Genomic DNA, 144179 nt, shown 5'->3' with positions numbered 1-144179 from the left:
ATTGTTCGGCTAGACTGAACAAACTAGCATCTATTTTTGATAATAAACCGTCAGTGGTGACAACAGAACCGGATGAATTTAAAGATCTCATGTTCCAGATGGAAAACAAAATGACCAGAGAACTTAAAGTTTGGTGGGATCTCACAACCTTGGACACATATATAAAAAAGGAAATGATCCCTAGAGGTCTGCGTTTAAAAAAAAGTCGCCACCACTATATACAGTGACGGTTTTCAAGAAGATCAGAATGCGATTCTTAGTCAATGTTCACTGCATCTTATGCATCAAACATGAGGAACTGGAACTGACTTAAATTAAATTGGATATTAAAGATATACAATCGTCTTTGGGGAAATATGTGCAACTAAAAGAATTTAATATTTGTAATGACAAACTGAAATCTAATTTGGCCAAGTTGGAGAACACCATTATGGATATAAAAAGATCCAAGTTCAAAAGGGACAGTGAGGACTATGCGCAGAACAAGATTTATAGTTGGAATAAACAATTACCATCCATCTTAAAAAAACGCTCCCACAAACGTTTTCAGAGATCTGGAAGAGGGAGTTTTAAGGAGCATGATGATGTTACGGATAATTCTTTTGCTGCCACCTCTGATGATTACTCAGATTCATCTATGAGTTCAATGGGAGAAATGCAACAATTGTATTTTATCAAAAATAAATTATCTAGTGCTGGTGGAGCAATTACAAAAAACGGAGGAAGAGGGTGTGGCGCCCCTGAGGGTTCGGTCGCCACAGGGGGGTACTGTATCTTGTGAAAGAGGTGTGGTATCTCACACTCCTGTCCTATGGGGGGCTAGTATGCACTAGGGTGCTGCCCCAGCAGGATAATGGAGATGGGGGAAGCAAAGATAGGGGGAACCATGTAGTGGGTGAGGGTGGAGGACGCACTTTTAGGTTACACTTGTAGATACATATTTAATAGCCAGCCATCTTAAGTTCAAGGTTGTTTGATTGTGGTCTTCACAGCTGGCAGTGGCCTTGTGTAGGAGCCTGCAGCGTGCTGGAGATGCACGGTCCTCGTGCTCTGGCCTTGAGACGAGGAGCAGGACAGAGTTAACGGAGGTCTCTACCCGGTCAAGGTCCCTGCTTAAGAAGGCCTGGAGGGGAGCTGAGGAGGAGAGCTCCGCAGGCAAAAGGATCCCAGGGAATACGGACGGATCGGCATACGCCACCTGTACTCTCCATTCTGGCATAGTCAAAGGGACTCCTGCTGCAAGAGGGGTACCGGCCCCCGATATCTGACTTTGTTACTTCACGTCTCAGTCGGAAAAGCCTGAAGGCTAAGTCGTTCCCACCGGGTAACAGACGGAGCGGAGTCGCCACCTGTGCCCTTGTTCTGTGTATAGCCAGAGGGAGACCCAGCCTTGCAACACGCACAGGAGAGGCCCAAGGGGGAGATTTCTAGGAACACACTGGTGCTGGGGGTCCTGATAGACGCACCTGAACTACCGGGGTGTGCCGAACCCCCTTCTCTGGTGGCCGCAGCACGCCGTGAGGAGCAAGGAGAAGCCTTGCAGCTGACCTCTAACAACGTGAGTAAAGCTTGGAAGACTACATCCATTGCCTCCGGTCCATTATTGCAGCGCGACACCACACCGCACCACTGCACCTACTACGACTCCCCTCATCCTCCTTTTTCCTCTGCCCTGAGGCCCTGCTCCGCCTGTGGGGAGTAGTACTACCATCGGCTGCCACAACATCCCGCCTCAGAGGACTGCAGCAGCGCTGATAGCGCATCACCAGACACCACAGGTGGCGTAGTCGTTTATCCACTCATAATTGCCACTCATCAACTGGCCCCTATTTTTAATGTGTGCGCCCTGGGCACGGACCGGGCCGAGGCCGCGACTGCATCCCCATTCTACCAACTGGGCCCGCCGTCCGAGTACACCCCTTTCCCAGGGAGGGCTAGCCGCTACTAAAACAGCTAGTGGCGGGTCACACAAGGGCGGGACGTAAGCGTAAATGCAAACAAGTACCCAACACAGAGCAAAAAACGCCATTATTAGAGTCATTATTGGAATCTCTCTAGCTACATATTATCTGAGAGTCAAATTTCTCTCCCGGTTAAAGGCCTGAGCTTTTCACCTTCTAACGAATTCGACATTTTCAGAACAATTCTAGATGTTAACAAACTAGCACGTAACCTCACCATCCGATGTCATTTTATGGACATGAAAAATCCACAGAATACAGCTTCAGAAGAAGTTTCTCCTAGGACAAGCCAGGATTCCATGTTATTATTCACAGAACAACAGTCTTTATTACAAATGAAACAATTCGAGACGGAATCTTTAATTCCAAATGTAAATTTAAATGACGACTTTCGGGCTGGTAATCCTTTCTTTTACCCACTTCAGTCCAGACCATTGGTTCTGGATCAGTTCCAGGACTTAATTGAAAAAGAACTAGTGGAATTAAAGAATGAATTATCTTCTACTAATCATTTGGACTCTAATCTGACATATAGAGAAAAAGACGCTCTGAAAAAATTAAAGGATAATTCAGACATACTAGTCCGCTCAGCGGATAAAGGTGGCACTATAGTACTGAATGCAGGATTGTATAAAAAATTGAATTTGATGGATTTAGAAAATAGGGATGTTTATTTGGAGTTAGCTAGAGATCCTACTGTTGAGTTTAATGCTGCTATGTATAATCTATTAAACGAAGGTTTGCACTGAGGGGCCCTAAAAAAAAAATTAATGGAATATTTATACGTAGATCACCCAATTGTTCCAGTTTACCATTCGCCTCCAAAAATACATAAAAATATTTTCCCACCACCTTTAACCCCTTTACTACCCAAGGTGGTTTGCACATTAATGACCAGGCCAATTTTTACAATTCTGACCACTGTCAGTTTATGAGGTAATTACTCTGGAACGCTTCAACGGATCCCCCTGATTCTGAGACTGTTTTTTCGTGACATATTGTACTTCATGACTGTGGTAAAATTTCTCCGATAACACTTGCATTTATTTGTGACAAAAACTGAAATTTGGCGAAAATTTTTGAAAATTTAGCAATTTTCAAAATTTGAATTTTTATGCCCTTAAATCAGAGAGATATGTCACACAAAATAGTTAATAAAAAACATTTACCACATATCTTCTTTACATCAGCACAATTTTGGAACCAATTTTTTTTTATTAGAGAGCTATAAGGGTTAAAAGTTGACCAGAGATTTCTCATTTTTCCAACAAAATTTACAAAACCATTTTTTTAGGGACCACATCACATTTGAAGTCACTTTGAGGGGTCTTTATGACAGAAAATACCCAAAAGTAACACCACTCTAAAATCTGCACCCCCAAGGTGATCAAAACCACATTGAAAAAATGTATTAACCCTTCAAGTGCTTCACAGAAATTTTTGGAATGTGGAAGAAAAAAATTAACATTTAACTTTTTTCACAAAAATGTTACTTTAGACCCATTTTTTTTTATTTTCCCAGGGTTAACAGGAAAAAATGGACCTCAAAATTTGTTGTTCAATTTCCCCTGACCACACAGATACCCCATATGTGGGGAAAAACCACTGTTTAGGTGTACCGCAGGGTTCGGAAGGGAAGGAACGCCATTTGACTTTTTGAAAGTAAAATTTGCTTGAATAATTAGCGGACGCCATGTTGTGTTTGGGGAGCCCCTGATGTGCCTAAACAGTTGAAACCCCCCACAAGTGACACCATTTTGGAAACTAGACCCCTCAGAGAGCCTTCACAGAAGTTTAAACATGGAGCCATGACAATAAATAATCAAACTTTTTCCACAAAAATTATGTTTTAGCCCCAATTTTTTTATTTTCACAAGGGTAAGAGGAGAAAATGGACCCCAAAAACTTTTTGAAATTTCTCCTGAGTACGCCAATACCCTATATGTGGGGAAAATACAGTGTTTGGGTGCACGGCAGAGTTCAGAAGGGAAGGAACACTGTGTGACTTTTTGAACGCAAAATTGGCTGGAATTGAGGGCGGACGCCATGTCACGTTTGAAGAGCCCCTGATGTGCCTAAATAGTTGAAACCCCCCACAAGTGACCCCATTTTGGAAACTACACCCCTCAAGGATTTTATCAAGGGGCATAATGAACATTTTGAACACGGTACGACACATAATTTGATAACAGTAGGTCATCATATTGAATAAGTTGTCATTAGTCTTGAGCACAAGTGCTCGCTACTTGAGTTTGCATCGTGTACTCGGGTATGCACCATGTATCGCACGTGCTCGAGTGACATGCTCAAGTCCTGCCCACATGTTTCAATGTTATTAGACACCCAAAACAAACATGCAGGGATTGCTGGAGCATGGCAGGCAATCCCCGCACGTTTTTTTTGACTGTGAAGCATATGGGGCAGAGACTCGAGCTCCTGCCATACTCAATGCATACCCGAGCACCCGATGCAAACTCAAGTAGCGAGCACTTGTGCTCAACACTAGTCGCCATATCGTCATCTTTTTTTTTTTTTGCTTTTGAAAAAAATCCCAACCCTAGCACAACCCTAACCCTAGAGTTTATTTTTTACACCGTTCTTTGTGCAGTATAAGTGATTAGACGACTTCATTCTTTGGGTCGGTGCGATTACAGCGATACCAGAATCCTATCGGGTTTTTATGATTGACAGCTGTCCCACACTAAAAGACGCATTTTTTTGCAAAATCTAGTTTTTGCATTGCCATATTTTGAGAGCTATAATTTTTCCATATTTTGGCCGACAGAGTCATTTGACAACTTGTTTTTTGCGGGATGAGTTGACGTTTTTATTGGTACCATTTTCAGGCACGTGACATTTTTTGATCGCTTTCTATTCCGATTTTTGGGAGGCAGAATAAGCAAAAACCAACAATTCAGGAATTGTTTTTTTTTTTTTTTTTATTCTGTTCCGCGTGTGGTAAAATTGATGAGGTAGCTTTATTCTTTGGGTCTGTACGTTTACAGCGGTACCACATTTATATCTTTTTTTATGTTTTGGCGCTTCTACACAATAAAAGCTATTTTCTAGAAAAAAAAATTTTTTTGCATCACTTTATTCTGAGAGCTATAACTTTTTTATTTTTCAGCTGATGGAGCTGTATCGCGGCTTGTTTTTTGTGGAACAAGATGACATTTTCAGTGGTACCATTTTTATTTACATTCATCTTTTTGATCGCGTTTAATTCCATTTTTTGTTTGGCGGTATGATGATAAAGCATCATTTTTTGCTTCGTTTTTTATTTTAATTTTTTATCGTGTTCACTAAAGGAGTTAACTTGTGAGACAGTTTTATAGGTCAGGTCGTTCCGGACGTGGCGATACCAAATATGTGTACTTTTATTGTTTTGTTTGTTTTTTTTCATTATAATATTTATTGATGGGTACATTATATTTTTATTTTTGGTGGATTATTTTTTTATTTATTTTTTTTACCACTTTTTTTTACTTTTATACTTTGTCCCACTATGGGACTTTCACTTTTTATACTCTGATCGCCTGTATAACATAGGGATGGAGCACCATCCCTGTGCTATACATGCTGTCAGCGCTGTAGATGCAGAAGATACTTTGGTCATGCACTGTGCATGATCAAAGTATCTTTCTGCTGTCTGGTGACCCGGATGTTGTCATGACGACATCTGGGTTACCATGACAACCACGGAACCCAGCCTCAGACAGCGAGCGACGGCGGGGAAGAGGTGAGTATGCAGTACTTACCTCCGCAATGCTGTGATCGACTTCGATCGCAGCATTGCGGGGGTTAATGTGCTTTAGCATGTTTAACCTACCACCTTGACACATACAGTTCGTACACTATAGAAATAAAAGAATTTCTGGTCATAGCAGTACAGTTCCTCTTAGAGCGTAATTATTTTAGCTTTGATAAAAGTTTTTTTTTACAGAAAAGAGGAGTCAGCATGGGCAGTAAATTTTCTCCTTCGCTAGTGAACATAGTGATGTGTAGGTGGGGGAGCTTTTCATTTACCATAATGATAACACATATAGTGGACACATTGTGTGGTACGGTAGATTTATTGATGACCTCCTCCTGGTGTGGGGGGCACACAGGAGGAGGTGGTACAATTTGTACAGTACATCAACTGCAATAATTTTAATCTTAAATTCACTTAGTTCTACCATTCATCCAAAATTACTTTTTTGGATCTCGAACTTGAGGCTACCAAGGAGAAAGAATTGGTCAAAATTAATCCCCACAGAAAATCTACAGCCTCAAATTCTATTCTATCAGCTAAATGTTGTCATCCGCCACATATTAAGAGAAATATCCCTTACGGTGAGCTAATACGAACAATACGAAATTGTTCAGATAACATCACTTTTCAGAAGGATTCAGAAAAAATGTGTAACAGACTATCCAATAGGTGCTATCCCGAGTGGTCTTTAAGAAAAGCGAGTAGAATTGTCTCCAATATAAATCGGAAAGATATACTCCGAAATAAACAGAAAAATAACATTAACACATTGGATACTAGGGTAACGTTTTCTACCACCTATAGTCCTCAGTATAATAAAATTACATCTAGAATTAAAAAGTATAACCCTATTATATATCAGAACAAGAAACTAAAAAACCTACTTTCTAATGACATCGGCTTTGTAGCCAGGAAAGCGCCCGCTCTGGGAACCATCCTTTCTCCTAGCTTATACACCAGTGAGACTAATACTGTACAACCAAATTGGCTCAGCACAAAAGGTTTCTTCAGATGTGGAGCCAATCGGTGCAAAGCGTGTCTACATGCGGTTAAAACAGATCGTTTTATGTCCTTAAGTAATGATAGAGAATATAAAATTCATGATTTCCTCAATTGTAATTCATCAGGGGTTATATACCTTATAGAATGCACCTTGTGTAAGGTCCACTATGTGGGTTGTACCACAGGTGCGCTGAAAGTCCGTATCAGAAGACATCTTTCTGATGCGATTAATTTGGAAGCCATAAATACATCAGCAGTATCGAGGCATTTTGCGAGAGTTCATAAAGGTGACACCTCATTCTTTAAATATATGGAGATAGAGAAGGTATATAGATCCACACGAGGGGGGGGATCATAAGTGCAAACTTCTGAACCGGGAGTCCCTGTGGATTTTCACATTGGATACCACAGGGGTTAAATTCAACACAGGATCTGATACTGCAGTATTAAGAAATATAATTCTGCATTTATTTCCATGCATGTACACTGGGTACGGAAAGTATTCAGACCCCTTTACATTTTTCACTCTTTGTTTCATTGCAGCCATTTGGTAAATTCTAAAAAGTTCATTTTTTCTCATTAAAGTCCACTCTGCACCCCATCTTGTCTGAAAGAAAACAGAAATGTAGAAATTTTTGCAAATTTAATAAAAAAGAAAAACTGAAATATCACACGGGCATAAGTATTCAGACCCTTTGCTCAGTATTGAGTAGAAGCACCCTTTTGGGCTAGTACAGCCATGAGTCTTCTTGGAAATGATGCAACAAGTTTTTCACACCTGCATTTTGGGATCCTCTGCCATTCTTCCTTGCAGATCCTCTCCAGTTCCATCAGGATGAATGGTAAACGTTGGTGGACAGCCATTTTCAGGTCTCTCCAAAGATGCTCAATTGGGTTTAGGTCAGGGCTCTGGCTGGGCCAGTCAAGAATGGTCACATAGTTGTTCTGAAGCCACTCCTTTGTTATTTTAGCTGTGTGCTTAGGGTCATTGTCTTGTTGGAAGGTGAACCTTTGGCCACGTCTGAGGTGCAGAGCACTCTGGAAGAGGTTTTCATCCAGGATATCTCTGTACTTGGCCGCATTCATATTTCCTTCAATTGCAACCAGTCATCCTGTCCCTGCAGCTGAAAAACACACCCATAGCATGATACTGCTGTTATGATCTGCTACAAGAACTAAGGAAAGAGAGGAAATCTGTCCATACAATAGGACTAAGCTGATTCCCTACGATGCAGCGGGCAACCTGTTCCTTGTGAACAGACCCGCCTTCGTCCACAGCTAGTCTTAACGGAGACCTATAGATAAAAGGGAGGGGTCCCTAAAAGAACTAAGGACTGGGACAAAATTGGACACCTCCTGTCAGAAGTAGTAGCAGAAGAAGACAAACAGACAAAAGTACTTAGTGGTCCAAGGACCAAACAAACTAGAGAGATACAGTAGGTACAAACCACTTGGCTAGATTAAGAGTCAAAGTAACACTGAAGTCCAGCAAAGCCTGAAGGGCGGAGCTGGAATAAATAGGCAGAAGGTCACGTGACCACAAAATAGAAAAAACTAACAGGAGTGTTCTAACAACTGCCACCACCATGTTTCACTGTTGGGATTGTATTAGGCAGGTGATGAGCAGTGCCTGGTTTTCTCCACACATACCACTTAGAATTATCACCAAAAAGTTCTATCTTTGTCTCATCAGACCAGAGAATCTTATTTCTCATAGTCTGGGAGTCCTTCATGTGTTTTTGAACAAACTCTATGCGGGCTTTCATATGTCTTGCACTGAGGAGAGGCTTCCGTCTGGCCACTCTGCCATAAAGGCCCAACTGGTGGAGGGCTGCAGTGATAGTTGACTTCGTGGAACTTCTCCCATCTCCCTACTGCATCTCTGGAGCTCAGCCACAGTGATCTTGGGGTTCTTCTTTACCTCTCTCACCAAGGCTCTTCTCCCACGATTGCTCAGTGTGGCTGGACGGCCAGGTCTAGGAAGACTTCTGGTGGTCCCAAACTTCTTCCATTTAAGGATTATGGAGGCCACTGTGCTCTTATGAACCTTGAGTAATGCAGAAATTCTTTTATAACCTTGGCTAGATGTGTGCCTTGCCACAATTCTGTCTCTGAGCTCCTTGGGCAGTTCCTTTGAGCTCATGATTCTCATTTGGTCTGACATGCACTGTGAGCTGTGGCGTCTTATATAGACAGGTGTGTGCCTTTCCAAATCAAGTCCTATTTGGACTCCATTGAAGGAGTAGAACCATCTCAAGGAGGATCACAAGGAAATGGACAGCTTGTGACTTAAATATGAGTGTCTGAGCAAAGGATCTGAATACTTATGACCATGTGATATTTCAGTTTTTCTTTTTTAATAAATTTGCAAAAAAATTCTACATTGCTGTTTTTTTCAGTCAAGATGGGGTGCAGAGTGTACTTTAATGAGAAAAAAATGAACTTTTTAGAATTTATCAAATGGCTGCATTGAAACAAAGAGTGAAAAATTTAAAGGAGTCTGAATACTTTCCGTACTCACTGTATGTATCTATATACACTACTCCAAAAATAAAGGGAACACTTAAAACAACAGAATATAACTCCAAGTAAATCAAACTTCAGTGAAATCAAACTGTCCACTTAGGAAGCAACACTGATTGACAATCAATTTCACATGCTGATGTGCAAATGGAATAGACGATAGATGGAAATTATTGGCAATTATCAAGACACCCTCAATAAAGGAGTGGTTCTGCAGGTGGGGACCACAGACCACATCTCAGTACCAATGCTTTCTGGCTGATGTTTTGGTCACTTTTGAATGTTGGTTGTGCTTTCACACTCGTGGTAGCATGAGACAGACTCTACAACCCACAGAAGTTGCTCAGATAGTGCAGCTCATCCAGGATGGCACATCAATGCGAGCTGTGGCAAGAAGGTTGGCTGTGTCCAGAGGCTGGAGGCGCTACCAGGAGACAGGCCAGTACACCAGGAGATGTGGAGGGGGCCGTAGGAGGGCAACAACCCAGCAGCAGGACCGCTACCTCCGCCTTTGTGCAAGGAGGAACAGGCGGAGCACTGCTAGAGCCCTGCAAAATGACCTCCAGCAGGCCACAAATGTGCATGTGTCTGCACAAACGGTTAGATACCGACTCCATGAGGGTGGTATGAGGGCCCAACGTCCACAGACAGGGGTTGTGCTCACAGCCCAACACCATGCAGGATGCTTGGCATTTGCCACAGAACACCAGGATTGGCAAAGTCGCCACTCGCGCCCTGTGCTCTTCACAGATGAAAGCAGGTTCACACTGAGAACATGTGACAGACGTGACAGAATCTGGAGACGCCGTGGAGAGCGACATCCTTCAGCATGACCGGTTTGGCAGTGGGTGAGTAATGGTGTGGGGTGGCATTTCTTTGGAGGGCCGCACAGCCCTCCATGTGCTCGCCAGAGGTAGCCTGACTTCCATTAGGTACCGAGATGAGATCCTCAGACCCCTTGTGAGACCATATGCTGGTGCGGTTGGCCCTGGGTTCCTCCTAATGAGTGTGTCAGCAGTTCCTGCGAGATGAAGGCATTGAAGCTATGGACTGGCCAACCCGTTCCTCAGACCTGAATCCGATTGAGCACATCTGGGACATCATGTCTCGCTCCATCCGCCAACGTCACGTTGCACCACAGACTGTCCAGGAGTTGGCGGATGCTTTAGTCCAGGTCTGGGAGGAGATCCCACAGGAGACCATCCGCAACCTCATCAGGAGCATGCCCAGGCGTTGTAGGGAGGTCATACAGGCACGTGGAGATATATATATATATATATATATATATATATATATATGCCTTTTTGGCATATAGTATATAGTAGTAGGGCCATAATTAAGACATGATTTGTTGAAACGCATAGGTCTGTAAGCTATGATAGTTGCACATTTGCTGTATTCTTTGTGGAGCAGTGTTTTATATGGCTAATAAAAGCTAAGTTTTAATATTTTTTCTACTAAACAAACCTTTACGCTGGATCATTTGCACTTTTCCCTTGTCTGACTACACTTACGTTTCGCCCTGGTACCACTTATCTGCATCTCCAGAAGTTTCCCATTTCTCTATTATACTCTTCAAATTACATTTTGAGACTTTCTCCTCCTGTTGTTGCACATATTTTTTTTCCCTTCATCTGCACAGGTATCATTAATCTATCAACTATAATGGCCGTACCAGGTTCTGCAGGTCCTGTATCCCGTACACATGACGTGGGCAGTGCACGGCATGCCACTAGTTTTTATTCTGAGTGCTCTTATATACGGTGTTAGTTTTACACAATGTTGAGCCTGTGATCTGCAGAGTGAAATGTCTGACTGCTAGAACAGAAGTATACGGCAGATTCTACAGCATGGATACATAAAGGACGTCCTGGGGGAATATACCTCCCTCCAACACTCGTCCAGTCCCTGCCTCACACTAGAGACATTTATAATAACTCCAGGACTATGGAGCTGGTCATTTTCTCATAATCTGTGGCCATTATTAGTGATCTCGCATTGTACGGTAATATCACCCTGGAGGTTGTGATGTATTTAGTGTAATAGCGCCATCTAGAATATACAGTATATATCAGGCGATACTATGCTTTCTATAGTTAGTCATCTTATGTGCCCTCTATAGATATATATTATACTTTATATTTATTAATAATAAAATTACTCGACACTTTTTCAGCTTTATGATATTTATTAATCTGCTGTAATTATAAAAGAAAGTCCAACCTTACAGTGGACACAGGTGGAAGTGTCCTCCATGATGGTGTAGGCTGAGGTGGAGCAAGTATATAGTCAATGGGGGATCAAGATGACCAGTATTCCCCAGGGTTCCCTGTTATCAGGGAGGGACCCGGTGTATGCAATCAAAAGATCTTATCCTCTGACCGGCTGTGTGCCATCAACAGGTAATGATCCTCAGTCCGGCTGTGTGCCATCAACAGGTAATGACCATCCGGCAGTGCGCCATCAACTGGTCATCACTCTCCAGCTGTGTGCCATCAACAGGTAATGATCCTCTGTCCGGCTGTGAGCCATCAACAGGTAATGACCCTCTGGCTATGGCCATCAATAGGTCATCACCCTCCGGCTGTGTGCCATCAACAGGTAATGACCATCTGGCAGTGCGCCATGAACAGGTAATGACCATCCGGCTGTATGCCATCAACAGGTAATGATCCTCTGTCCGGCTGTGTGCCATCAACAGGTAATGACCCTCTGGCTATGGCCATCAATAGGTCATCACCCTCCGGCTGTGTGCCATCAAATGTTTTTATCTTCTGTCCAGTTTTGTGCCATCAAGAGGTAATGACCCTCCAGCTGTGGGCCATCAACAGGTCATCACCCTTCGGCATTTAGACTTCTTGTCTTCTGTAAGATGCGATTCTTGAGTCTCCTGATGTTAAAAAATATTTAAAAAATCACCGATTAAACTAATAATCTATCTAGTACATAAGCATCACAATTTATAATCTATCTAGTGCATAAGTATGACAATTTAGCTCACAGAACATACACTATGCTAAAACATTAGACCCTACAAGCAGAAATTTGCTAAACTAACATAAATATAACTGACAAATCAGTAGAAAAATCGCTACCAATGGCACAGCTCTCTTCACATCAACCTGTAACCATAGTAGATAAGAAATAGAGGACAATGCTCATAGTCAGTTATCAACAATTCGGCATGGGGCATCCCACCAGAGACATTATAATATCTAGTAGATTATAGATGGCAATAGAATTTACCAACAAGCACATAGTACGCCAAACTCAAGTACATAGTATGCCAAACCTCGACACGTTTTCCTAAAATAGTTTCATCAGAAGCACATAGTAGACAGTGATACTTAGCAAAGCGTTCATAGATATATGCGCCATATGATAAGGTGCTAAAGTGCAAGTGTGTGACAAAATATCCATTCGATTTCAGGTGCAATGCTGCATTGTATGTAGTAGGATGGTGCCCATCAGACAGCATGTATAGGACTAACCTGTGATGAAAACACGAGCAATGGGAAAGTTCAAGCAGTTGCCTTCTCAATCTTCCTCGCCTCTAAGACATCTAAGGAAACATCTTCTCCTCTTGATTTTGGGTGGAGGTGTTGTAGGCATTTCAGGCTCTGGCATTCTAGGTTCTGACATACTAGGTTCTGACATGGTAGGTTCTGGTGTTCTAGGTTCTGGTGCTCGTGGCTCTGGAATTCTGAGTTGTTGGCTTCTCTGAAAAATCAGTAACCTCTCTTCATGCTCCGTGGAACTTCGAGCTCTTCTTCCTATATTGTTGTGAGGGATCGTTCTGACCCAGACAATATCACTGAATGCCACTTTATAGTTGCAACTAGGAACCTTTTTCGCATCCTGCGGTGCAGGAGCCATGGATGGAGTAGAACATTTGCCATTGGGCAGGACAGGTGTTCTCCTGGAGTCTTACTCCTGAATCTGAGGGATGCAAATCGGCTCCTTACAAGCACTTTGTTCCTTCAGAATGGTTTTGTTCTCAGGAGTTTTCTGATTGTTTCACCAGGTTCAGACATTGCCCACTTGCTCAGGACAAGACTTAAGGCCAAATACTCTAGTATTGTCAGTAGTGTCATCACCGCAACAAAAACTGCGTCACGGAAGAGCCAAAGAGGAAGATTGATGGAAGCTTGATAGGTGCTTCTCCTGAGATCCACGGGTAGTGGGTCATCCTATAATAAAGAAAAAAAACACAATAAAGTCCTGTATATTTATACCCAATCCAGTCAAACAGAGAGCCCTTGTTATTATACAGTGATGGATACATTATCAAGCAACTTTCAGAAATATCCCATTGAGAAGATCAGGAAGAAGTTTGGGATTCACCTCCAGGGTCCATGGAATATTATTTACAGTTGGACTTTCATATGACGGACGGTCACGTGTCCAGTATGAGAAGTCCTGCAAGAGGCGATATTCTCATTAGCTGATCCTTGTGACCTCCATATTGATGAGAACATACTCGCCCTCAGTGTACTGTAATGTGGGGGGTAGAGCAACGTAAAGCACAGAAATGATAGGATGATACTCATCATCTCCAGAGGTCTCTCAGTACCAAGGTATGGTCAATGAGATACAAGCTGCAGATGGGCCGAGGCTTCTAATATACCCAGGGGTGACATCACAAAGCCCTCTGTGACATCATTGCACAGTTCTATCCATCATGTCACTGATACTTTGGACCTAACTAAATGTCTAAAAGAGAACCCTTCCACATGATTTCCAATCACGGAGCAGCTTCAGTTTTTCAAGAAAAGTTTAAAAAATATAATCTGTGCTGTGATTGGTCACAATGGCACATGAAGCAGAACGTCTTTAGATCTTTTAAAGGGAAAGTGTCAGCAATTTTTTTACAATTGTAAAATTGTAAAGTATTTATATTTATATATAAATACACATATATATTTAAAAAGGTTTCAATGGTATAAAATCTGAAAAAAATATTTTAACTCTTTTGATGTTTTCATCTTGTAAACACTAGGGGGAGCAGCTGCTGACATTTCCATGAAAATAGAATACAGCTAGCTCGCACTACGACTGCAGTAAAAGTGGGCGGGATCTGCTCACATGGGTGTGATGTCACTCCTCCCCTTCTGGGCGTTTGCAAAAAGGTAAATGAGACTGTAGTTTAGGATCACAGTGCGGAGCGATCACTGGTGACTGCAAAGTGATATATAAGGGACAACACCAAAGTCATTAATCACTACAAGGACAAGGCAGGAATGTGGGAGTCAGAGGGGTCACCCCACACTTATATCCCCTCTGATTGTCACTTCCTAAGCTCCTTTCCCTGCCATAACCTCTTATTCCCGCAGGTAAATTCTTACAGGACCCCCCTCCCCATCCCCTTCCCCTGCCGCAGCTGATTCTAAACGTCCTCCATATGTAATAATAGACAGGTACTCACCGGCAGCCTATGGTAATTCACAGGGTAGAACAGGGTACAGCACAGAAACAATATGGCGATCCTCATTGTCTCCAGGGGGTATCTCAGCACCAAGATATGGCCAATGAGATATGAGCTCCAGGTGGATGGAGCCCCCTTATATACCCCAAGGGTGACATCACAACGCCCTCTGTGACATCATCACCCACAACATTCCGTCACATGACATCACCCAGCACCAGCATCATGTGACCCAGCGTAAATAGAAACGGTCCCTGTTGCCTATAGCAACTATTCAAAACTAAGTTTAAACTTTTCCAACAGCTAAAGGCGGCTCTGTGATGGCAGTTTCTTCTTGTGGACGGTTGTGATAAATCTGCAGAACATCTACATAACGCGACATGTAGAAAATCCTGTCTTTTCCCCTCTGTTCTTCCTCTGGTGCTACAGAGACGGATAGAAGGAGCTTTTCCAGACCTTACAGTGCACAATATGGGACCTAATCACTGATATCCCAGATCTCCTCAGTACAAGCATACCGCCAACCTATGAGGACTAGAAAGAGGGCGAAACCATGCGGCACGCGTAGTCTGACCATGCCCCTATCCACACCCCAAGCTACGCCCATTTACCATGTCTTTCTCCCCCGGCAGGAAGAGTTATCAGAGGGGCGGTGGCAGTGAGGGACATTCAGCAGAAACTCGGGACAGCAGGGCATAGACCTAAATCCGGGACTGTCTGCTGTATCCAGGACGGCTGGGACTAGAGATGAGAGGATCGACTCATGGGACTCAGGTCCAGCATCCAGGTCAGTGGTAATTGGTGGCTGGACGGGAGGCCCTGTCGCGGCTTTAGATTAGCCCGGGCTGCTGCAATATCATCTGTGCGTCCTGCTCTTCTCTAGTTGGGACCTGTGGATTATTTTTTGTTCCCTCATTCACAGTCGGACCCTTCAGAACTTTCTCATCTCTGTGTAGTTTCACTATATGACATCTGGCTTTTTTGTGTCTGTAAGGCCGTGTTCACACGTAGCATAAATACTGTGCACCAATCTACACAATAACAATCTCCTCTGGTTATTGCATCTTTGGTGCACTATTTTAGGCTTTTTCCTCCTTATTTGATGCATTTTGCTGCAGATGTGAAACCGCGTTTTTAATTGTTTTTTACAGTACAGAAAAGCTTTGATTCTGCACTTAAAAAAGTATCTGCAGTTTCTTACAGACATTTTTTATGCTCCACATAGAAGTCTATAGAGGAAAAAAATCACCAAAACCGCACAGGGTGGGGGCAGGGTGAAGGACACTGAGGGCAGAATGGAGGCATGGGGGGGTCGAATGGGAAACATGGAGGCAGAATGGGAGACATTGGGGGCAGAATGGAGTCACATTGGGGGAGAATGGAGTCATATTGGAGGCAGAATGGAAACACATTGAGGGCAGAATGGAGACATGGGGTGCAGAATGGAGACGGGGCAGAATGGAGACAGAGGGGAAGAATGGAGACAGGGGGGCAGAATGGAGACGGGGCAGAATAGAGACCGGGGGGCAGAATGGAGATAGGGGGCAGAATGGAGACAGGGGAGAAGAATGGAGACAGGGGGGCAGAATGGAGATGGGGCAGAATAGAGAACGGGGGGCAGAATGGAGATAGGGGGCAGAATGGAGACAGGGGGCAGAATGGAGACAGGGGGCAGAATGGAGATAGGGGGCAGAATGGAGACAGGGGGCAGAATGGAGATAGGGGGCAGAATGGAGACGGGGCAGAATAGAGACCGGGTTGCAGAATGGAGATAGGGGGCAGAATGGAGACATGGGGACAGTATGGAGACATTGGGGGCAGAATAGAAACCAGAGCGCAGTATGGATGGAGACAAGGGTGGCGGAATAGAACATAGGGGAAGAATGGAGACAAGGGGGACAGAATGGAGACATGGAGGGAAGAATAAAAACATGGGGGGCAGAATGGAGACAGGGGCAGAAAGGAGACATTGGGGGCAGAATAGAAACCAGAGGGCAGTATGGATGGAGACAAGGGTGGCGGAATAGAAACATAGGGGAAGAATGGAGACAAGGGGGACAGAATGGAGACATGGAGGGAAGAATAGAAACATGGGGGGCAGAATGGAGACAGGGGCAGAAAGGAGACATTGGGGGCAGAATAGAAACCAGGGGGTAGTATGGAGACAAGGGGGGCAGAATGGGAGACAGGGGGGCAGAATGGAGTCACATTGGGGGAGAATGGAGTCATATTGGAGGCAGAATGGAAACACATTGAGGGCAGAATGGAGACATGGGGGCAGAATGGAGACGGGGCAGAATGGAGACAGGGGAGAAGAATGGAGACAGGGGGGCAGAAGGGAGATGGGGCAGAATAGAGACCGGGGGGCAGAATGGAGATAGGGGGCAGAATGGAGACAGGGGGCAGAATGGAGACACAGGGGCAGAATGGAGATGGGGCAGAATAGAGACCGGGGGGCAGAATGGAGATAGGGGGCAGAATGGAGACATGGGGACAGTATGGAGACATTGGGGGCAGAATAGAAAGCAAAGGGCAGTATGGATGGAGACAAGGGTGGCAGAATAGAAACATGGGGGAAGAATGGAGACAGGGGGGCAGAATGGGGACGGGGCAGAATAGAGACCGGGGGGCAGAATGGAGATAGGGGGCAGAATGGAGATAGGGGGCAGAATGGAGACGGGGCAGAATAGAGACCGGGGGGCAGAATGGAGACATGGGGACAGTATGGAGACATTGGGGGCAGAATAGAAACCAGAGGGCAGTATGAATAGAGACAAGGGTGGCAGAATAGAAACATGGGGGCAGAATGAAGACAAGGGGGACAGAATGGAGACATGGAGGGAAGAATAGAAACATGGGGGGCAGAATGGAGACGGGGGCAGAATGGAGACATTGGGGGCAGAATAGAAACCAGGGGTTCGTATGGAGAGAAGGGGGGCAGAATGGAGACAGGGGGGCAGAATGGAGACAGGGAGGGCAGAATGGAGACAAGGGGGGCAGAATGGAGACATTGGGGCAGAATAGAAACATTGGGGCAGAGTGGAGGCAAGGGGGGCAGAATGGAGAAAGGGGAGCAGAATGGAGACATTGGGTGCATAATAGAAACATGGAGGCAGAATAGAAACATGGTGGCAGAATGGAGACGGGGCAGAATGGAGACATCGGAGGCAGAATGGAGAGACATTGGGGGCAGAATGGAGACAGGGCAGAATTGAGACGGGGCAGAATGGAGACATTGGAGGCAGAATGGAGAGACATTGGGGGCAGAATGGAGACATGGGGCAAAATAGACACATGGAGGCAGAATGGAGACGTGGGCAGAATGGAGAGACATTGGCAGAATGGAAAGAAATGGGGGCAGAATGGAGAGACATTGGGGCAGAATGGAAAGACATTGGGGCAGAATGGAGAGACATTGGGGGCAGGATGGAGAGACATTGGGGGCAGAATGGAGAGACATTGGGGGCAGAATGGAGACATGGGGCAAAATAGACACATGGAGGCAGAATGGAGACGTGGGCAGAATGGAGAGACATTGGCAGAATGGAAAGAAATGGGGGCAGAATGGAGAGACATTGTGGCAGAATGGAAAGATATTGGGGCAGAATGGAGAGACATTGGGGGCAGGATGGAGAGACATTGAGGGCAGGATGGAGAGACATTGGGGGCAGGATGGAGACAAATGGAAACATGGGGGCAGGATGGAGACATTGGGGGCAGGATGGAGACAATGGGGGCAGGATATAGACAATGGTAGTAGGATGTGGGACATTATTACTGTAGGGGCTAATTAAAGGATATTATTACTGCTGTAATGTATTTTATTTTTGAGGATACTGTTTTCTGTGGGGGGTTCATGTTACTGTGCAGGGCGGCACTATATCACTTTTTTTCTTCATCTGGTGTAGTGTAGAAGTTGGGGAAATATTGGGGAATGTGCTCTGTAAGCTGCTCTAGATAACTGTGTTATTTTATGCAGAGACGAGTCCTGGCGAGAAGAAGTGATGGCGGTCTGCGATGGATGAAGAGGAAAAGTGGAGATGAAGGACTTCAACTAGAGACATCACCAGTGAGTCAGTGTGTTATCTGTACACTGACACTATACACTGTATACTATACACAGAGCTCCTGTGAATAATAGCACTATTAGTAATGGTAATATTAGTATTCTGTTTTTGTATTAATGCTCAGTATGGTAGTATTCGGTCACTATGTGGTGGTAATATGTGATCTGGTCATGGTGTGGCGGTATTTGTCCTTTGTCCACTACAGGATATTGGCCCCTCATGCCGTCCACATGGAGTTTGTTTCCGTCCTCTTGAGACTGTGCTGCGAGATATAGCAAACCTTCTTGTGACGGCACGTATGGATGCCGTCCTGGCAGAGCCAGACCACCTGTACAACCTGAATGGGCCGCCTCATGTTACCCACAATTACCAAGACACAACAGAAATGGAAAACTAGAGAAGTCAGGGAGGATGAAGAGAGAGGAATTGTCTGTAGCAATGTCATGCTCCAGGATTTGATCCCTTCAGTTTGTGTTCTGTGGTCGGCTTCTCTTTCTGCCGAGCCACAGGACACACACCTTTTCACTGGGTGTTTGGGTTCTGCTTTTCTGTCTGCAGCCTGCTTAGCTTTACACATTTGTATTTTTATTTGGATGCCTATCACATTTTGGGTGCAGCTTTATAGTCTGCGTTTCCTGCTGGTGATAGATTCATTTGGATATTCTGACATTCTGTTGATATTTTTGAGCTAGGGTTTTTCGCTTTGCTGTTTATTTGCTATACTTTGCACTTTTCTTCTTTTTATCATTTGAAAATAGGCAGTATATTTGTTAACAGTACTTGCTGTATTCTTTGTTTGGTATTTTGTTTCTTACTTTACTTGCTTTGGGATTATTCCTTTGTTCAGCACACTTCTCTTCTTTTAGATAATTCACACTCTGCTCTGCCCTCTGGTTCTTTAGGAGGAACGTGAAGCAACTTGTCTGCCTTTTAGGCAGTTTAGCCCATAGTTGCCATCTCCTAGTCTGTGGTTAGGTCTATCTCTTCACCCGCAGGTACCGCTGGGGACTGTGTAGTCAAGGTATCTAGTCTGTACAGAAGCAAGCAGGGTCAGTTGTAGTTTTTAGTGTTTAACCTATTTTCCCAAGTAAGTTGCTACACAAGCATAGATAAACTAGGAGTTGTTAGGAGCATTCAGGGTGAGCCACTATTGATAGGGGGCGTCATTGCGTTATCTTAGGGTGCCAACCTCCACCATCATGTAGGGACAGACCAGGGTCAGAGTAGTGCTTCTACCAGTCTGAATTTGGATCTGCCAGGTTCAGGTATTTGTTCTCCTTGTTTGTACGCTACCAATGTACATGGGCTTGTGCAGTCATAATAGGCCACTATCTGCACCATTCCCTCTTTCGGGGTGTCTCGCTGTTCCTCTCCCGGGCTCCTGTTGTCACTTTCATCTGCACCAGAAGAGGTAACATTGATTCACAATCACTTCTGCCCCTAACTAGACAGATCGATGTCCCTGACATTTAAGTAACTCGTGGTTATACAGTAAAAGTGTGTGAAGATGTCGGACACCGTCCCAGAAGACTTTTACAGTTTGTGTCATTATAACATGTATAATGGTTGAGCAATGTTTAATGCTGAATTTAATGTAATATCTCCCATCAGAGCTGTAGTAGATTGGACAACTGAGTAAGGAAGACTTAACAGTCAGCAGGCCCTACAGATGGGAGGAGTGTTTGGAAGTAAGAAGAGAGTTTCTTCCTGCTTAGAGAAGTCAGCACTGGAATGAGTAGTGAGGTGACGCCAAATACAGAGAGTGTGACAGATGAGGCCGCATAGTGAGGAGTGTGAGACTGGAAGGAAGCAGAACAGAGATAGCAAGATTCTGTAACTGGATCCAGTGGCAGAGTAATATGGCCAGAGCAGCCTGTACCCTGTGTGGTGAAGTGGACTATAGACAGAAAGAGGTCAGCTGCACTGGATACGACCAGGAGCTTAAGGAGGTAGAGCTGTGGGTTAGCGGGTAACCCTGAGACAGCACAGGCAAAGTAACATAGTAACATAGTTTTTAAGGTTGAAGGAAGACTAAGTCCATCTAGTTCAACCCATAGCCTAACATGTTGATCCAGAGGAAGGCAAAAAAAAAACATGTGGCAAACACTAAGCTCCACATTGGGGAAAAAAATTCCTTCCCGACTCCATACGACAATCAGACTAGTTTCCTGGATCAACGCCCTATCAAGGAATCTAGTATATATAACCTGTAATATTATACTTTTCAAGAAAGGCATCCAGGCCCTTCTTAAATTTTATTAGTGAATCACTCATTACAACATCATGCGGCAGAGAGCTCCATAGTCTCACTGCTCTTACAGTAAAGAATCCCCGTCTGTGATTATGATTAAACTTTCTTTCCTCCAGACGTAGAAGATGCCCCCTTGTCCCCGTCTCTGGCCTCAGAGTAAAAAGATCAGTAGACAGGTCTTTGTACTGTCCCCTCATATACTTGTACATAGTAATAAGATCACCCCTAAGCCTTCGTTTTTCCACAGTAAATAACCCCAAGTGTAATAACCTGTCTTGGTATTGCAGACCCCCCCAGTCCTCTAATAAGCTTTGTCGCTCTTCTCTGCACCCTTTCTAGTTCAGCTATGTCTTTCTTATACGCCGGAGACCAGAACTGAACACAGTATTCTAAGTGTGGTTGCACTAGTGACTTATATAGAGGTAAAATTATGTTCTCCTCATGAGCATCTATGCTTCTTTTAATGCATCCCATTATTTCATTTGCCTTTGCAGCAGCTGCCTGACACTGGCCACTAAACGTGAGCATGTCGTCCACCAATACACCCAGGTCTTTTTCAGTTACAGTTTTGCCCAGTGTTTTACAATTAAGCATATAATTCTACATTTTATTTCCTCTGCCCAAGTGCATTACCTTACATTTATCCCCATTGAAGTTCATTTGCCATTTATCAGCCCAAGCTTCTAGTTTACATAGATCCTCCTGTAATATAAAATTGTCCTCCTCTGTATTGATTACCCTGCAGAGTTTAGTTTAGTCATCTGCAAATATTGAAATATTACTCTGTATGCCCCCTACAAGGTCATTAATAAATATGTTAAAAAGAAGGGGGTCCAATACTGACCCCTGTGGTACCCCACTGTTAACTGAGACCCAGTCTGAGTGTTTTCCATTAATAACCATCCTTTGTTTCCTATCACTGAGCCAATTCTTAACCCACATACTTATATTTTCCCCTATCCTCATTGTTCTCATTTTATGTATCAACCTTTTTTGTGGAACCGTATCAAAAGCTTTTGAAAAGTCCATATACACAACATCCACTACATTTCCTCGGTCCAGTCCAGAACTTGCCTCCTCATAAAAACTGATCAGATTAGTTTGACAGAAACGGTCCCTCGTAAACCCATGTTGGTATTGGGTCATGAGGTTATTCTTCTTCAGATACTCTAGTATAGCATCTCTTAGGAAACCCTCCAGGATTTTACCCACAGTAGAGGTTAAGCTTACTGGCCTATAATTTCCAAGTTCAGTTTTTGTCCCCTTTTTGAATATTGGCACCACATTTGCTATACGCCAGTCCTATGGTACAGACCCTGTTATTATGGAATCTTTAAAGATTAAAAATAATGGTCTATCTATGACGTTACTTAATTCCTGCAGTACTCGCGGGTGTATCCCATTGGGGCCCGGGATTTGTCAACTTTAGTGATTTTTAGACGCCGCCGTACTTCCTGCTGGGTTAAGCAAGTGACATTTAATGGAGAATTTTTGTTATCACTGATCATGTTTTCTGTCATGCGATTTTCTTGTGTAAATACGGTTGAAAAAAAATCATTTAGCATATTGGCTTTTTCCTCATCCTCATCCACCATTTCCCCCAGACTATTTTTAAGGGGGCCAACACTATCATTTTTTAGTTTTTTACTATTTATGTAGCTAAAGAATATTTTGGGGTTATTTTTACTTTCTCTGGCAATGATTCTCTCTGCCTCAATCTTTGCTGCCTTGATTTGGTTTTTACAGAATTTATTTAATTTTCTATATTTATTTAATGCCTCATCACTACCTACTTGCTTTAGTTCTCTAAATGCTTTCTTTTTGTCATATATTGCGCCCCTTACAGCTCTATTTAGCCATAGTGGTTTCCTCCTATTTCTAGCATGTTTATTCCCATAGGGTATATATTGTGCACAGGTCCTATTCAAGATGCTAATAAATGTCTCCCATTTGCTTTGTGTAGTTTTATGTCTCAGGATATCGTCCCAGTTTATTGCACTAAGATCATCTCTAAACCGTTGGAAATTTGCCTTCCTGAAGTTTAGTGTCCTTGAAACCTCTCTACTACACATCTTATTAAAGGTTACATGAAAATATATTATTTTGTGATCACTATTACCCAAGTGACCCCCAACTCGTATATTTGATATGCGGTCTGGCCTGTTGGTTAATATTAGGTCTTGCAGTGCCCCCCTTCTTGTTGGGTCCTGAACCAGTTGTGAAAGGTAATTGTCTCTCATAGTTGTCAAAAACCTATTACCTTTGCTTGAACTACAGGTTTCTGTCCCCCAATGTATTTCAGGGTAGTTGAAGTCCCCCATAATAATGACTTCTCCTTGAGTCGCTGCTTCATCTATTAGCTTTACGAGGATATTCTCCGCTGCTTCCATTATTTTTGGAGACTTATAACAAACCCCTATCAGTAATTTATGATTTTTTCCCCCTCCCCTTATCTCCACCCACAGGGACTCTACATTTCCATTAGATTCACATATATCCTCCCGCAAGATGGGTTTTAAGGATGATTTTACATATAAACACCCCCCCCCTCGATTGTTTGTACAGTTATTTCTGAACACACTATAGCCCTGTAAATTAACTGCCCAGTCATGGTTCTCGTCCAGCCACGTCTCAGATATCCCCACCATGTCATAATTATTTTCCAACAAAATTAATTCTAATTCCTCCATTTTGTTGGTGATGCTTCTGGCATTAGTGTACATGCATTTTATGTATCTCTCTGTACCTCTATTCCTTCTTACTTTATTGACTGTTCTAACCCCACCCCCAATTTCTTTTTTTGTGCCCAGGTCACTATCTGCACTATCTTCCCCACCTATAAAATGAATACCTTCCCCCCAATCCCTAGTTTAAACACTCCTCCAACCTTCTAGCCATTTTCTCCCCCAGCACCCATTGAGGTGCAGCCGGTACCTAGCGTAGAGTCTGTAGCCAACTGAGAAGTCAGCCCAGTTCTCTAGGAACCCAAATCCCTTCTTCCTACACCAGTTCTTGAGCCACTTATTTATCTTCCTAATCTCCGGTTGCCTCTCTGGCGTGGCACGTGGTACTGGTAGTATTTCAGAGAATACCACCTTGGAGGTCCTTGCTTTCAGCTTGCAGCCTAATTCCATGAAATCATCTTCAAGGACCTTCCACCTACCTCTAACTTTGTCATTTGTTCCAATGTGCACCATGACCGCTGGGTCCTCACCAGCCCCTCCCAGTAATCTGTCAACCCGATCAGCGATGTGCCGGACTCGAGCGCCAGGTAGGCAGCACACTGTTCGACGATCCCTGTCTTTGTGTCAGATTGCCCTATCTGTTTCCCTAATAATTCAGTCCCCCACTACCAGCACCTGCCTGGCCTGCCCTGCTCTCCTATTTCCCTCCTTAATGGAGCTGACACTCCTCTGGCTTTCAGGGGACATGTCTTGCTGCAGCAGTGCTACCCCTGTACCGTCACCCCCCTCATATACCAACTTTGCAAACTTATTGGGGTGTGCCAGATCAGGACTAGCCTCTCTGGTACTCTTCCCTCTACCCCCCCCCCCTCACTGTCCTGCAGCTCCCTACTACCACCCTCCCCCACATCTACCCCAGTGAGCAGCTGCTCAGTGAGCAGCAGACTCCTTTCCATATTGTCAATGGACAGTACGACTGAAGAGAAGGTAATGTGTAGGCTACACCTGGGAGTCATAGTGAGTAAATACTGGACTTTCCAGGCTGGGGCAGGGGAATTACTGGAAGAGCAGTGGTCAGTGAAGGGCAGAAAAAAAGTAATGGAGTTTTCAGGCCCAGCAACTGTACTGCTTTAAAGTCATTTACAAGTGAAGCACCACCACCAGGATATAAAATGATTCTGCCTCTATGTAAAACAGATGAAGATGTGAGTAATAAGTGTTGTGGCTGCTATCTCTTGTACAGGCGTTACACCAGTTTCATCAGTGTGAGGAGCTGGCCACGGACTAAAGACTATTGGACCAATGGACGTAGAGCAGAGAGCACGTCTCTAAGGGATACAGACTTTTTCCAGCACTGAGCACTGGTTATGTCAGTCTTATTGTTGTGTTTTATTGGAGATTTGCTTGCTCATGAGATTGAGGTGCACGGGTCTCTCCTGGAGAGCGTTCAGCATCGGGAATCACTGTTTCCATTCAGTAATAGTAAGCAGAGAAAGACATGCAAGCTGGATCTTATGCATCCATAAGGCCAGACACAAAATTGGTAATCAGGTAAATCAATCATTCCATTACTCTTGTTAGTCTCTCAGAGGCCTCAATTGAGTCATTGTTTCATATGAGACTGTACGTTCACTCTTGTGGTATGTTCATTTGTAAATGCCTGCTGAGTATATATTGCATCAGCCCACTGCAGTTTACTAATTACACAATTTAGGACAAATATGCTGGTTAGTTGAACAGTGAAGTATCACCTCCCCCCAACTTCTCCAATCCTGTGGAGGAATGTCCTGAATGGAAACTGTGGGTATAAAGTCTCTGACTCCCACTCCAGAGGGTCTCTTCAGTAACAGTCCAAAACACCATGGCTCCATCTGGTGGAATACAGGTCTGCTCTAGTGTTGAGCCACCCCCGTAGTGTTCGGGTTCGGTTCGTCGAACACCGGGATGTTCGAGGAACTGTTCGTCGAACTGTTCGTCGAACACCTTAGAACACCGTCGAACACCGTTAAAACCAATGGCAGGCAAACAAAAACACATAGAAACACATAGAAAACACCTTCAAAGGTGTCCAAAAGCTGACAAACTGCTCAGAAGACGCTCTCTTTAAAAAAGCCGGCCAGCAATTCAGCAGCGGCATACACCGGTACCCGACAATTTAGACAAGAAGGAATAGAGCATCACACATAGATTAGATAGATAGAAACATGTCAGTCACATATATATGAAGTACAGTGACAGTGTTGGTTACTGTACTTGTCATTTAGTGTAAAGGATTTATTAAAAAAAATATTAGTGTTTTCATGCACCGTCTCTTTAAAAAAGCTGACCGGCAATTCAGCAGCGGTACCCGACAATTTACAACAGAAAGAATAGAGATTCACACATAGATTAGAAAGATATAAACATGTCAGTCACATATATATGAAGTACAGTGACAGTGTTGGTTACTGTACTTGTCATTTAGTGTTAAAATAAAGGATTTAGTCTCTAGCGGAGGTTAAGCAGATGGCTGTGGCAGATATTTGAAGCCTGGGAAGGGGGTAATACCCATGGAGCTTCCCAGGCTACTAATATCAGCCCCCAGCTGAATACCTAGCCTTTACTAGCTATTAAAATGGGGGACCCCCCCAAAAAATGACGTGGGGTCCCCCCTATTTTAATAGCTAGCAAAGGCTAGGCAGACAGCTGGGGGCTGATATTAATAGCCCAGGAAGGGTGCCATGAATATTGGCCCCCTCCCAGGCTAGAAACACCAGCCGTCAGCCACCCCAGAAATGGCGCATCCATAGGATGCGCCAATTCTGGCACTTAGCCTCGCTCTTCCCACTGCCCTGTAGCGGTGGCAGTGGGGTAATAGGGTTGGGGTTGATGTCAGCTTATAATGCCAGCTGACATCAAGCCCAGGTTAGTAATGGAGAGGCGTCTATAAGACACCCCCATTACTAACCCCATAGTCAAAGTTAAAAAAACCACAAACACCCAGAATAAAGTCCTTTAATTGAAATAAAGACACAATTCTTTATTGTTCTAAATTAAACCATACTTACCATCACGCCTATTCCAGGGCCCTGGTGCGGTGGCTCACTGGGTAATAAAGGGGTTAGGGCCTGCTTGGTATTATCAGCTGGCCCTAAGCCCGAAATTCATGGGGTCACGCCAATATTAGACATGACCGCCATGAATTTCTAGTAAAGTATTTAAAAAAAAACACAACACCCAAAATAAAGTCCTTTAATTGAAATAAACACACAATTCATTATTGTTCTAAATTAAACCATACTTACCATCACGCCCATTCCAGCTGAAGCCAACGATCTCCTGCAATAAAAGAAAAATAATAAAGCAACATCATTCTTACCTTTCGATGGTTCCCAGGACAGCTCCAGCTCTGCTACATCGAGATGACAGGCGGGATCGCAGCAGAAAGCTGCCATCCAGCCTGTCATCCCGCACACACTGAGAAGCGCAGGCATGCTTGCGCTCTTCATTGTCAGGCTGTGACGGCATCCAGATGAGCCGAGTCTCTCACGCTCACCGCATGCGCAGGAGAATTCTCCCACGCTGTCAGTGACGTGCATGAGGTGAGCTGAGTTCATTGTCGGCTCAACTGGTGCGTACTGTGCTGTCGAGACTACCCAGGAGAAGCAGTTGTTTGAAGAGGGTGGTGTAGATGATGAGGTCCTTGACCCATCATGGCGTGAGGGACAGGAAGGTGGTGGGAGCAGCTCTGAGGAAGAGATTCCCCGAACGGCCCAAAAAGGAGGGAGAGGGAGGGGGCAGACTTGGTTGCCTGTAGCCTCCACTTCGGCACCCATTAGGAGCATGGCTCTTCCAAAATCCAAAGCGGGCGCTCCCAAGACTTGCAGTGCCTGGTCCTTTTTTGACACAGTTGCAGATGACATTTGCTTTGTCAAATGCAAGCTGTGTAATCAGAAGGTGAAAAGAGGGAAAAGTGTCAGCAACCTCAATACCACAAATATGTGGAAACATGTGCGGACCAAGCACGTGGTGGAGTTACAAAAACACACTGAAGACCTAGGCCAACCTACAGCGCCACCTACCACCTCTTCAGCTCGTGTTGTAGCCTCTTCCTCCAGCTCACACACAGCTGGTTCGGCTTCCTCACAGGATCGCCATGGAAGAATCTCTGGCACTGTTGTACAGAGACACAGTGTAATTCCACCCACAGCACCACTTTCCCAGTCATCCTCACACTCCCAGGCCAGTCTACAGCCATCGTTAGCACAGGCATGGGAGAAAAGGTGCCCATACTCGGCAAACCACCCCCGAGCACAGGCTCTGAATGCTGGCATTGCTAAACTACTGGCCCTTGAAATGCTATCATTCAGGCTGGTGGAGACTGACACATTCCGTAACTTTATGGCATTGGCAGTCCCACAATACAACGTGCCCAGCCGCTTTTATTTCAGCAGGCAAGCCGTCCCTGCCCTGCAACATCATGTGGAGGGAAAAATTAAACATGCGCTACAAAACGCCGTCAGTAGCAAGGTCCACCTGACCACCGATGCGTGGACCAGTAAGCATGGACAGGGACGATACCTTTCCCTCACTGCCCATTGGGTAAATGTTGTGGAGCCGGGTACAAATCTTGAGAGTGGCGCTGTACGTGTTCTGCCAACTCCAAGGATTGCAGGAATCCAGTCTGTACACATTGACTCCTCCTCATGCTCCAGTTCCTCTGAATCAGCGCTGCAGGAGCCGTCACGGTCTACCTCCACATCGACCCGTGAACGGTTACCTGTTATGATGACCGATATGAGCACAGCCGTGGCCAAACGTCAACATGCCGTATTAAAATTAATTTCTTTGGGGAATCGAAGCCACATAGCGCAGGAGCTCTGGAATGCCATCAAGCAGCAGAGCGACGTGTGGTTTGTGCCAGCGAATCTCCAGCCAGGCATGGTAGTGTGTGACAATGGCCGAAATCTGGTGGCAGCTCTGGGCCTAGGCAACCTCACTCACATCCCATGTCTGGCACATGTGCTCAACTTGGTCGTGCAGAGTTTTTTGAGGGACTATCCGGATCTTGATGCACTGCTTCACAAGGTCCGCATAGAGTGCGCTCACTTGCGGCGTTCCAGCAATGCAAGATCACGCATTGCAGCTCTGCAGCGCCGATTACGTCTTCCGGAACATCGCATCATATGTGACCTACCCACCAGGTGGAATTCAACGTTACATATGTTGGAGAGGTTGTGTGAGCAGCAGGCAGCAGTAAAGGAGTACCAGCTGCAGCAGGCGCAAACAAGTCGCAGTGCGCGCCGTTCACACTTCACCACCACTGAGTGGGCCTCTATGAAGGACATTTGCCACGTTTTGCATGCCTTCGATTATTCCACGCGGATGGCGAGTGCAGATGATGCACTAGTCAGCATGACTATCCCCCTTATCTGCCTGCTTGAAAAAACACTGCAAGCACTAAGGGACGAGGTTTTGGAAGTGGTGGAGGATGAGGAGTCACAAATGCCATCTGCTTCTCTACAGTCTGCGCAACGTGGTTCCTCACAAAGGCCTAGGCAGGGGACACTTTGTGAGGAGGATGAGGAGGAGTCAATGGATGAGGAAGACATCTGTCCAGAGGAGGGAGGTACACAATGCTCTAGTAGTCAGTATCTAGAGCGAGGGTGGGGTGATGCAGAGCAGGCAGAGATCACGCCTCAAGCAGGGGACAGCGTTTCTTGGCCAGTTGGCAGTCTGCAGCACATGGTTGATTTCATGCTGCAGTGCCTGAGAAACGACCGCCGCATCGCCCACATTCTCAACACGGCTGATTATTGGGTGTCCACCCTCCTAGATCCTCGCTACCGGGACAACTTACAAAGCCTCATAACACCGTTGAACCGGGAGCGTAAAATGCGGGAGTACCAAGACGCACTGGTGCATTCCATCATGTTCTCCATTCCAACCGAGAGCAGTGCTGCTAGTGCTTTACAAAGCAGCTCAGTGCGTCGAGGCAGTGGAGGAAGCTCTGCACAAAGAGGGAGCAGAAGCAGCGCCTCAGCACAAGGCAAGACCAGTATGGCCGAAATGTGGCAAAGTTTTGTGTCCCCGCCGCCACAAATGTCTACACCATCACAGACGGCTCCAGTCAGCAGGAGGCAACGTTTCCGTCAGATGGTGACAGACTACATGTCTTGCCCTCTTAGTGTACTCCCAGACGGCTCTTCTCCCTTCAAGTTTTGGGTCTGTAAGCTGGATACATGGCCAGAGCTTAGTCAGTATGCATTGGAGGTGCTAGCTTGCCCTGCTGCTAGTGTATTATCGGAACGCGTCTTTAGTGCCGCAGGTGGTGTACTAACAAACTGTCGCATGCGACTATCCTCCGATAACGTTGACCGGCTTACTTTTCTCAAAATGAACAAGGCCTGGATCTCTCATGAATTTGCCAGTCCTCTTCCAGAATAAATAATTGGTTGGCAACAGTATCCAGGTCTCCTGTTCTGTTCATGTTTCTACCACCTGAACTGTAATCCCTGAGCTCCAACACCGCCAGTTGGCGCTCGGAAGTGCCGTCTGCACAGTCAACACTTGCTGCCGTGTTATTGGGGTTCAGTAACGTCAGCTGTTCCCCTGCTGTGCGGACGGCAATTTCTCCTGCTCTGTCCACATTCTCACTACTACAGATTTGAAAGTTTCTCCAATTACACCTCTGGCTCCTCTGTTTTCAGTATTATCCCTGAGCTCCAACACCGCCAGTTGGCGCTCGGAAGTGCCGTCTGCACAGTCAACACTTGCTGCCGTGTTATTGGGGTTCAGTAACGTCAGCTGTTCCCCTGCTGTGCGGACGGCAATTTCTCCTGCTCTGTCCACATTCTCACTACTACAGATTTGAAAGTTTCTCCAATTACACCTCTGGCTCCTCTGTTTTCAGTATTATCCCTGAGCTCCAACACCGCCAGTTGGAGCTCGGAAGTGCCGTCTGCACAGTCAACACTTGCTGCGGTGTTATTGGGGTTCAGTAACGTCAGCTGTTCCCCTGCTGTGTTCACGGCAATTTCTCCTGCTCTGTCCACATTCACTGTGCTACTTATTTAAAACTTGCTCCAATTAGGCCTCTGACTCCACTCTGTTTTTATTATTTACCCTGGGTTCCAGCACAGCCAGCTGGTTCTCGGCAGTGTCTTTGGCACGGGTACTCCCTCCTGCCCAGCCTGGTTCCAGCACGCCAGCTGTTTCCGGGTAGTGTCAACGTCACTTTGCCTCCAATGCGTTGTCCTGTCGTGTTGCGGTCGGGTTAGCCGACTCTATGGTGCCTGCAGTTTAGGTGACTCCTATGTGGGCTGCGGGATCTGGCAATGAAGGCTGGTTCCATAGTGCCAATAGGACAAGCACCCCCTGTAGGACTGTGGGTTTTGGAAACTGCGGCCGGCTCTCGGCCTTGAACTTTTTTTTACATGGGTACCTTCTGCTACCCATCCGGGTTCCAGTACCGTCAGCTGGTTCTCGGCAGTGACTTTGGATTAGGTGCCTCCTTCTCGGTATCCAAGTTCCACCAACGTCTGCTGGTCCTTGGTAGTGCTTTCCGGCACAGGTACCTCCTGCTTAGTAACCCATCCGGGTTCCAGTACCGTCAGCTGGTTCTCGGCAGTGACTTTGGATTAGGTGCCTCCTTCTCGATATCCAAGTTCCACCAACGTTTGCTGGTCCTTGGTAGTGCTTTCCGGCACAGGTACCTCCTGCTTAGTAACCGAGTTCCAGTAACATCAGCTGGTCCTCGGTAGTTCCATTGGCTCTTGTACCTTCTGCTACCCATCCGGGTTCCAGTACCGTCAGCTGGTCCTCGGTAGTTCCATTTGCTCTTGTATCTTCTGCTACCCATCCGGGTTCCAGTACCGTCAGCTGGTTCTCAGCAGTGTCTTTGGCACGGGTACTCCCTCCTGCCCAGCCTGGTTCCAGCACGCCAGCTGTTTCCGGGTAGTGTCAACGTCACTTTGCCTCCAATGCGTTGTCCTGTCGTGTTGCGGTCGGGTTAGCCGACTCTATGGTGCCTGCAGTTTAGGTGACTCCTATGTGGGCTGCGGGATCTGGCAATGAAGGCTGGTTCCATAGTGCCAATAGGACAAGCACCCCCTGTAGGACTGTGGGTTTTGGTAACTGCGGCCGGCTCGCGGACTTGAACTTTTTTTTACATGGGTACCTTCTGCTACCCATCCGGGTTCCAGTACCGTCAGCTGGTTCTCGGCAGTGCCTTTGGATTAGGTGCCTCCTTCTCGGTATCCAAGTTCCACCAACGTCTGCTGGTCCTTGGTAGTGCTTTCTGGCACAGGTACCTCCTGCTTAGTAACCGAGTTCCAGTAACATCAGCTGGTCCTCGGTAGTTCCATTGGCTCTTGTACCTTCTGCTACCCATCCGGGTTCCAGTACCGTCAGCTGGTCTTCGGTAGTTCCATTTGCTCTTGTACCTTCTACTACCCATCCGGGTTCCAGTACCGTCAGCTGGTTCTCGGCAGTGCCTTTGGATTAGGTGCCTCCTTCTCGGTATCCAAGTTCCACCAACGTCTGCTGGTCCTTGGTAGTGCTTTCTGGCACAGGTACCTCCTGCTTAGTAACCGAGTTCCAGTAACATCAGCTGGTCCTCGGTAGTTCCATTGGCTCTTGTACCTTCTGCTACCCATCCGGGTTCCAGTACCGTCAGCTGGTCCTCGGTAGTTCCATTTGCTCTTGTATCTTCTGCTACCCATCCGGGTTCCAGTACCGTCAGCTGGTTCTCGGCAGTGTCTTTGGCACGGGTACTCCCTCCTGCCCAGCCTGGTTCCAGCACGCCAGCTGTTTCCGGGTAGTGTCAACGTCACTTTGCCTCCAATGCGTTGTCCTGTCGTGATGCGGTCGGGTTAGCCGACTCTATGGTGCCTGCAGTTTAGGTGACTCCTATGTGGGCTGCGGGATCTGGCAATGAAGGCTGGTTCCATAGTGCCAATAGGACAAGCACCCCCTGTAGGACTGTGGGTTTTGGTAACTGCGGCCGGCTCGCGGACTTGAACTTTTTTTTACATGGGTACCTTCTGCTACCCATCCGGGTTCCAGTACCGTCAGCTGGTTCTCGGCAGTGCCTTTGGATTAGGTGCCTCCTTCTCGGTATCCAAGTTCCACCAACGTCTGCTGGTCCTTGGTAGTGCTTTCTGGCACAGGTACCTCCTGCTTAGTAACCGAGTTCCAGTAACATCAGCTGGTCCTCGGTAGTTCCATTGGCTCTTGTACCTTCTGCTACCCATCCGGGTTCCAGTACCGTCAGCTGGTCCTCGGTAGTTCCTCAGCCTTCTTGTACTTTCTGCTACATTTCCAAGTTCAAGCTTTTTGAAATGGTTCTTGGTAATCACTCTGGATCTCCCTGACGAGGACCCTGAAGACGAGGACCCTGAAGACCAACCCGAAGAAGACGAGGACCCCGAAGACGACGACCCTGAAGACGAGGACCCTGAAGACCACCCCGAAGAAGACGAGGACCCTGAAGACGAGGACCCTGAAGACCACCCCGAAGAAGACGAGGATCCTGAAGACCACCCCGAAGAAGACGAGGACCCTGAAGACCACCCCGAAGAAGACGAGGACCCCGAAGACGAGGACCCAGAAGACCAACCCGAAGAAGACGAGGACCCCGAAGACGAGGACCCGGAAGACGACCACCCTGAAGACCACCCTGAAGAAGACCAAGAAGATGACCCTGAAGAAGTTGACCAAGAGGACAAAGAAGAGAAGACAAGTACCAAGATACAGAAGAACAAGAGACAGAAAACCAAGAAGCAGAAATACAAGAAGCTGCAGAACAAAAAGCGGAAGAACATTAAGCATAAGATTAAAATTCAGAGCAAAAGATAATATCTAAATTATAAGCAGAATATGACTAAGCAGTGTATGGGGGTGAGTCCGTTCCTCCTCGTGGTGCCCCTGGAAAAGACCTGCTGCTGCAGGCCAAACTGAACGCGGACAAATCCTGTTGTGAATCTTTTGTGACGGGCAGAACAAAAGGTGTAATGTCCAACCTTTTATAGATAACAACTACAGGAATGCCTGTCACAAATAAGAATATTATGAAGAAGAAGAATATGAAGAAGATGAAGAAGTAGAATATGAAGAATGTAAAAAAAAGAATAATACGAAGAAGGTGAAGAAGAAGAAGGTGAAGAAGAAGTGGATGAAAAAGATGCTGAGGATGATGAAGGAGAAAGTGTGGGAGAAGTAAAAAAGAAGGTGAAGAACATGGAAGTAGTGAAACATAAATATCTGACAAAATATAAAAATACTTAACATAGTTAATATTTCCGTAACTCAGAACATCTTAAAAAAATAGTAATTCCTGCTATTCCATTTGATTGGGCTAAACCTCTATGCCTTTATTGTCTCCCCTACCTCCCCCAATACATTCTACATTATTCTTAGTTGTTTTCCTTCATGTAGAATTAACCTACAAGGAAAGAAAGGGTTTATTTTAATTCCGATATTTATGTCCCATTGACTTGCATTGGTTTCCGGTATCGGAATCGGCGATATCCAATACTTTTTCGGTATCGGTCCGATCCAATCCGATCCGATATTTCCCGATATCGGAAGGTATCGCTCAACACTACCTACAACGAAAGAAAGGGTTTATTTTCATTCCGATATTTGTGCCCATTGACTTGCATTGGTTTCCGGTATCGGAATCGGCGATATCCGATACTTTTTGAGTATCGGCCCGATCCAATCCGATCCGATATTTCCTGATATCGGAAGGTATCGCTCAACACTAATCACAATTAATGAGTGAAATGGGTCTATAATTTGTTACTAATTCTAGATCTCCTTTGGGCTTAGGAATTAGGGAAATAGTAGCCTGTAGCATTTCTGGAGGAAATTCTCCTGTTTATAGATGCTTTATTAAAGATCTTAGCTACAGTGCATTGTGAAAGTATTTGGCCCCCTTGAACTTTTCTACCTCTTGCGACATTTCTGGCTTCAAACATAAAAATATAAAATTCTAATTTTTGGGGAAGAATCAACAACTACTGGGACACAATCGTGAAGTGGAACGAAATTTATTGGATATTTTAAACTTTTTTAACAAATTCAAAACTGAAAAGTGGGGCGTGCAATACTATTCGGCCCCTTTACTTTCAGTGCAGCAAACTCACTCCAGAAGTTCAGTGAGTATCTCTGAATGATCCAATGTTGTCCTAAATGACTGGTAATGATAAATAGAATCCACCTGCGTGTAATCAGGTCTCGGTATAAATGCACCTGCTCTGTGATAGTCTCAGGGTTCTGTTCCAAGTGCAGAGAGCATCATGAAGACCAAGGAACACACCAGGCAGGTCCGAGATACTGTTGTGGCGAAGTTTAAAGCGGATTTGGATACAAAAAGATTTCCCAAGTTTTAAACATCTCAAGGAGCACTGTGCAAGCGATCATATTGAAATGGAAGGCGTATCAGACCACTGCAAATCTACCAAGACTTGTCCGTCCCTCTAAACTTTCAACTCAAACAAGGAGAAGACTGATCAGAGATGCAGCCAAAAGGCCCATGATGACTCTGGATGAACTGCAGAGATCTACAGCTGAGGTGGGAGAGTCTGTCCATAGGACAACAATCAGTCATACACTGCACAAATCTGGCCTTTATGGAAGAGTGGTAAGAAGAAAACCATTTCTCAAAGACATCCATACAAAGTCTCATTTGAAGTTTGCCACAAGCCACCTCGGAGACACACCAAACATGTGGAATAAGGTGCTCTGGTCAGATGAAACCAAAATCGAACTTTTTTGCCACAATGCAAAATGTTATGTTTGGCGTAAAAGCAACACAGCTCATCACCCTCAAAACACCATCTCCACTGTCAAACATGGTGGTGGCAGCATCATGGTTTGGGCCTGCTTTTCTTCAGCAGGAACAGGGAAGATGGTTAAAATTGATGGGAAGATGGACGGAGCCAAATACAGGACCATTCTGGAAGAAAACCTGTTGGAGTTTGCTAAAGACCTGAGACTGGGATGGAGATTTATCTTCCAACAAGACAATGATCCCAAACATAAAGCAAAATCTACAATGGAATGGTTCAAAAATAAACGTATCCAGGTGTTAGAATGGCCAAGTCAAAGTCCAGACCTGAATCCAATCGAGAATCTGTGGAAAGAGCTGAAAACTGCTGTTCACAAACGCATCCAACCTCAATGAGCTCAAGCTGTTTTGCAAGGAAGAATGGGCAAGAATTTCAGCCTCTCGATGTGCAAAACTGATAGAGACATACCCCAAGGGACTCGCAGCTGTAATCACAGCAAAAGGTGGCGCTACAAAGTATTAACTCAAGGGGGCCGAATAATATTGCACGCCCCACTTTTCAGTTTTTAATTTGTTAAAAAAAGTTTACAATATCCAATAAATTTCGCTACACTTCACAATTGTGCCCCACTTGTTGTTGATTCTTGTAAAAAAAATTAGAATTTTATATCTTTATGTTTGAAGCCAGAAATGTGGCAAAAGGTAGAAAAGTTCAAGGGGGTCAAATACTTTCATAATGCACTGTAAATATGGCGTTAATAAAGGAGCAAAGAGTTTGTAGTACTCATTAATATACCCATTTGGTCCAGGGGATTTTTTTGGTTTAAGTGAATTAATTACCTCATGTATCTCCTCTTCTGTGAAACTATTGTTAAGATTAGTCAATTGTGTCTGAGTTACTGAAGGGAGATTAATTTGTGATAAGAATGCACTTATTATTTCTTTGGAAGGTTGGAATGTCTGTGGGTCAAAGTTTAAATTGTATAGATTATCATAGTAATCGGCAAGAGAGTCAACAATGTCTTTTGGATGAATAGCTGTAGAGCCATTTAGTTTTTTCATTTTGTTGATTCTATGTTTGAATCTGGCAGTTTTAACACTTTGTGCCATAATTCTTGTAGGTTTGTTATAAGAAGTGTAAAAATTTGCTTTTATTCTTTTTGTAAAGCTGTCATATTGAGAAAATAATGCATTTCTTAGGTCTAGTCTAATCTTGAGGATTTCCTTATGAATCGTTGAGGATGGGGTAGTGAGATTTTGCTGAATTTTTTCTTTCTCAAAAAGCTTTGACTGAATTTTTTTTTCCCCTATTCTCTTTTTTATTTTTGGGTGAAATTTGTATTAGTATTCCCCTCAGAACTGCCTTATGTGCATTCCATAACATAAATGGGCATATGTTTTCTATGTTATTTTCTTTAAAGTAATTCTCAATGTTGTTTTCAATATATTTTTTATATTTAGGGGAATGTTGGAGAAAAGAATTACCGTATTTTTCGGACTGTAAGACGCACCGGACCATAAGACGCACCTAGGTTTTAGAGGAGGAAAATAAAAAAATAAAAATTTAAGCAAAAAATGTGGTCATGATGCACTTTTAAGGGGGAGGGGGTCTTCTGCTGACACTGGTATAGGGGTAATGTCCCCCAATTCTGACAATATCCCCCATCCTGGTATATATGCCGCCCCCTTCCTTTTATATGTGGTCCCCATCCCCATCCTGGTGTGCCTGGCATCCCTCCATCCTGGTATGCATGGCACCCCTTATCCTTATCCTGGTATGCATGGCACCTCTCATACCTATCCTGGTATGCATGGCACCCCTCATACCTATCCTGATATTCATGGCACCCATCATCCCTGTCCTGGTATGCATGGCACCCCTCATCCCTATCCTGGTATGCATGGCACCCCTAATCCCTGTCCTGGTATGCATGGCACCCCTAATCCCTATCCTGGTATGCATGGCACCCCTAATCCCTGTCCTGGTATGCATGGCATCCCTCATCTCTGTCCTGGTATGCAGGCACCCCTAATCCCTATCCTGGTATGCATGGCACCCATCGTCCCTATCCTGGTATGCATGACACCCTTCATCCCTGTCCTGGTATGCATGGCACCCCTCATCCCTGTCCTGGTATTCTTGGCACCCCTAATCTCTGTCCTGGTATGCATGGCACCCCTAATCCCTGTCCTGCTATGCATGGCACCCCTAATCCCTGTCCTGGTATGCATGGCACCCCTAATCCCTGTCCTGGTATGCATGGCACCCCTAATCCCTGTCCTAGTATGCATGGTCCCCCTAATCCCCATCAGGCTGCACATTAAAAAAAAAATAAACACTCCTACTCCCCTTTCTTCTCTCTCCTCCAGCGCTGCGTCCTGTCTGCCTGCACTGATCTCTCCATGTGAGTCGCACATGATGTCACTGCCATGCGCGGCTCACAAGGAGAGATCAGCTGCCGGAAGTCACTGCTCCCCACGCCGGGTCTGTGTGCGCGGGGAGCAGTGACTTCACTCTCCTTCATAGCCGGCACAATATGAAGAAGGGAATAAATACCATATAAATACCATAAATAGGTTGTGGGGCCTATTTATATGGTATTTATTCCCTTCTATGTGTCTATTTAGTCATATTAAGTATTTAGTTTAGCACTCTAATTTATATATATCCACTGAGATTTACTTATTTATAATTCTAGCTGCTGCTATACATATTTATTGCACTATGCACTTCAAAACATAGTCTGGATTTGACTTCAATCTGATTCCTATTGATTTATGCCCCACAGTTAATGAATTTGGGTATTTATTATATATTCTTGAGTCTGTTTTCTAATTTATGTGTATTTTTATTTATATTTGTATTTTTATTTTTTTTTTTAAATCTATTAAATAAATATTTTAAAATAATTTTATGGTTATTCATTGTTTATTGAGTGTGTTTTGTATTTATGATAAATTAATATTCCATTATATATATGGTATAGTATTCTTGGTTAGTTGTGTTAAACAAATTATGTTGACTTTACTATCTTTTATTTCCCTCCAGGTTAAAAATCGTCTCTTAGGACTGTTAAGACCTTTCACATTTAATGTAAGCAGTTTTATGTCCATATTGAAAGAGAATAATATTAAACCACTGATTAATATATTAAAAAGTATGTTAGGATGTTAAAGAGTTATTCTTGAAAGGTTAGATTGTAATAAATTTACTATTAAACTTACTTATACTATATATATTTACCTATCACTTATAGTACACAAATATAGAAGAAATGCAGTAAAATATACGATTGAAGTCTACCTAAATAAAATACATAAACACATAAAAGTTCTCCAGGAGGAAACTTAAGGCCCCGTCACACTTAGCGACGCTGCAACGAATCCGACAACGATATGACCTGTCAGGGATCGTTGCTGCGTCGCTATGTGGTCGTTGGTGAGCTGTCAAACAGGCAGGCTCACCAACGATCAGGGGAGCAGCGCCATCGTGGAAAGAATCTTTCCACGATGACCTGCTCCTGGTTACCAGCCTGCTGAAGCAGGAGCAGGCTGGTAACCATGATTAACAGCGGGTTACTAGGGGCACACGCGCACCTAGTAACCCGTTGTTTATCATGGTTACCACTCTGCCACGGTGAGGGGGAGGTTACTGCTCACTTTAGCAGGCTCGTAACCATGATAAACAACGGGTTACTAGGTGCGCGTGTGCCCCTAGTAACCCGATGTTTATCATGGTTACCAGCCTGATCGCTGCTCCCGCTGGTCACACACAGCGATGTGTGCTGACTAGCGGGACGGCAACGACCAAAAAATGGTCCAGGACACTTTGCAGCGTTCAGCGACCTCACAGCAGGGGCCTGATCGCTGCAAAGTGTCACACATAGTGACATCGCTGGTGAGGTCGCTGTTGCATCACCAAAACCGTGACACAGCAGCGATCTCGCTAGCGATCTCGCTATGTGAGACGGGGGCTTTACTCTTCAGGAAGTTCCTTCCTAATTGGGAAAAAAAGTTTGTGGGATTAAACTCCCAAGTCACATCTCCAAAAAAAAAAAAAGAAGATATATTTTTAAACCAAAAAGAAAAACAGTTAGAATTCCGTGAAAGGAGACAGTCTTGCAAAGAAAATAAAAAAAAATAAAAAATAAACCTTCAATAAGATGCGTAATGGTAACAACTGGAAACCTAAAGAAGAAAATGTAGATGATCTTTTCCCTCTTAAGTCAGCCTGGAGAATAACGACTGGAGGAAGGATGTTCTCTGTCTCCAATTTATAATAAAAAGTTTCTTCCTTCTTCATGCAAAAATATTGGGACTATTTTCCCTTTATAGGAGACCAAAAGTTTTGTAGGGAATCCTCATCTGTAAGTTATCCCCCTTTGGCGCAAATCACTGATGATATCTTTAAAGGACTTTCTGAGTTGAATTGTGTCCTTTGATAAATCCGCAAAAAGTTTAATATGATTATATGGCTCAGGAAACTCTTTTCTTTTAGATAGTTTTACACTTTTTCTTTAGCATTATAAAAGTGTAGGCGAAGAATTGTGTCTTTTGGCACTTCAGAAAAAATTGACGATGGGCGAGGCAAGCGATGGATCCTATCAATTGTTAAGTCAAGTTCTGTAAGGGATGGGATGGACTTGGAAAGAAGGTTTTTAACATAGTCAGGAAGATTGTTCTGAGTAACTTTTTCAGAGATCCCTCTCAGCTTAATGTTATTCCTTATATTCCTATCTTCGATATCTGCTAGTTTGGTATGAAGGTAGTGAATTTCCTTTTGTGTGTCCTGCTGCTGATTGTCTAAAGTCACATTCCTTTTCTCCACTGCTTAATTTTTTTTGTCACTGCTATCAAGTCTCTGACTTATATATTCCATATTGGTTTGAAGTAGTTGGACTTGTCTTTCAAATGCTAAAACAAAAGTATTATTTAATGCATTAACAATTTCTCTTATATATTACTCTGATGCATTTCTTTCAGAGGCTTGGATACTATCTATTTTTGTAAATACTTTTGGTCTAACAACTTGGGATAATTTATCTGGCATAAAATGGTCCATTTTGGGACGTATTTTGTCCGGACTGTTAGGCTATGTGCCCACGATGCAGAAATGCTCTGGATTTTTCCTGAGCGTTTCTGCATCTCCCTGGCAGAAAAAAATGCATGCGGATTGTACATGTGGATTGTACATGCGGATTTTACATGTGGATTGTACATGTGGATTTTACATGTGGATTGTACATGCGGATTTTACATGCGTTTTTCCTGCCAGGGACAAGCGGATGTGAAGCGTTCTTCACATGCATTTCCGCATGCGCATTGAAAAGCGCTTTCCAAGCGATTTTAGCATCACTTGGAAAGTGCTTGACAACTTGGTCACACTATATAAATCCATGCAAACGGCATGGATTTATATACTGTGACCGAAAGAATGGTAAAAAATAAAAAAATAAATCTATACTTACCTTCCGATGGCCCCAGCAGTCTTGCTTCGCTCCGTCCTGGCTGCCGGCAGATAATGGTACACTGAAGGACCTGCCGACGTCAGCGTCGCGTGACCTGTCACATGACTATGACGTCAGTGCAGGTCCTCCAGTCTTTCGCGATCTGCCGGCAAGGGAGGACGAGTGCAGCAGGGGCCGTCAGAAGGTAAATATAACATTTATTTTTTCTTTTATTCTTTTTTTTTTTTACAGTTTCTATGGTACCCGGGTCTGGATGTGCTTATCTAGTGAAGCTGAATACATGCGTTCTAATGCAAGTCAATGGCGGCGAAAACGCTGCGCTTCCGCAAAATAATTGGTAGTCCAGCGTTTATTTCCGCAATGATAATCCGCAGCGGAAATTTCCGCAGCAAGTGCACAGCACATGCGGATTATCATTGGGGAACATTGCGGGCCTTCTACCATGCGTTTTTTAAGTGGTTCTGCAGCGTTTTTGCCGCTGCAGAAACGCTTAAACGCATCGTGGGCACACAGCCTTAGAGAAAGAAGCATTATTAATGATAGATTAATTATCAGATTCGGACAAAGTAGCTATTCCCTTTATACTCTAAGATTCTGGTTCTTTGCGCTTGTTGTTTGGAGGATTAGTCGCATCCATTTGCATAAAACCAGTTGTATCAAAAGTTGGAAAAGTAAAAATTGGTTGCCTAATGTTGCTGCTAGTTGTATTCTCATTTGCGTCTTTAGCTATTTTTGGATTCTCCGAGATAGTCTTAGATTCTTTAAATTTCTCTCTGATTAGTTGGAATCATTGTTTTGGAAGAATCAGTTTTTTTCTCAGAATTACTTTTATTTTTTCCAGATTTAATTCCTGGAGGACTTATATTTCTGACTATATTATTGGAATTACCTATGACCGATTAGGACGCATATTTCTGAGAGTATTTCTCCCTTTGTGGACGACTCTTGCTCTCATATGTAGGGGGCTTGCTGGTAGATGCAAAATTAGTTTTATCATTAACTATCCATTTTAGGATTTTATAACCTCTGGTTCTTTACCCACTCCAGTCAGGCTGAGTGAGAGCCCGTCAGCTGTAACGGAAGTGGACATGCCTGCTGTTTTTGACAGATCTCAGAGAACAAGCGCATCACATCTTTCTCAATCCACTGTAACATCTCCGCCTGCACCTCACTCACGGTCCAGCAGTTTGTCCGGTTCACCGTACTCTGCTCTCTCTCAGCACTGCAGCCAGCCCTCTGTCCCACAGTTGTGGTCACGTAAAAGATGGTTTCCTCCTACACATGACAAAGCTAAGAGGTTGAACTCTACCATCTCCAAACTGTTGGCCACGGAAATACTGCTTTTCCGCCTGGTAGATACAGACAGTTTCCGAAAGCTGCTGGCCGTCGCACTCCCCCAGTACCAGTTGCCCAGTCGCCATTACTTCTCTAAGAAAGCTGTGCCTGCACTACACCAGCATGCCGCAGACAACATCACCCGTTACTTGACTAAATCTCTGTCTGCCAGGGTGCATTTCACCATAGACACCAGGACGAGTAAGCATAGCCAAGGGCGTTACATCTCGCTGACTGGGCGCTGGGTGACGCTGGTGGCTGTGAGGGCAGACGGGGAAGGGGCTGCTCCGCAAGTCTTGGAATCCCCAAGGCTTGCAGAACAAATCTCTGTATTTCCCACTTCCTCCGCTGCTTCTGCTTCCTCCACTTCCTCTAAGGCCTCCCCCTGCGCACTCAACCTCTGCCTTAATGAGACACACGTTCCAACAGTGCAGAGCATATCCACACCACCTCTGTACGGCGCAGCCAGGTCTCATTGCAGTCAGGCAGAGATAAAATTAATATGCCTTGGAGATCGCCATCATACAGTTAAGGAGCTGAGTTTGAGCAATGGCTGTCTCCGCTGAACCTTGAGCCAGGGAAGGCCGTGTGCGATAAAGGTGCGAACCTGGTGGCGGCCCTATGCCGAGGCAAGCTCACACACGTGCCTTGCATGCCTCACATCCTCAACCTGGTTTTACACAGATTTCTCCGCTACTATCCTGGCCAGAATGAGCTGCTGCAGAAAGCACGGAAGCTGTGTGCTCACTTACGCCGTTCGCACCCCTCAGGTCATCGACTTGCATCGATACAGAGGTCTTTGTCCATGCCAGTTAACAGGTTGATATACAATGTGCCGACATGGTGAAATTCCACTCTGCACATGTTGCAAAGACTGTGGCAGCAGCAATGAGTCCTGACGCAGTATTTCATGTTGTATAGCGAGAGCCAACAAAGTACGGACGTGGGGCATATCACATTCATGGAGTGGGCACAGATTAAGGACCTGTACACCCTTCTGCACAGTTTTGAAATTGCTACTAAGATGGTTAGCGCTGACGATGCCGTCATCAGCATCACTATTCTGGTCATCTACATGCTGGAGCAGACTTTGAATAGCTTGTGGCAGGAGGTGGTTTTCCCAGAAGAAGAGGAGGATGCAAAAGGTATAACAATGTCTCAAAGATCCAGACTGTCATCACACAGGGGGGTGCCAAGGGTGGATGGATTACTGCTATCGAGGGGGGCTGGTGATACAAGTCAAAATGTTAGTGAAGGTGCAAGAGGCGAGGAAGAAATGGAGGAGGAAGAGGTGATGGGCGAGTAACAGTCAGGAGATGAAGAGGATAATCATCTCCTCTCTGTTGTTCGTGGTTGGCGGGAGGCGACGGAGGAAACAAGCATCAGTGTTACCCAGCCACCAACACAGCATGGCCTTGGACCTCAATGAAGAGCCCAACATATGAGTGCCACTATCTGCAACAGGATCCCCATATAGTTATGATTCAAAATAGTGCTGACTACTGGGTTGTTCAATCCACGCTATAAGTGTAAATTTTGCCAGATGCTTCCCACCCTGGAAATGGACCCATGAATGCTGGATTATCGAAACACACTTTTACACAACCTTAAGAGAGGTTTTCCCCAAGACAGCAGTGAGGCGTACTGTGTGCATCGCACCTGTAGACTTTCAACCTCCGGCATGTCAATTCAGCAATGCCAAAACAATAGCAGCAGCAGTGTAAGTAGCAGTAGCAATTTCTGTGAATCATTTCACACATTTTTTTCACCAGCTCGGGTACCAGCACAACAGAGTCCAAGTCTGACACTTGGTGAACTACTGGAGAGGATGGTGCAGGAGTATCTAGTGCTCAATATCAATACCATTAGGGAGGGTTTGGACCCTTTTACATTTTGGTCTTCAAAAATGGATGAGTGGCCTGAGCTCGCCTGTCACGCCTTGGAGGTTTTATTATGCCCAACAGCCAGAGTTCTCTCAGAACGTGTCTTCAGAGCTGCTGGTGGTGTCCTGACGGATAAGCGCAGCCAGCTGTCCCATGAAAGTGTAGACCGCCTAACTTTCATCAAGATGAACAAGTCATGGATCTCCAAGGACTTTTGCACCCCAATCACAGACTGTATAGAGCAGGCGATGTTCTAGTTTTTAGTGTGCTGCATTGATCTCGTGTAATTGCAGTCTGTGATATCTTTAGCATGGCTTCTGTGCCTGCTGTTGCTGCTGCAGATGTTAACACTAATTTTTGGAAATGTGAACACTCCTGGTTGGGTCTCCATCTGCTGGGTTGGCTGTAGTGGAAGAGGTGTCGGTCCCCATTATACTATTTCCACTCTACTGAAATTGATGCCACTTTGGTGGTGTCAGCCCCTAATTTAGGGAAATGTAAACACTCCAGATTGGGTCTCCATCTGCTGGGTTGGCTGTAGTGAAAGAGTTGTCGGTCCTATTTATACTATTTCTACTCTGGTGAAATTGATGCAACTTTGGTGGTGTCAGCCCATAATTTTTGGAAATGTGGAGGCTCCTGGTTGGGTCTCCAATCTGCTGTGTTGGCTGTAGTGGAAGAGGTGTCAGTCCCCATTATACTATTTCTACTCTAGTGAAATTGATGCCACTTTGGTGGCGTCTGCCACTCATTTTTTTAAATTTGAAGACGCCTGATTGTGTCTCCATCTGCTGGTTGGCTGTAATGGAAGAGATGTCGGTCCCAATTTTACTATTTCAACTTTACTGAAATTGATGCCACTTTGGTGGTGTCAGCCCCTAATTTAGGGAAATGTGAACAGTCCTGATTGGGTCTCCATCTGCTGGGTTGGCTGTAGTGGAAGAGGTGTCGGTCCCCATTATACTATTTCTACTCTACTGAAATTGATGCCACTTCGGTGGTGTCAGGCCTGAATTTAGGGAAATGTGAACACTCCTGGTTGGGTCTCCATCTGCTGGGTTGGCTGTAGTGGGAGAGATGTCGCTCCCCATTATATTTGTAACCTGGTGAAATTGATGCCACTTTGGTGGTGTCAGCCTCTAATTTAGGGAAATGTGAACACTCCTGATTGGGTCTCCATCTGCTGTGCTGGCTGCAGTGAAAGAGGTGTCGATCCTAATTATACCATTTCTACTCTGGTGAAATTGATGCCACTTTGGTGGTGTCAGCCTCTAATTTAGGGAAATGTGAACACTCCTGATTGGGTCTCCATCTGCTGGGTTGGCTGTAGGTCCCCATTATACTAGTTCTACTCTACTGAAATTGATGCCACTTTGGTGGTGTCAGGCCTTTATTTTTGGAAATGTGGAGACTCCTGGTTGGGTCTCCATCTGCTGTGTTGGCTGTAGTGGAAGAGGTGTCGGTCCTCGTTATACTATTTCTACTCTTCTGCAATTGATGCCACTTTGGTGGTGTCAGCCCCTAATTTAGGGAAATGTGAACACTCCTTATTGGGTCTCCATCTGCTGGGTTGGCTGTAGGTCCCCATTATACTAGTTCTACTCTACTGAAATTGATGCCACTTTGGTGGTGTCAGGCCCTAATTTTTTTAATTTGAAGACTCCTGATTGGGTCTCCATCTGCTGGGTTGGCTGAAGTGTAAGAGGTGTCGGTCCTAATTATAACATTTTTACTCTGGTGAAATTGATGCCACTTTGGTGGTGTCAGCCTTTAATTTTTGGAAATGGGGAAACTTCTGCTTGGGTCTCCTTCATGTGTGTTGCCTTTCGCAGTAGGCCTTCCAGACCGGCAGGCTTCCACTTATTTTCAGTCAACTGCCTTCCTTAAATTTTTGTACCAATACTAATCTATGAAATTCATATTTCTGCCATCTGAGTGTGGCTGAGCATAAAAGCAGGTTGAGCTGTTGCATGTGTTATCAGGGCTCTCAGCACAGCAGGCCTACACCGATTCCTCACCCACCTTGTCTGAATTTGAAGTTCAATTCAAAGCTGTAAATGCTGGCCCAGACCCTGATACCTCATGCATGGCCCATGACTGATTGCTGCTGTGTCATTATAAAATTTGCACTGTGGGTCAATTGAGGCCACTTTCCTGGTGTCTGCGCCTAATTTGATCTGTTTTGGCAGCTTTTGGGCCCGTCTGAAAGTGTTGTGTATGCGTTTGGTTTTGCCTCCCCTTGAATCCAATGGTGTTCAGCTATGTTCGGCGAATATTAGATGAATAAATCGGTGAATATTGCAAAATCGGTGATCGTAACCGGAACCGAATATTGAAGTATTCGCTCATCTTTAATGGAGAGTAGTCATCATGGTGGAGACAGGGGAATGTTGATTGTAGGGAGCTTGGCACGTATGGCAGACTTTATGTACCTCGGCCTTTACCGTGACCCTCGTGTTACATTCATCCATTCATCTTGGCCAAAAGAGAGAACTGGGTGTTCACCCTGATAGACAAATGGTACAAGGAGAACCTTGCATTTCTCCTTCCTGAGGTGGAGAGGCCTACTAAAATGGTGCTTTATCAGAAGGCCATTGTGGAAAATATGTTGAAAAAATTCCCATCAGACAATGCTAGTAGCAGGGGGCAAGCTTCCTTGCCCAACCAAGGAGGAAAGGCAAGGGACACACACACACACACACACACACACACACACACACACACACACACACACACACACACCAGGTACAGATGATGCAGGGGTACACTGTCAAAGGCCTGGGCCAATTTCATGACACCCTACCAGTGTCCATGCCCTGATGACCGGGTATTTATGACAAGGAGGGAAAGGTTTTTAAAGATGATCAAGCAGTACCTGGCTGACAGGCTCACTCTGATAAAAATGAACAAAGCCTGGATTAGCCCTGACTTTTCCACACCACTAGATGACAGCAGCGCATAAAGCATTTTTAATCTTCAATATTTGAATGAGGCCTGCCAGTTGTTGCCTTCTAGAGTCAATGAATGACCCTGCTTATAGTTTTTTCCTTTCTTTGCACTTTATGAGTGTAGAAGTGCCACTACACTTTGTTCACAATATTTGAATGAGGCACTACAATTGGTGCCTTCAAGGGTGTATGGATGACCCTGCTTGTAATTTTGGGCAGGATTTGCACTTAGGGCATAGCCTTTATGAGTCTAGGAGTACCGCGACATCACAATTTGAACAGAATGTGTATGAGGCCCTCCTTTATAATATAATAATTTTATTTCTATAGCGCCAACATACAGTACAGACCAAAAGTTTAAAGATTTTTCTGTATTTTCATGACTGTGAAAATTGTACATTCACACTGAAAGCATCAAAACTATGAATTAACACATGTGGAATTATATACTTAACAAAAAAGTGTGAAACAACTGAAAATATGTCTTATATTCTAGGTTCTTCAAAGTAGCCACCTTTTGCTTTGATGACTGCTTTGCACACTCTTGGCATTCTCTTGATGAGCTTCAAGAGGTAGTCACCGGAAATGGTCTTCCAACAATCTTGAAGAAGTTCCCAGAGATGCTTAGCACTTGTTGGCCCTTTTGCCTTCACTCTGCGGTCCAGCTCACCCCAAACCATATCGATTGGGTTCAGGTCTGGTGACTCTGGAGGCCAGGTCATCTGACGTAGCACCCCATCACTCTCCCTCTTGGTCAAATATCCCTTACACAGCCTGGAGGTGTGTTTGGGGTCATTGTCCTGTTGAAAAATAAATGATGGTCCAACCAAACGCAAACTGGATGGAATAGCATGCCGCTGCAAGATGCTGTGGTAGCCATGCTGGTTCAGTATACCTTCAATTTTGAATAAATCCCCAACAGTGTCACCAGCAAAGCACCCCCACACCATCACACCTCCTCCATGCTTCACGGTGGGAAACAGGCATCTAGAGTCCATCCGTTCACCTTTTCTGCGTCGCAAAAAGACACCGTGGTTGGAACCAAAGATCTCAAATTTGGACTTATCAGACCAAAGCACAGATTTCTACTGGTCTAATGTCCATTCCTTCTGTTCTTTAGCCCAAACAAGTCTCTTCTGCTTGTTGCCTGTTCTTAGCAGTGGTTTCCTAGCAGCTATTTTTACCATGAAGGATTGCTGCACAAAGTCTCCTCTTAACAGTTGTTGAAGAGATGTGTCTGCTGCTAGAACTCTGTGTGGCATTGACCTGGTCTCTAATCTGAGCTGCTGTTAACCTGAGATTTCTGAGGCTGGTGATTCGGATAAACTTATCCTCAGAAGCAGAGGTGACTCTTGGTCTTCCTTTCCTGGGGCGGTCCTCATGTGAGCCAGTTTCTTTGTAGCGCTTGATGGTTTTTGCAACTGCACTTGGGGACACTTTCCAAGTTTTCCCAATTTTTCGCACTGACTGACCTTCATTTCTTAAAGTAATGATGGCCACTCGTTTTTCTTTACTTATAATTTGTATTATGGCAAGAAAAAAGCAGCTAACAGTCTATTCAGAAGGACTTTCAGCTGTGTATCCACCAGACTTCTGCACAACACAACTGATGGTCCCAACCCCATTTATAAGGCAAGAAATCCCACTTATTAAACCTGACAGGGCACACCTGTGAAGTGAAAACCATTTCCGGTGACTACCTCTTGAAGCTCATCAATAGAATGCCAAGAGTGTGCAAAGCAGTCATCAAAGCAAAAGGTGGCTACTTTTGAAGAACCTAGAATATAAGACATATTTTCAGTTGTTTCACACTTTTTTGTTAAGTATATAATTCCACATGTGTTAATTCATAGTTTTAATGCCTTCAGTGTGAATGTACAATTTTCATAGTCATGAAAATACAGAAAAATCTTTAAATGAGAAGGTATGTCCAAACTTTTGGTCTGTACTGTATTTTGCAGCACTTTTAATTGTAGAGGAAAATTGTACAGACAATAAAAGACATTACAGAATAACAATCACATAAATCTACAGATGTCAAGAGGAGTGATGGACCTGCTCGCAAGCTTACTATCTATGAGGAGATAGGGGAGACACGAAAGGTGGACGGTAACAATTGTTTGTATTGTAACTCTTTCGGCTAAAATTTCCCATAGACGAGCAACCAAGAATTAGGAATTGCTCAGTGAGTAACAAGCATCCGAGTATTTCAGTGCTTACTCCTCCCTAAAGAGCTTTCAAGTATCTCATTGATAAATTTCCAAAGTTGAGCGAAGAAAGGATAAAGGAAAGAGTCTTAATTGATTCATATGCTTCTCCAAGATAATGAGTTTCTCTGTTGCGGAGAAAGGAAAAGGCTGCATGGGTAGCATTTGCATTAGTGGTAACTAATTTTTTGGGAAACTCAAAAGCAGATAACTATGAAGCGTTGGTGGAAAGTCTCCTCAAAACCTATAAGGATCTGGGTTGTAACATGTCCTTTAAAGATTAATTTCTTACATTCGCTTCTAGACTTTTTTCCATCAAACTGTGGAGCAGTGAGGGACGAGAATGGTTAGAGATTTCACCCAGATATTGCAGCTATAGAGAAAAGATATCAAGGAAAATGGAATCCATCAATGCTTGCAGATTAGAGTTGGACAATTGTAAGAGTTGATCGGATGCAGAAGTACAAGAGACAAACAAAAGAGTTGTCACTGAATGAGGAGCAAATTTTGTAATGCAATTTCTGTAACTGTTTATAATTTACAATAGTGTTTACACAGATTTTAGTTACTTGAATTGTTGCCAAGTTTCCTCTAAATAAATATCAGAAAAATGGCATAACAAAATATTCTGCATCTTTATATTTGCAAAAGTAATTATGTTTCAAAGTCCTGAAACTTTTATGCATTAATTATATGTAGCAGTACAAGGAAAACTCTCGGATATCATAGAAACAAGAGACAACTAAAAAAATTCATTGTCAGATTTGAATTCACGAGGTCAAAATCATTAAGAAATGGCTCATTTCATAAATGAACCTGACAACTTTTGAAAATATGTAAAAAACAGTGTTACATCTGAAAGATCCTTGAGCTAGTCAGGTGGAAGGTCCTTAAGCTACTCACTCAGGATGTGCAGGTCCCGGTACCTTCCTCTCCTGCTCTACACCAATCGGTTAGAGAAGTGTGGTGCTGGAGGAGAGAGAGAGCAGTTCTCTCAGTGATCAGGAAGGACACTGCCTGATTTTTTCCTCTGTCACTGGAAGCTGCCTCCAGTCTATAAGACGCACTCATTTGTTAGCAAGATGTTTTTCTTGCTAATAGTGTGTCTTATAGTCCACAAATTATGGTAAGTTCTGAAGTAATTCCCTTTCTCATTTAATTATATGACTGTCTGGTATATGTTTTTGTACAATTTGTCAATAACATACCCCAATCAACGCTGTTGTCACAGTCCCCACCTTCAGACAAATCGAACATCACAAAGGAGCCAGAGAGAAGCCACAACCAAAGGCTTCCTGTTGATGTTCAATACGTCCGAAGGCGGGGACAGTGAAACCGGCACTGATTTTGCACAGGGCTCAAGTGATGTAACAACCTCATGTGAGCTCCGGGAACGTGAGTCCCGACATCGCTGGAACGGCGCTGGCACGGGATCTAAGTATGAGTGTTTTCATTTCAATGAGGCCAAACATGGTGCAATTTTCAGTTAAAACATTTCCAAAATTCCGAATATGAAAAAGGCTTCTCCAGTGTATGGGTTCTCTGATGTTTATTAAGAGTTGATTTCCAAGTAAAACATTTCCCACATTAAGAACATAAAAAAGGCTTCTCCCCTGTGTGACTGCTCTGGTGACTAAGAGATTATTCCTTCACACAACATACCTCATTATGAACAGGAAAAAGGCTTCTCCCCTGTGTGAGTTCTCTGGTGCCTAACTAAATTTGATTTATCTACAAAACATTTCCCACATTCTGAACATGAAAAAGGCTTCTCCCCTGTGTGAGTTCTTTGATGTTTATTGAGAGTTAATTTCAGGGTAAAACATTTTCCACATACTGAACAGGAAAAAGGCTTCTCCCCTGTGTGGGTTCTTTGGTGCTTATTAAAGCTTGATTTGTGGTTAAAATATTTTCCGCATTCTGAGCAGAAAAAAGGCTTCTCCCCTGTGTGAGTTCTCTGGTGGCTAACTAGATTTGTTTTCCGGGTAAAACATTTTCCACATTCTGAACATGAAAATGGCTTCTCCCCTGTGTGAGTTCTCTGATGCATAACAAAATCTGATTTCTGGTTAAAAAATTTCCCACATTCTGCACATGAAAATGACTTATACCCTGTGTGATTTCTTTGGTGGATAACAAGCTGTGCTTTCCGGTTAAAACATTTCCCACATTCTGAACATGAAAAAGGCTTCTCCCCTGTGTGAGTTCTTTGGTGACTAAAAAGAGATGATTTCTTCACAAAACATTTCCCGCATTCTGAACATGAAAAAGGCTTTTCCCCTGTGTGAGTTCTTTGATGTTTATTGAGAGTTAATTTCAGGGTAAAACATTTTCCACATTCTGAACAGGAAAAAGGCCTCTCCCCTTTGTGAATTCTCTGGTGCCCAACTAAATTTGATTTATCTACAAAACATTTCCCACATTCTGAACATGAAAAAGGCCTCTCCCCTGTGTGAGTTCTCTGGTGGCTAACAAGATGTGCCTTCCGGTTAAAACATTTCCCACATTCTGAACATAAAAAAGGCTTCTCCCCTGTGTGAGTTCTTTGGTGACTAACAAGAGCTGATTTATGGCTAAAACATTTCCCACATTCTGAACATGAAAATGACTTATCCCCTGTGTGATTTCTTTGGTGGATAACAAGATGTGCTTTCCGGTTAAAACATTTCCCACATTCTGAACATGAAAAAGGCTTCTCCCCTGTGTGAGTTCTTTGGTGACTAAGAAGAGATGATTTCTTCACAAAACATTTCCCACATTCTGAACATGAAAATGGCTTCTTCCCTGTGTGAATTCTCTGGTGGCTAACAAGATCTGTTTTCTGGTTAAAACATTCCCCACATTTGGAACAAGAAAATCTATTCTCTGCTGGGTAAAGGTTTTGATATTTAAGAAAAGACTTTTCGAAGGGAAAACTATTTCTATTTTCTGAATGTGAAAATGGCTTCTTTGCTTTAGGAGCAATTTGTTTTTTAATGCTTATTTTGTGACTTTGATTTTCCTTAGTAGTTGGTAATGAATCAGAAGACAGGACCTGTTTCAAAGGATCAGATGACAGATCTTTGCTGTGAAGGGATGATTGTACATTTGGAGTAATGGCATTCATTTCATTTGTATCCTGTGGGATCTCAAGATCATTTGATGTAAAAATTGAAGATGTCAGCTGTCCCTCTGATCTCCTGGTACAGTCATCTGCCAAGAATAAAACCAATTATTATTTATGAATAAAAATATCCTTGAATATTATATTTTTGAAAATTTCTACTTAACGTCTGTGAAATGGCAAGTTATGTCAAATATTGAATTATTCACCAAGACAATGACAGTTCACAGTCTAATAGAAAACCTCATAGGATGAACCAGTGGATCGTAGTGTTCAACTGTTTGTTCATTCTGTCTCCCAAATATGGAATAAAAAGCCACCAAACAATGTTATGTAGGCAAAAATAATACCAATAAAAACTTCTACTCATCTCACAAAAAAACAAGTCCCCACTCAGGTCCATCATCTGTCAATGGAAAACCAGAGGTTTCCACATTATTAGTGGCTCAAAGGCTCTTGAAAAGCAACATGGCTTCCATAAACCAATCCAGCAATATCCACTCTCCCAAAGTCAAATCTCCCCCTCACTTCTGAGCCTTGCAGTGCGCCCAAACCACATTTAGCCTCCATGTATTTGGCAATACTATAGTGAGAAGAACCCACTTAATTTACGGTGTGTGTCTCCTGGAGCACAATCTGGGCATAATGTGATGGGTATTAAAGTAGTATATTTGTAATTTTCACTCTCCATCATCCACTGCGTGCTAATTTCCGGAAAGCGACTGTGGAGTCAAAATAGTCACTACTGCTATAGAATAATTCACTGAGGGTTATAATTTCCAAAATGAGTCACTTTATGGGGATTTCTACTGCTCTGGTTTTCTGCCATTTTGTCATATTAGAGCTTCTGTAAATGGTGTGTCCCATCTCATCTGGATTTGCTCTTGGGACATCTGCTTCTGTCACCAGGAGCCGCCTTATTCATCCTGCAGGCGGCGCTGGTGATGGAGGAGACGTCAGAACCAGAAGTTGTAGGTGGCGCAGGCTCTGACCAACCAGGAAGATTAGGGTGCCTGGTACCTGTAGTACTATCCAGTCTGGCAGTATGGGTGTGTGCTGTCCAGCTGGAGTAATCTGCTCCCTGCTTCAGCCATTTGGAGAGCACCGCACCCTACTAAAGCTGGAAGCATATTGCCGGAAGCTGCCAGATACAGCCTTGTTCTCCTCTGGGTCAGTCCTCTGTGCTCAGCTCCCGGCTTGTGTATTTGTTTCCTGTTGTGACCTCGGCCCGTTTACTGACTACTCTTGTGTCTTCTGATTTTGTATTTTCTCTGCTCTCCTGGTTCTGACCCGGCTACCTGATTATTCTTCTTCCCATCTTACACCACAGAACAGCCTGTAAATTTAGATTCTGACATTTTGGAAAGGCAATGGAGACCTTATTTTTAAAGACTACCAGGGAATTGCAGACTCACATAAGTGAGGCAGGCCAATCCCACCACAAATCATACAAATAGAATAAAGAAAACACGTTACATCCCCAAATATCAACATATGTATGAGGGAAGAGCTCCAATACTAAATCAGAGTTGCACTCGTTTATGGTGGATCATTGGAGCTACTATGAGTCCTGACCAGGAGAGTAGAGAAAGTATTAATGCCCCCATTTCAGGAGAGATTGTGCAGTAATCTGAATTCTTTAGGATTGAAAACATAATGGAATTTATGACGTGGCGTGAATCCATGAAACCAGGGCTGGAGCCAACACATCTCCTGCAGGCGTGAATAAATGTATATTACAGCCATCAACCACGCACAGCTTAGACATACAGTGGGGGAAATAAGTATTTGATCCCTTGCTGTTTTTGTAAGTGTGCCCACTGACAAAGACATGAACAGTCTATAATTTTAAGGGTAGGTTAATTTTAACATTGAGAGATAGAATATCCACCCCCCCCCCCCCCAAAAAAAAAAAAAAAGAAAATCACATTGTATAAATTAGATAATTTTTTTTTGGCATTTTGCAGTGAGAAATAAGTATTTGATCCCCTACAAACCATTATGAGTTCTGGCTCCTACAGACCAGTTAGATGCTCCTAATCAACTCGTTATCTGCATTAAAGACAGCAGCCGTACATAGTCACCTGTTTAAAAAGACTCCTGTCTACAGACTCAATTAATCAGTCAGACTCTAACCTCTACAACATGGGCAAGACCAAAGAGCTTTCTAAGGATGTCAGGGACTAGATCAAAGACCTGCACAAAGCTGGAAAGGGCTACAAAACCATAAGTAAGACGCTGGGCGAGAAGGAGACAACTGTTGGTGCAATAGTAAGAAAATGGAAGAAATACAAAATGACTGTCAATCAACATCGATCTGGGGCACCATGCAAAATCTCGCCTCGTGGGGTACCTTTGATCATGAGGAAGGTGAGAGATCAGCCTAAAACTACACAGGGGGAACTTGTTAATGATCTCAAGTCAGCTGGGACCACAGTCACCAAGAAAACCATTGGTAACACATTATGCCTTAAAGGTTTAAAATCCTGCCGCGCCCGCAAGGTCCCCCTGCTCAAGAAGGCACATGTGCAGGCCCATCTGAAGTTTGCCAATCAACACCTGGATGATTCTGTGGGTTATTGGGAGAAGGTGCTGTGGTCAGATGAGACAAAAATTGAGCTCTTACAAATTAACTCAACTCGCCGTGTTTGGAGGAAGAAGGATGAGTACAACTCTAAGAACATCGTCCCAACTGTGAAGCATGCTGGGGGAAACCTTATACTTCGTGGGTGCTTTTCTGCAAAGGGGACATGACGACTGCACCGTGCTGAAGGGAAGATGGATATGGTCATGTATTGCGAGATTTTGACCAAAAACCTCCTTCCCTCAGTAAGAGCAATGAAGATGGGTCGTGGCTGAGTCTTCCAGCAAGGCAATGACCCAAAACGTACAACCAAGGCAACAAGAGAGTGGCTCATATGGGACCATATGAGCACATTCAGCAGCACAGAAGGGACAGAAGGTAGACCAGCCAATAAGATATCAGGGTTCTAGGAAGCCAACAGCATCATTACCCTCCGATTTCTCTTACTGGCCCATCACATTATTTTTCTTCAACTGATTTTCTAACTTGTCAGCACATTCTACAAACGCTGTCATTTAGCTTTGTAGTTTACAGATCTGGGAACGTACCGGTCAGTGTCTTCTAATCCCAGGGGGTAGGTGGATCTCCCAGGTTGTAAGTTCTATAGAAAAGGGCTTTCAATGCTCAAAGCCATTGCAACAGTTTTCGGTGTAGGTCAATTTTGTGGTCTTGTGGCAAAATAGTCATCACATAATTGTTATACGGCTGGACTACACCACCGATAAAGCAGCCACAGCCAGTGACTGAGAAGAATCTGTGACTACTCTGCATTTAGTGGTTACTACTCACCTGGATAGTCATATGTAGGAGTCTCCTCTGTACACCGCTCATCATCCCTCACATATGTCTCTGTAGTATTAATATGGGTCAGATCTTCACTCTGAAAACAAATATTGTAAAAGTCACAAGACAGATGGAGAAGTCCCATCTATGATCAGCTCTAATCCTGCCATCTCCATCGTTCTCATTACACAAGTATAAAACATATAATACTGGTGGATAAAACAAGACTGAACACAAGACCTTCACAGTCGTCTACACATCATAGGGGAGATCTCATGACACCTTCTCTCCATCTACCTGATGATCCTGAGGAACATTGGGATCTTCTTGTTTACAGTCCTGTGGAGGAAGAGGACGGGGACATCTCTCTGGTGTTGTCCTCTTACCGGATAGATCTGCAGGAAACACATACAGGGACTGAATTCATTCTTTACATACAGATATTTATAGGCTGTGTGTATTTAGTCCTGTCTATTACCTGGTGATGTGAGGGGCTGGGGAACCTCCATCATGACGTCCTTGTACAGATCTTTGTGACCTTCTAAATACTCCCACTCCTTCATGGACAAATAGACAGCGACATCCTGACACCTTATAGGAACCTGACACATACAATGATACTGTCATCCCCCCTATCCCATCATAGCATTAATGTATAATGTCCCAGCATTCCCAGCAGTGTCACCTCTCCAGTCAGCAGCTCAATCATCTTGTAGGTGAGTTCTAGGATCTTCTGGTCATTGATGTAGTCATGTATCAGGGGGTGAGGTGGAGGCCCTGTGATTGGGCTCAGGGGTCTTCCCCATCCCTCAGACACAGGGGCCTGACAGCGCTCACTAGAGGTCTTCTTCACTACTGTGTAATCCTGATTATGGAAAGACACATTAATATATCTCCCTCCAGACATTTCCAGAGTCCTCACCTCTCCAGTTCTGTCCATCTGTTATTCCCATAGATAAGAATGATGTGACATCATCAGAATCTCTCACCTCTCCAGTAAGACGGAAAAGGATCTCTAGGGTGAGGTGTAATATTTTCTCTGCCATCATGTCTCTTACCCATCAAAGATGGACATGGACAATCAGGAAGATTCTCTTCTATAGAAAATCTTCACTGAGAGGATCCGATATTGTAGGGACCTGAATGAGAAGAAGGGGAGTCGATGTAACATCATACAATTACTGCAGATAATAAGGGGAAACATATGAGGGGATTTATTATTTTACAGTAGTTTTCTTCTTTACATCTACTAATAAAACCTATATATTTTAGGCTACACACAACAAGTAGGTTCTTCCTCGTCTCGGCAGCTGAATACGTTTCTCATAGACTCATCTTCCATAACGCTAATTTTCGTCTCATTTACAGACACTGGAATCGGCATTATCTATACTGCAGGAGATATTCATTACACGTGACATGAAAAATAACTACTTCATAAAGAGGATGACATCATCTTCTACTACGGCTCTACAAACATATTTGGCCAGAGTTCTTCACTGACTACATCACCACCCGTCTATATGAATGTTTCCCGTCTTCCCCGGACTGTAATCTTCTATCACATTAGATCTCATGTCTGATTCACACACAGAAGTTTGAGGCATTTCTAAATCTTTTTTGTTTGTACAAACACCACAGAGAGAAATTATTTGATATCAAAGTCTCCATGTACAGTGTTTATGGGGTTTATTTCTGGCCTTAGGCTTTCCTATATTACAAGAAAAACACCAGAAAAAAGCAGATAATAAAATGTTTCAAAAGAAAATTGGCACCAACAATTCTGTGTAAAAAGAAAAAAACATGAAAAAAGCAAAAGACACATTTTATTTTTTAACACGTTAAAACATTTGATTTTTAAAAAATACTGTATTTTTCGGACAATAAGGCGCACCTAGGTTTTAGAGGAGGAATATAGAAAAAAAAATTAAGCAAAACATGTGGTCATGATGCACTGTTAAGGAAAGGGGGTCTGCTGACACTGTTATAGGGGCAATGTCCCCCAATTCTGTTAATATCCCCCATCCTGGTATATATGGCCCCCTCCTTCCTGTTATATGTGGCCCCCATCCCCATCTGCATGGCACCCCTCATTCCCATCCAGATATGAATGGAACCCCTAATCCCCATCCTGATATGCATGGCACCCCTCATCCTCATATGCATGGCACCCCAATCCCCCATCCTGGTGTGCATGGCACCCCTTGATCCATATCCTGGTATGCTAGGCACCCAAATACCCCATCCTGGTATGCATGGCACCCCAATCCCCCATCCTGGTATGCATGGCACCCCTTGATCCCCATCCTGGCATGCATGGCACCCCTCATCCTTGTATTCATGCCCCCCCTAATCCTGGTATGCACGGCACCCCTTGATCCCCATCCTGGTATGCTAGGCACCCCTCATCCTGGTATGCATGGTACCACTTATCCCTCTTCCTGATCTGCATTGCACCCCTCATCTCTCTTCATGATATGCATGGCACCCCTCATCCTAGTATGTATGGTACCCTTCATCCCTCTTCCTGATATGCATAGCACCCCTGATCCCCATCCTGGTATGCATGGCACCCCCTGATCCCCATCCTGGTATGCATGGCACCCCCTGATCCCCATCCTGGTATGCATGGCACCCCCTGATCCCCATCCTGGTATGCATGGCACCCTCTGATCCCCATCCTGGTATGCATGGCACCCCTGATCCCCATCCTGGTATGCTTGGCACCCTCTGATCCCCATCCTGGTATGCTTGGCACCCCCTGATTCCCATCACGCTGCACACACAAAAATAAACAATTATACTCACCTCCTCTCTCCTCCAGCGCTGCGTCCTGCTCGGTTGCCGACACTCTCACTGTGTGAGCCGTGCATGGCATTACTGCCATGCGCCGTCACACAGTGTGAGATGCTGTGCCGGAATAGTCACTGCTCCCCGCGCCAGAACTGTGTGCTTGGGGAGCAGTTACCATTCACTCTCCTTAATAGCATGCACACTGTACCCGCAGCGCGGCTCCTGCTGCCACTCTGCGGTCTGTGTGCCCGATGTTAGAGACCATGAATATGCACTACAACCCATGGGAGTGGATTCTAGTGAATATTCATGATCTTTAAAAGCAGACCGTAGAACAGCAGCAGGAGCCGCGCTGCGGCTACAGTGTGCAAGCTATTAAGGAAAATTAATATTAATTGCTCTCCACGCCCATAGGCGTGGGGAGCAGTGCATATTCATATTCTTTAGCAGCGGGCACAGCGTAGGCTGCAGCAGGCGGCTGCTGCCTCCTGTGCTCCGCTCATCCCCCGCTGCCGCTCCCCCCACAGCCCACAGCCATAGGTATAGAGTACGGGGCACAGTTCAGACTATAAAACGCGCTTTCCTCCAAAATTTTGGTGGAAAAAGGTGCGTCTTATAGTCTGAAAAATACGGTAACTCTTGAGCACCAGAATATCGATGAACACCGCAGAGATGGCACAGGTGCAGCGGCACCTAATAATGGTGTCTGGGCCTGCAATGTATGAAAGTCTATTAGGTCGGGCAAGAGGAAGCGTCCAATAAGTTACGTTTTAACACCCCTATACACACAAAGAGTAAAGTGGCATGAAAGCACTGATTTTGGGTGGTTTGATCGACTATATAAAGTATTTGGGGGCCTCCTGACAGATGATATCAAGGTAGAGAAGGATCTGGCATCATGAATTTCAGAGGCTAATCCGTTTGTTCTTCCTGTAGATAATCCTCACCTAGAGGAGTCTGGAGGCGACTCTCTCATACAGACAACAGGAAAGCTGGAATATTTCTGTGTATGGGGGAGTCGGGAGAGATAGCCAACTGCGAAATGACGGTTCAGCCAACACTTATCTCATGTGTATGGGGCAATTAGTATTACACTGACAGGCAGTGACAATACACCGCACTACAGTAGTGCAGTGCATGACCTGAATATTCAGAGGCTTGTATGCTGTATGATTGCACTAATCAGAGTTGTTTAAAAAATGTTTAAAGTGAAAAAAAAATCAGTTTTAGCAACAAGAAATATCCGTAACATTGTGCAATGAGTCTGTTATCCCTATGTTAATTAACTCACGTCCATAATAACTATATTATACTCAATTATCCTATACACATTCTATACACAGTGGCGTAGATAGAAATCACAGATCCCATAGTTGATGGGAGGTATGTATCACTGAGGTGGTTGTTCTCTGTGATATAAACCATAAGCATTGCTCTAGTGCACATAGTAGTAAGAGGCTTGTTTGTGCATCCAGGTCAGGTTTACGGGCAGCCGAACAGATGTGCGGGTCTGGCTGCCCGCACACCCTACCCCTGGGTGTAGTTCACATTGTAAAATGTATTCTGTTTCTCTCACACATGGTCTGTGTGTGGACGTAAGAAGGCCTCCTGCGTGATGTCTCAAGACTGAGCTGGTATACTGGATGCTATCCAGCCTGTGTGACCTGGACTGTTTCTAAAGTGCCATTGTTGGAACTGTTTACTTTGTTTTGCCTGCATTGAAAGGCTGTTTATTTTCTTTCCTTGTGGCATGGTTTATGAAGCACGAATAAGCTAGCCTGGATGTTTAAATAGAAACTGTTCCTGTGATACCTCACCACACACCCAAGTGAGTAGTGTTACCACATTTGGTGTTAGAATTGCGGGCAGCATTCTCAGGGAACATGTGTGACTGCTACAGAGGTGCTGCATTTCCTGGGTGAAGGGAGCCATAAGCCAGAGAGCAATGTCAGACAGCATGGAGGACCTGATTAAACACCTGGTGCAAGCCCAGCAGCAGTAGCACCAACAACAGTAGCTGGCACAATAGGAGACAAATAAGCTGCTTATGCAACAGATCCAGCAACAGCAGCACCTAAAACAGCAGCATCAGTTTGAATTGCTCGCAGAGGCGGTTTGTGGCACGGCGGCAGCTCCAACTCCAAGGTCAGCTGATAATTATTCCATCCGTAAGGCTGTGAGGAGAGTTTTGGAGAAAATGACCCCGGGTGACGACATTGATACCTTTTTGAAAGTTTTTGAAAGGGTCGCCGAGAGGAAGAAAGCAGTGAGAGCAATGGGTGGAAAAGCTGGCACCTTACTTACCAGGGGAGCCCCAGAAGGCGTTCTATGACTTAGCCTTACAAGATGCCAAAGAATATGTGAAACTGAAAACTGAAATTTTGGTGAGTCTGTGAGCGACAATGACTGTCAGGCCACAACGGGTTCAACGCTGGGCGTACCACCGAGACAAACCCCCTTGCTCCCACATGTTTGATCTGCTGCATCTGGCCCAAAAATGGTTGCAGCTGGAGTCCTATACCCCTGCACATATGGTAGAGCATCCTGTGTGATGTCTCGAGACTGAGCTGGTATACTGGATGCTATACAGCCTGTGTGTTCTGGGCTATTTCTAAAGTACCATTGCTGGAACTGTTTACTTTGTTTTGCCTGCACTGAACGGCTGTTTATTTCCTTTCCTTGTGGCATGGTTTATGAAGCACCAATAAACCAGCCTGGACATTTAAATAGAAACAGTTCCTCTGATACCTCAACACGCACCCAAGTGACCAAAGAGAGGGGGGAACTGGTCTCAGTAAGTGCTCTTCAACAACCATATAACCCAAAAAAGGAAAAGGAATCAGGAGCGTGTCAAGATGAAATTATAATTTTATTACAGAAAAGGTATAAAAACAGGCAATTTCCAATGGAATAAAATAAAAGGAGGAAGACGCTGACACCAAGTACTACATAAATCAGGGAGTATACGTCAGTAAGGCAGGGAACTGTGTGTCATAGACGGAGAACCAGGGTCTAAAGAATAATCGATATTAAGTAGGCAAAGCCTAATGCAAATGCAACATGGTTCCTCAAACAGTACACCCAAAAGGATCACAATAGGTACACAACACGATCCTATAAGATAATAAAGTGCCAATGCATCAATTAGGGAAGCAGCAATACATGTAACGTGCTTAGTGCATCATAAAGACAGTAATGTATATAACCCAAGCTCCTACACTAGAAATGCTCGCAAGGTGGCTATAGAACAGGGGTCTCAAACTCGGCTGGGTATATGGGCCGCACATGGAAAAAATTTGAATTTGGGGGGCCGCATTCTTTGTTCAATGTGACATTTTTAGTGATACCATTTTTTTTGCATACACCTTTTGAACATTTTTGCCGTGTTTATTTTTTTATGGCTTGGGTCGTTATGGATGTGGCGATAATAAACGTGCACTTTTTTGTGTTTACTTTAGTTTACATATAAAACAGCATTTTTAGTGCCCAATATTTTTTCATGCTTTATTTTATTTTTTATTTTTTTTACAATTTTATTTCCCCCAATTGGCCACATACAGTAATATTGTCTTACAATTAGCATCATATAGTAATAATGGAAAACATCTTGTAGTAATGTTCCCCATCCAAGTCCCCATCTTGTACTAATGTGCCCCATCCAGGTCCCCATCCTGTGGCTATGTGCCCCATCCAGGTCCCCATCCTGTGGCTATGTGCCCCATCCAGGTCCCCATCCTGTGGCTATGTGTCCCATCCAGGTCCCCATCTTGTGGCTATGTACCCCATCCAGGTCTCCATCTTGTGGCTATGTGCCCCATCCAGGTCCCCATCCTGTGGCTATGTGCCCCATCCAGGTCCCCATCCTGTGGCTATGTGCCCCATCCAGGTCCCCATCCTGTGGCTATGTGTCCCATCCAGGTCCCCATCTTGTGGCTATGTACCCCATCCAGGTCTCCATCTTGTGGCTATGTGCCCCATCCAGGTCCCCATCCTGTGGCTATGTGCCCCATCCAGGTCCCCATCCTGTGGCTATGTGCCCCATCCAGGTCCCCATCCTGTGGCTATGTGTCCCATCCAGGTCCCCATCTTGTGGCTATGTACCCCATCCAGGTCTCCATCTTGTGGCTATGTACCCCATTCAGGTCCCCATCCTGTGGCTATGTGTCCCATCCAGGTCCCCATCCTGTGGCTATGTGTCCCATCCAGGTCCCCATCCTGTGGCTATGTGTCCCATCCAGGTCCCCATCTTGTGGCTATGTACCCCATCCAGGTCCCCATCTTGTGGCTATGTACCCCATCCAGGTCTCCATCTTGTGGCTATGTACCCCATCCAGGTCCCCATCCTGTGGCTATGTACCCCATCCAGGTCTCCATCTTGTGGCTATGTACCCCATCCAGGTCCCCATCTTTTGGCAATGTTCCCCATCCTGGCGCCCATCTTGTACTAATGTGCCTCATCCAGGTCCCCATCTTGTGGCTATGTGCCCCATCCAGGTCCCCTCTTGTGGCTATGTGCCCCATCCAGGTCCCCTCTTGTGGCTATGTGCCCCATCCAGGTCCCCTCTTGTGGCTATGTGCCCCATCCAGGTCCCCTCTTGTGGCTATGTGCCCCATCCAGGTCCCCTCTTGTGGCTATGTGCCCCATCCAGGTCCCCATCCTGTGGCTATGTGCCCCATCCAGGTCCCCATCCTGTGGCTATGTGCCCCATCCAGGTCCCCTCTTGTGGCTATGTGCCCCATCCAGGTCCCCATCCTGTGGCTATGTGCCCCATCCAGGTCCCCTCTTGTGGCTATGTGCCCCATCCAGGTCCCCTCTTGTGGCTATGTGCCCCATCCAGGTCCCCTCTTGTGGCTATGTGCCCCATCCAGGTCCCCTCTTGTGGCTATGTGCCCCATCCAGGTCCCCTCTTGTGGCTATGTGCCCCATCCAGGTCCCCTCTTGTGGCTATGTGCCCCATCCAGGTCCCCTCTTGTGGCTATGTGCCCCATCCAGGTCCCCTCTTGTGGCTATGTGCCCCATCCAGGTCCCCATCTTGTGGCTATGTGCCCCATCCAGGTCCCCATCCTGTGGCTATGTGCCCCATCCAGGTCCCCTCTTGTGGCTATGTGCCCCATCCAGGTCCCCATCCTGTGGCTATGTTTTCCCTGTGCTGTTCTTCACACACATAAAATAGAAAAAAAAGATGATTCTCACCTATCCTCCGTTCCCTCGGCGTCCTTCCTGCAGATGTGGCCCGCAGGCACCACAGAGTCAGACCCCTTGACGATCCCGACCTGGTCCAGGAGGAGCCGCCGACAGCAGCGCTGCATTGCCGCACAGAGACTGTCTCCCAGCACAGCATTTCCAATGTCAGCCGCCGGCCAATCAGAGGCCAGCAGCTGACATCTGCATATGGCAATGACGTCATACTCGCTGCGCTGACACGCAGATATCAGCTGCTGGCCTCTGATTGGCCGCCGGCTGGCATTGGAAATGCAGTGCTGGGAAACAGTCTCTGTGCGGCAATTCAGCGCTGCTGTCGGCGGCTCCTCCTGGACAAGGTCGGGATCATCAAGGGGTCTGTGCCTGCGGGCCGCATAAAGCAGCCTCAGGGGCCGCATGCGGCCCGCGGGCCGCGTGTTTGAGACCCCTGCTATAGAAGATGTACACAATAGCTATATATGGATAATCCAGTCCTAAAGCAGTTTATAAAGTACATGTGCATAGCTCAAATAGCAATATCAGTAATGGCCACATCTAAGATAGCACCAATCAAAGGTAAATGTATACATAGGCTGCTGTACAGATCTAGTATGTTAGCAATATGATGATTGAGGGATCAAGAGATTAATAGATATATGTGTGTCCAAAACAGATCAGACAGTTCTTGGGGTTGTACTCATCCTTCATCGTCCTCGAAACATGGCGAATGGAGTGGATACCAAAAAGTTCTATATTGGTCTCATCTGACCACATGACCTTCTCACATGCCTCCTCTGGATTATCCAGATGGTTATTGGTAAACTTCAAACGGGCTTAGACATGTGCGTTATCAGGGGGACCTTGCGTGCCCTGCAGGATTTTAATCCATGACGGCGCAGTGTGTTACTAACAGTAATGTTTGAGACTGTGGTCCCAGCTCTCTTCAGGTCATTGGTCAGGTACTCCCATGTAGTTCTGGGCTGATTTCTGACCTTTCTCAAGCCTATCCCAGCCTTGTGCAGGTGTACAATTTTTTCTTTGGTGTACTTAGACAGCGCTTCGGTCTTGCCATAGAGGAGAGGTTGAAGTGTAATTGATTGTTTGGACAGGTGTCTTTTATTCAGATAACGAGTTCAAACAGGTGCAATTAATACAGGTAATGAGTGCAGAGTAGGAGGCTTCTTAAAGAAAAACTAACAGGTCTGTGAAACAGAATTCTTTCTGGTGGGTAAGTGATCAAATACTTATTTCATGCAATAAAGTGCAATTTAATTATTTAAAAATCATACAAAGTGATTTTCTGTTTTTTTTATTTTTAGATTCTGTCTCTCACAGTTGAAGTATACCTACGTTAAAAATTACAAATTATAGACTTCTCTATTCTTTGTAGGTGGGAAAACTTGCAAAATCGGCAGTGTATCAAATACTTATTTTCCCCACTGCATGCATGCATGTATATATACAAACTGTGGGGTTTAGTACTCACTCGGCTGCGGTTGAGGTAGGCACAAGGCGCGTTTTCATTAGAAATCCAGGTTGGTATATTTTGCTTGCATCAGACCTTCCAAGACCTGAATTGGAGGTAAGTTAGCAGCTGATCTCACCCAACTCTTTCAGCTGCTCTTAAAACCCAGCCCCATAATCCGGGCCCATTAAACACTTCTCAGCAATATGTGTGCTGGAGCCTGCTTTTCAAAATCCTACATCCCTGAGGTTGGGCACCTCGGGGACATATACCTCCCATCCACGACCTGTCCGGCTGCAACCTTACATACCCCCCTTCTGCACAAACCGGGGGGCTTGGCACCTTCTGCCAACATACAATAGACCCTTGATAGGGCATCAGCATTCCCATGTTGTTTCCCAGGCCTATGCTCCACCTGAAAACTAAAATCCTAACACATGGTAATGAGCTATGTCTAACACACTGCGTCTATAGGGCCCTGGCACCGACAACTGCTCTATTACCTGAACCCTTGGCTTGGTTACTCTGTACAGCAAATCCCCATTCACAGCAAAATGAGGGAACCGACTGTCGGCCCCCGGCTCCTGAGGCACTCCATTTAACACGGTAACATTTTTCAGAGTTAAGCCCCTGAGTTGGGGGGTTCCGAAGTTTCCCTCGGACACTTCCAGCTCAGGGATATTGGCTTCAGGGGACGCAGTCTCATCCTCATCGCCAACAAACAAACACATGGGAAACTCGTCTGTTACGGCCTGTGGTGAGGTTTCTTCAGGAGTGATCTGGCGGTGGTCCGAGCAACCAGGTGTCCCCGCTTTCCCCTACATGTCCCAGAATAATGCAAAGTCCCGTCCGATTATCGGGTGCAACAAGTCTTTAATGACCCCCACTTCCTGAGCTGTGGTGCCACAGTCCGTGTTTACATCCACCCGAGCTACAGGGTAGTTTTTAGCATCCCCATGGATACACTGGACACCCACCACCTTCCCAGGAACCAACCGATGAATGAGTGTGGCCCTTATCAGGGTCATCAAACTTCCTGAGTCCAACAGTCCAGACACTTGCACCACTTTTACGGACACTGAGCACGCCTGAGGGCCCTCGCCATGTTGAGGAACCGCGCTGCAGGCGGGGTAGGCCAAATAGGAGCAACGCCAGCCTATGTTGTAGTCCATTGGCGCAGAGTTCATGGGACACCGGGCAGCTATATGGTCAAAGATATGACACCTCCAACAGAGGATGGTATGGGACTGATTACCCAACTGTGATTCAGCAACCTCCTGGGACTTTGGACGCCCACCCAGTGAGGATTTAGTCCCCTTCTTTTGGGAGCCATCCCCCCCTTTGTGAACCCCAGAAAGGTGACCTAACCCCGGCTTGATCAGTCAGGGCGCCCTCTACCGCCCGGTACCTCTCCACTAGGCCCACCAGGTCATCTGTATTTTGGGGATCTCTCTGGGCAACCCAGGACTGAATCGACTTCTGCAGAGAGTGGATAAACCAATCTATGACCACTCTCTCGACTATCTAGGCTGGGGAACAAGTCTCTGGCTGTAGCCACTTCTGAACCACGTGCAGAAGGTCACACATTTGTGACCGGGGAGGTTTGTCCCTGTGGAAGTCCCAGAGGTGGACTTGCTGTGCCCTGACTGCCAGTGTTACGCCCAGCCGCGCCAGGATCTCAGACTTAAGTTTGCTATATTCCTTAGCGTCTTGCAGGGCCAAATCAACGTGGTACGCCTTCTGTGGTTCCCCTGTCAGATATGGCGCTAGAACCTCCGCCCACTGCTCCGGTGGTAGTCTCTCTCTGAAACACAGCCAGGAACATGAAACGTCATCCCCCGGAGACATCTTTTGCAACGCCCCTCTCACAGTTTTCCTCACCTGGGTCTCGTCACTTCATCACCTAAGTTGGAAGAGTGGCTACAACAGATCCCAGGAGCAACATCTGAACACTCTGTCCAGAAAAGAGCAGTACTGGGGACAAGTAAGATCATGCGCAGAACCCTCCAACTCCCAGAAGTTATCAGCTCCTCCGTGCTGCCGGACAACTGTTGTTGGCTGGCGGCCTTCACCCAGGACATATACGGTTTCCTGTAGCAGTCACACTGCCTCTTGGGATTCGTGCGTTTGCTTCTAGCACCAATTGTAGGGTTTAGTATTCACTCAGCTGCGGTTGAGGTAGGCACAGGGAGCGTTTTCATTAGAAATCCAGGATGGTTTATTTTGCTTGCATAAACCGCTCAGGACACAAACACAAAATAGCCTTTTCCTGGCACAAAACAAGGTATAACAAAACAAAACTCAAAAATAACAAGTCCATACAGAACGGCCACAGACGTTTAAATGAAGTCCTTTTCTCTGCCTTCAGCAGAGTCTGATCAGCACATGCAAGGTCTGCTCACCTTGCAAAACACACAGACAGACTGAGACAGACACAGCTGTCTTAAATCAGTCCTTCCAAAATCTGGACTGGAGGTAAGTGAGCAGCTGATCCCACCCAGGTCTCTCTGCTGTTCATAAAACCCGGGCCTATTAAAAACCTCTCAGCACTATGTGTGCTGGAGCCTGCTTTTCTGAGTTCTACATCACCGAGGCTTGGCACCTTGAGGACACGACCTGTCCAGCTTACAACACACACACACACACACACACACACACACACACACACACACACATATACATATATATACACTGCTCAAAAACATAAAGGGAACACTCAAATAACATCCTAGATCTGAATGAATGAAATATTCTCATTGAATACTTTGTTCTGTACAACGCTGAATGTGCTGACAACAAAATCACACAAAAATCATCAATGGAAATCAAATTTATTAACCAATGGAAGCCTAGATTTCGAGTCACCCCCAAAATTAAAGTGGAAAAACACACTACAGGCTGATCCAAGGTTGATGTAATGCCCTTAAAACAAATCAAAATGAGTCTCAGTATTGTGTGTGTCCTCCACGTGCCTGTATGACCTCCCTACAACGCCTGGGCATGCTCCTGATGAGGCTGAGTATTGTGTGTGGCCTCCACGTGCCTGTATGACCTCCCTACAATGCCTGGTCATGCTCCTGATGAGGTTGTGGATGGTCTCCTGTGGGATCTCCTCCCAGACCTGGACTAAAGCATCCGCCAACTCCTGGACAGTCTGTGGTGCAACGTGACGTTGGTGGATAGAGCAAGATATGATGTCCCAGATGTGCTCAATCGGATTCAGGTCTGGGGAACGGGCAGGCCAGTCCATAGCTTCAATGTCTTCATCTTGCAGGAACTGCTGACACACTCCAGCCACATGAGGTCTGGCATTGTCCTGCATTAGGAGGAACCCAGGGCCAACCGCACCAGCATATGGTCTCACAAGGAGTCTCAGGATCTCATTTCGGTACCTAATGGCAGTCAGGCTACCTCTGGCGAGCACATGGAGGGCTGTGCGGCGTCTCCCGACTATGTCACATGTGCTCAGTGTGAACCTGCTTTCATCTGTGAAGAGCACAGGGCGCCAGTGGCGACTTTGCCAATCCTGGTGTTCTGTGGCAAATGCCAAGCATCCTGCACAACCCCAAGCTGTGGACGTCAGGCCCTCATACTACCCTCATGGAGTCGGTTTCTAACAGTTTGTGCAGACATATGCACATTTGTGGCCTGCTGGAGGTCATTTTGTAGGGCTCTGGCATTTTAAGGGTAGGTTAATTTTAACATTGAAAAATAGAATATCCCAAAAAAAAAAAAAGAAAGAAAATCACATTGTATAAATTAGATGAATTTATTTGCATTTTGCAGTGAGAAATAAGTATTTGATTCCTCTGGCAAACAACACTTAATGATTGGTGGCAAAACCCTTGTTGGCAAGCACAGCAGTCAGATGTTTTTTGTAGTTGATGATGAGGGATGCGCACATGTCGGGAGGAATTTTGGTCCACTCCTCTTTGCAGATCTTCTCAAAATCATTCAGATTTTGAGGCTGTCGCTTGGCAACTCGGAGCTTCAACTCCTTCCATAAAGTTTTCTATGGGATTATGGTCTGGAGACTGGCTAGGCCACTCCATGACCTTAATGTGCTTCTTTTTGAGCCACTCCTTTGTTGCCTTGGCTGTATGTTTTGGGTCATTGTCTTGTTGGAAGACCCAGCCACGACAAATTTTTAATGTCCTGGCGAAGGGAAGGAGGTTGTCACTCAGGATTTTACGGTACATGGCTCCATCCATTCTCCCATTGATGCAGTGAAGTAGTCCTGTGCCCTTAGCAGAGAAACACTCCCAAAACAAAACACTTCCACCTCCATGCTTGACAGTGGGGATGGTGTTCTTTGGGTCATAGGCAGCATTTCTCTTCCTCCAAACACGGCGAGTTTAGTTAATGCTAAAGAGCTCAATTTTTGTCTCATCTGACCACAGTACCTTCTCCCAATAACTCACAGAATCATCCAGGTGTTCTTTGGCAAACTTCAGACGGGCCTGCACATGTGCCTTCTTGAGCAGGGGGACCTTGCGGGCACTGCAGGATTTTAAACCTTTAAGGCATAATGTGATACCAATGGTTTTCTTGGTGACTGTGGTCCCAGCTACCTTGAGATCATTAACAAGTTCCCCCAGTGTAGTTTTAGGCTGATCTCTCTCCTTCCTCATGATCAAGGATACCACATGATGTGAGATTTTGCATGGTGCCCCAGGTCAATGTCGATTGACAGTCATTTTGCATTGCTTCCATTTTCTTACTATTGCACCAACAGTTGTCTTCTTCTCACCCAGTGTCTTACTTATGGTTTTGTAGCCCATTCCAGCTTTGTGCAGGTCTACGTTCTTGTCCCTGACATCCTTAGAAAGCGCTTTGATCTTGCCCATGTTGCAGAGGTTAGAGTCTGACTGATTAATTGAGTCTGTGGACAGGAGTCTATTATACAGGTGACTATGTAAGACAATTGTCTTTAATGTAGATAACGAGTTGATTAGGAGCGTCTAACTGGTCTGTAGGAGCCTGAATTCAATGGTTTGTAGGGAATCAAATACTTATTTCTTACTGCAAAATGCAAATACATTTATCTAATTTATACAATGTTAAAATTAACCTACCCTTAAAATTATAGACTGTTCATGTCTGTCAGTGGGCAAACTTACAAATACAGCAAGGGATCAAATAATTATTTCCTTCACTGTAGCTCATCACCCCAAGAACACCATCCCCACAGTGAAACATGGTGATGCCAGCATCATGCTGTGGGGATGTTTTTCAGCAGCAGGGACATGGAAAATGGTCCGAGTCAAAGGGAACATGGATGGTGCAAAATACAGGGATTTTATTGAGCAAAACCTGTTTCAGTCTGTCAGTGATTTGAGACTGGGATGGAGGCTCACCTTCCAACAAGACAATGACCCAACACATACTACTAAAGCAACACTCGAGTGGTTTAAGGGGAAACGTGTATATATTTTGGAGCATTCTAGTCAAAGCCAAGACCTTAATCCAATTGAGAATCTGTGGTCAGACTTGAAGATTGCTGTTAAGGACAGGAGAGTGGTAGACTGCTACCACTCTCCTGTCCTTAACAGCACTGCTGAGGAAATGGCACGTGTGCCCATTGGGAGGGCTCTGTGGGCCCCCTACGGTACATGTGCCATAGGTTCACAACCACTGGCATAGAACATCCATCCATCCCTGGGCTACAAGACAAGACCTTAGTCTCGATCCTATCCCTTTGACGACATTCCACAAAACTCCTGACTAAACATTGTGGCTTCTTTTTCTCCTTCACTGGGATCAGTCAGCCCCGTCAAAGCTAAGTGTGCATTAGTGGAGGTATTTTTTTCAGTCCGAACTCATCACGTGGGACTGAATGTGAAACTCCCTGTGGTGACTGCTCCACTGCATCTACTTCCACACAATGGGCCTAGGGGCTGAGAAAACTATGGATTAAGGCCCCTGAGATAAGGTCACTGAATGAAAGCATTGATTCCTGAGGATGAACTGACGAGCAAAAAAATCACTAATAAAACACAACAATAAGATCAATGGCACAGGTGCTCCGTGCTGGAAAAAGTCTGATAGTCTTTAGAACCAGGGCTGTGGAGTCAGAGTGGTGGAGTCGGAGCCCATAATGGTGGAGTCGGAGTAGGTATGAAATGGACTGACTCCGACTCCTAAAGTATATAATAAATTGGTTACAGTAGTTCAATGCACTTTGTGGGGAATATTTTTTCATAAGAATTTGGGAAAGTTATGAAATGTCCTATAAATGTCAGTCCTATTCCTGATATAATAGTCTAGACTTTTAGCTGAGATTAATCTGTGCTACAGTAAATTTATCACTTAAACATGAGCCATGTATGAGGGAGTCAGAGTAGTGGAGTCGGTGTCATGGAAATTGAGGAGTCGGAGTTGGAGGTTTGGCTTACCGACTCCACAGCCCTGTTTAGAACAAGGCCAGTTCCTCACACTTCTTCCCCACATTTTAAGCACGGACACTAAAGTAAGTGGTCTCACCTTTATGGCAATGAAACTTTGTATCATCCAGTTTCCTCAAAGCATATTCCATGTCACCCTTGTGAATAAACTCCACAATCCCCATTCCACCCTGGTGTACATCAGCATACTAGACATCTCCAGCTTCTCTCAAATGATCTTTCTGATCCTGCCAACTCCCCAATGGGGGGGAAGCCCTGAGACAAGAATTCTGTATTTAGTTTGCTGGGGCAAGTGTCTGTTCCTCCCGCAGGGTCCTCCATATCCACCCCTTGATCTCCGGTTTGTCCTGGGAAACTCAACACGTACCCGATGAGAACCAAATTTGTATCCATTGCAACCAACCCCAGAGTGCTGACCACCAGCTAGGGGGATGGTCACTTGGCGGCCAGGTAAATATTGTTCTGGGGGGACAATATGTGGGCTGACCAGGGTGATGGGAGAGTCAGTTTCCCGAAGTCTCTGGGCCTCCTCCCTAATGTCATTTACCTCCCCCAGGTCAAATTCCTTCATGGTAACAGTCATTGCATTTTGTGTATTACTCACCACTGGGGTGGGGGGTTAGTCTGCATGTTGAGATTGCTCTGCTCATTCTCGGCTGATGAAGTGTGAACCGGTCCTTGGCTTCAGGTTACGACATTGGGCCAGTGTCACACCAATCCTGCTCCTAGGTTGTGATGTGGGCTAAAACATTCCCGGCATTCCCTGTCAAAGTGTCCCATACGTCCACAGTTATGGCAGCCTAAGTCCCCCTCGCCTTGACGCAGACCGTACTTGGGGGCTTGGGAAACTTCCTCATCTTTGTGAAGTTCGAAATCCCCACAGTTCCTCCTCTGGCCGATCCATGGGTCTCGTTGGCTGTACTTCCACATAGCCCTTGTCGATTATCAGGCCATTCATCAGCCAATCTTGCAGCCTCATCCAGGCTGAGTGGTTTTCAATCCGCCACTATTTCTTTTAAGTCACCCGGGAGTTTAGACAAATTGTTCCAGCATGAATATATCCAAGACATGTTCTGCTTCCCGAGCCCTCAGTCCTTCTATCCACCGAGTGCATGCCATATGTAGTGTGTTAACAAACTCCCGAGGCGTGTGTGCACCGAGCTTGTCAGTCTCCTGAAACTTCCTCCTGGTAGTTTTCAGGTGTGACGATATACCTCTCTAGTAATGCGCTCAATGTGTAAAAATCTGGGCCAGTCACTAACTGACACCTCATGCAGCAGGCAGACGTTCTTAAATAACCGGAGATGTTCATCAATATCCGAGGTGTCCTCACTAAACTGTGGTATATCCCTGTACCTTAAAGATGCAGGCCCCTCTCTCCTGTTATCCACTGTCCTCTGTGCTGGGGAGTGTGGGAGTACTGCTAAATGAACACCCAGATATTTGCTTAGCACTGCCGCCCACTCTATCTCCATGGCGCACTCTCCTAGCACGTCCAGCATCCTCCTCAACTCAGTCAGTCAACCCTCCACCATCTGGATGACAGGCCTGGGCTGTGGTCCCTCCACAGATATGCCCTCCTCCACGTCTGAACTGACCTCCTCCTGTGGTTGTTCCCGGTCCCAGTCGTCCAAGCATTGTATAAGGGTCACCCGGCTGTCCTCCGGCAACCAATCTAGCTCTCACTCAGAGCAAAGGGCTCTCAGCAATTCCTTCCTGAGCCTCTTGTAGATTGAGTCTGCCATCTCTTCTGCCAAGACATCATTCAGTAAATTTCCCTGGCATCCTGTCCAGATATAGGTGATCCCACTGTTGCCACCACTTGTGAAGATCTGAGGTTGTGCATTGTAAAGATTCATCTAGGCAGGTTAACGGTTCATCAATATTTTATTCCTTACATCAAGGTTTTTACAACAACTCCAGGTAAATGGCCAGAATACAATTGTCTCAGTCCACAAGATCCCTTCCCTGGGACGGTAGTTCCATTGCCTTCGTACCAGGCGATAACCACTGTCTCCCAACTTTTTGTTGGCCTACAGCTTAAATATCTCCAGCCAGTATAGTCTGTATTCATATTCCATGATCCTCCAGATGACAGATAAAACGAAGGAAGCACAGGTATCTAGTAGCAACAGTCCATTAAGAAAGTTTAAATCCAAACGACAGATCCCACAACTGTAGCACGTTTATCCAGCCCAGTCGGTACTGATCTCCAAAACTCCATAGACCATCCATCCATCCCTGGGCTACAAGACCTCACTGAACAATGTGGCTTCTTTTTGTCCTTCACTGGGATCAGCCCCCTCAAAGCTAAGTGTGCATTAGCGGAGGTATTTTTCCTCAGGCTGAACTCATCACATGGGCTCCCCAGGATCTACTTTCCCCATCCACACAATGAGCCTAGTGGCTGAGAAAATAATGGCTTAAGGCCCCTGAGATAAGGTCACTGAACAGAAGCATTGATTCCTAAGGCTGAACTGACAAGTAAATAAATCACTAATAAAACACAACAAGATCGATGGCACGGGTGATCCATGCTGGAAAAGTCTGATAGTCTTTAGAACAAGGACGGCTCATCACATTGTCCTATTTGTTGTTTGCTTCATAACAAATAAAACCAAATGTTCACAGTTGTCAGCATGTTCTTAACATGAACTGATACAAATCCTCAAAAAAACAGTGATATTTTAGGCTGTGAGGGAGCAAAACATGAACAATGCCAAGGGGGCAATTCCTTTCACAAGCCACTGTGTGTATAAGATGCATAATGGGGGCATCATACTGTGTGGGGCATCATACATATTGCATAAGGGGCATAATGGGGGCATTACACTATGTGGGGGCATCATACATCCTGCATAAGGGGCATAATGGGGGCATTACACTGTGGGGGCATCATACATCCTGCATAAGGGGCATAATGGGGGCATTACACTGTGGGGCCAGTAAAGGGGTCCTGTACTATGAGAACAATACGTTTCCTCCCTTCCTGTCTCCATAGTTGGGTCGTATGTATCTATTACAGGAAACAGAACAAAAACCTTATGATTCTTATAAAAGGGCAACACAAGACTCCAAAAGAGTCTCGGTGCTGAAGGGGTTAATGCCCCCTGCGCCCAGTAATGGGGGTCTCCACATACCTCCACCTGCAGAGCCGCCACCACATATATGGCTGCTCTGTGCGCACAGGAGCTGTGATGAGGTCACAGGGGGGAGGAGTCAGGGGTCACATGATCAGGGGCCTCAGTGGATGCAGGACTCTGCTGTGCTGGTTGTCATGGTGCTGGATGAGCTGAAGTTTATGTGTGGGGTCAGGAGGGGTTTACAGTGTGGATGTAGCAGAGCCGTGTGTGTACGAGGTGTACGGAGCGGAGCCGCGTGTGTACGAGGTGTACGGAGCAGAGCCGCGTGTGTACGAGGTGTACGGAGCGGAGCCGCGTGTGTACGAGGTGTACGGAGCAGAGCCGCGTGTGTACGAGGTGTACGGAGCAGAGCCGCGTGTGTACGAGGTGTACGGAGCAGAGCCGCGTGTGTACGAGGTGTACGGAGCAGAGCCGCGTGTGTACGAGGTGTACGGAGCAGAGCCGCGTGTGTACGAGGCGTGCGGAGCAGAGCCGCGCGTGTACGAGGCGTACGGAGCGGAGCCGCGCGTGTACGAGGCGTAGGGAGCAGAGCCGCGTGTGTACGAGGTGTACGGAGCAGATCCGCGCGTGTACGAGGTGTACGGAGCAGAGCCGTGTGTGTACGAGGTGCACGGAGCAGAGCCGCGCGTGTACGAGGCGTAGGGAGCGGAGCCGCGCGTGTACGAGGTGTACGGAGCAGAGCCGTGTGTGTACGAGGTGTACGGAGCAGAGCCGTGTGTGTACGAGGTGTACGGTGCGGATCCGTGTGTACGGAGCAGAGCCGTGCGTGTACGAGGCGTAGGGAGCGGAGCCGTGCGTGTATAAGGCGTAGGGAACGGAGCCGCGCGTGTACAAGGCGTAAGGAGCAGAGCCGCACGTGTACGAGGTGTACAGATCGGAACTGTGTGTACGGAGTGGAGCCATGTATGTGCAAGGTGTACGGAGCGGCCAATAGCAAAGCCCTCGAGGTGTGATGAACATACGAACCCCTAAAATGACCCCATTTCGGACACTGTACCCACGAGGGAAGTCATTTGAGGGTGTAATGGGCGTTCTTACGTTCTTATCCCACAGGTGTCTCACTGATTTCTTTACCACTCGGTTGTGTGTAAATAATATTACATTTGCTCAGAGCCGCAGCGAGGGCTTCAACCAGGGGTGGACACACCGCCTTTGCAGCCGCACCCCGGCCCAGAGGTGAAGGGGGGCCCATGCAGGAAGAAGGGTAGTGCTCTTGATGATTTTTGATACCCTGGGCAGAGTGCGGCCATTGAAAAATGGGGCATGTCATGCAGGAGAGAAGCCGGTGGCCAATGAACGCTTCCCCATCAGACTGATGAGAGCGCTCATTGACTGCTGTGTCTGTCCTCCTGCAGGGTCTTACAGTGGGTCTTCTGTCTCCTGCTGTTCCTTTCCCAGCAGAATTTCCTCTAAGAGTAGGGGGTTGGGGAGGAGAGTCCACAGCATTGGACATCACACAAGGGCAGGAAGGTGAAATCAGTCCTGTCTGCTGTGTCCTCCTCCTCCACAGTGGGTTCTGCAGCCCTCTCCAGAAGACAGCAATATCATAAAAGATTAGTATAGGAGTGTATGTATATGTGTGCAGGGCTGGCACCAGGAATTTCAGGCCCCATGCTGGCAAAAACTTTTTAGGCACCCTGGAGACTCCGCCCAGGCTCCACCTTCACTCCTCGAACCTTCCACAGTCACACTGCCCACTCTTGGAAAAACTCCACTTCTGCACCACATCCTTATCAATCACACATTAAGGGTATGTGCCCACGCTCAGGAGGCGCCTGCGGCCCCGAAGCTGCGGGATAGCCGTGCGGCTTCTGCCCTCATTTTATGCAATTGAGTGGTGCAATTTTTTTTTTTAGTACATGTGGAGTTTCCTCATAGAAGTTAGACTGTGGAGAAAGTCCACATGTAAACCCGCAAAAGAAATTGACATGATGCGGGTCTGAAAGACGCGATGCATGCCAGTTTTCGTGGGTCATCCATTGGTGCACAGAGTCGCATAGTGGACATGGGATTTCTAGAAATCCTATCCACTATGCTGTAACACCTGGCCGCTGCAGGTTTGTTCCTACATAAGCTGCAGTGTCAAACCCACAGCAGCTCCTGACCATGTGCACATACCCTAACAATTCCCATAGAACACCAGATCACATACAGTGCCTTATGAAAGTATTTGGCCCCCTTGAACTTTTCTAACTTTTGCCACATTTCTGGCTTCAAACGTAAAGATATAAAATTCAAATTTTTTTCTGAAGAACCAACAACAAGTGGGACGAAATTTATTGGATATTTTAAACTTTTTAAAAAATTAAAAAAGTGGGGCGTGCAATATTATTCGGCCCCTATACTTTCAGTGCAGCAAACTCACTCCAGAAGTTCAGTGAGTATCTCTGAATGATCCAATGTTGTCCTAAATGACTGGTAATGATAAATAGAATCCACCTTGTGTAATCAAGTCTCCGTATAAATGCACCTGCTCTGTGATAGTCTCAGGGTTCTGTTTCAAGTGCAGAGAGCATCATGAAGACCAAGGAACACACCAGGCATGTCCGAGATACTTTTGTGGCGAAGTTTAAAGCGGATTTGGATACAAAAAGATTTCCCAAGTTTTAAACATCTCAAGGAACACTGTGCAAGCGATCATATTGAAATGGATGGAGTATCAGACCACTGCAAATCTACCAAGACCCGGCCGTCCCTCTAAACTTTCATCTCGAACAAGGAGAAGACTGATCAGAGATGCAGCCAAAAGGCCCATGATTACTCTGGATGAAATGCAGAGATCTACAGCTGAGGTGGGAGAGTCTGTCCATAGGACAACAATCAGTCGTACACTGCACAAATCTGGCCTTTATGGAAGAGTGGCAAAAAGAAAGCCATTTCTCAAATATCCATAAAAAGTATCATTTGAAGTTTGCCACAAGCCACCTGGGAGACACACCAAACATGTGGAATAAGGTGCTCTGGTCAGATGAAACCAAAATCAAACTTTTTGGCCACAATGCAAAACGATATGTTTGGCGTAAAAGCAACACAGCTCATCACCTTCAAAACACCATCCTCACTGTCAAACATGGTGGTGGCAGCATCATGGTTTGGGCCTGCTTTTCTTCAGCAGGGACAGGGAAGATGGTTAAAATTGATGGGAAGATGGACGGAGCCAAATACAGGACCATTCTGGAAGAAAACCTGTTGGAGTTTGCTAAAGACCTGAGACTGGGACGGAGATTTATCTTCCAACAAGACAATGATCCCAAACATAAAGCAAAATCTACAATGGAATGGTTCAAAAATAAACATATCTAGGTGTTAGAATGGCCAAGTCAAAGTCCAGACCTCAATCCAATCGAGAAACTGTGGAAAGAGCTGAAAACTGCTGTTCATAAACGCCCTCCATCCAACCTCAATGAGCTCGAGCTGATTTGCAAGGAAGAATGGGCAAGAATTTCAGCCTCTCGATGTGCAAAACTGATAGAGACATACCCCAAGTGACTTGCAGCTGTAATCGCAGCAAAAGGTGGAGCTACAAAGTATTAACTCAAAGGGGCCGAATAATATTGCACGCCCCACTTTTCAGTTTTTAATTTTTTTAAAAAGTTTAAAATATCCAATAAATTTCGTTCCACTTCACGATTGTGTCCCACTTGTTGATTCTTCCCCCAAAAATTAGAATTTTATATCTTTATGTTTGAAGCCAGAAATGTGGCAAAAGGTAGAAAAGTTCAAGGGGGCCAAATATTTTCACAAGGCACTGTACATAGCAGCAGCTTTTGTTTTGGACACAAGATTTTGTAAGCTGCCGCCACGACAAGGTAGACTCTTCTGGCAGGGCCCTACTCTACTCTAACCTATTAAACATTTCTTAAAATATCCAGTACTCTATTTAGGTATATTTTTCTTTAAGGGAATGTGTCACATACATTTTTTCAAATAATATCACATACAAAGGGACAAAAACCATCACACCATGGCCGGACCACATATTACCACCACATAGTAACCGAACACCACATGCAAGGAACAAATACCACCACACCATGACCAGACCACATATTACTACATACAAGTAATACTATATACAAGGAACTAGAATTAAACCTCATACTTTTGTTCATGCATATTTGTATCCCACCCTGTATATAAACTGTTTATTGCAGGAAATTTGTGTGAAAACCACCGATGTTAGGAAATACACCCACATCTGATCTGGTGCAAAGCATAATATCCTGGCAAATGATCATAGAGCCGCAGATATTCCGAGCATTATCAATCATATCAACGGGAGGCAAATAGATGCATCATTGTAAAACAGACAAAAACAAGTATGTACAAAACACTGGTGAGATTACTGTAGAACATTGCAATGGTGAATCAGATTAGATGGAGCATACAAATCCATGCTATCCAGAAGTTGGATGTATAACAGATCAATTGCAATGGGACAGGTCTGCATAGAGTCTGATGCAAAACTTGATCGTGAGGCTATAGGTATAGCAAGCATTTCTATCTGTATCAATGAAAAACAGATTGTCATGGAAATATTGAAAATCTTTTCTTCTCCCCTGTCATAAATATTAAGAAGTCTCTCTCCCAGACTCCTCTTCCCTCCTCCCCTATATTACTTGTCCATGGGAGAAGAGCTGACACTTTGGCCAGTGGCCTCTATGCAAATCAACACACACATGAGAAGGGCCTTGTAAGCAAATGCTGGCCCAAAAGGTGCTACCAAACCCAATTAACACAGGCTTGTGATAGATTTACAGCTAACTGAGAAGGTTGTATTCCCAGTGCTTCAAAGGGAATGTAACAAAGCCCTGCAGACGGCCCAAGCCAATATGAAATAACTAAAGTTCCATATGTCCGATAATAATGGGGCCTATATTTTGGATGGCAGGGTCAGCTAAGGAATAATATGGATATTTTCCCGTCTCTGTAAGCCTCTCTGGGGAGCTGTGCCGCAAAAGTAACAAAATAGCAGACGGCAGCTATACCGTGTGTGGTCTCTGGAGAAAGGTAAAATCACAACAGAACATATGGAGTCACTTTTGGGCCTCTGCGATCAACCCACGATAAGTTATCGCAAAAAAAAAGATATCTAATAAAAATATAAAGGCTAGAGACTAGCCCCCGTGATGTCATCACAGGGGGTATGTGGGCAGGTCTCCCATTAGGCATAAAAGAATCCACGGAGTATAGATCAGCACTTATGTTGGAAGTTACATATTTTGTGTAGCACGGGTCACATTCGCTGAACAGGATCGGAGTGCTTCTCTCCAACTATACTGAGTCGTCCCTGCGAGCTGTATAGAGTAAGTTGAGAATTGGAAGACAACAGTAATGTGTTGCCTGACAAAGGTTTTCTATAGAGTGTGGTGTCCACTTTATAAGATGTTACTATCCCTGTCAGGAAAATATCCAGAAATGGAGTGGAAATCAAAGGTTCGCTGACAGTGGATTTTAAATTTAAGGAATAAGAATTCAAATACACTTAACTGGGGGTCACCTCACCATACCAAAAGTACATCATCAACATATCTACCAAACCAAAAAATGTGCTCAAAAAATGGATTATCATCAGAAAAAATGTAAATTTCTTCCCACCACGACATGTACAGCATAGCCAAAGATGATGAGAATTTGGAGCCCATGGGGACTCTAAGTACTTGTAAATAATATTTAGAATCAAACATAAAATTGTTGTGGGACAACAAATATTTTATGTTATAATGAACCTTTTTAAATTCACAGAATATCCACTATATTTATTTAAATGGTGTTGAACGGCAATGATGGCCAATGCGTGAGGGCTGGAGGAATACAGGTTGACAACATTGCTGGTGACAAACCTATATTCTTTCTGCCACACGAACCTGTCAAAAACCCTCAGGACAGACGTAGTATCTTTCACATGGCCTGGTGTTTGAATAACCAGAGGATACAAATGTTCACCAGCCATTGGTTAAATTCTCATTCAATGAACCCATACCCTAGATAATAGGGCGAAGGGGGGGGAGAGATACCCTTTTGTGTTTTGGGGAGCCCATGAAAAATGGGATAATCGGGTAACTGCCAGCGCTGAATTTTGTTATTAAACCCCGACAAATAAATGCCTTCCTCCAGAATAGTGGACAGCATTGTTTTATACAAATTGGTAGGATTCATAGAGAGCACCGGAGCAGATTTCATATATCAACAGTTCTAATAGCACATACTCCGGGGCATCAAAACATTGTGTCCATAGAGAATAATGATCTCACACATTTTTCTTTCTTTGGTCTTGAAAAAGTTAATTATCCGGTAAGGGGTGGAAACAGACAGAAACCCCTTAATATGCGTGAAGCCTTCTGGATCTGACGTGTAAATACTAAATACCCTTCGGGTAATGAATTTCCGCAATGACCTGTTTTACATCTATTGATGAAATTCATACTGGTTTCTTCCCAGCAGACATCTATATGGTGACATTCCAGGTTTTCTGAATTTATTTTGTGTTTTTCCGGTTATTATTTGCCGGTGTACTTATTTGCCTTTCTGTATATTGCGCTATCATCGCTGATTCATCTTCGCAGAACGCACATAAATGATGCAAATATCTTAAAGATTTTTCAGCAATGATGGAGTATTTCCAATGCAATGTTCTGCAGCTTATTTATCTTCCATTTCTCATATATTTATTTTTGTCAGTTTTTTCGCAATATAATTATTTGTTTTTCGTTGATACAGATAGAAATTCCCGCTACATCCACAGCTTCACGATTCAGTTCTGCATCAGATATTTGTTTTTGTCAGTTGTATTTTAATGTAATTACCTGTTTTTCGTTGATACAGATAGAAATGCTTGCTCCATCTATAGCCTCACGATCAGGTTCTCCATCAGACTCTATGCAGACGTCTCCCATTGCCATTGATCTGTTATACATTCAGCTCTTGGATATCATGGATTTGTACGCTCCATCTAATCTGATTCGCCATTACAATGCTCCACAGTAATCTGATTCACCATTACAATGCTCCACAGTAATCTGATTCGCCATTACAATGCTCCACAGTAATCTGATTCGCCATTACAATGCTCCACAGTAATCTCACCAGTGTTCTGTACTTGTTCTCGTCTGTTTTACAATGATGCATCTATTTGCCTCCCGATGATATGACAGATAATGCTCGGTATATCTGCGGCTCTATGATCCTTTGCCAGGATATTATACTTTGCACCAGATCAGATGCGGGTGGATTTCCTTGTAAATCTTTTACTATGTAATCAATTTTGATTAGCATAATTTTTTCCCCTTTATATGTTCATTGTTATAGGTTTATAGTTTCTCCATAAATATTGCATATTATTTTATATTATTTTTTACGCGTGTCAGATCGATAAGAACAATATTTCTATTCACAATTTAGACATTGATGCGTTTTATCTGTTTATTGGACCTTGTTATTACGATGCTCTATATTGAATCTATCATCCATCTCATGTATACATGTTCCTGTCCCTCTATAATCAGTATATCCTCCCACCTTCCGTTGCTATAGTTGATGGCATTTGCAATGTTCTGACCCTGTGATCTCACACCTGTACACTTAATCCCGGTGTTGTATTCCTATATGGGATAATCCCCTGGCAGCTAACACCGGTGGTCTTCACACAAATGTCCTGCAATAAACAGTTTATATACAGAGGGGGATACGGATATGCATGAATAAGAGGATGAGGTCTAATTCTATCTTATTTTTCACCATCATGGTGTTTTGCATTTCTGTCTGTATTTGGTCTCGTTGCCTTCAATGTGAACTGTGGCCTGGATTTTCTTCACACCTTTTGCATGTCTAATTGATTTCTCATTTCGTGTCATGTGACTCCATTGTGCTTGTATATATATATATGACTTCATTGTCCTTTTCTCATCTGCTATAACTATGGGCGCAACCCTAACGCCAGAAACGCATAAGAATTTTACATTTTTTGTTTTTTTTTAAATGATCCAATACATTTCTGTCATATTTTACCTGTTGGAGTGCTGATTTTCTCCTTTTCGTTTTCTTCATATGTCTGTGCTCACCAGTGGGACCGGCACCCTTCAGTGGACTATCTTCACCCTGTTTGGATTCAGCGTTGCAGCTCCCTAACCCTCCCTCCTGTTTCTTCACAATATTTTAACACGTATCCTAGGCCTCGATGTTCCCCACACAAACTTGCTGTTAGAATTGTTGAGACGGGAGAAAAAGGTCTGAGGAACGCAGACCGTAACGGTCTGAAATATATAAAGAAGATCTGGTAAAATGTCCATTTTGATCTCACTAATACAACCAAAGCAGAGCATTGGTTTCAAGTTATAATTCATTCGATTTTCAACCATTTGTTCAAGGATGGGGGATATAATTTAAATGATACAGATCATCCAAGTTCCCCAGAATTTGTATACCCAGGTACTTAATTGTGTCTTTCTGCCACTTAAAGGGGAAGTTAGAAATTAGTTATTGTGTCAGTTCAGGGTTAAAAGTTATCTTCATGGCTTCTGTTTTAGAGTAGTTGGCTTTAAAATTGCTTACATGGCCGAGTTATTCAAATTCCTTTATTATAGAGGGAAATGAGATCATTGGGTTTGAAACATAGAACAACAGGTCATCTGCGTATAGAGCTAGTTTATAGTGATGTGAGTCTATAGTAACTCCACTAATATCTGGATTTTTGTGTAATGCTACCGCTAAATGTTCCATCACCAATGTGTATAGCAGAGGTGATAAGGGACACCCTGGTCTCATCCCCTTTTTAATAGAAAATGTGTCAGATAGAAGGCCGTTTACCCTATCGCTTTAGGGTCAGTGTATAAGGATAGAATTTTAGGTAACAAGAAAGAGTCCATCCTAATTTGTCATAAGGTGCTCTTCAAGAAAGTCCAATGCACTGTGTCAAATGCTTTTTTAGCGTAGGCAGAAACAAGGCACATTGGGATCCCCTGTTTTTTTGCATGTGAAATTAACAACGTTTTATTTTTATTATCACGAGCTTCTCTGCCCTTAATGAAGCCAACCTGATCGTTGCTGACAATTGAGGGTAGATAGTGGGAGAGCCGTGGTGTAATCACTTTAGAGAATATTTTGACGTCTACATTATTTAATGATATTGGACGAATATTAGGGCAGGTATTTGGTTCTTTTCCAGGCTTTGATGAAACCATTATATGAGCCTTAAGTGATTGGGGGGCAAAAGGGGGAGTCTTCTGAGATATCATTGAACACTTTGGCTAAAAATTGTAATAACAGAGGTGCAAACATGTTATAAAATCTATTATTGAACCCATCTGCCCCAGGGCTCTTCCCGATAGGGAATGATTTAATGGCCTCTCCTATCTCTTATTCAGCAAAAGCTTTGTCTAGTATCTCCTGCTCAGGGGTCTGTAAGGAAGGAACGGCAGTGTCCTTAACCCCTTAACCCCCAAGGGTGGTTTGCACGTTAATGACCGGGCCAATTTTTACAATTCTGACCACTGTCACTTTATGAGGTAATTACTCTGGAACGCTTCAACGGATCCCCCTGATTCTGAGATTGTTTTTTCGTGACATATTGTACTTCATGATTGTGGTAAAATTTCTTCGATATCACTTGCGTTTATTTGTGAAAAAAATGGAAATTTGGCGAAAATTTTGCAATTTTCAAAATTTTAATTTTTATGCCCTTAAATCAGAGAGATATGTCACACAAAAGAGTTAATAAATAACATTTCCCACTTGTCTAATTTACATCAGTACAATTTTGGAACCAAAATTTTTTTTTGTTAGTGAGCTATAAGGGTTAAAAGTTGACCAGCGATTTCTCATTTTTCCAACAAAATTTACAAAACCATTTTTTTAGGGACCACATCACATTTGAAGTCACTTTGAGAGGTCTTTATGACAGAAAATACCCAAAAGTGACACCATTCTAAAACTGCACCCCTCAAGGTGCTCAAAACCACATTCAAGAACTTTATTAACCCTTCAGGTGCTTCACAGGAATTTTTGGAATGTGGAAGAAAAAAATGAACATTTAACTTTTTTCACAAAAATGTTACTTTAGACCCAATTTTTTTTATTTTCACAGGGGTAACAAGAAAAAATGGACCCCAAAATTTGTTGTGCAATTTCCCCTGGGCACGCAGATACCCCATATGTGGAGAAAAACACTGTTTGGGTGCACGGCAGGGCTCGGAAGGGAAGGACCGCCATTTGACTTTTTGATTGTAAAATTTGCTTGAATAATTAGCGGACGCCATGTTGCGTTTGGAGAGCCCCTGTGTGCCCAAACATTGGAGCTCCCCCACAAGTGACCCCATTTTGGAAACTAGACCCCCCAAGGCACCTACCTAGATGCATAGTGAGCACTTGGAACACCCAGGTGCTTCACAAATTGATTCATAAAAATGAAAAAGTGTTTTTTTTCACTTTTTCATTTTTACGAATCCATATGTGAAGCACCAGGGGGTTCCAAGTGCTCACTATGCATCTAGATAGGTGCCTTGGGGGGTCTAGTTTCCAAAATGGGGTCACTTGTGGGGGAGCTCCAATGTTTAGGCACGCAGGGGCTCTCCAAACGCAACATGGCGTCCGTTAACAATTTGAGCCGATTTTCCATTCACTTTGTTAGCAGACACCATGTCGCGTTTGGAGAGCCCCTGATGTGCCTAAACAGTGGAGCTCCCCCACAAGTGACCCCATTTTGGAAACTATACCCCTCAAGGATTTTATTAAGTTTTTTTGGCCGCGAAGCATATGGGGCGGAGACTCGAGCATGTCACTCAAATACCCACGATACTCAATGCATACCAGAGCACCCGATGCAAACTCAAGTAGCGAGCACTTGCGCTCAACACTAGTCGCCATATCGTCATCTTTTTTTCTTACTTTTGAAAAAAATCCCAACCCCATCACAACCCTAACCCCAAACCCAGCCCTAACCCTAGCCCAACCCTAACCCGAGAGTTTATTTTTTACGCCGTTCCTCGTGCGGTATAAGTGATTAGACGACTTTATTCTTCGGGTCGGTGTGATTACAGTAATACCAGAATCATATGGGGTTTTTATGACTGACAGCTGTTACACACTAAAAGACACATTTTTTGTAAAATCTAGTTTTTGCATCGCCATATTTTGAGAGCTATAATTTTTCCAGATTTTGGCAGACAGTCATGTGACGGCTCGTTTTTTTGCGGGATGAGTTGACGTTGTTATTGGTGCCATTTTCAGGTACGTGACATTTTTTGATCACTTTTTATTTCGATTTTTGGGAGGCAGAATAAACAAAAACCAACAATTCAGGAATTGTTTTTTTTTATTCTGTTCTGCGTGTGGTAAAATTGATAAGGCAGCTTTATTCTTTGGGTCAGTACGTTTACAGCGGTACCACATTTATATCGTTTTTCTATGTTTTGCACTTTTACATAATAAAAGCAATTTTATAGAAAAAATTATTTTTTAGCATAGCTTTATTCTGAGAGCTATAACTTTTTTATTTTTCGGCTAATGGAGCTGTATGGTGGCTTGTTTTTTGCGGGACGAGATGACGTTTTCAGCGGTACCATTTTTATTTATATTTGTCTTTTTGATCGCGTGTTATTCCATTTTTTGTTTGGCGGTAGGGTGATAAAGCATTGTTTTTTGCTTAGTTTTTTTTTTTTTACCATGTTCACTGAAGGGGTTAACTAGTGGGACAGTTTTATAGGTCAGGTTGTTCCGGATGCAGCGATACCAAATATGTGTACTTTTATTGTTTGTTTGTTTTTTTATAATATTTATTGATGGGTACATTATATTTTTATTTTTGGTGGATTATTTTTTTTTTTTTTCACTTTCTGATAGTTTTTATACTTTATTACTTTGTCCCACTATGGGACTTTCACTTTTTTTATTCTGATCGCCTGTATAGCGCAGGGATGCAGCACCATTCCTGTGTTATACAGGCTGTCAGGGCTGCACAGGGAGAAGATTCTTTTGTCATGCACTGCGCATGTCCAAAAAATCTTCCTGCTGTCTGGTGACCCGGATGTTGTCATGACGACATCGGGTCGTCATGGCAACATCCTGGAAGCCACGGTAGACAGCGCTGGAAGCCGGAAGAGGAGGTGAGTATCTGCGATCACCTCCCCTTGCCACCGCAATGCTGCGATCGACTTCGATCGCAGCATCGCGGGGGTTAATGTGCTGGGAGCGGTGCGTGACCGCTCCCTCCACATAGTACCAGGTGTCAGCTGTGACAATCAGCTGACACCCGGCGGCGATCGCCATGACGTACTAATACGGGTCTGGCTCTTAAGTCCCAGGGCACAGACGCGTATTAGTACGTCTAATGTTGTTAAGAGGTTAATATAATTGTCATTTTTAGTTTCAAGAATATTAGGTGGCATGTCGTGGTATTGTCCATGAATATTATATAGCGAACTATAAAAGAAACTAAATGCTTCCGCTATGTCAGAGGGTTTATGAATTTCTGGCCCGGGTGCCCCTTTTATTTTGGATACGTATGTCCTTTACACGTGTGGATGTAACCTTCTTGCCAATGAGAGACCACATTTATCTGTGAATTCCTACGAGTACCTTCACATGTGATCTTGGCATTTTGTATATGTTTGATCTAGTAAAGACCTTCGCTCCTTTCTTTTTTTCAATCAGATCATTTTTATTTAACAAAACTAAGAAAGACCAACATTTTCTTTTTTTAAATAAACTTTGTGACAAAAAAAAATAAAAATAAAAACCAGTAACAATACAAGAACCGGTTTACAATGATATAAATCCCAATATCGCTCTATAGTACAAGGTTTTGGAACAGTAATTTTACAGTTGTACATAAATATCTGAATACTTCCTGACGGCTTATTTTTTTCCCTATTGAGACTTCAAAAGAAAAAGAATATATTTAAGAAGGGACAATTGTGTGGACTGAGATTATCATTTGCTGACACCTTGGGTATAAGGATATACATTCCTGGTTTACTGTAAGGAAATGTACAAACGATCCAGGATAGTATTTCTGAGAAGGTTCTTTGAAGCAATACCCGGTGTATTTAACCATTGATCCCATATGTGTATGGATTTCTTGAGAGCGTTCCTTTAATATAAGATCCCCTTTCCAAGCATAGAGTGTTATTTATCCTGGATTTTAGTTCTGTTATCGTTGGGGGAGAATTGTCTATCCAATGTAGTGCCAACAACTTTCTGGCTTGGAATAATATTCTTGAGGTAGCTATTGCCATATGGGAGTCTGGATCTACGTCTTCTCCCAGGAGTCCTAGGATACAGATTTTAGGTTCCAACTGAAGTTGTATCCCAAATACAGATAGTACAAGAGCGATCACCCCCTTCCAGTAGTCGCCAATATTTACACATTTCCACGTCATATGCATCAGGTGGGCGTCCTTTTGACCACATCTAGGACATGTGTCATCCGTTTGTATTTCAATTTTAAATAAAATACTTGGGTATCTATATACCCTATGAATGAGAAGAATTCGGGACAATCTTTGTGACTCGGACAATGAAAGATTCGGTGTCAAATCCAGTATTTCCCCCATTGCTCCTCAGATAACGGACTCACATCCTCCTCCCATTTTGTCTTTACTAACAAAGGATATTTATCCAAATGTAGGGCCAGTAACTGCCTATAAATAAGGGTTAATAGACCTTTTGTATCCACTGCTTTAGCAATGGTATCCATTGGGTGATGTATCAATCAGTATGGCGTTTATTCTAGTACCCCTATCCTCCCACTCACTAATATTATTTAGCTTCTATAGCTCTGGTAAGTTATAGGTGTGCCATAAAGGAGTATAGTTTGTGTACTTTCCAATCCCCAGAATATTTTTACCCCTATCCCACACCTTATATATTAACTTTAGTGTACGACATTTTAAGTCATTTTCTCGAGGAGGCCCCATATCTAGTACCGAGAATGGAAGCTTCCACTTGGTTCCTTCCATAAGTAAATGCCCTGAAATTACACAATATTTGCGAGTACCCCATCCATGAAACTACTTTTAGCTCCCTTCTAGTGTTAAGCCGGTCTACATATACCTGGAGGCAAGCAGATCATTTATGTTGTTTGTCAAGGAGATCAATCTACTCAAGCAAATGAGACTTTAGCTGTTCTCTCCTTTTTTTAGCTTTTATCTAGGTTTTATTATTATACCTCTGAGGACACATGTCAGTGCTTCCCATTTAAATGGTAAGGCAGTTTCATCATGCTCATATATTTGAAGGAGTCTATAGTCTCAAGAAGGTCTGAGACACAGAGCGAGTCTTTCAGCAGATTATCATTTAGGTTCCAACATCTGAAGCCTTGGTGGAGGCCGGCATAGTCAGATCTATAATATAACCGGGGATGCGTGTGTCTGTCTGAAGCCTTTATAGACTGTGCAAGCGCGACAAACCTGCGCAGTCCGGCTCCAGACAGAAGCAGGCATGGAGTCGTTACAGGTAAGAGGAGTGTGTATGGCGCCGGAGATCATGGTATGCGTAGACACTGAATGCATACCGCGATCTCCGGCGCCATACTTACCTGACCGGGAGGAGCATTGCCTCTCTTCGCCGGAGACCGGGGCAGAAGTGAAGGTGTCGGAATCAGCACATACACATAGCGCTATTTGCAGTGTGTCTTCAGCAAAATGGCGCCAGACAGCGCAGTATGGGCATGCACGTACTCTGGCGCCGCACTCCTCCCCCAGCCTCCGGCAGAACAGAACACCGCAGCGCTGGAGCACAAAGAAAGGTGAGATTAAGTGTTTATTTTTTTGTATGTGTGCAGCGTGAAAGGGATGAGGGGAGCCATACATACCAGGATTGGCGGGTGAGGGGGCAACACATCAGGATTGGGGGATGAGGGGAACCAAGCATACCAGGATGAGGAATGGGGTGCCATGCATACCAGGATGAGGGGGACCACACATTCCAGGATTGGGGGGTGAGGGATGCCATACATACCAGTATAGGGATGAGGAGTGCCATGCATACAAGGATTGGTGGGTGAGGGGACCATGCATACCAGGATTGGGGGGTGCGGGGTGCCATGCATACCAGATTAGGGATGAGGGGTACCATACATACCAGGATAGGGATGGGGTAACATGCATACCAGGATAGGGACGAGGGGTACACTACATACCAGGATAGGAATGCGGGGCACCATGCATACCAGGATGAGGGATGGGGTACCATGCATACCAGGATAGGAATGCGGGGTACCATGCATACCAGGATAGGGATGGGGTACCATGAATACCAGGATAGGGATGAGGGATACTATACATACCAGGATAGGAATGCAGGGGGTACCATGCATACCAGGATGAAGGGTACCATGCATACCAGTATAGGGATGAGGGGTGCCATGCATACCAGTATAGGGATGAGGGGTGCCATGCATACCAGGATAGGGATGAGGAAGCCATATATACCATGATTGGGGATGAGGCGTGCCATGCATACCAGGATGAGGGATTGGGTGCCATGCATACCAGGTTTCTGGGATGAGGAAGCCATACATACCAGAATTGGGATGAGGGGTGCCATGTATACCAGGATGAGGGATGGGGTGTCATGCATACCAGGATAGGGATGAGGGGTACCATGCATACCAGGATGAGGGGTACCATGCATACCAGAATAGGGATGAAGGGTACCATGCATACCAGTATAGGGATGAGGGGTGCGATACGTACCAGGATAGGGGATGGGGTGCCATGCATACCAGGATAGGGATGAGGGAGCCATATATAAAAGGATTGGGGATGAAGCGTGCATTGCATACCAGGATAAGGGATTGGGTGCCATGCATTCCAGGTTTCTGGGATGAGGGGTGCCATGTATACTAGGATGAGGGATGGGGTGCCATGCATACCAGGATGAGGGATACCATACATACCAGAATAGGGATGAGGGGCACCATGCATACCAGAATAGGGATGAGGGGCACCATGCATACCAGGATAGGAATGAGGGGCACCATGCATACCAGGATGAGGGATGGGGTGCCATGCATACCAGGATTGGGGGATGAGTGGTGCCATGCATATCAGGATGAGGGATAGGGTAACATACATACCAGGATTGGGAATGAGGGGTGCCATGCATACCAGGATTGGGAATGAGGGGTGCTATGCATACCAGGATGGGGATGAGGGGTGCCATGCATATCAGGATGGGGATGAGGGGTGCCATGCATACCAGGATGGGATGGTGGGGACAGGATGGGGGCAGCAGAAATACCAGGAGGGGGGCAGCACATATAACAAGCATGGGAGACCATATACCAATAAAAATGCTCGCCACCCGTGCATAGAAAAGTTCAATAGCTAGTTACAATATACAGGAGCATGATCTGACCATACAGCAGTTCCTACCTGAGATGTAGGTTGCCATGCAGGCAAGTGACGGCTAATTAAGAAAAGGACTATATGGCTATGTATATTGTGTAAAGGAGAATAATAGGTATAATTCTTTACGTCTGAATGTAGTATCCTCCATACATCGCCCGGTTGAGACCAAAGCACAATTAGCAAAGCTTTCGTTTGTGTTTTAGATTGGTGACTCCAGCCCAGGGACGCGTCTAAAGAAGGATCCAAGACAAAATTAAAGTCACCTCCAATGATGATAAGGTCCTCCGCAAAATATTTTAGTTTGTTTAAGTAATGACAGCATGTCTTAATTTGGTCACAATTAGGGAGATAGAAGTTTGCCAAAGTCAAAATTTTGGAGTAGATCGAGATCTTAACAAACACATACCTCCTCTCCGTCTCAGACAGTGTTTCTACAATAGTATGCAGCAGTGATCTGTGGCGGCCGATACTCAGCACCTTAGACTTCAAAACTGCATTTTTCTGGGACGCCAAGATGAATAATATCTATTAGTAATCTGAGGTACAGTATATGATCGCCTCTAAAGTGTGACTCCTGAAGAAAGAGAAAATGTACGTGCTGTTTATGCCTATGATAAAACACGAGCTCCTTTCTCTGGAACATTAAGTCCTCTGACATTCAATGAGCAAGTTTTGAGTTGTGCCATATTATATGAAAAAAAGGGGGAATGGAAGAGAGAAAGATTAAAAGAGGACGTATAGACGGTAGATAGTAACGTCTACCTCTCAGTGTCTAAGAAGTATAGATTATGAATATATCAAAACAGTAGGAAATTGCAAAACAAGCAGATCCCAATGCAAGTCCCTAACTGGGGGTTGTCTTTACAGGCGTAAGTCAAACTTTCAGTTCTAGGATTCCTATTAGGTGGAACCATGGAATATAAAGCAAGTAAAGTAATAAAGCCTTATATTACAGTAGTATCATGTGGACTCAACTTATATCCTGGTCTAAGATCTTATATGAACTTAGACATTCTATATAGTGGAAGAGTGGCACCTAATGCTCTATTTAGATATATCTAATTATATGCTTAAAGAAATAAGTAAGCATCTGCAAACTGTCTCTCATCAGGGAAGACAAGATTCATTTCAGGAGCTCATATGATTGCCAGGTTCCTTTCCCATCTGGCTGCATCACCATCAAGTTCCTGATCCATTGAACACCTTCTGTGACGTGCTGGAACTCTCTGTGGCAATGGTGGAGCAGGTGGCCAGTCAGATATATGGAATGTCCAGGGCATCACAAATAGGTCTCATGTTGCTTGGATCTTTGAAAATATACAGCTGGAATGGGTACCCCCAGGAGTACATCAGGCCATTTTCCCGGATGGCATCAAGTAGTGGTTTCAATACCCTTCTTTTAGCAAGTGTCATTCAGGATAGATGTGTGAGCAATTATATGCGTTTTCCATTGAAATCACCAGGATCCAACTCCTCTGCTTTCCTCACAATGGCCTCTTTTACATTGAAAAAATGTATGCGAGAGATAGTGTTCCTTGGACGCTCAGGATCTGGGCCATGATTGCCTATTGTACGGTGCGCCTTATAAATCTCCACCTCCTTATCAATAGGATCACCAAGAATATTAGTGAATAATGATCGCAGTGTTGGCATAATCACTTGTGCATTGATGCGCTCAGGTATACCCTTTATCCAGATATTATTGTGATTTTCTTGATCATCAACCATATTAAACAGATGGTTTATTTACTGCCTGTGAAGATCTAGTGTTAGTTTCTGAGCATTATGATGGCCTCTAACTTGGACATTATCCTCTAATCTCTGTAACTTGTCAGTAAGCTGTGACAGGATAGAAGTGAGGGGACGTATTTCAGTATTGTATGTGGTCTCCAGCCTCTGACTATATTACTCCATATCTTCTTTAGTAGGGCTAGACGCAATCTAATATACAAATAAGTTATGTTGTTCCCCATATCAGAATAACCTGTGGCTGGGGGGTAAATGTCCCTGTGAAGCAAGCACTGCTCAGTATGTGGGCTTTGGTGAGAGTACAGGGAGATTTGTGGAGCTGTTTTCTCGTGAGGCCGACATTAAGAGAGAAGTTGGTGCAGGACTGACAGTCTGGAGCTGTCTGGCATCATGAGGGTTAAGACTGCTTCTTTTTCCACGCTGAGGTGAGGCAGTAATGGCTCAGGAGCAGGAAGATAAGACCTTCCATAAGAAACGCTGCATACCAGACATGCTGACAGAGGTGGAGGACCTCAGATTAACCTCCGATCTCTTCTTTCTTTCCCATATCGAACGTCATGTTTGAGGCTGTAAATTGCTTATAATTGCCCCAGGAACATGGTCTGAAGACAGTGCTCTCAGTGTGTGCGTTCTCTTGATGCTGTGTCCAGGCCATGTCCTTCCTGTTGATGTACAATACGTCTAAAGGTGGCGATGATTGGGAGCAGGATTGTGTGATGTAACAATCTTGTGTGATGTAACATCCTTACGGAAACGCGAGTTGTGACACCAATGGAACTGCGCCAGAACAGGAAGTGCGTATGAGGGTTTTTATTTTAAAAAGGCTAAACATGAGGAATGAGAAGGAGTTGGTCTAGTAGTGGACAACCCCTTTATGAAGATATAATTTTCGGTTAAAAATGAAAAAGGCTTCTCCCCTGTGTGACGTCTCTGAAGTTTGTTAAGAGTTGATCTCCGTGTAAAACATTTCCCGCATTAAGAACATGAAAATGGCTTCTCGTCTGTGTGAGTTCTCTGGTGACTAAGAAGTGATGATTTCTTCACAAAACATTTCCCACATTCTGAACAGGAAAAAGGTTTCTCCCCTGTGTGAGTTCTCTGGTGCTTAACCAAATCTGATTTCCAGCTAAAACATTTCCCACATTCTGAACAGGACAAAGGCTTCTCCCTTGTGTGATTTTTCTTGTGCGTAACCAAAACTGATTTCCAGCTAAAACATTTCCCACATTCTGAACAGGAAAAAAGCTTCTCCCCTGTGTGCTTTCTCTTGTGCGTAACCAAAACTGATTTCCAGCTAAAACATTTCCCACATTCTGAACAGGAAAAAGGCTTCTCCCCTGTGTGAATTCTCTGGTGCTTAACCAAAACTGATTTCCAGCTAAAACATTTCCCACATTCTGAACATGAAAAAGGCGTCTCCCCTGTGTGAGTTCTCTTATGCTCAACCAAATTTGATTTCTGGCTAAAACATTTTCCACAATCTGAACAGGAAAAAGGCTTCTCCCCTGTGTGAGTTCTCTTATGTTTAACCAAATCTGATTTCCGGCTAAAACATTTTCCACATTCTGAACAGGAAAAAGGCTTCTCCCCTGTGTGAATTCTCTGATGGCTGATAAAACTTGATTTCAATGTAAAACATTTTCCACATTCTGAACAGGAAAAAGGCTTCTCCCCTGTGTGAATTCTCTGATGTCTGATAAAACTTGATTTCAATCTAAAACATTTTCCACATTCTGAACAGGAAAAAGGCTTCTCCCCTGTGTGAATTCTCTGATGGCTGATAAAACTTGATTTCAATCTAAAACATTTTCCACATTCTGAACAGGAAAAAGGCTTCTCCCCTGTGTGAGTTCTCTGATGTCTGCTAAAACTTGATTTCAATCTGAAACATTTTCCACATTCTGAACAGGAAAAAGGCTTCTCCCCTGTGTGAATTCTCTGATGGCTGATAAAACTTGATATCAATCTAAAACATTTTCCACATTCTGAACAGGAAAAAGGCTTCTCCCCTGTGTGAGTTCTCTGATGTCTGCTAAAACTTGATTTCAATCTGAAACATTTTCCACATTCTGAACAGGAAAAAGGCTTCTCCCCTGTGTGAATTCTCTGATGGCTGATAAAACTTGATTTCAATCTAAAACATTTTCCACATTCTGAACAGGAAAAAGGCTTCTCCCCTGTGTGAGTTCTTTTATGCTCAACCAAATATGATTTCCGGCTAAAACATTTCCCACATTCTGAACATGAAAAAGGCTTCTCCCCTGTGTGAGTTCTCTGATGTCTGATAAAACTTGATATCAATCTAAAACATTTTCCACATTCTGAACAGGAAAAAGGCTTCTCCCCTGTGTGAGTTCTCTTATGCTCAACCAAATCTGATTTCCGGCTAAAACATTTTCCACATTCTGAACAGGAAAAAGGCTTCTCCCCTGTGTGAGTTCTCTTATGCTCAACCAAATCTGATTTCCGGCTAAAACACTTCCCACATTCTGAACATGAATAAGGCTTCTCCCCTGTGTGAGTTCTCTGATATTTGATTAAACCTGATTTCTCTGTAAAACATTTTCCATTTTCTGAAAAAGAAAATGGCTTCTCCTCTATGTGACTTCTCTGGTGAATAACAAGATCTGATTTCTGGTTAAAAAATTTCCCACACTTGAAACAAAAAAATCTATTCTCTGCTGTGTGAATGCTTTGATGTTTAAGAAAAGACTTTTCGAGGGAAAAACTATTTCCATATTCTGAACATGAAAATGGCTTCTTTGCTTTCGGTGCAATTTGTTTTTTAATGCTTATTTTGTGACTTTGATTTTCCTTAGTATTCGGTAATGAATCAGAAGACAGGACCTGTTTCAAATGATCAGATGACAGATCTTTGCTGTGAAGGGATGATGGTATATCTGGAGTAATGGCATTCACTTCAATTGTATCCTGTGGGATCTCAAGATCATCTGATTTAAAAATTGAAGATGTCAGCTGTCCCCCTGATCTCCTGGTACAGTCATCTGCCAAGAATAAAACCAATTATTATTTATGAATAACATATCCTTAAAATTTATATTGTTGAATATTTCTACTTAAACTCTCTGTAAAAATGTACTTTATGTAAAAGTATCATTATTTACCAAGAAAACATCACAGAAAAAATCAGCCTTACCAACACCAAATCAGATAACAAATGCATTAGCATTTTAGTGTTGGTTGGGTGTACTGGGGTGTCTGTCCATGTGGGGTGCACTTATATAGTGCTGGGCAACCTTCCTGATGTAATAGTATGGGCATCATTAGGCTAAGCCAGACACTGTGCATCACACCTACCTGTGTGACTGGCGTCCTATGCAAGCTTCATCTGTGTGCATCTTTAATACTAGGCAACCACCCCCTCCATGAATTGGTACGATTGTGAGTGGTTGCTCCATCAGTATTTTGCACCTGCGCTGCCCCCACCTTTATCATGGGGGTCTGCGGCATCCTGCTAGTGCATTTCTTATATGATTTGTGTTGGTAAGGCTGTATCTTTTTCTGTGATTTTTTTTATTTTGCCCTATGTTAGCCATCATTATTCACCAAGACAATAACAGTTCACAGTCTAATAGAAAACCTCATAGGATGAACCAGTAGAGCGTGGTGTTCAACTGTTTGTTAATTCTGCCTCACTAATATGCAATAAAAAGCCACCAAGCAATGTTATGTAGGCAAAAATAATATCAATAAAAACTTCTACTCATCTCACAAAAAACAAGTCCCCACTCAGGTCCATCATCTGTCAGTGGAAAACCAGAGGTTTCCACATTATTAGTGGCTCAAAGGCTCTTGAAAAACAACATGGCTTCCATAAACCAATCCAGCAATATCCGCTCTCCCAAAGTCAGATCTCCCCCTCGCTTCTGAGCCTTGCAGTGTGCCCAAACCACATTTAGCATCCGTGTATTTGACATTACTATAGTGAGAAGAACCCACTTAATTTACGGTGTGTGTCTCCTGGAGCACAATCTGGACACTATGTGTTGGGTAATGAAATTATATATTTGTAATTTTCACTCTCCATCATCCACTGCGTGCTAATTTCCGGAAAGTGCCTGTGGAGTCAAAATAGTCACTACTCCTATAGATTATTTCACTGAGAGTTATAATTTCCAATATGAAGTCACTTTATGGGGATTTCTACTGCTCAGGTTTTCTGCAATTTGGTCACATTAGGGCTTCTGTAAATGGTGTGTCCCATCTCCTCTGGGATCTGCTCCTGCGACGTCTGCTTCTCTCACCAGGCGCCGCCTTATTCATCCTGCAGGCGGCGCTGGTGATGGAGGAGATGTCAGAACCAGAAGCTCTCAGCAGCGCAGGCTCTGTCCACCCACTAAGATTAGGGTGCCTGGGACCTGTAGTACCATCCAGTCTGGCAGTATGGGTGTGTGTGCTGTCCAACTGGAGTAATCTGCTCCCTGCTTCAGCCAACTGGAGAGCACCGCACCCTACTAAAGCTGGAAGCATATTGCCGGAAGCTGCCAGATACAGCCTTGTTCTCCTCTGGTTCAGACCTCTGTGCTCAGCTCCTGGCTTGTGTATTTGTTTCCTGTTGTGACTCCGACCCGTTTACTGACTACTTTTGTGTGGTTTCGTATTTTCTCTGACCTCCATGTTCTGACCCGGCTATCTGACTATTCTTCTTGCCATCTCACACCACAGAACATTAGGTAACACTGTGGCCCAAGCTTAGGGGGTCTGTGTCTAAGTCCAAATCCATGTAGAGTGGTTAAAGGATGATGAGCAAGGCAAACCCTGGGATCTGGAAAATGGAGTATATAGCGCCAAGCCTGTTTGTGATAGCCATCTTTTGAGCTGCCAGGTGACCATGAACAGTGTCCCCAAAACATTGTGTCTGCAAACTATCCCAGCAAAATCTGCTTTCAAATAGCTAAATGCCGCTCCTTCCTTTCTTAACCTGCCATGTGCCCAGACAGTAGTGTACAACCGTATATAGGGGATTGTCAGATTCAAGAGAAGTTGGAATATTATTTGTAAGGTCCATTTGTTTCCTATTATCCTTTGTGAAGAATTCCAAAGTTATCACCATATAAAGTGACAAATGTCAGATTTGAAAAATGGGCCCAGATAGGAACACAAAACTGGCTGCAGGAAGGGGTTAAATCACACTATTTTGGGCACTAACTACTATAGTCAAAACTGTGAGTATAGACCATAACATCTACTGAAATGATCAAACTCAACAGTCTCCATCAGTAAGTAGTGAGTAACTAGTGGTGAAACCTGGGAATCTAAACTATCATAAGGGACAATATTTTCTATCGGATGAGTTTCAAGAAGAAATATTAGACATTCAAAGAGAACTTTTTAAAATAGTGCAGAGTTGAGGTGTCTTAAATTTAGCTTAGAGATCTATCATGGCGCAGGTGTAATGGTTTTTTTTTAGTTTATCACAATCTGGTTTGAAGTTAGTCGGTTTTAAAAGAAACTGAAAAGTCAGGATAAAGGGAGACTCTGTTGTTATTGTACAGAAATTCACACTTGGCCCTCACTGCACATTTAATGTTGTAGATCATAAAAGTGACGTTCGGCCAGAAAGACTGGACCTGGTCTTGTAGGGACCATATGAGCACATTCAGCAGCACAGAAGGGAGAGAAGGTAGATTCATCCAATAAGATATCAGGGATCTAGGAAGGAACACCATCATTACCCTCCGCTTTCTCTTACAGGCCCATCATTATATTTTTCTTCAAGTGATTTTCTGGCTTTGTAGTTTACAGATCTGGGCAGGTAACGTCTCCTAATCACAGTGAGTAGGTGGATCCTCCAGGTTGTAAGTTCTATGGAAAAGGGTTTCAATGCCCAAAATCATTTGAACAGTTTTGGGTGGAGGAGAATGCTGTGGTCTAGAGGAAAAATGGTGATCATATGATTGTGATACGGCCGGACTACACCACCGATAAAGCAGCCACAGCCGGTGACTGAGATAAAACTGTGACTTCTCTGCATTTAGTGGTTACTACTCACCTGGGTAGTCATATGTAGGAATCTCCTCTTTACACCGCTCATCACTCCTCACATATGACTCTATAGTATTAATATGGGGCAGATCTTCACCCTGAAACAAATATTATAAAAGTCACAGACTGATGAGAAGTCCCATCTATGATCAGCTCTAATCCTGACATCTCCACTGTTCTCTTTACACAAGTATAAACCACGTAATACTGGTGGATAAAACAAAACTGAACACAAGACCTTCACAGCCGTCTACACATCATAGGGGAGATCTCATGACACCTTCTCTCCATCTACCTGATGATCCTGAGGAACATTGGGATCTTCTTGTTTACAGTCCTGAGGAAGAAGAGGATGGGGACATCTGTCTGGTGTTGTCCTCTTACTGGATAGATCTGGAGGAAACACATACAGGACTGAATTCATTCTTTACATACAGATAATTATAGGCTGTGTATATTCAGTCCTGTCTATTACCTGGTGATGTGAGGGACTGGGGAACCTCCATCATGACGTCCTTGTACAGATCTTTGTGTCCTTCTAAATACTCCCACTCCTCCATGGAGAAATAGACAGTGACATCCTGACATCTTATAGGAACCTGACACATACAATGATACCGTCATCCCCCGATCCTTTCATAGCGTTACTGTATAATGTCCCAGCATTCCCACCTCTCCAGTCAGCAGCTCAATCATTTTGTAGGTGAGTTCTACGATCTTCTGGTCATTGATGTCCTCAAGTATGAAGGGGTGAGATGGATGCCCTGTGATTGGGCTCAGGGGTCTTTCCCATCCCTCAGACACAGGGTCCTCACAGCGCTCACTAGAGGTCTTCACTAATATGTAATCCTGGTTATGGAAAGACATATAAATCAATCTCACTCCAGACATTTCCAGAGTCCTCACCTCTCCAGTTCTGTCCATGTGTTATTCCCATAGATAAGAATGATGTAATGTGACGTCATCAGAATCTCTCACCTCTACAGTAAGCCGAAAGAGGATCTCTAGGGTGAGGTGGAATATCCTCTCCGCCATCTTGTCTCTGTCCATATCCATCTTTGATGGGTACATAAGGAAAATTCTCTTAAATAGAAGATCTTCACTGAGAGGATCCGATATTGTAGAGACCTAAATGAGAAGATGATGAGCCGATGTAACATCATAAAAATCTTGTGTGATAATACAATTACTGGAGATAACAAGGGAAACATATGAGGAGATTTATTATTTTACAGTATTTAGTTTTCTTCTTTACATCTACTAATAAAACCTGTATATTTTAGGCCACAGACAACAAGCAGTTTCTTCCTTGGAGTCTGTAGCTGAATACATTTCTCAAAGACTCATCTTCCATAAAGCTAATTCTCGTCTCATTTACCGACACTGCAATCGGCATTAGCAATACTGCCGGAGATATTCATTACACGTAACATGAGAAATAACTACTTCATGAGGAGGACGACATCTTCATCTTCTACTACGGCTCTAGAAACATATTTAGCCAGATTTCTTCACTGATTACATCTCCACCGGCCGTCTACAGTCATGGCCAAAAGTATTGAGAATGAGACAAATAGTAATTTTTCCAAAGTTTACTGCTTCATTTTTTGTAATGGCAATTTGCATATACTCCTGAATGTCAAAGAGTGATCAGCTTAACAGCAATTACTGTACTTGCAAAGTCAATATTTGCCCAGAAAATGAACTTTAACCCCCAAAACACATTTCAACATCATTGCAGTCCTGCCTTAAAAGGAGCAGCTAACATCGTTTTAGTGATTGATCCATTAACACAGGTGTGGGTGTTGATGAGGACAGGGCTGGCGATCAATCAGTCATGATTAAGTAAGAATGACATCACTGGACACTTTAAAAGGAGGCTGGTTCTTGGTATCATTGTTTCTCTTCAGTTAACCATGGTTATCTCTAAAGAAACACGTGCAGCCATCATTGCACTGCACAAAAATGGCCTAACAGGGAAGAGTATCGCAGCTACAAAGATTGCACCTCAGTCAACAATCGCATCATCAAGAACTTCAACGAGAGAGCTTCCATTGTTGTCAAAAAGGCTCCAAGGCGCCCAAGAAAGACCAGCAAGCGCCAGGACCGTATCTTAAAACTGTTTCAGCTGTGGGATCGGACTACCAGCAGTGCCGAGCTTGCTCAGGAATGGCAGCAGGCTGGTGTGAGTGCTTCTGCACGCACTGTGAGGCGAAGACTCTTTGAGCAAGGGCTGGTTTCAAGGAGGGCAGCAAAGAAGCCACTTCTCTCCAGAAAAAACATCAGGGACCGACTGATATTCTGCAAAAGGTACAGGGAGTGGACTGCTGAGGACTGGGGCAAAGTCATTTTCTCTGATGAATCCCCTTTTCGATTGTTTGGGACATCTGGAAAACAGCTTATTCGGAGAAGAAGAGGTGAGCGCTACCACCAGTCTTGTCTCATGCCAACTGTAAAGCATCCTGAAACCATTCATGTGTGGGGTTGCTTCTCAGCCAAGGGAATCGGCTCACTCACAGTCTTGCCTAAAAACACAGCCATGAATAAAGAATGGTACCAGAATGTCCTCCAAGAGCAACTTCTCCCAACCGTCCAAGAGCAGTTTGGCGCCCAACAATGCCTTTTCCAGCATGATGGAGCACCTTGCCATAAAGCAAAGGTGATAACTAAATGGCTCATGGAACAAAACATAGAGATTTTGGGTCCATGGCCTGGAAACTCCCCAGATCTTAATCCCATTGAGAACTTGTGGTCAATCATCAAGAGACGGGTGGACAAACAAAAACCAACAAATTCTGGCAAAATGCAAGCATTGATTATGCAAGAATGGACTGCTATCAGTCAGGATTTGGTCCAAAAGTTGATTGAGAGCATGCCAGGGAGAATTACAGAGGTCTTGAAGAAGAAGGGGCAACCCTCAAATATTGACTTGTTGCATTAACTCATTCTAACTGTCAATATAACCTATTGGTACTCATAATATGATTGCAATTATATTTCTGTATGTGATATAAACATCAGACAAACACTAATAAAAACCAGAGGCCAGAAGATCATGTGAAAATATAATTTTGGTGTCATTCTCAATACTTTTGGCCATGACTGTATATGAATGTTTCCCATCTTCCCCGGACTGTAATCTTCCATCACGTTAGGTTTCATGTCTGAACAGAAAAAAGGCTTCTCCACTGTGTGAGTTCAGGTTTGGCTAAGCACCAGAGATTTCCGGCTAAAACATTTCCCACATTCTGAACAGGAAAAAGGCTTCTCCCCTGTGTGAGTTCTCTGATATTTGGTTAAACTTGATTTCTCAGTAAAACATTTTCCACTTTCTGAACAGGAAAATGGCTTCTTCTGTGTGTGACTTCTCTGGTGATTAACAAAATTTGATTTCTGGTTAAAAAAAATTCCCACACTTGAAATAAAAAAAATCTATTATCTGCTGTGTGAATGTTTTGATGTTTAAGAAAAGACTTTTCGAGGGAAAAACTATTTCCATATTCTGAACATGAAAATGATTTCTTTGCTTTAGGAGCAATTTGTTTTTTAATGCTTATTTTGTGACTTTGATTTTCCTTAGTAGTCGGTAATGAATCAGAAGACAGGACCTGTTTCAAATGATCAGATGACAGATCTTTGCTGTGAAGGGATGATGGTATATCTGGAGTAATGGCATTCACTTCAATTGTATCTTGTGTGATCTCAAAATCATCTGATTTAAAAATTGAAGATGTCAGCTGTTCCTCTGATCTCCTGGTACAGTCATCTGCCAAGAATAAAACCAATTATTATTTATGAATAACACATCCTTAAAATTTATAATGTTGAATATTTCTACTTAAACTCTCCGTAAAAATGTACTTTACGTAAAAGTATCATTATCTACCAAGAAAACATCACAGAAAAAATCAGCCTTACCAACACCAAATCAGATAACAAATGCATTAGCATTTTAGTGTTGGTTGGGTGTACTGGGGTGTCTGTCCATGTGTAGTGCACTTATATAGTGCTGGGCAGCCTTCCTGATGTAATAGTATGGACATCATCAGTATCCTAAGTCAGACACTGTGCATCAAACCTACCTGTGTGACTGGCGTCCTATTCAAGCTTCATCTGTGTGCATCTTTAATACTAGGCAACCATCCTCTCCATGAATTGGTATGATTGTGAGTGGTTGCTCCATCAGTATTTTGCACCTGCGCTGCCCCCACCTTTATCATGGGGGTCTGCGGCATCCTGCTAGTGCATTTCTTATATGATTTGTGTTGGTAAGGCTGTATCTTTTTCTGTGATTTTTTTTAAATTTTGCCTTATGTTAGCCATCATTATTCACCAAGACAATAACAGTTCACAGCCTAATAGAAAACCTCATAGGATGAACCAGTGGATCGTAGTGTTCAACTGTTTGTTCATTCTGCCTCCAAATATGGAATAAAAAGCCACCAAGCAATGTTATGTAGGCAAAAATAATATCAATAAAAACTTCTACTTATCTCACAAAAACCAAGTCCCCACTCAGGTCCATCATCTGTCAGTGGAAAAACAGAAGTTTCCACATCATTAGTGGTTCAAAGGCTTTTGAAAAGCAACATGGCTTCCATAAACCAATCCAGCAATATCCACTCTCCCAAAGTCAGATCTCCCCCTCGCTTCTGAGCCTTGCAGTGTGCCCAAACCACATTTAGCATCCATGTATTTGGCATTACTATAGTGAGAAGAACCCACTTAATTTACGGTGTGTGTCTCCTGGAGCACAATCTGGGCACTATGTGTTGGGTAATGAAATTATATATTTGTAATTTTCACTCTCCAACATCCACTGTGTGCTAATTTCCAGAAAGTGACTGTGGAGTCAAAATAGTCACTACTGCTATAGAATAATTCACTGAGGGTTATAATTTCCAAAATGGAGTCACTTTATGGGGATTTCTACTGCTCTGGTTTTCTGCAATTTGGTCACATTAGGGCTTCTGTAAATGGTGTGTCCCATCTCCTCTGGGATCTGCTCCTGCGACGTCTGCTTCTCTCACCTCCTTATTCATCCTGCAGGCGGCATTGGTGATGGAGGAGACAATAGAACCAGAAGCTCTGGGCAGCGCAGGCTCTGTCCAGCCACTAAGATTAGGATTGCTGGGACCTGTAGTACCATCCAGTCTGGCAGTGTGGGTGTGTGTGCTGTCCAGCTGGAGTAATCTGCTCCCTGCTTCAGCCAACTGGAAAGCACCGCACCCTGCTAAAGCTGGAAGCATATTGCCGGAAGCTGCCAGATACAGCCTTGTTCTCCTCTGGTTCAGTCCTATGTGCTCAGCTAACGGCTTTTCTCTGACCTCCATGTTCTGACCCGGCTATCTGACTATTCTTCTTGCCATCTCACACCACAGAACATTAGGTAACACTGTGGCCCAAGCTTAGGGGGTCTCTGTCTAAGTCCAAATACATGAAGAGGGGTTAAAGGATGATGAGCAAGGCAAACCCTGTGATCTGGAAAATGGAGTAGATAGCGCCAAGCCTGTTTGTGGTAGCCATCTTTTGAGCTGCCAGGTGACAACGAACAGTGTCCCCAATACATTGTGTCTTCACACTATCCCAGCAAAATCTGCATTCAAATAGCTAAATGCCGCTCCTTCCCTTTTTAACCTGCCATGTGCCCAGACAGTAGTGTACAACCATATATAGGGGATTGTCGGATTCAAGAGAAGTTAGAATATTATTTGTAAGGTCCATTTGTTTCCTATAATCCTTTGTGAAGAATTCAAAAGTTATCTATAATATAATCGGCTAAGAGTCCCTCTGTCCGAAGCCTCGATAGACTGCGCATGTGTGACGCGCAGTCTGGCTCCAGACAGAAGCAGGCATCCAGCCGTTACAGGTAAGAGGAGGTGTATGGCGCCGGAGATCGCGGTATGTGTAGACACTGAACGCATACCGCGATCTCCAGCGCCATACTTGCATACTTACCTGACCAGGAGGAGCGTTGCCGTGGCGCCTCTAATCTGGCCGGAGACAGGGGGCGGAGTGAGGCGTCGGATCGGCGCGTGCACATAGCGCTATCCTTCGCCATTTTACTGAAGACACATTTACAGTGTGTCTTCAGCAAAATGACGCCACTCTCCTCCCCCGGCCTACGGCAGAACAGGACGCTGCAGCGCTGGAGTACAGAGAAGAAAGGTGAGTATAACTGTTTATTTTTTTTGTTTGTGTGTACAGTGTGGAAGGGATGAGGGGGCCACACATATCAGGATTGTGGGGTGAGGGGACCATGCATATACCAGGATTGTGGGGTGAGGGGACCATGCATATACCAGGATTGTGGGGTGAGGGGACCATGCATATACCAGGATTGTGGAGTGAGGGGTACCACGTATACCAGGATTGGGGGTGAGGGGAGCCACGCATACTGGGATTGGGGGTGAGGGGAGCCACGCATACTGGGAATGGGGGTGAGGGGAGCCACGCATACCGGGAATTGGGGGTGAGGGGAGCCAAGCATACCGGGACTGGGGGTGAGGGGAGCCACGCATACCAGGACTGGGGGTGAGGGGAGCCACGCATACCGCGATTGGGGATGAGGGGGGCCACGCATAACGCGATTGGGGATGAGGGGAGCCATGCATACCGCGATTGGGGATGAGGGGAGCCACGCATACCGCGATTGGGGATGAGGGGAGCCATGCATACCGCGATTGGGGATGAGGGGAGCCACGCATACCGCGATTGGGGATGAGGGGAGCCACGCATACCGCGATTGGGGATGAGGGGGGCCACGCATACCACGATTGGGGATGAGGGGAGCCACGCATACCGCGATTGGGGATGAGGGGAGCCAAGCATACCGCGATTGGGGATGAGGGGAGCCAAGCATACCACGATTGGGGATGGGGAGCCACGCATACCGCGATTGGGGATGAGGGATGGGGTACCACGCATACCTGGATTGGGGATGAGGGTGCCATGCATACCAGGATAAGATGGTGGGGACAGGATGGGGGCAGCACAAATACCAGGAGGGGGGCAGCACATACCACACATACCAGCATGGGAGACCATATACCAATAAAAATGCTCACCACCCGGGCGTAGAACGAGTTCAGTAGCTAGTCACCATATAAAGTGGCACACGTCAGATTTGAAAAATGGGCCCAGATAGGAACACAAAACTGGCTGCAGGAAGGGGTGAAATCAGACTATTTTGGGCACTAACTACTATAGTCAAAACTGTGAGTATAGACCATAACACATCTACTGAAATGATCAAACTCAACAGTCTCCATCAGTAAGTAGTGAGTAACTAGTGGTGAAACCTCTCTGGGGTAATTAGAGTATGGGGCTCGGTGGCTCTTGGCAATCTAAACTATCGTAAGGGACAATATTTTCTGTCAGATGAGTTTCAAGAAATATTGACATTTAAAGAGAACTTTTTATAATAGTGAAGAGATGAGGAGTCTTAAATTTAGCTTAAAGATACACCGGGTCACATGTGTAATGTTTTTTTTTGTGTAGTTTATCACAATTTGGTTTGAAATTAGTCGGTTTTAAAAGAAATTGAAAAGTCAGGATAAAGGGAAACTCTGTTGTTATTGTACAGAAATTCACACTTGGCCTCACTGCACATTTAATGTGGTCAATCATAAAAGTGAAGTTTGGCCAGAAAGACTGGACCTGGTCTTGTAGGGACCATATGAGCACATTCAGCAAAACAGAAGGGAGAAAGGTAGATTCATCCAATAAGATATCAGGGTTCTAGGAAGCCAACAGCATCATTACCCTCCACTTTCTCTTACAGGCCCATCATAATATTTTTTAAGTGATTTTCTGGCTTTGTGGTTTACAGATCTGGGCAGGTAACGTCTCCTAATCACAGTGAGTAGGTGGATCCTCCAGGTTGTAAGTTCTATGGAAAAGGGTTTCAATGCCCAAAATCATTTGAACAGTTTTGGGTGGAAGAGAATGTTGTGGTCTAGAGGCAAAATGGTGATCATATGATTGTGATACGGCCGGACTACACCACCGATAAAGCAGCCACAGCCGGTGACTGAGAAGAATCTGTAACTTCTCTGCATTTAGTGGTCACTACTCACCTGGGTAGTCACATGTAGGAATCTCCTCTTTACACCACTCATCACCCCTCACATATGCCTCTATAGTATTAATATGGGTGAGATCTTCACCCTGAAACAAATATTGTAAAAGTCACAGACAGATGGAGAAGTCACATCTATGATCAGCTCTAATCCTGTCATCTCCACCGTTCTCATTACACAAATAGAAAACACATAATACTGGTGGATAAAACAAGACTGAACACAAGACCTTCACAGCCGTCTACACATCATAGGGGAGATCTCATGATACCTTCTCTCCATCTACCTGATGATCCTGAGGAACATTGGGATCTTCTTGTTTACAGTCCTGTGGAAGAAAAGAATGGGGACATCTGTCTGGTGTTGTCCTCTTACTGGATAGCTCTGGAAAAAACACATACAGGGACGGAATTTATTCTTTACATACAGATAATTATAGGCCGTGTGCATTTAGTCCTGTCTATTACCTGATGATGTGAGGAGCTGAGGAACCTCCATCATGACGTCTTTGTACAAATCTTTGTGTCCTTCTAAATACTCCCACTCCTCCATGGAGAAATAGACAGTGACATCCTGACATCTTATAGGAACCTGACACATACAATGATACAGTCATCCCCCCGATCCTTTCATAGCATTACTGTATAAAGTCCCAGCATTCGAAGCAGTGTCACCTCTCCAGTCAGCAGCTCAATCATCTCGTAGGTGAGTTCTACGATCTTCTGGTCATTGATATCCTCATGTATCAGGGGGTGAGGTGGAGCCTCTGTGATTGGGCTCAGGGGTCTTTCCCATCCCTCAGACACAGGGTCCTGACAGCGCTCACTAGAGGTCTTCACTAATATGTAATCCTGGTTATGGAAAGACATATAAATAAATCTCACTTCAGACATTTCCAGAGTCCTCACCTCTCCAGTTCTGTCCATCTGTTATTCCCATAGATAAAATTGATGTAATGTGGAGTCATCAGAATCTCTCACCTCTCCAGTAAGACGGAAGAGGATCTCTAGGGTGAGGTGTAATATCCTCTCTGCCATCTTGTCTCTATCCATATCCATCTTTGATGGGTCCATAAGGAAAATTCTCTTAAATAGAAGATCTTCACTGAGAGGATCTGATATTGTGTAATAATACAATTACTGGAGATAATAAGGGGAAACATATGAGGAGATTTATTATTTTACAGTATTTCGTTTTCTGCTTTACATCTAGTAATAAAACCTATATATTTTAGGCCACAGACAACAAGCAGTTTCTTCCTTGGAGTCTGTAGCTGAATACGTTTCTCAAAGACTCATCTTCCATAAAGCTAATTCTCGTCTCATTTACCGACACTGCAATCGGCATTAGCAATACTGCAGGAGATATTCATTACACGTGACATGAGAAATAACTACTTCATGAGGAGGACGACGTCATCTTCATCTTCTACTACGGCTCTACAAACATATTTAGCCAGAGTTCTTCACTGACTACATCTCCACCGGTCGTCTATATGAATGTTTCCCGTCTTCCCCGGACTGTAATCTTCTATCACGTTAGTTCTCATGTCTGATTCACACACAGAAGTTTGAGGCTTTGATACATGGTAAGTTTTTTAATATTAAGCAGAGTAGGACTATCCAGAATGGGTTCATTTTACCATGGTGGGATAGCTTTCATGCTATTTTTGATCAAAAACAGTGTTACTAGGAACCCTATTTTATTTAAATGCACTTTTGCTTTTTATTTATTTATTTACAGCAGGGTTTAAGATCATTTTTCTTCTTATAGTTTTTTTCTCATTTATGGCCATAGTAAACAAGCATTTATGTGCTGCATGGATACCAACTTAAACCAAGCTCAAATTCTGTGTTTTTTTAACGGGCACCATAGTGGCCCTGTGGGCTGCTGCTATGGATGATACACCCCTAACTATCCAACTATCATATGGTAAAAATCTCATAGGTCCTGTATTTATTAGTATCTGCACGAAGAATGGGGCTAAGTGAGTATTTATTAAAGGGAATCCACTCCCCAAGGCCAGCAAGCATCAGAATCTTCACTGAATAAAAAGCCATTTCTCAGCAAACAGACCTCTAATATGAGGCATAAAGGTATGTATAGATTCACATTTCTATCACCTGTATGCCAATATTAGAGGTCAGATAAGTTCCAGGGGGTAACAGATTCCCTTTCATCAGCCGTGGGGTAATCATAAAACCAGATATGTATCAAAGTATTCTAAGTTGGTTAATGGTTGTGTAGTCAATGGGAGGCATGTGTCACAGAGATGGCTGGTCTGTGTGATGTAACCCGGAGTGTTTCTCTAGGGCAGATAAGCACTAAGAGGATCGTTTGGTGCATCTGGGAGCCGGGTTACGGGTAGCTAGGAGAGAATGGACGTGTCCAGCTACCCCCCACATACCACACCTCTGGGTGTGGTTAACAGCCTATAAAATGGAGGCTGTTGTTTGGCACATGGTCTGTGTGTTTGGAGGGAGAAGGCCTCCTGTGTATGTTTGTCTTCAGACCAAGCCAGGACACTGGACGCTACCCCAGCTTGTGTGCCACACAGGCCTGGCTGAGCAGAGACCTGCTAAAGACATTTACTTTGTTTGCCTGATCTAAAGGCTATTTTCTTTTCTGTTTGGCTTCTGGGTTTATGAAGCAATAAACCCACATGAACTTTTAAAGGAACATGCCTCCTGTTTTCCTCCTGTCACACCCAAGTGAGTAAAACCTCCACAATTAGTGTTAGACTTGCGGGTAGCATTACCAGCAGAGACGTGTGACTGCTACAGGATGGACTGCATGCCCTGGGTGAAGTCTGTCGCAAGCCAGCAAGCATCGCCAGACGAAATGGAGGACCTGCTGAAACACCTGGTCCAGTCGCAGCAGCATCAACAGGAGACCAACAGGCTGTAGTTACAGCAGATCCAGCAGCACTAGCAGAAACAACGTCAGCAGATGCAGCTTCTGGCAACCGCCATCCAGGACAGGATGAGCGCTCCAACCCCAGGTCCGACTGAGGACTCCCATGTCCGGAAGGCGGTATGATGGGCTTTGCAGAAAATGACCCCGGGGGGGTGACGTTGAGACCTTCCTGATGGTGTTTCAAAGGGTGGCCGAGAGGGAGAAATTTCCACAAGAGCAGTGGGCAGAGGTATTGTCGCCATACTTGACTTGGAGAGCCCCAGAAGTACGCCTAGTAGGCGTACTATGATTTAGCTTTGCAGGATGCCAAAGAGTATGGCAAGCTAAAAAGTGAGATTCTCGCACGCTTGGGGTTGACAATGACTATCAGGGCACAGTGGGTTCGTATCACCAGAACAAACCACCTCTGTCCCAAATGTTTGACCTGCTGCACCTGGTCCAGAAGTGGCTGCAGCCAGAGTCCTCAATGCCTGCGCAGATGGTAGAGTGGGTGGTGATGGACCGGTTTGTGCACTCCCTGCCGAGGCCCATACAGCCTTGGGTTGCCCAGGGTGATCCCCGGTATGCGGATTAACTGGTCGGACTGATCGAGAGATACCAGGGGGTTGAAGGTTCCTTGGGAAGGCAGCCCACTACATGCTGGAGTTCCCAACAGGGGGTGCAGGCCCAAAAGGTGGTGGGACTTCCAAGGTCCAAATGGACGAGGGAGGTGGTGCCCAAGGTCCATACAGGTGATGTTGTTTGCTGGCGGTGCCACGGCCCAGGCCATATAGCCGCCCGTCATCCCCTGACCCTTGAGCCGATGGACTGCAGCATAGGACAACGTTGTTCATATTATGCTTATCCGGCCTGCAGGGTGAACTGTCCACCCAGCGAGGGGCCACAAGCATGTCACATGAAGGTGAACAGATGGGAAGTAACGGCACTGCTAGACTCCGGGAGCCTGGTGACCCCCTCCAAATTATCCCGGGGAAAAAAGTCGGCGTTCAGCGCATTCATGGTGATGCTAAAGACTACCCTACGGGCCAGAGTGGACATTGAAATGGCCCACGGTACAGAGTCCCACGAGGTCGGCGTCGTTCAGGACTTGTTGCACCCTATTATTATAGGCTGGGACTTTTGCTTGTTTTGGGATCTGTGGAGGAAGGGTTCTGAGTTCGCTGGCTCAGATAAGAAAAAAATTAACCCTAATGAGATATCACCACACCCAGAGTCAGACAGGTTTCCTTTTTGTGTCCTTGTGGGGGATGAGGAGGTAGTGCCCCCTGAGTCTGCAATTCCAGAGTTAGAGGTGACCAGCGAGAATTTTGGGTCAGCCCAACATAGGGACCTAACTCTGAAGGAAGCCTTTAATAATGTCACTATTATAAATGGGGTTGCACAGGAGTCAGGGACTGACACAAGGTTTCCCCATTTTATGATGAGTAAGGAGTTGTTGTACCGGGTCAAGAAAGTGAGGGAGGAGAGTGTGGAGCAGTTAATAGTGCCGGGCCCCTTTAGACGGAAGGTGTTGGACATGGCCCATTCACATGTCTTGGGGGGACATCTGGGAGTGGTTAAAACGCAGGAACGGATCGTGCAAAGGTTCTATTGGTGAACACTGGACATAATTTCAAAAAACATCACAGTAAAAGATAATACCTTACCCACACCAGGTCAGATTGCCAATGCACTGCAGGATGCAGCAAGCCTGCATCATAAAGGCAGGGCCAGCACATGTGCAAAATACTGAAGCAGACAGCCACTCACTAACCTACCAAATTCATGGAGGGGGTGACTGTGTAGTATTATACATGCACACCGATGGAGTCTGCATAGGGCGGGTGCACAGTGCAAAAAAGATTAAAAATAGTGTATAAGATAAATACACCACATGATAAATACCCCACCAGGCCTCTTTAGTGTTGGCTGGGTGAATTGGGGCATATGTCTTGTGTGCTTGCATGTATATAGTGCTTGGCAGCCCGTCTGATCTAAGGCTATGTGCCCACGATGCAGAAATGCTCAGGATTTTTTCCTGAGCGTTTCTGCATCTCCCTTGCAGAAAAAAATGCATGCGGATTGTACATGCGGATTGCACATGTCTTTTTCCTGCCAGGGACATGCGGAAGTGAAGCGTTCTTCACTTGCGTTTCCGCATGCGGGTTGACAAGCGCTTTCCAAGCAATTTTAGCATCACTTGGAAAGTGCTTGTCAACTTGGTCACACTATATAAATCCATGCAACCAGCATGGATTTATATAGTGTGACCTGAGAGAATGTAAAAAAATAAATCTATACTTACCCTCCGATGGCCTGCGCTGTCTTGCTTCGCTCGGTCCCGGCCGCCGGCAGTGGTAGACTGAAGGACCTGCCAACGTCAGCGTCGTGTGACCCGTCACATGACTCTGACATCAGAGCAGGTCCTTCATTCCATCGCTAAGTGCCGGGAAGCAAGGAGGAGTGCACTGCGGGCCGCCAGAAGGTAAGTATATATTTATTTTTTATTTTATTCTTCTTTTTTTACAGCTTTTTTAATGGTACCTGGGTGTGGATGAGAGTCTCCTGTCCTCCACAACTGGGTACCATCCGCACATTAGAACGTGCCAATTACGCAAGTATAGATGCAGTCTTTCGGAATTGGCGCGTACTAATGCAAGTCAATTGCAGCGAAAACGCAGCGCTTCCGCAAAATAATTGGTAGTGCTGCGTTTTTTCCGCAATGATAATCCACACCGGAAATTAAATTTGCGGATTATCATTGGGGAACATTGCTGCCCTTCTACATGCAAAAACGCTGCGGAAAAGCATTAAAAACGCATCGTGGGCACACAGCCTAATAGTATGGGCGTCATCAATAGGCTGCAAGCCAGACAATGTGCATCACACATATCTGTGTGACTGGCGCCCTATGCAGACTCCATCGGTGTGCATGTATAATACTACACAGCCACTCCCTCCATGAAATGGTAGGTTAGTGAGTGGCTGTCTGCATCAGTATTTGGCACATGTGCTGGCCCCGCCTTTATCATTGAGGCTTGCTGCATCCTGCAGTGCATTGGTAATCTGACCTGGTGTTGGTAAGGCATTATCTTTTAGGCTATGTGCCCACGATGCAGAAATGCTCTGGATTTTTTCCTGAGCGTTTCTGCATCTCCTTGGCAGAAAAAACGCATGCGGATTGTACGGAAGTGAAGTGTTCTTCACAAGCATTTCCGCATGCGGGTTGTCAAGCGCTTTCCAAGCGATTTTAACATCACTTGGAAAGTGCTTGACAACTTGGTCACACTATATAAATCCATGCAACCGGCATGGATTTATATAGTGTGACCGAAAGAATGGTAAAAAATAAATATATACTTACCTTCTGATGGCCCCCGGTGTCTTTATCCGATGCGTCCTGGCTTGCCGGCAGCTCGCGGTAGACTAAAGGACCTGCCATCGTCAGCGGTCGCGTGACCCCTCACATGACTAATTGACGTCATGGCAGGTCCTTTTCAGACCATCGTGAGCTGCCAGCAAGCCAAGACGCATCGCTAAGGACACCGGGGGCCATCAGAAGGTAAGTATAATGTATATTTTTTATTTTATTCTTTTTTTTACAGGTTCTATGGTACCCGGGTCCGGAGGAGAGTCTCCTCTTCTCCAAACCCGGGTACCATCCGCACATTGAAACGCATGGATTCCGCATCTGCAGATGCAATGATGCGGATTCCATGCGTTCCAATGTAAGTCAATGGCGGCGAACATGCCGCGCTTCCGCAAAATAATTGGTAGTGCTGCGGATTTTTCCGCAATGATAATCCGCAGCGGAAATTTCCGCAGCATGTGCACAGCACATGGGATTATCATTGGGGAACATGACAGACCTTCTACCAAGCGTTTAAGCGTTTCTGCAGCGGAATTGCCGCTGCGGAAACGCTTAAAAAACGCATAGTGGGCATACAGCCTTACTGTGATGTTTTTTGAAATTATGTCCAATGTTCACCATTTTTAATGTTTAGTGTTAGGACTCGCAAGTATGAGGACCCTTGACGTTTGGGTTGCGAGCTTCTGTATTTTGGCCAAAATATCGACCAACACCTCATGTGGTGTATTTATCTTCTACACTATTTTTCATCTTTTTTGCACATTTTTTTGCAGGATGAGGCCAGGCCTCTTTAGTGTTGGCTGGGGGAATTGGGGCGTATGTCTTGTGGGGGTGCACGTATATAGTGCTGGGCAGCCCGCCTGATCTAATAGTATGGGTGTCATCAACAAGCTGCAAGCCAGAAACTGTGCACCACACTTATCTGTGTGACTGGCGCCCTATGCAGACTCCATCGGTGTGCATGTATAATACTAGACAGCCACCCCCCTCCATGAATTGGTAGGTTAGTGAGTGGCTGTCTGCATCAGTATTTTGCACATGTGCTGGCCCCGCCTTTATCATGGAGGCTTGCTACATCTGGTGTTGGTAAGGCATTATCTTTTACAAAGGTTCTATTGGCCCAGATGTCACCGGGAAATATTTAAGTATTGCAGGTCTTGCACTACGTGCCAGTTAACCGACCCCACCTCTCACTTTTGAAGTCCCCTCGTGCCATTGCCCATTATTGAAGTGCCGTTCGAGAGAATTGCTATGGACTTGGTCAGTCCCCTGGTTGAATCTGCTTGTGGGCATCAATTTATATTGGTTATCCTGGACTATGCCACACGCTATCCTGAAGTGATTCCACTGAGAAACTCCTCCGCAAAGAATAAATCCCGTGAGTTGGTCCACGTTTTTTCCCCCCAACAGGCTTACCAAAGGGAGATACTCACTGACCGGGGAATTCCCTCTATGAGTAAGGTGATGAGGGAGTTATGCAAAGCCCTCCAAATCTCCCAACTGAGGACTTCAGTATACCATCCTCAGACGGATAGCCTAGTCGAAAGGTTTAACAAGACTCTGAAGAGTATACTGAGGAAGGACATAGAAAGGGACAGTAGAGACTGGGACTGTCTCCTACCGTATCTGTTGTTCTCCAACCGAAAGGTTTCACAGGCCTCTAGAGGGTTCTCGCCATTCGAACTTCTGTATGGCCGACATTCGCAGGGTCTTCTGGATGTCACAAAGGAAATCTGGGAAGCCGAATTCACGCCCCATAGGAGCGTCATCGAGCATGGTTGCTCTGATGCAGGAGAGGATTGTGAAGGTGATGCCCATTGTAAAAGAACATCTCCTCCAGGCACAAGAAGCTCATGCCAGAGTCTACAACCAGTCAGCCAGAGTGAGGCACTTCAATCCGGGAGACCGGAGTCCTCATGCTAATTACTACGGTGGAAAGTAAGTTCTTGGCCATGTGGCAAGGGTGGAAAAAGTGGGTGAAGCGAACTACAAGGTTCATCAACCGGGACGACGTAAGCTGTACCAGATATACCACATCAACCTCATCAAGCCGTGGCAAGACAGAGAGGCTGTGGAAGCTCCATGCTTGCTGGGCAAGCTAGAAGGTGACGTTGGAGGAGTCGCAATAGCGGAAACGCTAACGAAGGCCAAGAAACAGCAGTGCTGGGAGTTGATGCAGAAGAATAGGGATCTGTTCTCGGAATTGTCGGGCTGCACAAGGGTCATAGAACACAAGGTTCTGACGAAGCCACATGTGCGGGTGAACTTGAAGCCCTATCAGATACCTGAGGCCCGACAAGAGTTGATATCCAAAGAGGTAGCTTGTATGCTGAAGCTCAGTGTCATTGAAGAATCCAAGAGCAGTTGGTCGAGCCTGATTGTCTTGGTCCCAAATCCCAATGGTGAGTGGAGATTCTGCAACGACTATCGGAAGTTGAATGAGGTTTGAAATTTGATGCATATCACATGCCACGCGTCGTCGAGCTGATCAAGAGGCTTGGGCCAGCAAGGCACATAACCACCTTGGATCTGACGGAGGGATATTGGCAGACCCCCATGGCACAGGTAGCCAAAGAGAAGACTGCGTTTTCTACGCTGGACGGATGCTTCCAGTATGCCCGTATGCCGTTTGGACTGCAGGGGGCCCCTGCAAAATTCCAGAGAGCTATGGATTGCATCCTTGCATCCCATAAGCAATATGCTGCAACATACCTGAACAATATTATTATCTTCAGTCCAGACTGGGAGAGTCATCTGGAAAAGATTCAGGCTGTGTTTGATGCTCTGAGGAAGGTGGGGTTTTCAATAAACTCGAAGAAATGTGGCATGGGGAAATAAGAAGCCAAGTACTTCGGATATGTAATGGGTAGAGTCAAGATAAAACCCCAAAATATTAAAGTAGAAGCAATCCAAAATTGGCTGAGACCGGTGTCGAAAAAGCAAGTCAGAGCCTTCCTGGGAATCGTGGGATACTACAGGAAAATTCATCCCAAACTTCGCCATGATGGCCGCACCCCTGACTGACCTCCTTAAAGGGACAAAATCAGCCAAGGCCAAGTGGACAGCAGAGGAGGAGACGTCCTTTCAAAAGATGAAACTGGCTCTGTGTAGGCAACCGGTCCTGGTTGCCCCGGACTTCAAGAAAGAGTTTATACTCCAGACAGATGTCTCAGATGTCGTGTTAGCAGCAGTCCTTTCCCAGGAGATACACGGGGAGGAGCACCCTGTCCTCTACCTGAGTAGAAAGCTGTTCTCCTGCGAGAAAAATTATTCGGTCATAGAGAAGGAACGCTCGGCTATAAAGTGTGCGGTGGACACCTTACCGTACTGTTAGGTCGAAAATTTAGATTATTATCCGACTATGCTCCACTCAGATGGATGAGGGAAAAAAGTGAAAAAATGCCAGAGTCACCCTCGGGTTTTTAGCCCTACAGGACTCCTACTTCCCTGTAGAACATAGAGCAGGGAAGCTACATGGTAATGCCGATGCTCTCTCGAGAATCCCCTGTCTGGTAGTAAAAGGTGTCAACCCCACAGGTTTAGGCGGGGGGGTATGTAAGGTGGCTAATGGTCGCGTAGTCCATGGGAGGTATGTGTCACAGAGATGGCTGGTCTGTGTGATGTAATCCGGAGTGTTTCTCTAGAGCACATAAGCACTAAGAAGATCGTTTGGTGCACCTGGGAGCCGGGTTACGGGTAGCTAGGAGAATGGGCGGGTCCAGCTACCCACATACCTCATCTCTGGGTGTGGTTAACAGCCTATAAAATGAAGGCTGTTGTTTGGCACATAGTCTGTGTGTTTGGAGGTAGAAGGCCTACTGTGTATGTTTGTCTTCAGACCAAGCCAAGACACTGGACGCTACCCCAGCTTGTGTGCCACACAGGCCTGGCTGAGTAGAGACCTGCTAAGGACATTTACTTTGTTTGCCTGATCTAAAGGCTATTTGCTTTTCTGTTTGGCTTCTGGGTTTATGAAGTAATAAACCCACATGAAATTTAAGAACATGCCTCCTGTTTTCCTCCTATTGTGCCCCAGTGAGTAAATCCCCTACAATATGTATAAAGGAAAGGGTATGGTACTCAGAGAATGTTTCAATAATTCGCCTCAATGCATTTTCCCAACAGGTTCATTAGGAGGCTTGATACAGGGATGATAATTCATGATGTTCAACATAGCGTGCCTAATAGCCAGGTGTCCATGTTTAAATATCCCACTTCATCCAAAACCCCTCCCAGACTATGATGCTCATTCCCATTCCTAGAGGTGAATTGTCACAGGATATACAGAATAGAGTCTGTCTACAATAATATACTGCACCTACGCTACTTCTCATGAGCTAGAGGTTCGATAATGTCCATCACCTAGTGTGCATGTCCGGAAGTGACGTGCTTTATGCTGAAACACCAGATAAACTGATTGCCGCCGTGAAACTCGTACCTGTGACTGCGCATGCCCGTAGTCATCATTCCATCTAGGATCATTGTCCACAAATGTGCATGCCCATATGTCTGCGTTCCACACCGGAGTGCATATGGTATTGGATTGCATTCCACCAACAGAAAAATCCTCTGAGATCAGTATCATGGGAGACTAAAAACAAGTATTGCACATCCTTCCATCATGCAATCGGCATGTGGATCTACTTTATCACTACAAAATATATGGTATGGTGGCCCACAGTATACTCCTAAATGGTCATATTTGACCCCTATTGCATAATTAGAGATACACAAGGAACACCACACTTGTTAGTTACTAAATAGTATAATTGGGATATAACTGATAAGAAATAATTCTGATATAGAAGCTCAGATCTCTTGATGAAGTAAAACAATATGTGAACCTCGTTCACAGGGAACTGAGTAGCAATGGGTAGAGTATAAAATCCTAAAATGTAATCCAGAATGGGGCTGTATTCATACAAAACAGGCATAGGAAATTTGCTCATTCAGTCCCTTAGGGCCTAGTGAATCCAGTCTGGAAATACATTCACTTTCTTTTTTGAGGATACATCTATTAAGATCACCACCTCTCACATTGGGTTTAACCACCTCAATGATGCAAAAGGAGATGTCGCTTGTTTCACCTCAATGTGCACTGTTCATGTGTCTCACTAATGGGGTGTCCCAATGTCACGCCAGGTGTGAGTGCAACACAGAGGAGAAAGGGAAAGGGAGCCCAGACATTATGGAAAAGGGGGAAGAGGTGACCTCCTAATCTGGACTAGCATCACCCTGTCTCCCCCTAACGTCTCTATACAGCCTCCGCAGCTGTCGCCCATCACATGCCTTGCCCAACTATCCCTGTCGTAAGGCTATAGCTGGGGGTGGAAGGAGATGAGCACTAGTCAACCTCCGCTAGCACTCTAAAGACAAAAGGGAAAGACAACACAGGGGAATTAAAACTTTGCTTTAGAAGAAACTCCAACAGGGCACACGGCCTCAAGACTCCAAAGAGGACGTGATACTGCTTCAGCCAAGTTCCAAGTAGAAATGAGTATACCCGGCGACGCCAACATAGACACACCAGGTATATATACACCCAGACTAAATGGAGGTAGAATCTGTGTCCTAAACACAGCCTCTCATCTAGGCAGCTGTCTGCATTGCCAAACGTGGAGATCTCCTGCAAACCCCTGCAGGGCGACTGTCTGTCACCTCTGACACACCCGTGACACCCAACCATGGTGTATTTCGCCCAAATGCTCCCCCCCCCCCCCCCCCCCGACACTCCTCTTAGACTGCCTCTTGGTCGTGCTTACATAACCTAGGAGGTAGGTGCATGTGGCCACATATACAAGTATACAAGGTTTTACAGTTGGAATAATCCCTCTGGAAAGAGGTTTCACCTGTAGAGGAACTCGAGAAAGATTTACATGGTCTCATCCAATTACATGTACAACTTTCTACACATCTAAAGAAACCAGATTCTTCTATCCAGCCATGTCCCCTTGGGTGCAGTTTTTTTTAGAAACTATGCACTAAACGGTCCCTAATTGACTAACCCTTTCTGAAAGTTATTGTGGGAGCAGATCACAAAGCACCCTCAGGTCCAGGTCAGCCACAAGTACATCCTAGTGTTTTCTGAGGATATTAAAGATATGGTCACAAGTTCCTATTACTTGTGTTATCCCATATTTTTCTTGGCGTCTTGGTTAGGTATGTAGAAGTGTCTCTCTCTCCTGTTTTTCAGCAAACAATCGTGCGGAATCCAAAATGTACTTTGGATACCTTTTTCCCTGAATCTGGTGTTCATGTCTATTGCCTGTATATTAATATCTGTGACATTAGAGCAGTTTCTTCTCAACTGTAAAACATTGGCCCTTGGATATTTTTTTTTTTTTTTAGTAGGATGCAGTGGTGGCTATCCCACTTTAATAGTTTATGGTAGATGAGTGTCCCTAGGGTCCAAACCAGGGCTGTGGAGTCGGAGTCGGTGCCCATTTTGGTGGATTCGGTATAAAATGGACCCACTCCGACGCCTAAAATATATAATAAATTGGGTACAGTAGTTCAATGCAGTTTGTGAGGAATATTTTTTCATAAGAATTTGGGAAAGTTATGAAATGTCCTAGAATCATAGAATGGTAGAGTTGGAAGGGACCTCCTGGGTCATCTGGTCCAACCCCCTGCTCAAAGCAGGATTCACTAAATCATCTCAGACAGATGTCTGTCCAGCCTCTGTTTGAAGACGTCCATTGAAGGGGAACTCACCACCTCTCGTGGCAGCCTGTTCCACTCATTAATCACCCTAACTGTCAAAAAGTTTTTTCTAATATCTAATCTGTGTCTCCTCCCATTTAGTTTCATCCCATTGCTTCTAGTCTTTCCTTGTGCAAATGAGAATAAAGATGATCCTTCTAAAATGTGACAGCCCTTGACATATTTGTAGACAGCTATTCAGTCTTCTCCCAGTCTTCTTTTTTGCAAGCTAAACATTCCCAAATCCTGCAACCTTTCCTCATAGGACATGGTTTGCAGACCAGTCACCATTCTGGTCGCTCTTCTCTGAACTTGCTCCAGTTTGTCTATATCTTTTTTAAAATGTGGTGCCCAAAACTGTACACAGTATTCCAGATGAGGTCTGACCAAAGAGGAGTAAAGACCGATAATGACTTCACGTGATCTAGACTGTATGCTTCTGTTAATACATCCCAGAATTGTATTTGCCTTTTTTGCTGCTGCATCACACTGTTGACTCATGTTCAGTCTATGATCTATTAGTATACCTAAGTCTTTTTCACATGTACTGTTGCTTAGCTCTATTCCTCCCATTCTGTATATGCTTTTTTCATTTTTATTGCCCAGATGTAGTACTTTGCATTTTTCCCTGTTAAAAAACATTCTGGTTGCTGCCCACTGCTCCAGTTTATTTAGGTCTTTTTGAATCCTCTCTCTCTCTTCTCTAGTATTAGCTATCCCTCCTAGCTTTGTGTCATCAGCAAATTTAATCAGTTTACCCTCAATTCCTTCATCTAAATCATTGATAAAGATGTTGAACAATACAGGTCCCAGGACAGAGCCCTGTGGTACCCCACTTGAGACATTCATCTAGCTGGATGTGAAGCCATTTACAACCACTCTTTGAGTCCGATCACTAAGCCAGTTATGAATCCACCTAACAGTTGCCTGGTCCATTGCATACTTGGTCATTTTTTCAATAAGGATGGTGTGAGATACTTTGTCAAATGCTTTGCTGAAGTCAAGATATACTATATCTACAGCATTTCCCTGATCCACCCAGTCAGTGATTCTGTCATAGAAGGAAATTAAGTTAGTCTGACATGACTTGTTAGTTACAAACCCATGCTGACTCTGGTTAATCACTTCATTCTTATCCATGTACTTACATACATGTTGTTTAATAATTTGTTCAAAGATCTTTCCTGGTATAGAAGTCAGACTCACCGGCCTATAGTTCCCTGGGTCCACCTTCTTCCCCTTTTTGAAGATAGGAACAACATTTGCTCTTCTCCAGTCTTCTGGGACTTCTCCTGTTCTCCAAGAATTTTCAAAGATTATGGAGAGTGGTTCTAAAATTTCTTCTACGATCTCCTTCAGTACTCTGGGGTGTAATTCATCTGGACCTGGAGACTTGAACTCATTTATATTAGCTAAATATTCCCTCACAATCTCTCTGTTTACAGATAACTTGGATTCTTCTATTCCTTTAAAAGGACAGTGAAGATCAGTTGATGTTACATTTTCTTTCTGAGAGAAAACAGATGCAAAATAGGAATTAAAAAGTTCGGCCTTCTCAACATCCTCTCTTACCATTTCTCCATTTTCATCCTGTAAAAATCCTATAAATGTCTTGCCTATTCCTGATCTAAGAGTCTAGACTTTTAGCTGAGAAAAGCCTTAGTTACTTACCGGTAACGGGATTTTTCGGAGCCCATGACAGCACCACGAGAGAGAGGATCCGCCCATCAAGGACAGGAAACCTACAGGTTAAAAAGGGCGGCACCTCTCTCTCACCTCAGTTTAGTTAACAGAGCATGAGAGGACCGCCAAGGTTAGTTACAATAAACACATCATTACATTAAGTACATTACTTTCACCAACTTCTCCCAAAGGTGCACAAAACAAAGGAAAGCCAACTCTACGGGAGTGCAAAACACCAGTGAAGGGAGGGAATATACGGGTGCTGTCATGGGCTCCGAAAAATCCCGTTACCGGTAAGTAACTAAGGCTTTATTCGTTCTCCCATGACAGCACCACGAGAGAATTACAGAGACGAAAGGAAATTAGGGAGGGATCACCGCTTGAAGCACCCTTCTCCCAAAGGTGAGATCAGCAGAGACACCCAGGTCCAATCTATAATGCCTATAAAAGGTAGAAGGAGAAGACCAAGTGTCAGCCTTACATATCTCTTCGATGGAAAGCCCCGTTTTCTCCGCCCAGGAGGTTGCTATCGCTCTGGTGGAATGAGCTCTCAACCCCTCCGGAACCTCCTTATTCCCTGAGGAGTAGGCGAGGGATATGGCCTCTCTAATCCATCTTGCAATCGTAGACTTTGAGGCCTTACAACCCTTTCTAGCCCCCTGATGGCATATAAATAGGGAATTATCCTTCCTAAAACTGCGTGAAATCTGTAGGTATTTGAGTACGCACCTCCTCACGTCTAAAGTGTGTAGCCTCTCCTCTTTTTGATTTTTGGGGGGAAAGCAAAAGGTTGGGAGAACTACCTCCTGAGTTCTATGGAACCGAGTGACTACTTCTGGAAGAAAGGCTGGGTCAGGTTTTAATACAATCCTATCATCCAGAATCTGAGTAAATGGCGGACATATGGAAAGAGCCTGTATGTCACTCACTCTTCTGGCTGAAGTCAGGGCCACTAACAGGGCTGTTTTTAGGAGAATAATTTTTGGGGAGGCTAAATCTAGGGGCTCGAAGGGAGGATTAGTTAAGGCCTCTAGGACCAAATTCAAATCCCAGGGAGAGGATTTTGCTTTGATAATGGGTCTACACCTAAAGGAAGCTTTTATAAATCGTGCTATCCAATAATTAGCTGCAATATCGGAAGAAAACAAAGCTCCCAAAGCCGACACCTGTACTTTTAAGGTACTAGTGGTAAGCCCCAATTCTAAGCCCCGCTGCAGAAACTCTAGTATTTTCCCAATAGGGGGCCCCTCCTCTGATTTAAATTCAGTAAATGATAAAAACTTCCTCCAGGTCCTAGCATAAATGCGGGTGGTAACGGGTTTTCTGCTAGACAAGAGAGTATTTACTACATTTGCGGGGAATCCCTTGTTGGTTAACAGCACCCTCTCAAATTCCACGCCGTCAAATGGAGACTCGAGGCTGGAGTATGGGAAACCGGACCCTGTGTGAGAAGGTCTGGAATCTCCGGAAGGATCCAGGGATCTGATATGGATATTTTTCGGAGACAAGGGAACCACGGTCTTTTGGGCCAAAAGGGGCATATGAGTATTACTCTGGCCCTGTCTGCCCTGATCTTCCTTATAACTGCTGGAAGCAGGATCATGGGAGGAAATGCATATGTCAGAGGGAATTTCCAGGGAACCATAAAGGCGTCCACTGTCAGGGGTTCTTCTCTGGGGTCTAGGGAACAGAATGTTGTCACCTTCCGGTTGCATTTCGTCGCAAATAAGTCCACTGTCGGAAGACCCCACATTGCCACAATTCTGGAGAAGATTTGAGGATTCAAGGACCATTCTCCCTCTTTTATGGAAATACGGCTTAGGAAATCCGCTGTGACGTTGTTAGAACCTTGCTCTTAGGTTTTTTCCTTTGCTGGTCACATGACCTCGTTGGCCTATTTAATCCTGCTCCGCCCTTCTGGCTTTGCTGGACTTCATTGTATAACTACTTTCTAGCTAGCCTGTGCTCTGTATCTAACTCTGTTAGTTTGCTTGGTCTACGGACCTCAGTGTTCTATATATTTTGTTTGTTTGTCTGACTGCTACTATTTCTGTTAGGAGGTGTCCCATTTTCCTCCCAGTCCTTAGTACTTGTAGGGATTCCTTCCCCACATCTATAGGTCTCCGTACAGACTAGCTTAGGACTTTAGCAGGTCTGATCGCAGGATCAGGTTCCCTGTTACATCGTAGGGATTCAGCTGAGTTCTATCGTAGGGACAGATTTCCTCTCTTTCCTTAGCTCTGGTAGCAGAACATAACAGTAAGTCCAGCCTGCAAATTCTCTAAGGAAAGATTTTTCTGTTCCATCATGGTGTCGGTTCAGGATTTGGCTCATCGCCTGCAGGGACTCTCTCTGGAGGTGGCCGAGCTCCGTCAGCACGTGAGTAACTGTCCTGGAGCACATTTCTTCTTGGAGCCTAAGGTATGTTTGCCGGATTTATTTTTTGGTGAACACCGAGAATTTTTTTCATTTAAAAATGCTTGCTTATTGTATTTTCGTTTGAGACCCAAGTCCTCTGGGGATGAATCCCAGCGCATAGGGTTCATAATGTCACTTTTGCGCAAAGAGCCTCAGGAGTGGGCCTTTTCTTTGCAACCTAGTGATACATGCTTCAGATCAGTGGATAGTTTTTTTTCTGCTTTGGGGCTATTATATGATGATCCTGACCGTGTCGCATCAGCTGAGACTGAGTTGAGACGTTTGAAACAGGGATTAGGTAATGTGGAAAAATATTGTACTCATTTCCGTCGTTGGTCTACTCAAACAGGGTGGAACGATTCTGCTCTGAAAAGTCTATTTCTTGCTGGGCTCAATGAAAGGGTTAAAGACCTGCTAATTGCTTATCCTACACCTGAAGATTTACAACAGGCTATGCAATTAGCTATACGGGTGGATAGGAGACTGCGTGCAAGGGTTAATGAGAGCAAATCCTCTGCTATGTCAGTTTCTGGTTATGAGAATGTGTGTACGAACAGTGGTGAACCGATGGAGATTGGATCGGTGGCACCTCGCTCTCAAGAAAAAGACCGTCGATTTTCTGAAGGCTTGTGTTTCTATTGCGGAAAATCTGGTCATTTGATTAAAGGCTGTGAGCTTCGTATGAAGAAAGAAAAAAAAATGGTCAGTCATGCCCGTATTGCCTGTTTAAATTCCAAGGGTGTATTTTTAGCTGCTTCCACGATTGCTCAGGAAAAATTAATGGAATTTCGGGTGTTTGTTCATTGTGGGTCTACTCTGAATGTAATTGATGGGGGATTCTTGGAAAGACTCAATTTAAAACCCGAACCTTTATCATCCCCCATTGCTGTGGTTTCTGTGGATGGTTCCCCTTTGAAGAATATTACTCTTAAGGTCTGTGAATTTCCTCTCACTATTAATGGTGTTCACCATGAGAAATTGGATTTGGTAGTTTTGAATAACTTGCCTTCTCCAGTAATATTGGGATTGCCCTGGTTAAAATTTCACAATCCTGTACTGGATTGGTCTACCAATGAAATTAAATCCTGGAGCCATAAATGTTATGACAAGTGTTGTAACGGGCGTATTGCAGCTTTGGATAGGGGAGAATTGCCTGTTCCTATTCAGGATTTTTGGAGAGTTTTTTCTGAGAAGGAATCGCAGGTTTTGCCTCCCCATAGAGACTATGATTGTTCTATTGAATTTGTCCCTGGAGCGACTCTTCCTAAAAGTCGTTTATTTAACCTTACTATTCCTGAGAGGAAGGCTTTGGATGAATATATACAGACAAGTTTGGCCGCCGGTCACATTAGGCCCTCTAAGTCTCCTGTGGCGGTTGGATTTTTTTTTGTAAAAAAAAAGGACGGCGGTTTACGTCCTTGTCTGGATTTTCGTGAGATTAACAAAATTACTGTACGCAATCCTTACCCACTGCCATTGATTCCTGATCTGTTTAATCAGTTAATGGGGGCCAAGTGGTTCTCTAAAATTGACCTTAAGGGGGCATACAATCTGTTGCGCATGAAGGAGGGTGACGAATGGAAGACTGCTTTTAACACTCCTGTGGGTCATTTTGAGAATCTGGTTATGCCTTTTGGTCTTACTAATGCTCCTGCATTTTTTCAGAATCTTATTAATGACATCCTTAGACCTTTGATCGGCAAAAATGTGGTTGTGTATTTGGATGACATTTTGATTTATTCGCCGGATCTTGAGTCTCATTGGCGGAGCGTACGTGAGGTATTACAATTGTTAATGGACAATTCGCTTTTTGCTAAGCTGGAGAAATGTGAGTTCGCTGTACAGAGAATTAGTTTTTTGGGTTACATTATCTCCAGCGAAGGTTTTGAGATGGACCCGGTTAAAGTTCAAGCTGTACAGGAATGGCCTAGGCCTACTGGTTTGAAATCGATACAGAGGTTTTTAGGTTTCGCCAATTATTACAGAAAATTCATAAAAAATTTTTCTAGTATTGTCAAACCTCTAACCGATCTCACCAGGAAAGGTGCTGATGCGGTTCAGTGGTCTTCTGAGGCCATTGAAGCTTTTGTGTATCTCAAGGAGAGGTTCACCTCTGCTCCCATCCTTATGCAGCCTGATGTGACTAAGCCGTTTTTGGTTGAGGTTGATGCTTCTTCGGTGGGGGTTGGCGCAGTATTGTCTCAGGATAACGGGGATGGATTACATCCCTGTGCCTTTTTTTTCAAAAAAATTTTCGGAGACTGAACTGAATTACGATATTGGTAATCGGGAATTATTGGCTATTAAACTCGCATTTGAACACTGGCGCCACTTCTTGGAAGGTGCGGAATTTCCCGTTCAGGTTCTTATGGATCATAAAAATCTGATATATCTTGATGCTGCCAAGCGCCTGAATGCCCGTCAGGCTAGGTGGGCACTGTTTTTCTCGCGGTTTAATTTCTCCGTTACTTACATCCCTGGTACTAAGAATGTTAAGGCGGATGCCTTGTCTCGCAGTTTTTCTCCCATAGTTGGTGCTGAGAAAGAGGAGAACATTTTACAAGAAGGTGTTGTGATAGCTGCTTTGGACTCCGTTTTGGAAGACGAGATTCTTAAAGCACAGGAGAATGCCCCATCTAACACTCCTCATGGGAGGTTGTTTGTGCCTGGGACCTTTAGGAGAGATTTGTTTATTGAGTGTCACGAATCTCGGTTGGCAGGTCATCCCGGAATCTCTGAGACCAAGAGACTGGTGGGTCGCAGTTTTTGGTGGCCTGGATGGCAGAAGGAAGTCATTAAGTGGGTGCGTCAATGTACTATATGTGCTAGATCTAAGTCCTCACATACTCCTGCTGCGGGGTTGCTTTGTCCTTTGGAGGTTCCTAGTGCTCCTTGGACACATTTGGCTATGGACTTTATAACTGACCTTCCCCCCTCTGAGGGTTTTACGGTCATCTGGGTGGTCGTGGACCGTTTTAGCAAGATGTGTCACTTGGTTCCCTTCGTCAAACTGCCCTGCGCTAAAACTCTCGCTAAGGCCTTTGTCAAGGAAATTGTCAGACTTCATGGCGTTCCTACTGACATTGTTTCTGATAGGGGTCCTCAGTTCGTGGCTCGTTTTTGGCGTGCCTTTTGTGATAGGTTGGGAATTCATTTGTCGTTCTCGTCCGGATATCATCCTGAATCTAATGGCCAGACAGAAAGGAAAAACCAGGATGTTGAGCAGTTCTTGCGTTGTTTTGTGGCAGACAATCAAGAGGGGTGGTCTGAGTTTCTGCCACTTGCTGAATTTGCTCTGAACAATCATACATCTTCTTCTGCTGGTTGTTCGCCTTTTTTTTGTTGTTCTGGGAGACATCCGTCGTTTGGGTCGTTCTCCAAGTTGGGATCTGCCGTGCCTGAGGAGGAGAATTTTTCCGGTGATTTGGAGAGAGTTTGGACGGATGTGCGTGGTAATCTTCAGGAGGCCAACAGAAAATCTAAAGACTACTTTGATAGGAAACGACAGGAGGTTTTGTTCGCTGTTGGTGACATGGTTTGGTTGTCCTCTAGGAATCTGCGGTTGAGGATTCCTTCTAAGAAATTGGGTCCCAAGTTTGTAGGGCCCTTTAAGGTGCTTCAGGTTGTCAACCAATCTGCTGTTAGGTTGGAGGTTCCTACCTCCTGGAGAACTAATCCGGTATTTCATGTCTCTCTGTTAAAAAAAGCTGTTGTGTCGGATGGTGACGCCTCTGCCTCTGTTCCTCCGGTGGTGGAGGACGGGGAATATGAAATTTCTCGCATCCTTAACTCTAGACGGTATAGAGGTAGTTTGCAGTATCTGGTGGCCTGGAAAGGTTTCGGACCCGAGGATAACTCTTGGGTGAGGTCAGATGATGTTTCCGCGTCCAGACTTATCAGAGCGTTTCACAGGAGATTTCCTGATAAGCCTGGTCCTAGGGGATCCGGAGGATCCTCTTAGAAGGGGGGGTACTGTTAGAACCTTGCTCTTAGGTTTTTTCCTTTGCTGGTCACATGACCTCGTTGGCCTATTTAATCCTGCTCCGCCCTTCTGGCTTTGCTGGACTTCATTGTATAACTACTTTCTAGCTAGCCTGTGCTCTGTATCTAACTCTGTTAGTTTGCTTGGTCTACGGACCTCAGTGTTCTATATATTTTGTTTGTTTGTCTGACTGCTACTATTTCTGTTAGGAGGTGTCCCATTTTCCTCCCAGTCCTTAGTACTTGTAGGGATTCCTTCCCCACATCTATAGGTCTCCGTACAGACTAGCTTAGGACTTTAGCAGGTCTGATCGCAGGATCAGGTTCCCTGTTACATCGTCGGGATTCAGCTGAGTTCTATCGTAGGGACAGATTTCCTCTCTTTCCTTAGCTCTGGTAGCAGAACATAACAGACGTTTTCTTTCCCTTTTAGATGAATAGCCGAAAGGGAGAGACAATGATATTCTGAAGAAGTCTGTCCGCTACCCTCATTAAGTCTCTTGAGCGGGTTCCCCCTTGGTGATTTATATAAGCTACCGAGACTTGATTGCCCGAGAGTATACGGACATGCTGGCCCTGTAAGGAACTTGTTGAACGCATAATCCACCGCCAAAAGCTCCTTAACATTTGATGACAACTGTATCTCACTCCTTGACCAGGTCCCCTGAACTAAGTTCCCATTGAAGTGAGCTCCCCAACCTGCAGCACTCGCATCTGTAGTTAAGACTCCCATCGGCTTACACTCCCAGGGGACCCCCCTAGAAAGATTATCGTGTCATAACCACCAATGAAGGGAATGTATGGCCCGAGGACACAGGGTAAACTCACGGTCTAAATGTCCTTCTAGGACTGAGTTGTTATACAATACATCCCACTGAAGAGCCCTTGAATGAAATTGTGACCAACGAACTGCGGAAAAACTCGAGGTTAAGGTCTCTAATAACGACATGGCTTTACGGAGTGACATAGAGGGTTTATCCATACACTGTCTTACCAAACCCTGGATTCTTGTGATTTTTTCTTCAGATAAATAACATAACCGTTTTTTAGAATCTAACATGACCCCCAGATACTGCTGAGCTTTGAGTGGAGTTAATCTAGATTTTTCCAAATTTAGAAACCACCCCAAGCCCTCCAAGACAGACATGGTCACCCGAAGGTGGGCCTCGCATTGAACAACAGAGTTTCCCACTATCAGGAGATCATCTAGGTAAGGGATTATTAGAATGTCTCTTTCTCTTATATGGGCCATAACCTCTGCCATTAATTTGGTGAAAATTCGCGGGGCTATTGCTAACCCAAAGGGAAGTGCAGTGTACTGAAAGTGTTTAACCACCCCCTCAATTTCAATGGCCAGCCTCAGGTATTTCTGATAGTAACTATGAATGGGAATATGGTAATGCGCATCCTTGAGATCGAGAACTACCATATAACAGTGGGGAAAAAGCAACTTTATTACTGTTTTCAAGGATTCCATTTTGAAAGTGTCTACTTTAAGGAAGCTATTTAAGGATTTTAGATTTATAATTGTCCTGAAACTCCCATCCGGTTTTGGGACCAAGAAGAGCGGGGAGTAGAATCCGAGACCCTTTTCTGAATCCGGAACCTCAATCAGGACGTTTTTCCTTATTAAGACTTGAATTTCCGATACGAGGGCAGTCTGGCGTTCTGGGGAGGAACTAGAGGGAACAATCATGAATCTCTTGTGAGGAAAAGCTTGAAATTGAAATTTTAGACCATATTTAATCAGGCTCAAAATCCAATTACTATGAGAAATCTGTTCCCAAGCTGGGGAAAATAATGACAATCTCCCTCCCACCTGGGCTGATTGTGCATTCCCTGGCTTCTGCTGATTTTTTGGAGATGAACCAAAGAGAAGGCCTCTACCTTTTCGACCTCTTTCTTCGGACTTGTCCGGTTCCCTGAAGAATCTTCTTCGGATGAATTTTCTTTTCCGAAACGATCTCTTAAAGGAGGGTAGAGGTACTGATGGAAAACACTTCTTAGGATCTCCGGCCTTCTCCAATAATTCGTCCATAGTCTGGCCAAAGAGATATTCCCCTTCGCAAGGGATTGCACACAGCCTGGACTTTGTCTGTACATCCCCAAGCCAGCATTTAATCCATAGCGCTCGTCGAGCCGCATTTGACAGAGCTGATGACTTTGCTGCGAATCTGACTAAGTCCGCAGACGCATCAGCAAGAAAGGCCGCTGCACCCTGAATCAGTGGAAGGGAAGAAATAATCTCCTTCCTAGAGACACCATCCCTTAGCTGACTGTTTAACTGTTCCAGCCAAACCATCAGGGCTCTAGATGTGCAGGTGGCTGCTACTGCTGGTCTCAGTGCTCCTGCAGCTGTCTCCCATGCACCTTTTAAGAAGGTATCGGCTCGTCTGTCCAGGGGGTCTTTTAATGCTCCCATGTCATCAAACGGGAGGGAAGTCTTTTTTGCCGCTTTAGCGACAGCAACGTCCAGCTTTGGTGCTTTTGACCAAGAGGAACATATGGCATCCTCAAATGGGTACCTCCTCTTGAAAGATGGAGGAACACTGCCCTTCCTGTCGGGTTTTTTCCACTCTCTATCATTGAGGTCTTTTACTCTTGTATTCACGGGAAAACGTTTTCTCTTTTTCTGACCTAATCCACCAAACATTAAGTCCTCCACAGACTTTTCTGCCCTCATGTCTACAATGCCCATGGTAGACCGGACAGCTTTTACCAAGGCATCAACCTCCTGCAGAGGAAAACACTGTCTATCCGATTCACTATCAGAAGAAGAGAGAGCGGAGGAGGAAATGTCAGATATCTGGACCCGGCTCAGGTTCCCGAGAAATATGAGTAGATTCTGAGCCTTGCAAAGCCTTGCCTATTTCCTCTCTAATTAAAGTCTTTAGGTCCAGGGACAACCCAGGGGTTTCCTCCGCCATTACTTTGTTAATACACAGCTGGCACAATTTCTTATTATATGCATCTGGGAGCGGATTGCTGCATAAGGCACATTCTTTATGTTTCGTTTTAGCTGAACATTTCTTGCTCTGAAAGAGGAGTTTATAGAAAGAAAAAAGGAGGAGGAAACTATTAGTAGAACTTCCACGAAGATTCCACTTACCCCACAGAATATCTGGTACCGTAGAAGCAGAAGAATCCATCATAAAAGGCGGGGAATCACGCTGAACCGGACTATTTTTTCTGCTCTTAGTGGTGAACGACTAGACCCAGACCGGGAATAACGTTGCACCACCAGTTGTGAGGGCTCCCCAGAGGGCTGCTCCTGCAGCAGCTGCTCTTGCTGAGGTGAAAGCTGCTCCTATGAATCTCCCATGTCTACCAAGATAACAATGGGCTGGGAAGCACCTTTGTATGTTGCCAGGACTCTTTTATACTGGCCATGCCAGGTACCATGTGTGGGTTTTTTTCTTTTTTAGAACCCAGGAGGGAGTCAATTGTTCCCACGTGGTTCCCCCCCCCCAGGTGGGCTCACCGCCGCCTGCCCAGCTGACGTTGTCCTCCTCGTGGCTTCGGCGTCCTCATGCTCGCGCGCACTTCCTGGTTGCGCACGCGAGCTCCGCCCACTTCCGGTGACGTCCCCGACGCACCGGAAATACGTCACAGGGCCGCGCCTGTCACGTGCCCCGCCGGCGCGGCCCGGATCTCCTGCCTCGTACTGCCTGCCGCAACGCACATGGAGGTGCCCCAATGAGCCCTGCCGTGGCGTCTCCAGAGGCCCAGGACAGACAGCTCCATCCAACGCCCTGTGGCTCCCTCTGGGGCAAGAGACCATCTTCTGCAGGTAAGCCTGCGAGGTCTCCCATCATGGACAGGAAACCTAAACTGAGGCGAGAGAGAGGTGCCGCCCTTTTTAACCCGTAGGTTTCCTGTCCTTGATGGGCAGATCCTCTCTCTCGTGGTGCTGTCATGGGAGAACGAATAAAATGTGTCCTACTGTAAATCACTTAAACATGAGCCATGTATGAGGGAGTCGGAGTCATGAAGTCGGAGACGGTGTCATGGAAATTTAGGAGTAGGAGTCAAAGGTTTGGCTTACCGACTCCACAGCCCTGGCTCCCATCCCGTACTTTCTTGATTGGTACATCAAGGAAAGGCAACTGGTAATAATTAAACTCTGATATAAATCTAAGGGCCACTCTATGGATATTGAGTTCCCTGACAAATTAAAGAAATTGTTCACTCGTCCTTGACCAGATGATAAAAATGTTGTCAATATATCTATATCATACCCCAATATATGGTTGCCACTACTTATAATCATCACTGAGTATTTTGGTTTCCTCCCACCATCCCAGGAATAGATTAGCAGATGAGGGGGTACAGGGGCTCCCCATTGCAGTACCCCTGAGCTCGTTTAAGTACTTCCTGTCAAAAAGTAAGACGTTATGAGTAAGAATGAATTTTAGAAGATCCTCCATGAAGTCATTATGTCTACTACACTCTATTGATATCGATTTCAATAAACATCTTACGCCACTGATATCATCCTCATGCGATATATTACTGTACAAAGCCTCGATATCTAGTAAGGCCTGCTCCCCTACATGAATGTATACATGCTCGAGGGTATATGTAGGGGAGCAGGCAGAGGGAAAACCAACTCCAGAGGGATTATTCCAACTGTAAAACCTCAGGACTTATTCAAACTGCAGGACCTCAGGCGGTACTGTGGGAACATTATACTGTGTGGGGGCATCATCCATACTGCATAAGGGGCATAATGGGGGCATTACACTGTGGGGGGCATCATACATACTGCATAAGGGGCATAATGGGGGCATTACACTGTGTGGGGGCATCATACATACTGCATAAGGGGCATAATGGGGGCATTACACTGTGTGGGGGCATCATACATACTGCATAAGGGGCATAATGGGGGCATTACACTGTGTGGGGGCATCATACATACTGCATAAGGGGCATAATGGGGGCATTACACTGTGTGGGGGCATCATACATACTGCATAAGGGGCATAATGGGGGCATTACACTGTGTGGGGGCATCATACATACTGCATAAGGGGCATAATGGGGGCATTACACTGTGTGGGGGCATCATACATACTGCATAAGGGGCATAATGGGCGCATTACACTGTGTGGGGGCATCATACATACTGCATAAGGGGCATAATGGGCGCATTACACTGTGTGGGGGCATCATACATACTGCATAAGGGGCATAATGGGGGCATTACACTGTGTGGGGGCATCATACATACTGCATAAGGGGCATAATGGGGGCATTATACTGTGTGGGGCATCAAAAATACTGCATAAGGGGCATAATGGAGGTATTACAATGTGTGGGGCATCATACAGTGGTGGTCAAAAGTATTGGCACCCCTGCAATTCTGTCAGATAATACTCAGTTTCTTTCTGATAAAGGTTGCAATCACAAATTCTTTGGTATTATTATCTTCATTTATTTTGTCTTCAATGAAAAAATACTAAAAAGAATTGTCTTAAAGCCAAATTGGATATAATTCCACACCAAACCTAAAAAAGGGGGTGGACAAAAGTATTGGCACTGTTTGAAAAATCATGTGATGCTTCTCTAATTCGTGTAATTAACAGCACCTGTAACTTACCTGTGGCACCTAACAGGTGTTGGCAATAACTAAATCAGCCAGTTAACATGGATTAAAGTTGACTCAACCTCTGTCCTGTGTCCTTGTGTGTACCACATTGAGCATGGAGAAAAGAAAGAAGACCAAAGAACTGTCTGAGGACTTGAGAAACCAAATTGTGAGGAAGCATGAGCAATCTCAAGGCTACAAGTCCATCTCCAAAGACCTGAATGTTCCTGTGTCTTCCGTGCAGTGTCTTCAAGAAGTTTAAAGCCCATGGTACTGTAGCTAACCTCCCTAGATGTGGACAGAAAAGAAAAATTGATGAGAGATTTCAACGCAAGATTGTGCGGATGGTGGATAAAGAACCTCGACTAACATCCAAACAAGTTCAAGTTGCCCTGCAGTTCGAGGGTACAACAGTATCAACCCGTACTATCCGTCGGCGTCTGAATGAAAAGGGACTGTATGGTAGGATACCCAGGAAGACCCCACTTCTTACCCCGAGACATAAAAAAGCCAGGCTGGAGTTTGCCAAAACTTACCTGAGAAAGCCTAAAACGTTTTGGAAGAATGTTCTCTGGTCAGATGAGACAAAAGTAGAGCTTTTTGGGAAAAAGCATCAACATAGAGTGTACAGGGAAAAAAAAGAGGCATTCAAAGAAAAGAACACGGTCCCTACAGTCAAACATGGCGGAGGTTCCCTGATGTTTTGGGGTTGCTTTGCTGCCTCTGGCACTGGACTGCTTGACCGTGTGCATGGCATTATAAAGTCTGAAGACTACCAACAAATTTTGCAGCATAATGTAGGGCCCAGTGTGAGAAAGCTGGGTCTCCCTCAGAGGTGATGGGTCTCTCTCAGAGGTCATGGGTCTTCCAGCAGGACAATGACCCAAAACACACTTCCAAAAGCACTATAAAATGGTTTGAGAGAAAGCACTGGAGACTTCTAAGGTGGCCAGCAATGAGTCCAGACCTGAATCCCATAGAACACCTGTGGAGAGTTCTCAAAATGGCAGTTTGGAGAAGGCACCCTTCAAAATTTCAGGGACCTGGAGCAGTTTGCCAAAGAAGAATTGTCTACAATTCCAGCAGAGCATTGTAAGAAACTCATTGATGGTTACCGGAAGCGGTTGTTCGCAGTTATTTTGGCTAAAGGTTGTGCAACCAAGTATTAGGCTGAGGGTGCCAATACTTTTGTCTGGCCCATTTTTGGAGTTTTGTGTGAAATGATCAATGATTTGATTTTTGCTTCATTCTCTTTTGTGTTTTTTCATTGAAGACAAATTAAATGAAGATAATAATACCAAAGAATTTGTGATTGCAATCATTTTCAGGAAGAAATTGAGTATTATCTGACAGAATTGCAGGGGTGCCAATACTTTTGGCCACCACTGTACATACTGCATAAGGGTCATAATGGGGGCATTACACTGTGTAGGGGCGTCATACATACTGCATAAGGGGCATAATGGGGGCATTACACTGTGGGGCATCATACATACTGCATAAGGGGCATAATGGGGGGCATTTCACTGTGTGGGGGCATCATACATCCTGCATAAGGGGCATAATGGGGGCATTACACTGTGTAGGGGCGTCATACATACTGCATAAGGGGCATAATGGGGGCATTACACTGTGGGGCATCATACATACTGCATAAGGGGTATAATGGGGGCATTACACTGTGTGGGGGCATCATACATACTGCATAAGGGGCATAATGGGGGCATTACACTGTGTGGGGGCATCATACATCCTGCATAAGGGGCATAATGGGGGCATTATACTGTGGGGGTATCATACATCCTGTATAAGGGGCATAATGGGGGCATTACACTGTGTGTGGAGCATCATACATACTGCATAAGGGGCATAATGGGGGGCATTTCACTGTGTGGGGGCATCATACATCCTGCATAAGGGGCATAATGGGGGCATTACACTGTGGGGGGCATCATACATCCTGCATAAGGGGCATAATGGGGGCATTACACTGTGTGTGGAGCATCATACATACTGCATAAGGGGCATAATGGGGGGCATTACACTGTGTGGGGGCATCATACATCCTGCATAAGGGGCATAATGGGGGCATTACACTGTGGGGGGCATCATACATCCTGCATAAGGGGCATAATGGGGGCATTATACTGTGGGGGGCATCATACATCCAGCATAGGGGCATAATGGGGGCATTACACTGTGTGGGGGCATCATACATCCTGCATAGGGGCATAATGGGGGCATTACACTGTGTGGGGCATCATACATACTGTATAAGGGGCATAATGGGGGCATTACACTGTGGGGGGCGTCATACATCCTACATAAGGGGCATAATGGGGGCATTACACTGTGGGGGGGCATCATACATCCTGCATAAGGGGCATAATGGGGGCATTACACTGTGGGGGGCATCATACATCCTGCATAAGGGGCATAATGGGGGCATTACACTGTGTGGGGGCATCATACATCCTGCATAAGGGGCATAATGGGGACATTACACTGTGTGGGGGCATCATACATACTGCATAAGGGGCATAATGGGGGCATTACACTGTGTGGGGGCATCATACATAGTGCATAAGGGGCATAATGAGGGCATTACACTGTGGGGGGCATCATACATCCTGCATAAGGGGCATAATGGAGACATTACACTGTGTGGGGGCATCATACATCCTGCATAAGGGGCATAATGGGGGCATTACACTGTGTGGGGGCATCATACATAGTGCATAAGGGGCATAATGGGGGCATTACACTGTGGGGCCAGTAAAGGGGTCCTGTACTATGAGAACAATACGTTTCCTCCCTTCCTGTCTCCATAGTTGGGTCGTATGTATCTATTACAGGAAACAGAACAAAAACCTTATGATTCTTATAAAGGGGCAACACTAGACCCCAAAAGAGTCTCCGTGCTGAAGGGGTTACTGCCCCCTGCGCCCAGTAATGGGGGTCTCCACATACCTCCACCTGCAGAGCCGCCACCACATATATTGCTGCTCTGTGCGCACAGGAGCTGTGATGAGGTCACAGGAGGGGAGGAGTCAGGGGTCACATGATCAGGGGCCTCAGTGGATGCAGGACTCTGCTGTGCTGGTTGTCATGGTGCTGGATGAGCTGAAGTTTATGTGTGGGGTCAGGAGGGGTTTACAGTGTGGATGTAGCAGAGCCGCGTGTGTACGAGGTGTATGGAGCGGAGCCGCGTGTGTACGAGGTGTACGGAGCGGAGCCGCGTGTGTACGAGGTGTACGGAGCGGAGCCGTGTGTGTACGAGGTGTACGGAGCAGAGCCGCGCGTGTACGAGGTGTACGGAGTGAAGCCGCGTGTGTACGAGGTGTACGGAGCAGAGCCGCGTGTGTACGAGGTGTACGGAGCAGAGCCGTGTGTGTACGAGGTGTACGGAGCGGAGCCGCGTGTGTACGGAGCGGAGCCACGTGTGTACGAGGTGTACGGAGCGGAGCCGTGTGTGTACGAGGTGTACGGAGCAGAGCCGCGCGTGTACGAGGTGTACGGAGTGAAGCCGCGTGTGTACGAGGTGTACGGAGCAGAGCCGCGTGTGTACGAGGTGTACGGAGCAGAGCCGTGTGTGTACGAGGTGTACGGAGCGGAGCCGCGTGTGTACGGAGCGGAGCCGCGTGTGTACGAGGTGTACGGAGCGGAGCCGTGTGTGTACGAGGTGTACGGAGCAGAGCCGCGCGTGTACGAGGTGTACGGAGTGAAGCCGCGTGTGTACGAGGTGTACGGAGCAGAGCCGCGTGTGTACGAGGTGTACGGAGCAGAGCCGTGTGTGTACGAGGTGTACGGAGCGGAGCCGCGTGTGTACGGAGCGGAGCCGTGTGTGTACGAGGTGTACGGAGCGGAGCCGTGTGTGTACGAGGTGTACGGAGCGGAGTCGCGTGTGTACGAGGTGTACGGAGCAGAGCCGCGTGTGTACGAGGTGTACGGAGCAGAGCCGCGTGTGTACGAGGTGTACGGAGCAGAGCCGCGTGTGTACGAGGTGTACGGAGCAGAGCCGCGCGTGTACGAGGTGTACGGAGCAGAGCCGCGCGTGTACGAGGTGTACGGAGCAGAGCCGCGCGTGTACGAGGTGTACGGAGCAGAGCCGCGCGTGTACGAGGTGTACGGAGCAGAGCCGCGCGTGTACGAGGTGTACGGAGCAGAGCCGCGCGTGTACGAGGTGTACGGAGCAGAGCCGCACGTGTACGAGGTGTACGGAGCAGAGCCGCGCGTGTACGAGGTGTACGGAGCAGAGCCGCGCGTGTACGAGGTGTACGGAGCGGAGCCACGCGTGTACGAGGTGTACGGAGCGGAGCCGCGCAGGTACGAGGTGTACGGTCGGAGCCGCGCGTGTAGGAGGTGTACGGAGCGGAGACGCGCGTGTACGAGGTGTACGGAGCGGAGCCGCGTGTGTACGAGATGTACGGAGCAGAGCCGCGCGTGTACGAAGTGTACGTATCTGTGCGCTGTAAGGTGGCTTCCGGACAGGTCATGGATGGGAGGTATGTGTCCCCGAAGTACCAACCTTCGGTGATGTAGGACCCGGAGAAGCAGGCTCCAGCACACATAGTGCTGAGAGGGAGTTAATGGGCCCGGATTAAAGGGCCGGGTTTTACGAGCAGCTGAAAGAGCTGGGGGTGGGGGATGGTGGGTCAGCTGCTCACTTACCTTCAGTTCAGGTCTTGGAAGGCCTGATTTAAGACAGCTGTGCCTGTCTCAGTGTGCTGTGTGTTGTGCAAGGTGAGCAGACCTTGCATGTGCTGCTCAGAGTCTGCTGGAGGTAGAGAGAAGCACTACATTTAAACGGCTGAAGCCGTGCTGCATATGGACGGGTTATTTTGAATTTTGTTCTATTATACCTTTTGTGCCAGAAAAAGGCTGTTATGTTTTGTTTTCCTGGTTGGTTTATGGACATTTTATAAACCACCAGTTTGTTTTTGAACCTGCGGACTGCATTCCTGTGTGAACCTGCGCCGGCCCGAGAGCTTATCTGTCACAGATTGGTGGAGAATGCGGGCACAAATCCCAAGGGGCAGTGTGACTGCTACAGGAAAACGTATATGTCCTGGGTGAAGGCCGCCAGCCAGCAAGGTTCGTCCGGCAACATGGAGGAGCTGATAAAGCAACTGGTGCAGGCGAATATACCTCAGCAGCAAGCTCAGCAGACCAACAACAGTTCCAGCTTCAACAGCAATAGATACAGCAGTGACAGCAGCAGGAACAGATGACGCTCCTGGCGGAGGCCCTCCGTATCGGAGAAGCCGCACCACCTCCAGGCCAAAGCGATGAGACCCAGGTGAGGAAAACCGTGAGAGGGGCGTTGCAAAAGATGACTCCGGGGGGTTGACGTCAAGGCGTTTCTGGCCGTGTTTGAGAGGGTGGCGGACCATGAGATACTACTACCAGAGCAGTGGGCGCCATATCTGATCGGGGAACCACAGAAGGCGTATTTTGATCTGGCACAGCAGGACTCTAAGGAGTATAGCAAGTTTAAGGCTGAGATCCTGGGGCGGCTGGGCATAACCCTGGCAGTCAGAGTACGAGTCCACCTCTGGGACTTCCACAGGGACAAAACTCCTTTGTCACAAATGTTTGATCTTCTGCACCTGGTACAAAAGTCGCTGCAGCCAGAGACTTGTTCCCCAGCCAGATGGTAGAGACAGTGGTCATGGATCGTGGATCGGTTTGTCCACTCTCTGCCGAAGCCGATTCAGTCCTGTGTTGCCCAGAGAGATCCCCAAAATGCAGACAACCTGGTGGGCCTAGTAGAGAGGTACCGGGCAGTAGAGGGCTCCCTGGGTGGTCTAGCAGTGGTTAGGTCACCTTTCTGGGGCTCCCAAAAGAAGGGGACTAAATCTTCACTGGGCGTTCGTCCAAAGTCCAAGAGGCAGATGAATCGCAGCTGGGGAATCAGTCCCAATCCATCCTCTGTTGTAGTTGTGATGCCCCTGGCCATATAGCTGCTTGGTGGCCCAGGAACTCTGAGCCAATGGACTGCAGCATAGGCCGGCATTGCTTCTACTTTGCCTACCCTGCCTCTAGTGCGGTTCATCAACACGGCGAGAGCCCTCTGGCGTGCTCAGTGTCCGTGAACGGGATGCAAGTGTCTGAACTGCTGGACTCAGGAAGTTTGGTAACCCTGATAAGCGCCAAACTCCCTCATTGGCTGGTTCCTGGGAAGGTGGTGGGTGTCTGGTGTATCCATGGGGACGCTAAAAAATGTCCTGTTGCCAGGGTGGATGTAAACACGGACTGTGGCACCACAGCTCAGGAAGTGGGGGTCGTTAAAGACTTGTTGCACCTGATAATAATCGGACGGGATTGTGCATTATTCTGGGACATGAGGGGGAAAGTGGTGACACCTGGTTGCTTAGATGACAGCCAGAACACCCCTGAAGAAACCTCGCCGCAGGCCGTAACCAAAGAGTTTCCCATGTGTGTTTGTGGGCGATGAGGATGGGGCAGCATCTCCTGACGCCAACATCCCTGAGCTGGAGGTGTCCAAGGGAAACTGTGGAACTGCCCAACTCAGGGATTTAACTCTTAAAGGGACATTTGATAATGTGTCTATACTTCACGTTGTTGCTCAAGAGCCGGGGGTGACACCAGATACCCATACTTTGCCGTCAATGGGGACTGAGTCACCAAGGTGAGAGGGGAGCTCGTCGAGCAGTTGCTGGTGCTGGGAACATACAGTCGTAAGGTATTAGACATGGCCCATGCACATGTGTTAGGTGGTTGCCTGGCGGTAGAAAAAACACAGGAACGAATCCTCCAGAGGTTGTATTGACCCGGTTGTCACCGAGAAATTGTAAATTATTGTAGGTCCTGTCCCAGCTGACCACTCTGTTGACACGCCTCCGGTGCCGTTACTTATCATCGAGGTGCCCTTTGATCGCATAGCCATGGATCTGGTGGGGCCCCTGGTAAAGTCCACCAGATGGCATCAGTGCATCCTAGTGGTACTCGACTATGCGACATGGTATCCGAAGGCTGTGCCGCTACGTAACTCCTCCAAGTATATAGCTCGGGAGTTTGTCCATTTTTTTTCTAGAACGGGGTTACCTAAGGAGATCCTAACAGATCAAGGGACCCCATTTATGTCAAAGGTGATGAGAGAGTAGTGCAAAACTCTGCAAATCACACAACTACGGACCTCAGTCTACCATCACAGACGGATGGCTTGGTGTAAAGGTTTGGCAAAACCTTGAAGGCAATGTTAAAGAAGGTCGTAGAGAGGACGGCCAAGACTGGGACTGCCTACTTCCGTACCTTCTCTTCTCCATCAGAGAGGTACCACAGTCCTGTACTGGATTCTCCCCTTTTGAACTGTTGGATGGCTGACACCCCCAAGGACTCCTGGATGTGGCAAAGGAGACCTGGGAGGCGGAGTCTATACCCTGCAAGAGTGTAATCGAACACGTGGCCCAAATGCAAGAGAGAATTGCCAGGGTGATGCCCATCGTGAAAGAGCACCTCCTCCAAGCACAAGAGGCGCAATCTAGGGTGAACAATAGATCAGCACAAGTGAGACATTTCAATCCTAGGGATCGGGTACTGGTACCTACAGCGGAGAGCAAATTCTTAGCGAAGTGGCAGGGCCCCTACGAAATAGTTGAAAAGGTTGGTGAGGTCAACTATAAACTCTACCAGCCAGAGAGAAGGAAGCCCTACCAGGTGTACCACGTCAACTTGATTAAGCCATAGTGAGATAGGGAACCCGTGGAAGCTTCGTGTTTAGTGGCGGAGCCTGACTCTTATGTGAAAGAGGTCAAGGTGGCAGAGTCACTGTCACGTGCCCAAAAGCAACAGTGCAAAGAGTTGCTACATTAAAATAAAGACCCGTTTTCGGAGTTGCCAGGACTCAATCAGGCCATAGAGCATGAAGTACTCACAGAGCCTCATGTTCATGTCAACCTAAAACCATATCAGACCCAGAGGCCTGCAGAGAGGTGATCTCGAAAGAGGTGAAGCGGATCCTGAACCTGGGAGTCATTGAGGAGTCCAAGAGTGGCTGGTCCAGTCCTATAGTCTTTGTGCCGAAACCAGATGGAGAATCGCGGTTTTGCAACGACTATCAGAAGCTGAACGAGGTCTTGAAGTTTGACGCCTACCCAATACCTAGGTTAGATGAGCTTATTGAAAGGCTAGGACCCGCTCGGTACATCACCACCCTGGACCTCACCAAAGAATATTGGCAGATTCCCCAGTCCAAAGAGGCCAGAGAGAAGATGGCTTTCTCGATGCCAGACGGATGTTATCAATACATCAGGATGGCTTTTGGGTTGCAGGGAGCTCCGGCCACCTTCCAGAGAGCCATGAACCGGATCTTAGCACCCCGCAAAAAGTATGCAGCGGCCTACCTAGATGACATCCTCATATTCAGCCAGGACTGGGAACGTATTCTTGGAAAAGTTCAAGCCATACTTGACGCCCTAAGGAAGGCGGGCTTTACCATCAACCCGAAGAAATGTGCCATGGAGATTGAAGAAGCAAAGTATCAGGGCTATGTGGTTGGTAGAGGGGAAATAAAACCACAAATAAATAAGGTCGAGGCGATCCTGAACTGGCCACAGCCCCTCTCGAAGAAGCAGGTCAGGGCATTTCTAGGCATCGTGGGCTACTATCGAAGATTTGTCCCTAACTTTGCCCTGATAGCAAACGGATCTGCTGAAAGGGACGAAGTCAGCTATGGCCAAATGGTCCACGGAAGCTGAAGTGGCCTTCCAGGAATTGAAACTGGCCCTCTGTAAACAGCCAGTCTTGGTGGCGCACAACTTCTCCAAAGAGTTTGTGGTCCAGATGGATGCATCGGATGTCGGGCTGGGAGCAGTCTTGTCCCAGGAGATTAACAGAGACGAACACCCTCTAATGTACCTCAGTCGAAAACTGTCCACATGCGAGAAGAACTACTCTATAGTGGAAAAAGAATGTTTAGCCATCAAGTGGGCGTTGGACACTCTGAGATATTGCCTGTTAGGTAGATGGTGCAGGTTAGTGTCGGACCATGCCCCACTGCGGTGAATGCGAGAAAAGAAGGGGAACAATGCCCGAGTAACTAGATGGTTCCTAGCCCTACAAGATTTTAGTTTCCAGGTAGAGCATAGGCCTGGGAAACAACATGGGAATGCTGATGCCCTGTCAAGGGTTTGTTGTATGGTGGCAGAAGGTGCCAAGGCTCCCGCTTTGGGCAGAATGGGGGTTTGTAAGGTTGCTACCGGACAGGTCGTGGACGGGAGGTATGTGTCCCCGAAGTACCAAGCTTCGGTGATGTAGGACCCGCCGAAGAAGCAGGCTCCAGCACACATAGTGCTGAGAGGGAGTTAATGGGCCCGCATTAAAGGGCCGGGTTTTACAAGCAGCTGAAAAAGCTGGGGGAGGGGATCAGCTGCTCACTTACCTTCCGTTCAGGTCTTGGAAGGCCTGATTTAAGACAGCTGCGCCTGTCTCAGTGTGCTGTGTGTTGTGCAAGGTGAGCAGACCTTGCATGTGCTGCTCAGAGTCTGCTGGAGGCAGAGAAAAACACTACATTTAAACGGCTGAAGCCGTGCTGCATATGGACTGGTTATTTTGAGTTTTGTTCTGTTAACAGCTTTTTTTCTGGCACAAAAAGGTATATGTTTTGTTTTCCTGGTTGGTTTATGGACATTTAATAAACCATCACTTTGTTTTTGAACCTGCAGGCTGCATTCCTGTGTGAAACTGCGCCTACCCAATTGCTGATCCGTCACAGCATGTACAAGGGGTACGAAGCGGAGCCGTGCGTGTACGAGGTGTGCATAGCCGTGCGTGTACAAGGCGTACGTAGCAGAGCTTTACGTGTATGAGGTGTACGAAGTGGAGCCGTGTGTTGTGGTGTTTACAAGGTGTTCTTTATACTCCATTTAAAGTCTGGCAGTTGTGTGTTGTTCCAAACTATTCACACTTGGTCGCTAACCAATACCATACTACAAGGTCAGTACCTAAAACCGTGGTCGTCATACATATCAGATATTACTGCGGTACTAATCCAGAAATTTTTAGGGAACCTGTCAAATATTTCCTCACCTACTGTACTCACCCATCCCTTGTAGATTGTGAGCCCTCGCCGGCAGGGTTCTCTCTCCTCCTGTACCAGTCGGTGACTAATTTTTGTTGAAATTATTGTACTCATTGTTTGCTATGTATACCCTGTTACACATGTAAAGCACCAAGGAATTAGTGGCGCTATAATAATAAATAATAATAATTATACTCCGTTTAACCCCTTAAGGACCGAGCCACTTTGTAGGTTAGTGACCAGGCCATTTTTTTTCAATTCTGACCATTGTCACTTTATGAGGTAATAACTCTGGAACGCTTCAAACGGATCCCCCTGATTCTGAGACTGTTTTTTTTTTTTTTTGTGACATGTTGTACTTCACAACATTGGTAAAATTTCTTTGACATGACTTGCGTTTATTTGTGAAAAAAAATATGGAAAATTTCTAAAATGTCACAATTTTCATACTTTGAATTCCTATGCCTTTAAATCAGAGAGATATTTCACAAAAAATAGTTAATAACATTTTCCACATGTCTAACATATCTACTTTATTTCAGCACAATTTTGGAACCAAATTTTTTTTTTATTAGGTA

General features: G+C 45.1%; 2 protein-coding genes across 6 annotated transcripts; both read right to left on the bottom strand.

The window, feature by feature from the left end:
* Window positions 1–50815: 50815 nt before the first annotated feature.
* Window positions 50816–136568, bottom strand: LOC141197752 (uncharacterized). Of its 2 annotated transcripts, XM_073662841.1 has the most exons (7): window positions 136530–136568; window positions 56741–56890; window positions 56437–56616; window positions 56230–56353; window positions 56049–56146; window positions 55758–55848; window positions 50816–52473 (listed from the first exon to the last, which is right to left on the bottom strand). In XM_073662841.1, exons 2-7 carry the CDS (start codon window positions 56798–56800, stop codon window positions 50948–50950), a joined length of 2079 nt encoding a protein of 692 aa, XP_073518942.1. In that variant the 5' UTR covers window positions 56801–56890; window positions 136530–136568; the 3' UTR covers window positions 50816–50947. The 2 variants fall into 2 exon arrangements, with proteins under 2 accessions (XP_073518942.1, XP_073518943.1); XM_073662842.1 differs by lacking the exon at window positions 136530–136568 and having other exon boundaries at window positions 56810–56890.
* Window positions 92787–136567, bottom strand: LOC141197751 (uncharacterized). 4 transcript variants are annotated; one of them, XM_073662837.1, is made up of 15 exons: window positions 136530–136563; window positions 133572–133847; window positions 121094–121396; window positions 107901–108059; window positions 107595–107771; window positions 107388–107511; window positions 107207–107304; window positions 106918–107008; window positions 102448–102605; window positions 99818–99967; window positions 99512–99688; window positions 99315–99438; window positions 99135–99232; window positions 98847–98937; window positions 92787–95838 (listed from the first exon to the last, which is right to left on the bottom strand). In XM_073662837.1, exons 4-15 carry the CDS (start codon window positions 107991–107993, stop codon window positions 93809–93811), a joined length of 3411 nt encoding a protein of 1136 aa, XP_073518938.1. In that variant the 5' UTR covers window positions 107994–108059; window positions 121094–121396; window positions 133572–133847; window positions 136530–136563; the 3' UTR covers window positions 92787–93808. The 4 variants fall into 4 exon arrangements, with proteins under 4 accessions (XP_073518938.1, XP_073518939.1, XP_073518940.1 ...); XM_073662838.1 differs by lacking the exon at window positions 121094–121396; XM_073662839.1 differs by lacking the exons at window positions 121094–121396; window positions 133572–133847 and having other exon boundaries at window positions 136530–136567.
* Window positions 136569–144179: the final 7611 nt, after the last annotated feature.

Source organism: Phyllobates terribilis, unplaced genomic scaffold (assembly GCF_046119375.1).
Source record: "Phyllobates terribilis strain yellow unplaced genomic scaffold, ASM4611937v1 Scaffold_86__1_contigs__length_6382490, whole genome shotgun sequence".
Classification (NCBI taxonomy): domain Eukaryota; kingdom Metazoa; phylum Chordata; class Amphibia; order Anura; family Dendrobatidae; genus Phyllobates; species Phyllobates terribilis.
This window is presented reverse-complemented; position numbering and strand designations above follow the sequence as displayed.

Bases quoted from the DNA above. Each gene is read 5' to 3' on its own strand.
- LOC141197752 (XM_073662841.1), bottom strand. From the start codon at position 56,800: ATGATGGCAGAGAAAATATTACACCTCACCCTAGAGATCCTTTTCCGT. The intron at 56,354-56,436 runs GTGACACTGCTG...TGTATGTGTCAG, and splicing joins TTGAGCTGCTGACTGGAGAG to GTTCCTATAAGGTGTCAGGA. The intron at 55,849-56,048 runs GTAGATGGAGAG...ATTTGTTTTCAG, and splicing joins ATGTTCCTCAGGATCATCAG to AGTGAAGATCTGACCCATAT.
- LOC141197751 (XM_073662839.1), bottom strand. From the start codon at position 107,993: ATGGACCCATCAAAGATGGATATGGATAGAGACAAGATGGCAGAGAGG. The intron at 107,772-107,900 runs GTGAGAGATTCT...TTCCATAACCAG, and splicing joins TCTTCCGTCTTACTGGAGAG to GATTACATATTAGTGAAGAC. The intron at 99,439-99,511 runs GTGGGAATGCTG...TGTATGTGTCAG, and splicing joins TTGAGCTGCTGACTGGAGAG to GTTCCTATAAGATGTCAGGA.